The sequence below is a fragment of the Thalassophryne amazonica genome, chromosome 3, assembly GCF_902500255.1.
Source record: "Thalassophryne amazonica chromosome 3, fThaAma1.1, whole genome shotgun sequence".
NCBI lineage: Eukaryota > Metazoa > Chordata > Actinopteri > Batrachoidiformes > Batrachoididae > Thalassophryne > Thalassophryne amazonica.
In genome coordinates this window covers 37,123,856-37,268,034 of record NC_047105.1, presented here as the reverse complement: position 1 = coordinate 37,268,034, position 144,179 = coordinate 37,123,856, and the positions used below count along the sequence as shown (strand labels likewise).

The following is a 144,179-nucleotide window of genomic DNA, read 5'->3' as shown; positions in this document are numbered from 1 at the left end:
CCCCTGTTCCCAGACTTCTTAGGCGTGTCACAGGTAAATTACTCACACTGTCTCACAGTTACAACAGTAAACATTTGACCAGTTTTGGGAAACACTCTTCAGTCTGCAGTGGGCAGTAAGCACGTTTCTGCTTTTGTAGAATATCTAAGTTGAACATGAGCTCATAGTGCAGACCGTCAGCTTTAACCGAGGGTGATTACATCCAAATTCAATAACTTGTGGTGTGCCGCCGCAAATATTTAAAGGCTTAGAAATAACTGGCCAGCTGTCTACGGCAAAAGGTTAGTAAATAAAATATCCAGAGCAGAGTTCAAGTCGTAGATATCAGCTGGAGTTCAGTTCAGACAGTTATGACAACATGGAGGATAGACACTCACTTTATTAGGCACACCTTACTCTAGTAGATTTGGAAAATATTCATAACACTTCACTTTTCCACATTTTGTTATGTTACAGCCTTATTGTAGAGAAGCTTGACTCTTCACCTGGACTGAGTTGCTTGACGCGAGGACGTTTCGCTTCTAATCGCAGAAACATTACAAAACGTCCTTGCGTCAAGCAACTCATTCCAGTCGAAGATTCAAGCTTCTCTCCTATGGAAACTGACCTGGACAACTGAGCCTTCACAGAAAAATTACAGCCTTGTTCCAAAATGGATTAAATTCATTTTTTCCTCAGAATTCTACAAACAGTAATTCCATAATGCCAATGTGAAATACGTTTTTTGAGATTTTTGCAAATTTATTAAAAATATAAACTAAGAAATCACCTATACGTAAGTATTCACAGATTTTGCCATGAAGCTCAAACTGAGCTCAGGTGCATCCTGTTTCCACTGATCATCCTTGAGATGTTTTTACAGCTAAATTGGAGTCAACCTGGGGTAAATTCAGTTGATTGGAAATGATTTGGACACCTGTCTACATATGAGGTCCCACAGTTGACAGTACATGTCAGAGCACAAACCAACCATGAAGTCAAAGGAATTGTCTGTAAACCTCAGAGACAGCATTATCTCGAGTCACAAATCTGGGGAAGGGTACAGAAACATCTCTGCTGCTCTGAAGGACCCAATCAGCACAGTGGCCTCCATCAGCCATAAATGGAAGAAATTGAGCTCCACCAGGACTCTCCCTGGAACTTGCCACCCGTCTAAACTGAGCAAATGGGGGAGAAAGGCCTTAGTCAGGGAGGTGACCAAGAACCCAATGGTAACTCTGTCAGCAAGAAGGTTGTGGGATTGCTTCTCGCCTGGTCCTTTCTGTGTGGAGTTTGCGTGTTTGCATGGGTTTCTCCAGAGTCCTCCCACTTCTAAACAAGTGCACATTAGGTGGAATGGAAACTTTAAACTGACCGGAGGCCTGGGTGAATGTGCTGTGCTGTATGTGGCTCTGCGACAGACTGGTGTCCTGGCCAGGATGTAGCTTGCCTCACACCCTAAGACTGCTGGGATAGGCTCCAGCCCCCTCCCCCATAACCCTTGATTGGAGTAAGCAGGTATAGAAAACCTTAACCCTTATCTCACAGAGGTGCCTGCTCTGCTTTCTGTCAAAGACATGCATTGAGTTTTTTGCAGATACTAATTGTAAATAATCCTTTCTCCTATAGTGTTATTAATCCATTAATTATTAATAAACTGAAGTTCCAAAAACTCACTGTACGGGTGGGGTGTGTGTGTGTGTGTGCCATGATCATTATAGTAAGGTGTTAAAAAAAAAAAATCTGAAGCTGTGCAATCCCCTAATGGTGAACATGCACATGTGCAAGCCACCCGCTGTCAGCTGAGATTGCAAAGGAGACTCACTCACTCATTCGGCTTCAACCGCTTACTCCAATTAAGGGTCACAGGGGGCTGGAGCCTATCCCAGCAGTCATAGGGTGTGAGGTGGGGACAGGACGCTAGTCTGTCGCAGGACCACATATAGACAGACTAACATGTTCACACCCGCACACACACCTACGGATAATTTAAAGTTTCCAATTCAGCTTACCTGCATGTCTTTGGATGTAAGAAAGCTGGCGCACCCGGAGGGAACCCACACAAACACGGGGAGAACATGCAAACTCCGCACAGAAAGACCACAGGTGGGAATCGATCCCATGACCTTCTTGCTGTGAGGCAACAGTGCTAACCACTAATCCACTGTGCTACCCGATCGCAAAGCAAAGTGAGCAAAGTTTTTTAACATAATCTTCAAAACCCAACTGGTTTCTATCGTCACTAATCCCGACAGAAAACGTGCTCGGAGGTGGCGTGCACTGCTGACAGTGAAGCTGAGTCCAATACCTCACGAGCATAACAACAAAGCCCAGAGATGTGACGTGTTGACGGAGTGACAACACGACAGAGAAATAAAGAAAGAGGAAAGGGCAGCGGGAATAACCGCCATTCAAACCCTGAAAAGCACAGAGATGTGGCGTCAACAGTATTCGACCATCAAGGCCTTTCTCTTCCTCCTCGTCTTCCTGCCATGGTCTCCTCTGTCAGGCCAAAGCCGGTAAACTGAAGGCAGTTAAAGTCAACCGCTGCACAGACAGTAAGCCACCAGCTTGACAGTTCTGGTTGAACAGGTTTGGAGGGGAGCGGCCGATACTTGTTTTAACTGCTTGCTGCCGCACTTCTGCAGCCTCTCCAGCACCCGGAAAAACTCACACTCAAGGCTCAAAGAGTAGGTGCAGTGGCCTCCAAAGGTGGACGCAGGGCTTTAAAACGTCGTACAGATGCAACGAGGTCACGGATCACGCTGCGTGCGTTCAAAGTCACCGTGACAAATGTAAATCAGTGCTGCTGCGATGTTAAGACGGATCAGACGCTGGAGCTTCTCAAACTCATAAACAGACAGACCACATGAATCAGCACGGACTAAGCGATGATTAAGCAACATAGCTCCACATGTTAATCACAGCCAGAGTTTCTCCGTCACTTTTTCCTCACAGACATCAAAGGAAGCACCAGAGCCGTTTGTCCAAACTTCACATAGAAGGTCACTGACAAGTAGGTAGGTCCACATGAAGGAAAAAAAAATAGATAAACAAGAGCAATCCAAGATTTCTGACGTCCGCAAAGGGTTGACGGGGACTCAAAATAAAAGATATGCGAGTCACATCGTGAGCCGGACTCCACAACACAACGCAATAACCGACTGATGTTCCAATCTGATATTTAATTCACAAGCAGATACATAATAGTGTCTTCCTGATCTTGGTTTTACATCATGATGTCATATCCATGAATTGGTTTTGACATAATCCTTAAAAGTCTACAAAGTGAAATACTGATCCAGAATACGGATCCAGATCCAGATCACCTCCACAATTTATCATCCATGGATTAATATCTATCTGTGGTGAAAATTTTGTCAAAATCCGCGCAGGAGTTTTAACTCACTGAATATGCTGTGGACTTCCGGTTACATTAATAATTAAAAAAATACAAACAATAATGTCTGGAGGAGGCAGTTCCAATGAATGCAAGATGTTTTTTTTAGTAGTCTGGGAGATGAGCCAACCTGTATACCAAAAAAGCAAAAGAAAAAATCATGCATATGGTAATAAGAATGATTATAATAAAAAGTACACAACAATGCACAAAACCCCCAAATTAAAAACCTGATAACAGAAAAAGCTGTGACTTATGTCTATTTTCTTCCAAAGAGGCATTTTTGGTCAGGTGCGACTTATGCTCGAGAAAATAGGGGAAGTGTGCAAAAAGGAGTCTAGTGAGGGAAGCCACCAGGACTCCCATGAGAGTACTGAAGGACTTACAGGTTTTATTATTGGGGGAGGTGATGGTCTAGTGGTGAAGGCATTGGGCTTGAGACCAGAAGATCCTCGGTTCAAATCCCAGCCCAACTGGAAAATCACTAAGGGCAAGGACCTTGGGCAAGGTCTTTAATCCCCCATTGCTCCCGGTGTGTAGTGAGCATCTTGTATGGCAGCACCCTGATATCGGGTTGAATGTGAGGCATTATTGTAAAGCGCTTTGAGTGTCTGATGCAGATGGAAAAGCGCTATATAAATGGAGTGTATTTAGCATTGGTTGTGAATGAATAAAGTCCACCGCTTACAGCTTCACAGTGGAGTAGAAGAGACAAGTATCACACACACACCAAAAAAACACACACTGGGATGGAGTCTTCCAGCAAAGTGTAGCTAAAGTTTTAGGTCTTTTTTTTAAAAAACAAACTCTTCCTGTCTGTTACTCCACCACAACGCTGTGACTGGTGATGCAACAGGCAAATGTTGCACAATCCAGTTTCTCTACACACAGAACCACAGAAGCCGGTAACTTCTTCAGAGTCGTCATGCGTGTCTTGGTGGCTTCCCTCACACTAGTCTCCTCCTTGCACGGTCACTCATTTTTGGAAAACTGCCTACTTCAGACAGATTTACCGCACAGTAAAATAGTGTTTGTGTTTCTTAATGATGAAGTCCAAAACATGATCAGTGACTTGGAAACATTCATACGTCCATCCTCTGACTAAAAAATTGTGACTGCTTGTAATTTAATTTGTCCAATTACTCATGTCTTCTGAAAATGATTTTATACCAAGCCTGAATAGATCCTTGTCATTTGATTGGTGGTTTGTATACCACATGACATGGATCATTTGTCCCATTTGCCATTGTTCTCCATTTAGTGTGCAATTGTGGTTCCATATGATTTGTACCATTGCACGCTGGAACCACTGCACGCACACGAGTGGCAATGGCACTTAACATGCAGCTTATTGATACTGCTCATTCTTCTAAGACAAAGGAAAAAACAAATCCAGTACACCGTAAGCCGCCTGGAGGCATTTGCAATATTCTGTGTAGAAGTTTGAGGAAAAAAAAAATCAGTTTCATCCATTTTGGAATAAGGCTGTAACATAAACTGAAGTTCTGTGTATACTTTCTGGATGCAATGTGTGTGTGTGTGTGTGTGTGTGTTTACTCAAGTGACATTTTTCATGTTTTAAATATATTGAATTAACTATTATTGACCACAGTGATCAGTGGTGATTGTGTTGTGTGTAGAGTAGTCTTACATTTTTTTCCCCGCCTCAAAAATGGATCTTCAACTTGATAATCATTTAATTTAATGAAATATGGGGTGAACGACTCACTTGCTTTTGGAGAAAAGGGTAATATCTGGACAGTCAACAGTAATTTATTTTTCCATTGACTCACTAATTTTAAAGCACAAAGCTGAGGTGCCTAAAAATTTTGCCGAGCACTGTGTGTCAGCTAAAACAAAAGCAAACTGTTTTTCTGCTCTCGGCTGTGAGTCTTCTTTCCTCACACGAAGCGTTCTGTGAGCCTATTTGTGAATCCCGAGCGGATAATGAAGGCTACTGTTCCGTTTCTATGTGGTCTTTCCTGTTTATTAATAGGAAACTTTTCTAACACATGACTTGACCATCATTTGTGAAACAGCTGAAAAATGAGGCTATGGAACGAAAGCGCTATCTATTAACCGAGTCACCGGATAGAACTTGAGTTGATTTTATTTTTTTCCAGTTCTGTACATAATAATAATAAAAAAAAGTCATGCCCACTTCCTAACCTCTAAATGTCAAAAAAAAAAAAAAAACATTTATAGAAGTTTAACACATCATCAAAAGTTAAACCAAACACCAGAATAAAACCATTATTTACAAAAGCCCGTTAAATTATGACATAAATAAGAAAATATTTACAGCCAGGACATGACTCCGGATAAAAGTTATTTTTTGGATTTAATGTCTAATTAAAAACACTTTAAAAGAAAGTATGTACATTTACACACATTCTCACAACACACACACACACACTCCGGCAGGACTGAACTGGTTGGTATGCTGATAATTTTTTTTTTTTTTTTTAAATACAAAGGAAAACCAATTCATAACACAACCATTAAAGTTATATTTTACAGTCTGCCAGGTTTTAAAGATGCAGTAAGAATGGCTGTATGAACACTGAAGGGGCTTCTGTCCTAAACCTTCTTTAAACTCTCTGGTTTCTGAGCGAAAACATACGCACAAACCGGAACTAGATGTTTCCAGTTCGAGCCTACGTAAGATTTGAACCAACTGTCGGGAACAAAGCACAATAACACTGAAAACAGTTTGAAGTGGTCATACAAAATAACTGTCTTCTTCTCCCTTTCTCATACAAAAAAAGCAATTCCGTCGAGACAGGAAATCAGTGGATTTGCTTCTAGACAGGGAAGGAGGGGAGGAAAGCTGAGAAGAATTCGAAGCCACAGCAGCTCATCTTGAAATGATGTCCTCCAAGGAGGGGAGGAAAAGAAAAAATAAAAATCTGAATGTAATTTGTTCCTGTTCTGCTCTTCAGTGTGCAGGACCCACAGCTGTAGCATCGGTACAATAGCAACTGGGCTGCACAGTGCTATGTACGCTGTGGCGTGTGGTCCACCCTGAGAGGGTTGATCTTAGAGTCAGTCAGCGGCTGTTCACGGCAGATGCGGGCTGATATTTCATATAATGCACACAAGCTCTGAGGAGCTCTTAGAAAATAAAAAGGATGCAAATTCTATTGTGTGCACAAACTCGTCTCTCACAGAGTGAAAATACTACATATTGATGTCAAACGTCCAAACAACAACAACAAAAAAAAAGGGCAGACAGGCTGGAGATGAGGGAATCGGACATTGTAAAGTCCATATGGATTATCCTCCGAGCCCTCATTTCCTGTGCTTGTCCAGTTTGTCGGTCGATTTGCTCCCACTGTCTGAGGACCCCTGGGTGTCGCTCCCGGAACTCATGTACATCTTGTCCACTTGTTTGATAGCCTCGTTCAGGTAGTTCTGAAGCGAGGTCATAGCAGCACAGATGGCCGGAGATCCAAAGCCGTGTGTGAGGAGGCTGAAGTGGGTCAGGCAGCCTTGGATTGTGGGCTCCAGGATGGGCGCTGGCCGAGAGTTTCCCAGAGGGGAGCGGTCCTGAGTAAGCAGGTCAGTGAACTCCTTACAGATTTGCCTAAAAAGGACAAAACGGTGAAAAGCAAGGATTTAGAAGTTTAACTGCATTCAGTGTCTGCCGGTTATCTGAGAATGAACTTTGTGGCTCTTGCTAAAAATCACTGAAAACCAACATCAGAATTTGCAGAATTCTCACAGTAGCAGCTTTAGTAAAGCTTACAAAAATTTTAAATGAACTAGCACCCGATTACCTTGTATGTCTTATAAAACCTTATGTACCAGCCTGTGCCCTATACTAATTGGTTTATTGTACACTTTTTATGTATGGCAACTCTGCTATACAATTGTTGACATAAAAGTACAATCCACTATAGAAACTGAAAGTTATTATTGTCTAAACTGGCAGTGGTGGGCACAGTTAAGTTAATCAGCCAGCAACTAATGACCTTTTTCATAAACAGAGTAGCTTTTCAGCTAACTTTGAAAACTTTTAGTGGACCATTCAGCTCCCTATAAATTTAATTAAGTTTTAGTTTGAGGTGATGGTCTAGTGGTTAAGCATTGGGCTTCAGACCAGAGGATCCTCTGTTCAAAACCACAGCACACCAGAAAACCACTAAGGGCTCTTAGGCAAGATCTTTAATCCCCTAGTTGCTCCTGGTGTGTAGTGAGCACCTTGACATCAGTGTGAATGTGAAGCATAATTGCAAAGCACTTTGAGCTTATGATACAGATGGAAAAGTGCTATATAAATGCAGTCCATTTACCATGACCAGCCATTTTCTACACCCATTTATAATAAATGGGTGTAGAAAATGGATAGTCCTTACAAGGAAGGCATGGGAGCTGGAGCAAATCCCCCAGAAGTCATACAGTGAGAAGGAAGGTACACCCTAGACAGGATACTAGTCTATCACAGGGAGCTTTTTAGTCAGCAGTTAAATTTTATTTAACAAACGATGTTAATACTCAAAACCATCGCAAACTGGAAAATTATACACCTTTGTTCTTGTTGGAGCTTCCACATGAAATAAATTGCACAAAGGCAATAAACATCACCTCGAAGTGACGGAGGAGCAGAAGGTCAGGCCAGAATAAATGCAATTATTAGCTAGCTGTAGCTTCAGCAGGATCACAGTTAACTATTAAGATGGCGGATTAGTGATTTTTGAAGTTAGCCTTGAGGTTAGCTGTGCCCATCCCCTTTAGCAGGCATCATTCCAGACATCCACTGTGAAAAGACACTTACTTGGCAGCAAGGAGCATGTTCTTACGAGAGTTAACCTCGCTGCGTTCCACGTGCGGCCTGCTGAGGTACTCGGCAATTGCCTTTGCAGGAAATTCTGTCTCACATACATAACCAAAGTCTCTTGCTAAATGTACAGCTTCACCTGAAAGAAGCAAAAAGAAAGGGATCCAAGATTAACAGCCCAAAATGCCTCCGTGACCAGCAGTAAAGAATTGATCAAACCTTAGAAAGGTATGATTGTCCATCCAAACTGTAAAACTACATTTTCTCACTTCCTGCTGTTGGTTTTGGCCATGAGTGTTCAAGTTATCACTTGACCTCTTAATATATGGCTCACAATATGCTAAAGTGTTATGAAAGTGTAACACAAAGGTCAATTTTTCAAGTTACATGTTTTTATTGCAAACTAGTTTGGAATTGTAGTACACATATATTTCTTTCATAAACCACAAAGCTCAAGATAACGCATTAACTATTAACTTTAAAAATTTCACTTTTCCATTATGGAAAAGTGAAATTAATAAGAGTATGGACCCTTGCGGATGTTATTTTTGACAGACAATTCTCAGGTTGTTTTCAACTTGTTATAATTTCTTAATAGGCGTATCTTTTATACAAATTGACGATGTATATCGGAGAATACATATTTCAAAGTAGAATGCCCATCTAAGTGTAAATGTTAGCTATAGTTTATGCGACTTTTAACCATCTATATCTCCCACTTGGTTTTGACAGACGGCGTAACATCCGCAAGGGTCATTTTTTAATTAAATTTTTTTGTACTTAAAATTGACTCAAGGGCCTTTTATTTACTTTTAATTTTTCATTTCATTGGTTTTCTATTGACTAACGCACAATGCAATTGCCTTGAGGTTGGTTTGAAAAAAATATGACCTGGTTGAAAAAGTGAGGTCCAATCGTGTTATAATATGTGATGAAAAAAAGTGGATTTTCCAAGCTTCTTTTCAATTTTTTTTTTTATTTTATGAGCAACAAAATACACTCAAATTATGCATACTATATATACATTAGTTACATTAGTGTTAACAATAACAAACATTTCTATTCAACAATCCATATTTAATAAACACATTCATGAAGTACCTCAGGTGTAATACAACGGTTTAGCATATTTTGAGCCATATAAACTGCTGTGACAACTACCACTAAAACAAGCCAATTAATGGAGTTTCACAGGCAGTTAGTATTTCCATTCTGAATACTAAAAAATTTAAAATTGAAAACCACAAACCAGTTTTTAAAAGTACATTTTCTATTTACAGATTGCACAGATAACCTGTATGTAAAACTGCCAGTAATTCAGTGCAGTTTGACAACTGTTGCAACAGCAATCTGCTGCCTCCTTTAACCATTAATTAAAGTTAAACCAAGTTGTATGGTTTTAATTTTCTGTCTGGTAATCCGTTACGTCTACCCAAATGTTTCTTACATTTGTTGTTACCGTATCACCTTTTACAGACTACAAGTCAAACAGCACTTCTTAAGTTTATTTGAAGACTGCACCACTCATTTTGTCCAACTCTTTAGCATCACTATTCCTTCTGTAAGGTGATAGAAGGTGTAACAAACCAATTTTTAATTTAATAACCATCTTTCTTTTCTTTTTAACCTGTAAGAAGGAACATTTTTGCAACACCAGATAGTTATATATGAAATATATCAGAGTAGCTTACCATGGTGCTGGCGACAGAAGCAATGCTGAATTTCATAAGAACAATTTCTAACAAGAAATGGCACGTTATGTAGATGGGGTGTCCAACTGTCAGAACCAATTTTCTTTATGACCGTATTTGTCAAACTTTGGCCTCCAGGTTTGATGTCAGCATTCTGATTTGGAGGTCATGGAAAAATGGCTGTCACCACTTTCCAATTAGCACATGTGGGACGGACACCATTAAGTGGTGTTTAACACATTTACAAGAAAAATTTAAATCAATCAATCAGTCTGAAGGGATGTTTGTAAAATAACAGAGTAACAAAAGCACTGTTTCTAGAAAGTGTAGATTCCGCTCACGAGTGTTACAAATGTACATTTTGACAGCTCCGAGTACACAACCAAAATTCTACTATAAACCACTGAATCAAGTCTGCTGCCTAAATATCAAACCTTTACCTCAAATCCTATTATAAGCTAAACACACATGGTAGGTGTCAGTAATATTTGTGAGAAAAAAAAAGTATTTTATTTCAGTATGAATTGAACTGATGTTGCCCTTAAAGATTTATTTCTTTATGGAGCCAAAACAAATCTGCATTAGACCTTAAACAACTACTATGTATGAAAGATTAAGATCAGCATTACAGGGATTATCACACTACGTCTTTTAATCCACCAGACTGAAGGATGATTAAGATGTGCAACTTCCCTGACTGATCCATTTAGAACATGAAAGCACAGACTGTATATACACCGGATATAGTATAAACCCTTTGTGACCTCGCCGAAAGAGTTTCAGAAGAGCTGGTTTGAAGCGAAAGTTGGGGTTGCTCTAGATGTCACCATCTTGGCAGTACTTGACTCCGCCCCAGTCTCCGTTACCAAGCATAACAAATGCATATTTTTTGCAGACTGGACCTTCTTTTAACGTGTCACTTGGCTGCAGGTATATAAAAAACTATGACCACCATATTGCCTCAATTACCATGACACCATCACTGAAACCAACATCACCATCCCATTAAATAGTTCCTACTTTGCAAACATACAAATTAAATAATACTACAGTTTCAATAAGTGTAAATACTGGAGCACAGACTTCTTGATGGCCAGTTAGTACAATTAACCCCACAGCAAGTCATATGCTCAGAAAGGACAAACACATTGAGGCCCTGGCAGATGGTGGCAGTCCACACCCAGCACACAATACCTGTCAACCAAAGTGACTATACCCCTAATGTAGCCATCTTAAAATAGCTTAGACTGATGAGCAATATAAAAAAAGGGGATTAGTTCACTTTTGGAGTCAACCTCAAGAAGCTGCTGAAGAAACTGCAAGCTTTGGTACTTTCACATTGGTTTCATCTTTCAGCACTGGAGGCTTCCACTTGCATGATGGCAATGCCCTCATGTGCAGGCCTGACAGGCACAAGGAGAAGTTTAAATGCAGAATAATGAGCTGTGCTTTGTTTCTGAAACAGAGGGCAGACGTGCTATAGAGACAAACGTATTTCTGTCTAGAGGGTGGTTTATCTTGCATGGTGATAATGGCCTTACGTGGATAAATGCTAACACAGTGTGCCCGTGGCACTAAGAGTATCACTTATTGATAGACATGTACATCACTTGAGGATGTGGGCAGCTCTTCAGAAGCACAAGCTTTAAGGTCATCTGGTGCGAACACACCAGAGCGAACACAAGATAACAAGGCTTCACTGAGCTTTGAAGGTCTCTAAATAACAAGAGCCTCCAGTCTTTCTCCTGCACAAAATCCGCAGCCCAGTTACAAAAATTAAGCATGCAGAGAGCAAGAGAAGAAAAAAAAAAAAAAACACCCGTGGTGGAGAGGCGTGATAAACGACTAATATGGTGATCATGCTGAAGGATCATTGCACAGTTAATAAATTGATGACAGGAGATGCTTTATACGTCCTGTCAGTGAGGCAACTACACTAATCTCTACATCAAAGTCTAGATCCTTAACACCAGATGTGTGCCATTCTCTGAGCATTCTGCAAACACTAATAACAGCAATAAGTATTTGTAATATTTTCAAGACTGTACTGTATATTGTGTAACATCCTAAAATTGGTCCTTTCTGTGTGGAGTTTGCAAGGCTTCCCTCCAGGTGCTCCGGCTTCCTCCCAATTCCAAACACATGCAGGTTAGATGACTGATTGATGAGTTTGTGTGTGTGTGTCAGCCCTGTGACAGACTGGCGGCCTGACCAGGTTGGAACCCCACCCATCACCCAATGATCGCTGGGAACTGGTCCAACCCTGGAACATGTACATATTGCAGAACTTATTAGGGTGATTGTCGAGAGGTTAATGCGGTGGGTCTGTAGCTAGAGGATCCTTGGTTCAAATCAACATCAGACCAGAAGGTCCTTAATCCCCAAGTTGCTCCCAGTGCGCAGTTGAGTGCTTTGCATGGCAGCACCCTGACAGTGGTGTGTGTATGGATGAATGTGAAGCATCACTGTAAAACACTCTGCGCATGAAAGCAGTCTGTTTATGCATTTACCATATTTGATGGTAAGTGGATAATCCACAGGTGGCTCAGCGGTGCACACTCATACTGCACAACAAGAAGAACGGGGGTTCGATTCCAGTCATGCCCACTTCCTTTCTTTGTGGAGTTGGCACGTTCACCCTATGTCTGCACGTTTCCTCTGCGATCATTTCTTCTATGGGCACCAAGCTGTGGCTGTCTAACTGCTCATAGTAGTTGGATTCTTTGTAGGTGTCCATGTATGAATAATGAAGTTGTCTTCAAATGACTTCCTTTTTTTTGAATAACTAAACATCTCAAAATTAATGTATCCAAAATTTAGCCTGTTAACAGTTTGCCATTAATTTTGACCTGTTGGAAACAAATGCAGAAACAGCTCAAGGTTGAAGCATCTTAAAGCTATTTTAATCTATTCTAAATGTGGCACAATTTAAATCCAGTTAAAATCTAACTATTTCTTACTGAACCACATTAAAGCCAGTTTAAGACATTTTGTTAGTTTATAGCAGTTTACATGCGTTGAAAAGTAAGAATTGTCATTTAGACCAGATGTAAACACATTTGAACCTCCTTAGACGATTCTGTCAATGTCATTGCAAAACCAATTTGAAGTAAATCTGAAAATAAATTTTGAGAAGATGTCACAAGACTTTTTAAATCAATAATTACTTGACAAAATAGTTGATTGTCTGCCAATCACCACATTGAATAATCAATTTGGTTATAGTTTGAACAAGATTACAACATTTTTGAACGATTTTAAAAGCAATGAACACCCATTTTTATTCCTTGGTTTTTAGAACAGCTTGTCTCAAACACCAAATATCTGAAAATTATTCTTTGCAACCGATTTAAACGATCAACAGATTATCATAACATTTGACATTTATAATGATGTCACACTCACACATCTGATTTTTAACTAAAATGCACAAACTTGCAAAGGCAACAAAAGAACAAGTAGTTGACAAGTATTGAGTTGCTCCACTTTTTTTTAACCTGCGAATATCTCGGCAATTATGATCACATGAATGACATTTAGAGAATGAAACACTATGTGGAAGCAACCGTGCCGAAGTCCTGACAAATTGCAAAAGGCATTCCAAGTGGTGCGACCAGCAATTAAACCGGAGAATGTTCTCTGCACTCCTGAGTGACGGCTCCTACCTTCGACTAGTGAGGTAAGCAGAGTGACATTAGCCGCCTTCCTTCTTCCTGCAGGCAGGTTGAGCCCAATCTTATCCAGCTTTTCTCTCAGCGATCGACCGCCATTTTTTGACTTTGCCCTGCACAAGAACACAGTAGTTAAAAAGTTGACAGAAAAAAAAAATATTCAAGCCGTGCTGACCACTTTGCATGGTTTAGTCAAATATATAGAATTAGTAGAAGTGGAACCATACATTGTGTATAATGATGATTGTATTATGAAGCCTGTATCATTTTTTTAATAAATGGGTATTGTGAAACCTTTGAAAGTCAACTACTCCATGGAATAATGAGTCATGACGAGTGTCAGAAGCATGATAAATGTGTCCTGACATGCTTCATGTAATGGTACACCTTAACAATTAGCACACACATTGGAATACTGGCAGCAATTTGTCAACACGTAAAATTAAATAAAATATTTTTATGAGAAGGATAAGAAATCCATTACAGTGAATAATTCATCTATTTGGGTGGTTTTCTCCCCACAAAGTCATGTAATTTCAGCATTTTGGAACATTGAAAATGACAGAACACAGTCTGACAGCAATTCCCGGTGATCCTTTGAATTACTGCAGTGCTGAAAGGAAAACAGAGTTTCACATTCCGGTCACAGTGAACACTGTCAAGAAAAATGTTGAAAAACATCCAACAATGGTTAATGTTTTAGAATCCATTTAAATTTTTGCCAACATTTAACAGATTTCAACAGATTTCTGCATTTAGTGTAGCAACATGACATTGCTGCTGCTGAATATATGATGTGTTTATTTATTTATTCATTTTCGCCAGAGTACTGCAATGCATCACCAGGGCCCGGTTTCATAAAGCAGTCTAATGTTGTTTAGCCGACTAAACTCACTTAGTTGACTAATCTTTTGATGTTAGCCGTTACACAAAATGCTTAGTCGGCTAAGGTTTTGCATTAGCCGACTAAAGTTTTTAGCCTCCTCCAGAGGAGGCTCATCTTATTTTAGTTGACAAAACTAAAATAAAGAAGGAAGGAGAGCCTTGCGGCGGGAGCGGGTGTTCTGGGAACGGAATAATCCATTGGAGATGTTACGGACACAGAGATTCAACAGTGATACTGCTTCCATTTACCAACAATCCTCTTCATCGTAGACAGGATAGCTCCAGCCATCAACCACCAGATGAGGAGGAACAACACCCTGCCAGCCCTTTGGGTTTTGAATGTGCTGAGGTTTTAAACCTGTAGGACCTTTCAGCAGATTATCGGCGACACCACCCACATCTCCAAGTCGACTGTGTGCCGAATCATGAGGGATGTTAGCTCGGCACTTATCCTGCACATCGGGCAATTGGTTCAGCAATCTTCTGATGGACACTGAGCTCTCCTCCCAAGACCGTCTTTTGGCAGCTAGGTCTGACGTTGTTCCTTTGGAACACTAAAGAGCACCGCTAGTAGACTAAAAGATTAGGCTGTTTTATGAAACCAGGCCCAGGAGGCATCGTCACAGCACTCACGCTACAACCTTTACTGAACCAACGTGCAAAAATGACAGGGTTTTAAAAAGAAGCACTGACTTTTTTGCTAAAATGGATTCGTTATTGCAACATAAAACTATTTAAGTTACTGACTTTCATAGTGTACTGGAGAGAACGAAAGCAGCTGAAAGTCCAGCAGGTCAAAATTTTATTTATTGGGGGGGGGGGGGGGGAGTTATTAACCTCATGTGTATGCATTTTGAACATTTTGAGATAAACTGTACAAAAAGGACATTGTACTTTAAAAATGTTCTTCCCTGGTGCCCAACGACATCAGCAGAAGTCAAGGGACAGGACGGGAAACATGGTAGGAAAACATTTTAGGATGAACAACTTTTAGGCATTTGCCACTTTATTTGCTTTATCACAGTTACTTTCTGTGAGTTTTTGTTTATGGCCTTTAATCCCGGCATTTTAAGAATCACAAAGATTACACTTGTATTTTTTTGTATGCATTAATTACTGCAACAGCGACCCATCAGGTGTTTGTAAGATGTGCAGCAGATAAGAATCAGACAGCTGTGAAACTTATGACAAATAATTAAAACAAACAAGCTCTTATGCCATTTCTAACTCCCCCTCCACACACAAACAATGCATTCACTTAATGGCCATAGCACAGAAATCACTTAAACACACCCTTGCAGAAACACTTAAAAACACTCCACTTGCCACAGCCGATTCGGTTTTCCACGTGACTGGCCATCAAACACTCCCTCTCTGCGGCGGGTGAGAGATGCAGTATCTTTAGGGAGGCGTTTGCACCCCAACCCTTCCTCCACTCCCCTCCCATCCATCAACTAATGATTCCCCCTCCCTGTTCTTGAATGACCTACTTAAACACGCCTGCAATTGCGAGTGTATGTCAGCATTAATGCGGGCGCATGGGAAGCAGCAAACATGCGCCGCCAGCACAAAATTCTCCAGCCAGAGGTGTCGCTTTGTTTTTTTTTAACCTTGTGACCCCTCAGGGGACCTCCACACTAGCATATGTGCTATAAGGTCAGCTGCTCTGCAACACTTAAACCTACCAAGTGTTGATGCAACACTTGGAATGCACAGTGCACAGGCGTGCGCTCTGTGTGCAGCACCTTGAGATCGGTGCTAACTGCACTGATACAACTCGTCCCAGGAGGATGAAGGGAAGATAAATTGCCAATCACACAGAGAATGTTCTTCAAAATGTGGCTTCCTACAAGCAGCTGAGCTTCAGGAATGATGCATGGCAACTAAAGCTTGGTTCACACGACAGGATTTTAAAATTATCTTTAGGTTTCCAAAACCTGAGAGACCACACATGTAAAGATAAAAAAAATCATAGCTCTAACAGGTTTGGTCGTATAGTGTGTGGTGTTCAGCCACACGGTAATAACACCACCACACACAAACACATTTCACACACGAACATTTACAGTTCAGACAGGAAATCTCGCAAAATCTCTCGTGATTAAACGTGACTTCAGAGTAAACAAACGAGGTACTTTGTGGACTATTTAAAACAGAAGGGAAAATGACACAAAAAGAAAAAGAAAAGGTGTTCTTTAAAGGAGTGGAGACAGCGCGACCACCGGACTTTCTGGTAAGTCAGAACAGCTGTTTTGATTTTATTTTCCACTCCGTACGTCCGTCACCTCGCTTTCTGATTGGCTGCATGTCACATTCAGACAAACAGTACAGTACAAGAACAAAAAACACAAAAAACAAAGGGCTATCTTCATCCTCACCCACCCTCATAATAAGTATCTTCATCCTCACCCACCCTCATAATAAGTCCTCTGTAAGCGATCAAGGTTCCTGCCACCTCGTAGTCCTAATACTGAGACAGAAATCACAGCGTCACATGGGTGTCAGAGGATTCCTCCAGAGCACACGACTGGGAATGACATGCCATTGTTTACAAGTGGAAACAAGTCAGCAGGCTGTGTGCTCGTTTGTGGTCGGAGGACACAACACGCTGCGATATCGGGCCAAAAAAAATCCAACACGTTGAATATCCCCATTTGCGATTGGAGTGCTCCTGACGACCTTCCGAGCAGATCAGAGCACTCTGAACACACCACACACGGCAGGAATATCTGATAAGATTATCTTTGACGTCATCACGATTGTCGGGGCGTCCTTAAGATTGTCGGAAGGGGAAGATCAGGTCCGATATCGGCCTAATTATCCTGCTGTGTGAACCAGGCTTAAGTCAAAAGGAGAACCATGTCACCAGCTTTAAATATAAAAACTCATTGTCCTTGGGTTAGTTCCCCTTGTTTTTGTGTTAATCAGATGTCAACTTGCCGCTGTCACACTGAATGTCTGCACTCTCACCTGCGTAAAACGCCTCCCAGCAGCGACGCGTTCAGACACTCTGGGGGTGACAGACGTCTCTGGACTTCAGCCACTGTGACTTTGTACTTTGAGGTGGAGCTCAGCAAAGAAAGGCGGCCAGGCACGGAGCAGAAGACCTCTGTGGGGTTTGACACCATCCCGAGCAAGGACTCCTTCTGGAAGGGAAGCCCCAGAGTGTTACCTTTGGGTAGCATGATGGGACCTGAAAGGAAGTAGGTCAAAGTTAGCTATAAAGTGAAGGCACGCAGGGCAAAAAACAAAAGAGACACACACTGTGATGCTGCAAATTGAGGTTGTGAAACATTATTTGTTTGAAGTCCAAATCATGATGATCCTGTGGGTGCAGCGTGGAGTCTGTGGTGTGTGTGCGGCTCTGCTCCACTGAGAAAACCTGACAGCAAAGCCACACTACAAACGACTGCAGTAGATTTTGGAATTTGTGCAGATTTTCCAAACATTGGATGCCCTCATGCCAAACACATCCACAAACAGGTATACACACACACACACACACACACACACACACACACACAATATTGTTTAAGTCTCACAGGCTCTTGTAATCAAATGCGGAATTTGGGTTGGGGGGGGGGGGGGGGGCGGCAAACCACTGACAGTCACCAGACAAACAGTACAGTACAAGAACAAAACAAAAACAAAAAACAAAACAAAGGGCTATCTTCATCCTCACCCACCCTCATAATAAGTCCTCTGTAAGCGATCAAGGTTCCTGCCACCTCGTAGTCCTAATACTGAGACAGAAATCACAGCGTCACATAGGTGTCGGAGGATTCCTCCAGAGCACACGACTGGGAATGACATGCCATTGTTTACAAGTGGAAACCCAGATTGCCCATAGCGTGCCCTTGAGCATGGGAACAGCAATAATGAGCCATCACCGGCTTCCGGAACATACGGGCCGGTTGGTTCAGCGGCATGCACGCTGCTTTCTGCCAGCACTATAAAGAACCCAACTTCAAACTGTTATTGTCACACAATTTTCAAAGTAAGGTGAGCAGGTATATTTTATGGTGCGGAGGGGGCAATTTTTATTTTTTACCATTCATGAGAATCACAAATTCTTCTATCTTGAAACAACTTCATATTTCAGGCCATATTCCCTTTTATTTTTTGCAGGAATGTGACATAAGAATATTTATTAATTATATATATATATATATATATATATATATATATATATATATATATATATATATATATATATATATATATATATATATATATATATAATCATATATTAATTATATTCATTCATTTTATTATCATTGTTAATTTTAAAAAGTGATTATTTTTGTGCAATGTGAACAGTTAAGATGGTGGTTGGAGGTGTTGAGGTTTGGGTCATTTCAACTGCATTCACATTGCCATACCTGAAGTGACTTGGATTATATTTATTCATTTATTTATACCTGCATGTAATGCACATTTGATCTTTGTGTACAGTCCTTATCAGATTTGATTTTTGGGGGTGAGGGTATCAGACTTGCGTCACATCACCTACATTCACATTACCATTTAAAAACTGACCTGATTTTGATAATTGTAGACAGAGTGGGAAGAGGGAGGAAATAAAAATACACTGTATGAGAACTGTCTCTCCATCTCTCCCTCTCGCTCAAAATGTCTTATCAGTCATGCAGGAACACACAAATCTCAGGTAACACATATTATAAATAATATGACAATATTAAGCTTTTGCACCTCAATGACCTACTCATTTGTAACCAATGTTTGTGATAGGAGGTTGCAAAGTAAAGCAACGTTGTTCTTTATGGGGAAAAAGACCCCACTATCTTACCCTGCTCTCTCTCACCCTCTGTACTGCTTCACCTCAGGGAGCTTTGGTGGCCACTGTGCACTACTCTGTGCTAATCCATTTACTTGTCAGAACTCTGTTCACTTTATTAATATCACAGAAAGGCAAACCTGGCAGTTTAAAGGGAAGCGCATGTGATGCTCTGCTTGGTTGATATGTTAGGACTACAACACACCTGTGCCTAATGAACGAACACAGTAAATCCAACTCCTCTGTGCCTAGCACCCAGTTTTGCCCCCTATTTCCTGCTGCGTACATGTGCACTCACGTAGGCCCCAAATGGATTTGTGCTCACTGCGCAATTCATTTGTGTGCCTCCTATCAAGACTTAGCCCAGAGTGTCACAAGTCTCACCATTTTCTAAAAGTGTATGCCGAAACTCTTCTGCTAGTATAAGCAAAATTCTCCAGACCTCATTTTAGTTTCCAGCTATACTTCACCTGGACTCCTGCTTGTTCTGTAAGACACACCCACCCGCTCTATGTGACGCACTTACACGGAGTCTAGGAAATGGGCGGACTGTCCAGCCATTACATTGGTCGTACATGCCCTCTCTTTAATGAGGAGGCGTGGTGAGCAACAGCTCTTTGCTATTTAAAGCAACAGTCACAGATACCAATTATTGCTTTGCAATGGAAATTTGGGATTTTTCAGGATGCGTCACCAGAGGTTTTAAAGCTAAACTTACATTGCCACATACAAGTGAGCCACTGAGCGGAAAAGTGGGCTCTTTCACGTGAGGGTCAGTTTGAGATATTTATCTTTAAAGTGCAGAAAAAAAAACATGGACAAAGGAAATTACTAATTTTAGATGTCAAAAAAGTGGAATATTTGAAAGCATGCAATTTTGGGAACACTGCAATGCTGGTAATACCAATTTCAGGGGACAGCCCACAGCAGCTCAAGTGACTTCCTTCATCTCTTTGACTGGATCTGGCTCAGACGGAATATGAACTGTGATTATGTAAACAGTTACCCTATAACCCCTATTGAATCAGGTTTGCTCAGATAAGATCTCGGCAACATGCATGTGTGGAAATAAGTCAGAAACGTATCAGATAACCGTCAATGTGAATGGGACTCAAAACACACAGATCAGAATTTCCTTGTTATTCTGACACATCCAGATTCATCGCTTGCACTTGATTCATCGCTTGTGGTGGGTAGCAGTGATTGGTGCTGAACACACCCAAGCTAAAACAAGTGCTTGTAACCCTTGTTCTCCAGCTGACAAAATGATTGAGGCTTTGTTGACCTTTAAAGACACAGACAAAGAAATGCCTCACAGAAGCATTTCTGTCTGTTTCTTCAAGCATTTTAAAGGTTAATTTAGTTATTTATTTTTTAAATGTGGCTTGGATATGAGTGCATGTGTAAAGGCCCACCTTTACATCCAGCGAATTCCAGGTGAAAAATATGAAAAGACAGGTATCAAATATAAGACATGTAAAATTATGGAAATGCAATGCCCAAAAATAAATGAATAAATAAATAAGGGGGAGGGCAGAAAATCAGAGCTGGGCATCTAGATCTACAGCGGAGCTGCTCAATTTGGAGCCCGTGGGCCACATTTAGTCCACACATTTTGTTTAGGGTCACATGGACAACTGACAAGCTCTCAACAAATTAATACATTTCTTTCATTGAGATTAAGGAATAGTGTTTTTATTTGGAAATACACTTAATTGTATGTAATTCACACAACATTTATTTTGGCCTGTGGTCTCTCCAGCCACATTAATATGATAGTCCTTTAAAGGAAAGAATTTGGGCACTTCTGATCTGCAGTACGGCTGCTGTAGTATCCCCACTGACAGCAGTAAATAAAGTGTGGGTCCCCTCAAGACACATGAAGGTACGGCAGGTGGTCTGAGAGAGGCTATTAAAAATAAAAACACTTAATTTCCTATTTTGGAATAGAAAGTTTAAACTACTCAAAAATATTCATTTTTTTAAAACGTAATCATAGGTAATAAAACAAACTCATAATGAGCTAGTTTGTTTACACACACACACACACACGTAGAAATACTTTTTGTCTCACATGCCGATCAAAATTTAAATTAAAGCAGGCTGGGGCATTGTAAAGTTTGAGAATGGATGCAAATAGCATGGATAAACACTATAAAATAATTTTTTTTTTTTTATTCCATTTCATTTTACAGATATTTTTTCTGTATTTTAAAAACAAAATTGCAATAAAATTTGAAAAATAGACTGAACTGTTATGTCTAATGTAACTTTTTAAAAATGTATTAGTTCATGGTATTTTAATGGCACCTCAGCTATGAAATATTGCCCTTTTTTAAATATAGACCCCCCCCCCCCCCCCCGCATCCTACAACAAAATATTTTTTGTTGTAAACTTTAATGTCTACTTTTAAGACACATGGTGACCTATTTTTGCCTTATTGAAAAAGTAAAATACTACAACCCACATACATAATTTTTTATATATATATATATATATATATATATATATATATTTTATTATTTTTTTTTTTTTAACATTTTCCTCTCTGTTCCTTCTGCCTGTAAGCTTCAAATAAAGGAGGACTGTTGCTCAAACTGATCTCCCACTGACTCACAGTTGGTTTATGGCGCTCTGATGACAAAACAGCAGGAATAAGTTCTCACTCAACGCATTTCATGTCTCGACAAATTACTCAGCTGTCCTTGACATGCAAGTGTAAAGCCACACCCATCCAAAAAAATAAAATAAATAAAATAATAATAATAATAATGCTTCTTCAGAGCAAAACAACTTTGGGATCAGCTGGCAATTTTCTGTTCATGTTAACTGAAGGGAGCTACAACTGAAGACTTAACCAGCTTGACGATGACCCAAAGCTTTCCTCTCACAGTCAACATCGAGGTTTTGAGATTGCTCAACTTCCATGTCATGTCACCTACAGCTTGTTTTTTTGTGTGTGTGTGTGTGCGTGTGTGAGAAAGGGATCACTTTTTCCGACTGGGCGCCCATCAAGCACCTTCAGCAACAGAATAGAGTGAGGATCAGGACGAGCTTAGATAAGTGCATCTGTGGACTGTGAGGATTATCGCTGTATGCACTACGTGCATGAATACACGCCTTTGCTGCGCTCTCAGAGTGCCCCGACATGCCAATGCACAAGTAACTGTTGTGACATTTCCAAGCTACTGACAAAATGTGCTCCTTACAGTAAATTTCCAGCCCTTGCCAGTAATTATATCTTTATTTGGTGGCACAAATACACATGCACCCCAGGCAGCATGTTTTTTTTTTGTTTGTTTGTTTGTTTTAAACGAGTTAATGTTTGCTTCTTGCACTAATTGGAGATCAACTCACCTTTTTTGATGACCGTCTGATCTGCCATAATAATACTGTGGTCGTCCACATGCTAATAAAAGAACAACAATACAAGTAATAATCAGCAAAAGAATACAAATAACACACTAAATAACCAACAATATGCTGAGAGCAAGAATACAGACGACAACTCTTGCAACGTACATTCCTGTGATTCACATATGCGGCCATTAATTATTTCGCTGAAGCCTTTGAGCTGCACTGTTTTAATGAATCAGAATAAACTGGATTTGAATAGTTTTAAACTGTTCCACACCACGCGTGACAGAAAAGGACTTTAACTGCTTTCAAATGGATACAAGCCAGATATGTTCTTATAACTGGCCCTACATATTATAAGCTGTCTATAATTTGGCAAAAGTATAAATAATGTAATTTTAAACCTTCTTTGCCAATGAAAATTTGGTTCAAAGTGCTTTAAAATGGTTTCAACAAAGATATCAACTCCCCCAAAGTGTTCAGCAAGTCTAAGACAATCATAAATTAGTTTAAACCCAATTAAAATTTAGACTACACTCCACTGGCCAGTTAGAATTTCTCTTAATGTATGTTGCTATAGAATGATTAAAGCTATTCACATCTTACTTTCAATGGATTTCAAGTAGATTTAAACTAGTGTAAACCAACAGCAAAATGTCTTATCTGCAAATAATTTTAAAAAAATTGCAGACTGGTTTAAGAACTTTAAGAACTGGTTTTAAACTCCACACCAAGAGCAGTTTTGACACCAAGGAGAAACTAATGTTGAACTGTTGGATATAAAGCTGCTTTCAAACTGCCTCAAACTGATTTAAACCAGCAACCATCTGATTCTGATTGTATAAATTGTTCTAGCCCAGCAACAAAATGTCTTATGGAGGATAATTTAGAGATAGCTTGATTTTAAACTATTCTATGTTGTGAATAAACTAAAGATAAAAGTTCTCTAAAGATGCTTTGTGTTGCTTTAAACCATAATTTTCTTTATTTGCAGGTCTAACATACCAGTAAATGTATTTACACTGAAGCTAAATTCAACATAATTTAGTTTTAAAATATTCTACACCAAGTATGTCAACAGAGAAGAATTCAAACTGGTATCAAACCAGATGTGATTTTTTTTTTCCACTTGATGGTCTAAACATCTTAAATTGGCTATCAATTATCTAAAGGAAAGACTGAAACTATGCTGCTTTGAAGAATGTGTGAATTAATTTTAAACCAGATAGCCAAGACAATTTTATTTAAATAAAATAAACAACTGGATTAAACTGATTCTGCTCCAAGGATATATCTGTCTAAATGGTTTTAAACTATTTTTAAAACAGTGGTCAGGTTTCAGATGGACATTAAAGTGGATTTAAAGTCAAATTAGGGGGGGGGGGTTAACTTCTCCACACCAGACAGAAACATGCTTTTAAGATAATATAATCTTGTTTTAAACTACACACCTGGTTTTCTTTAAAATATATATATATATATATATATATATATATATATATATATTACATCTGGAACTGATGTAAATGTAAATTTAAAATGTTTTAATTTGCAAACCAGATCAGCTGTTTTTGCAAGTCAAAAACCTAATTTTGACTCATGTGTTTAGACTTTGGAGATTTTGAGATTTTTATTTATTTATTTATTTAACTGTTGTACTTTGGCATTTTATCAATGACTTGTAGATGAATCACACAAACTGCTGATCTGAAAGCACACCAGACTCACTTGGACCTCCTCCAGCCCGTGTCCCATGTCGTGCATGTTCATATTATCGCCGATCACAGGCGTGTCCATGCTGTGCGCGTGCTGGGGCATGAGCTCGGGTCTTCGGAAGCCTTCCCTCCTCACCCCGGACGAGCCTCCGTCCAGGCCGAGGATCTGACTCGCCAACCCGGTCCTGCCGTGGGCCCCCAGCCCCTCCTGGCCCTGACGGCCGGGCCATGGCTGCTGCTGGTTCGAGGACGGGGGCTGGTGTATAGAGTTGATGTTGAACGGGTCGCCCAGGTGGGAGTACGGGTCTCCGGACTGCGGGTAGGACAGCGGCTGGTAGGGCGGCGGGAAGTAGGGCGGCTGGAAGTCCGAGGTGGTGGAGTGTGAGAGCGCCGGGGACGGACTGTAGAGGTGCTGAGTGACCGCCGGGAGGTGAGGCAGCCGCGGGTTCCCATTGCTGCTGCCGTCGTGTCTGTCCTGGGGGACGGAAGAGACACGCGGTGAGAGAACAGCGCGGGAACCGCGTCCAGAAAGGGGGCGCGAGCGTCCAGGCGCGAGCGTCTGTCCTCCGCAAAGGAACTCGTTTCACGAGACAAATTATTTGCGTCATCAAAAAAAAACTAACAAACAAAAAAACTTAATAAATTAAGATTGAAACGTGATCAGAATATTAATAACAATATGGATTTTTAAGCAACTTCTGAATTATACATAATTAAAAAAAATAACGGTGGCAGAATTGCACTAAAACAACACTTAACCCCCCCCCCCCCCCCCCCTTAAAAAAAAAAAAGTTACACTGTCAAAACTTACCTCACAGTCATCCTCATATTTGACGTTGTCGGCTAATTTCCACAACATTTTAGCAGGAAAAAGTGGGGGGAAAAAAATCTTTCCTTGTATGGGTGTAAAAAAAAAAAAAAAAGACTCAAAAAGTGTTTGGTCGTTAATCCAGGTGTGGAAACCTGCGGAAGTTCCGGACGTTCATGAATCTTCGGCTGTGAAGTTCAAAAAAAAAAAAAAAAAAAAAAAAAACTATGAAAAGAGAAGTTTCCGCACAGTTTTGTGAGTGGACAGAAGACGCTTAACTTCCTCTGACGGACAAACAGCGACGCTCGGTCCTCTGTGCGCAAAAACAAAACAAAAAACAAACAAAAAAAATCAGCGCTGTTCTATATCTGCACACGGGAGGCTGCACCCTGCGCGTGACGTCACAGCCAGACGCCGTTAAGAGTCGATGATTGGCAGGTAGTCTGTCCAATCACGCTCCCGTCCGCCTGTAAAACGCAACCACGTGACGCCTGGGCTGACCCCGCCCTCACGCTCAGAGCCACCAGAGGAAAAATGTATTTTTTTTTTTTTTTTTAATTGTGGAGGATTGCACCTGTTTGAGGATTATAAAATCCTCACAGACACATTGAGCCCATATATATATATGGGCATCCAGTGTGGCAGCAAAGTAAGAATTTCATTGCACAGGGAAACATGTTTCTTTACTGTGCATATGACAATAAAAGCTTTGAATCTTGAGGATTATTGGAGTATTTTAACTGAAAACTTGACAGTTTAAACAGCTTGACAGGAAATAAAAAAGAACACATACACAAAACTGTAGAAACATCATGATGTGAAATAAATAAAAAAAAAGTTAACCCAATAAAAGTAGTGCAAGACACAGAAGATTTTTTTAAAGCAATGTCAATAAAGCATATAAGTAAAAACGTTTAAATATGTAGATGATTGGAAATGTTTTTCAGAAAAAAGTGTATGCATTTTATAATATTGCTTAAAAATGTAGTGTTTTGTTGTCTTTTTTCCTTCTTCATTTCAGCGTTAGCAGAAAATCTAATTTCAGTTTCCTTTAACAACACACATTAAGTCAGATTTCTTCCCGTTAAATTAATCAATTAACAAGTTACAAATCCCAAAAGATGTGCACTTTCAGGGACAAAGCCAATCATCACACATCACAAACTTAGTGTAAAAATATGATTAAAACAAATCAATATCATTTTAATTTGCAGGTGGAAATTATGTTTTATCATCAAAAAGGAAACTAGTTTTGAAAGTGGAAGAGTAGCCACAGTATTTATTTATTTATAAATGTTAGACTTTTGGCAACTTTTCATCATTCATTAAAGTGTAATGTAGATGTCTTTGAAACATTTTAATGTAATCGACTGGTGCCAGAACAAAAACAACTTGTGGTTGCTTGGTGAGGTACTGCTCCCAACTGAGGTGTGAACAGTCATGGTATCTTTCAACCAATCACATCATTGTGTAATTAGGAAAAATGACACTCATTCATTTTCATATAGGTCATGAAACAAATAGCCTACAATCTATTAATATTTACAATGATATTACATTCATTATTATTATTATTAAGTAGTTTTGATATTGTTCTCCACCCTGCTTCATAGTTGTGTTCATTGAAGAATATAAACCTTTGTCATTGCACAGTTGCATTCAATTCTGGATTTTTTTTTTAACAATTTAAATTAATTATGTTACAGCTGTGGTGAAATAGCAGTGACATAAAACTGCAAATATCAAGACTAGTTTTAAAAAAGCAATGTTTACTCTTTCAGCACTCTGGCAAAATAAATTCCTTTGGGATTAATAAAGTTCTTTCTTATTCTTAATACTTGTGGACTGACAGACTAATAATAACTGAAATTCATTTAAATCATTGTCATTTAGGTGAGGAAAAACACATGCTTTTTAGTGATTTAGAGATTACACAGGTAACTGTATTTATTATTTTAACAGATTGCACCTTTGCATGTTTGCAGCAACAGCTCTCTGCGTGTGCATGCATGGGTGCAAAAAAGCACCTTTTATAGTCACTGCTTCACATTTTGTTGTTTTTTTGACACCAAAAATGACATCAAGCTCAGTGACGTGTCTCTCCAATTTGAAGGGCTAAACAGAACGAGATGCATCAATGCTTTCAAACCGCAGTAATCCTTGGGGGCTTTGCAGCATCACTCTTTCAAAAACCTCATGAAGCTCAAAGGATCTCAACAAACTATTTTTTTTTCTTTTCCTTTTCTTTTATTGGAACTTCATTTACATTTTTGGTGGAGCTTCCCAGTGTCTCCCAAAGCTGCTCTGAAGCTTTGATATGCATCTCACAGACAAAAGACGTTTTGTTATTTATTTCTTTTTGGCTTATAACGAACAGTGCAGATGCTTTTTAGTTAATACCTTAAAACTCACACCTGTGTGATTTTACTGCACAGTAAAAGACAAATTAGGTTTATTTTTTGTATTTTGGAGGTGGTCAGTAGTCTGTCCTCCACATGGATGATCTGTAGAGCCTGATCGTCTTGACACACACATATTAATGACATCATGATCTAAATAACGACAGGTGTGATAAAAAGTTATGCCCTATGTGTGATTTATTTTCATATGAACACTGAATAATGAGTGTGGAGCTGTGTGATCAGAATTTCATTTATATACACCAAAAAGACACTAAGCCAAAGCAATAAAATAATGTCAAAACAGACAATAAAATGTAACAGCGACTGGCTAAATAAATAAATAAATAAATAAATAAATAAATAAGCAAGTTGGTAGACTAACATTAAAACATTAAAATCAAAATGCTATCGTACACAAATATGAGGAAAGTGTTTCTGCATTTTTTTTTCTTATTTACGATTCCACTAAAACCAAATTTCAAAATCTTAAACAAAATAATCTATGTATAAAAATCTAATTAATTTATAGCAGATGCTACAAAGACACACAACAAAATAATAATTATGAATAATGATTTCATCATGTAGTTCTTGCCAAATCATCGGATAGTTCACCCAAATTTTTTCACTTTTAAACGCAACACTGTGCTTGTTTTTTTATGTGCAGTTTACCACTCTTTGTTGTCAATTATTTTTTGTTGCAGTTTTTTTTTCTTTGAGTTTTTTAATCTCTGCGATTTTTGCATATCATTTGAAATGATTCTTTTTATTCACATACCGAACAAAACTGTCCCAGAAATGCGCCTCAGTATGATTTATTTAAATATTATATCGGTTTTAAAAAGTATATACTATATATTTTGGACATGTTGCGCACTGAGGTTTGGCTTCAGTTATTTTCCCCCTGTGTTTGTAAAAAAATTAAATAAAAATAAAACAGACTCACACATATGTAGGAAATCTATCCTAAAGTGCCGAAACGTCTACATTAAAAAAAAAAAAATCCTCATAGCAAAGGTGCTGCGAGTAGAAACAAAATGATATTAATCAGGCTGTTCTGTGCGCACGGCGTTGCGCCACAACAAACAGGTGAGTACGCAGCGCAAAATAAATAATAATTAAAGAATGGGGGGGGAATCACGGATGGAACATTAAGAGCAACACTAGGCCTAAACACAGTCGGTACTCACCCTCCAGTCTATCCTCTCCAGCACAGACATCTGCAAACCCACAGACACGCAGAGTGAGTGAAACCATGAGAAGCTTCACTGCGCCAACTTCACCTGATGGCTATCAGGTGTATTGCGCATGCGCCCTGCTGCGCGCAATACACCTGAGAGCCAGAGTCGAAAAGAAAAGGGAATTAATCGATTAAAACACAGAACTTATGCGACACATAAAGTGTACATTATGCAAGTTATGACATATTGCATCAAGGAGGAAAAGTTTATATATATATATATATATATATATATATATATATATATATATATAATGTATGTTTATACATCTATCTATCTAGATAGATAGATAGATAGATAGATAGATAGATAGATAGATAGATAGATAGATAGATAGATAGATAGATAAACATACAAAAATGTAGAAAAATAAACAAAATAAACATGATACAGCAATACAAGAAAATATATTATACATTGTTATGATGAAAATAATTAATTTGGCAGAGACTAAAATAAATACAATTTTAAATTGAGGTAATTCCAGCCGGATAGTGCCTCCGGCTGACTGAAAGTATCTGCTTTCAAAAGCAACTGAAGTTTTTTTTTTTTTTGGCCTAAAATTGCTGCCGTTATCTGATCTGCAAAATACGCGGCCTTAATGAATGAACAGATCAAAGCGTATTTACTGACTCACACATCCACCTGTGAGAAGAAATTCACCTCTGTGAAGTGCGCAGCAGCCCAACGTGCCAGAACAGCAGCCACTTTACACCCATTAGAATAATAATAAATACGTTTTCAAACCGTCACTCATTATTAAAAACAAAGCAAATGTCTGAAGTGGAACTTGCCAGATCTATGACAAGATAAATTTGATGAATATATATTAACTTTGGTGCAATAAAAGCTCACATGTGTACACTGTACATATGAGGATTTATTTTAGCATTTGATTTTCACATTTATTGCAAATAAAAATCCTTCGTCGGGTCAAAAATGCACAAACGTTTTTGTTCATTTTAAGTTTGCAGTTTTGTCAAAATTTTAGGTTAAAAAAATGCAACACGGCAACTGTAAATACAGTTGTTTTTGCTTTTTGTGTGTGTTGTTTTTAAGCTCATGCATGCAGGCTGTGGCAGGTTTATCTTCAGGAAACTGTCATGCATTTAAGTCGAATTCACAATTTATGTGGCATCTTACAGACAAAATGAACGAATGCTCAAAAATAAAGTGATCATCTTTTGGTTGGCACTCTGCTGCTTTATTTCTTTGATTTTGCTCAACGTTGTGTGTGTGTCTTTATGCAGAATTCGCACAGACAAACAGAATAACAAGCCTGTGCATCTGGACGAAGACAGTAGGAAGCAGTGTTTATTTAAACGCATAGCCACAATGACTCGATTATTTATGGTGTAACTTACATTTAATGAAAAGCAGGCAGATTTTGATGATTTTTTTTTGCTGCACTGCTTGCAAAGTCGAACGTCACAGGCTGATAAACACACCTCTGCTGCCACCTACAGTGAAGGCTGTCGCATTACAACAGCTAAATATGCAAAGTATGTATATATCTTATCTATCTAGCCATATACATACATATATATATACATATACACACACACACACATACATATATATCAGAGCTAATGATATATATATATATATATATATATATATATATATATATATATATATATATATATATATATATATATATATATATATACACACACACACACACACACACACACACAGTTGTGCTCAAAAGTCTACATACCCTGGCAGAATGTTTGGCCATTTTTCTCACTCATGGTTAGTGGTTGGGTGAAGCCATTTATTGTCAAGCAACTGTGTTTACTATTTTTAAATCATAATGACAACAGAAACACTCAAATGAACTTGATCAGAAGTTTACATACCCCTATTCTTAATATCATGTATTGTTCCCTTTAACATCAGTGACAGCTTGGAGTCTTTTGTGGTAGTTTTGGACGAGGTTCTCTGATGGTAAAGCTCCCACTGAATATGTTTCAGACTTTATTTACATTAATTACAAAGAAATACAAACAATATGGCAAGTTATGGTAAATCTGCATGGAGTAGACAAAACTAAATAACTGCAAGAAGGAAAAGAGTGAGGAAAGCCACCAAGACACCCAGACAACCCAGAAGAAGTTAGGCTTATGTGGCTGTGATTGGAGAAATTGTTCACAGTGTAAATTCTGCATTGTAAACAGTGTAAACTCTTAGCTTCTTTGTGGAGTAGAGCAGAGAAAGATATTCTTTCACCAAAAGAGATCAAATCTAGTCTTGCATCTCAGATGTACCTTCTGGCAATTTGTAGTTAAAGTTTCAGGTCTTCTTTTTAAGAAAATCCTCCTCTATACCACTTCATCATGAAGCTGTATAACTTCTTACAGGTGTACAGGGTGAAGAGAAGAGGGGCCAGCACTGTGCCCTGGGGTGCTCCAATGCTGCTGATCACAGTGTCAGACGTGGTGTCCCTCAGCCTGACATACCGCGGCCTATCAGTGAGGTAGCTGGAGATCCAGCTGACTAGGCAGGGGTCCACTCACATCCTGTTCAGTTTGTCCTGGGCCAGGATGGTGTTGGAGGCACTTAAGAAGCCCAGGAAGAGAATCCTCACTGTGCCGTTTCCCTTACCCAGGTGCGAGTGGACTCAGTGTAGCAGGGGGGAGGATGGCATCCTCAATGCCAACACCTACCCTAAATGCAAACTGCAGACAGTCCTGGGCGTGTTGCACCTGGGGATTGAGGAAGTTGAGGAAGAGCCGCTTCAGCGTCTTCACCAGGTGTGAAGTGAGTGCCATTGGTCGCAAGTCATTCAGCTCACTGGGCTGGTTCTTCTTCGGAACTGGAACAATGCAAGTCTTCCAGAGCGTGGCCACTCTCCCTAGCTGCAGGCTAAGGTTGAAGATACATTGAAGATTTATTATTATTATTGTTGTTATTAGTTTAAATTTCATGACATGGTTTGAAGAGTGCAAATTTCACCAAAATCCTTTATTTTGTTTCCAAGCTTCTTCTAATTGTTGTTGTAAGTAACATATTAGGTTGCATTTTACTCCCCCTACTGGTTGCTGGCAGACATTGAAGAAGAGGTTCATGATTTAGTGTGGGTTGCCAATGAAAGCACTTTATGAGCAGCTTACTCCAGAGGGACAACGGTACAGGTCTCTCTTTCCTCCCCAGCACATCTGTTCAAGGTACAATTTGGGAGCTTGGCTGCAATCGGGAAGTGAACCTGGATTGCTGCAGTCCAACGTGCCAACCATTACACCACCATCTCCCTATTACACTAGTCAACAACAACAAAATATTCTTGATGGACTTTGAGAACTGATTTGTGGTCATTTTGGGGTGCTGAATCCAAATCTGAGCTCAGATTTCCTCTATCACATCATGTTTTTTGTAATCTGCATGTTCCATATTGATGGATTATGCAAAAGTTGCTCACTCACTCACGAGTTTGACACCACTAATCATGCACAAAAGCAGCTTCGAAAGCATAGTTTTAAACCAGGTTTGCAAAATGTGAACAAGAGCTGTGATATCATTTATGGCGCTGAAGAGGTGTGCGAGACTGCAGCTTTTGTTTCAATGCTTGAGTCGAGAAATAGCCACAAAGTTAAAAAAATAGCTGTTTCCAGATAAAGTAGTAAGGTTAAGAAATGTCATTTTTAAACATATGTTTAACTGTAACAGCATTACTTTCTTACCAGTAATGTTTGTTAATGTGTGACAGGTACAGCGATTTACAGTTTAGTGAAAACTGTGTGAAGACTTTGCCCTGATTCTTCTTTACGCTAAAGTAGTTAACATGTCTACGACTTTCAAGCGAAGGAAGTGTTGCAATGACCCAGATATTTTCTGTTATATCTGTGGTTGCTTCACTTTACCAACTCAAAGATGTAACATCAATACTTTTATCAGAAGAGTGTACCTTGCTTATTTCAAAGAATGCCACTGGGATAGTAGAGCCAACGAAGAGCATTTAGTAAGAAAAGAAAGGCCACCAAGAAATATAATGAAATCTGGAGAAAGAAATATTCTAAACAACCCTCTGGTTGATCGGAAAAACATCTCTCTACCACCACTGCACATCAAACTTGGATTAATGAAGCAGCTTGTCAAAGCACTTGATTATTCTGGAGATTGTTTTGGCTACAGATGCTCAACCTTTCCTGGCCTTAGCAATGAGAAGAAGAAAGTAGGGATATTTGATGGGCCTCAGACAGAACGTTGCTTAAGGACCACCACTTCGTGACTACAATGACCACCATTGAGCCTCGAGCTTGGAATGCATTTGCTAATGTGGTGTATAATAGAGGTGGGCGATACCGGCAATTTTGGTATTGATCCAATACCAAGTAAATACAGGCCCATTATCACCGATACCGATACTTTTTCGTATTTAAGCTTCATAGATCCAAAGGATCCAAAAGACCTAGGATAGAATTTTGCCAAACATTGTACGTGACAACAATATCACACAACACAACTTAAAACAAAATCTCCTGAGGTAGAGGGCTGACAAACCACAATACAAGGGTGCACTGCTCTGTGTTGTGTGACGCAGCACAGCGCTGCTCTTACAGAGTAGACTTTGATGAATCTGCGTGCGCAGCAGTCAGCGCGTGCAAGAGAGAAAAAAAAAGCTTGAGTATTGATCTTTTTACATGAGGATCATTCAATATCAATACCAGCGTTGTATCGATATTATCAATATTAGGGTCGATCCGCCCACCTCTAGTGTATAACTCCTTGGCAAAAAGAATGCTGACAGTTATAGAGAGATGGTGGAGGAGCTTCTCCTCAGCCTGCAAGAACGAGGGAGTAGGATGAGTTTTAAAGTGCACTTCTTGCACAGCCACTTGAGCAAGTTTCCCGAGAATCTTGCCGACATAACTGAGGAGCAGGGCAAGTGTTTCCATCAGGACATCAAAGTGATGGAAGAACATTACCAAGGTCAATAGAACTGCAACATGATGGCAGATTACTGCTGAAGATTGATGAGAGATGTCCCTCAAGCAGTTCATAAAAGATCAGCTACCAAAAGAAAATTTGATATCTTAATGTGACTGCTTTTGTGCTGAGATATATTTTGTATTTGTGCAACACTACTGATCATCTTAAAGTGACAGTGTTACATTTTTGTGTATTTTTTGCATGCTTTTGGTTTAAAGCTACAATTTATTTCTGTGAGGAAGACACAAAAATAAGAATAAATTAGCTTTTCAGTGGTGCCTTACCTGTGATGAGCATAATGCTCCACGTTATTTTTTTTTAAATATATTTCACTTACTACTTGTATACTGTGGTCAATAATGCTCAAAAAGGATGCAACATAAAAGTAGCTTTAGAAATGCATTCTTAATGGAGTAGCTGCCTTCCTTTGCAAATATTATCCCATATATGGGTGCTTAAACGCAATGTAAATTTTTTAAGTTTAGGCAAAAAAAAAAAAAAAAATTATTTTCATATTTAAAAAACATGATGTGATTTGCAAAAACTAAGACCAGATTCGGATTCAGTGCCCCCAAATTACCAAAAATTCATTGAAAAAAATCGCGTTGACCAGTGTTACATTAGACCCTATATTTCACATCCTGCCCCTCGTCAGTCTGCACTGAACCCGACTGCGGGAGGTGTGCTGATGTGGAGACCGAATGCTTCTGACCATACTTTTGCTCTCTGAACTCACTGTAGGAGTTCTATAAGCCGCGGCAGTGTCGACTTTGAGTATCCACCTGAACAAAATGCAGTGTAGCCGGAACGTGCGAGTGGTACCAGCTACATTGGTGCCATGACCCGGATTTCTCTTCTTCAGCTCATTGTCAGCATGATCGCTGGTGGTTGCAGCAATGAGTAGGATGGTTGGAAGGACACTGGCATAATAATAAGGGGAGCTGTCCAAAAGCACTGATGCAGTAACAGGTTCAAATATATTTCAGCAATGGGGTGATGAATTTGAATTTTGTAAATATCGAGTCTTTTAAATGTTTTTATTTCCAGAGTTAATTTTTATGACTGTTTTTTTTTTTTTAAGAGTGATTAATAACTTGCTTGCTCCTGTAAGGCCAAACTAGTGAAGAGATGGATTCAGGTGCTTCAGATGGAGTCAGCGAGTTTCATTGTCGATCCATTGATGTTGTGGGTGGCTTGGCAGTAGAAGCTTCTTAGGACTGTACACGCTCATAGATATCCACATCACCTGATGCTGATACTGAGTGATGGAGGATGACATGTCATATTCCTCACCCAGAGACTTTGATCAACTGTCATCTGAAAGACCCCACTCAGACTTTTTTCGCGATAGTGGAAACACCGAAGAGGAGCAATTATTGTCTGTGGGAGACATTCCAGGTCGCAGTGTTCCTCCTGAGACATGCATGACTAACAAAGACTGTGACTCTCCAGTCAACAATCCTGAACAAGAAAAGACATCCAAGACAAGACAGAGCGTTGTAACACAGTGAATGACAATGGCAGACCTGTTGTCAAAACATGCACAGGAAGGGTTGTCAAAGCAGCCAATCAATTGATAGAGAACATGACGTGGACATGGAGCAAGACTGAGTACATGTGTGTGGATGAAAGGGAGCCCAGTGGAACAGTGTGGTTACAAGGAGTAGAAGTGGTGAAAGTAGATGAGTTTAAATATTTGGGGTCAACTGTCCAAAGTAATGGAGAGTGTGGTATAGAGGTGAAGAAGAGAGTGCAGGCAGGGTGGAGTGGGTGGAGAAAGGTGGCAGGTGTGATTTGTGACCGAAGAATATCTGCAAGAGTGAAGGGAAATGTTAACAAGACAGTAATGAGATCAGCTATGTTGTATGGCTTAGAGACGGTGGCGCTAACAAAAAGACAGGAGGCAGAGCTGAAGATGTGATTCTCTTTGGGAGTGATAAGGATGGACAGGATTAGGAATGAACATATCAGAGGGACAGCTCAGGTGGGACGGTTTGAAGAGGCGAGACTGAGATGGTTTGGACATGTGCAGAGGAGGGACCCAGGGTATATAGGGAGAAGGATGCTGAGGATGGAGCCACCAGGCAAGAGGAGAAGAGGGAGGCCAAAGAGGAGGTTTATGGATGTGCTGACAGAGGACATGCAGGTGGTTGGTGTGACAGAGGAAGATACAGAGGACAGGGTGAACTGGAAAAGGCTGATCTGCTGTGGCGACCCCTAACGGGAGCAGCCAAAAGAAAAAAGAAGTAAAAGGTATTAAGAAAAGCAGCTGCTTGATTAACTTGTGTTATTTTCCAAACTTATGAAATAAGTAGCTTAATATGCTGTGTGGGGAATTAGATTCCCAAGGGTTATCTTGGACCAGGTGATGGTGATTATTATGCTGGCATGGTTTGTTTTATACAACCCCAATTCTAATGAAGGTGGGACGTTGTGTAAAATGTAAATAAAAACAGAACACAATGATTTGCAAATCCTCTTCAACCTATATTCAATTGAATACACCACAAAGACAAGATATTTAATGTTCAAACTAATAAACGTTTTTGTGCAAATATTTGCTCATTTTGAAATGGATGCCTGCAACATGTTTCAAAAAAGCTGGGACAGTGGTATGTTTACCACTGTGTTACACCACCTTTCCTTCTAACAACACTCAATAAGCGTTTGTGAACTGAGGACACATTCTTCAAGATTTGTAGGTGGAATAATTTCCCATTCTTGCTTGATGTACGACTTCAGTTGTTCAACAGTCTGGGGTCTCCATTGTTGTATTTTGCGCTTCATAATGCGCCACACACTTTTAATGAGAGACAAGTCTGGACTGCAGGCAGGCCATTTTAGTACCCACACTCATTTACTATGAAGCCACGCTGTTGTTAACACCTGCAGAATGTGGCTTGGCAATGTCTTGCTGAAATAAGCAGGGACATCCCTGAAAAAGACGTTGCTTGGATGGCAGCATGTGTTGCTCCAAAACCTGGATGTACCTTTCAGCATTGATGGTGCCATCACAGATGTGTAAGTTGCCCATGCCATGGGCACTAACACACCCCCATACCATCACAGATGCTGGCTTTTGAACTTTGCACTGGTAACAATCTGGTCTTCTTCCTCTTTTGTCTGGAGGACACGACGTCCATGATTTCCAAAAACAATTTGAAATGTGGACTCATCAGACCACAGCACACTTTTCCACTGTGCATCTGTCCATTTCAAATGAGCTCATACCCAGAGAAGGTGGCAGCCTTTCTGGATTTTGTTGATGTATGGCTTTTGCTTTGCATGGTTGAGTTTTAACTTGCACTTGTAGATGTAGCGACGAACTGCATTAACTGACAATTGTTTACTGAAGTGTTCCTGAGCCCACGTGGTAAGATCCTTTACACGATGTTGGCTTTTAATGCAATGCCACCAGGGCTGGACTGGGGAAATTTTTCAGGCTGGGCATTTTTAACCAAGACCAGGCCACCACCAGGTATCGAAGGGGAAAAAAATTAAGCCTGCTGTGACAGTGTGTTTTTTTTTTTTTTGGGTCCCTTAACCGATCAGTATGCACCAGGAGACACATACATTGTAACACTATAAGAACCATTATGAAAAGATCTCCCGAAATACAGTTATCATAGGCTTATCAAAAGTACGATCTATTCAATCAATCAATCAATTTTTTTATATAGCGCCAAATCACAACAAACAGTTGCCCCAAGGCGCTTTATATTGTAAGGCAAGGCCATACAATAATTATGTAAAACCCCAACGGTCAAAACGACCCCCTGTGAGCAAGCACTTGGCTACAGTGGGAAGGAAAAACTCCCTTTTAACAGGAAGAAACCTCCAGCAGAACCAGGCTCAGGGAGGGGCAGTCTTCTGCTGGGACTGGTTGGGGCTGAGGGAGAGAACCAGGAAAAAGACATGCTGTGGAGGGGAGCAGAGATCGATCACTAATGATTAAATGCAGAGTGGTGCATACAGAGCAAAAAGAGAAAGAAACAGTGCATCATGGGAACCCCCCAGCAGTCTACGTCTATAGCAGCATAACTAAGGAATGGTTCAGGGTCACCTGATCCAGCCCCAACTATAAGCTTTAGCAAAAAGGAAAGTTTTAAGCCTAATCTTAAAAGTAGAGAGGGTGTCTGTCTCCCTGATCTGAATTGGGAGCTGGTTCCACAGGAGAGGAGCCTGAAAGCTGAAGGCTCTGCCTCCCATTCTACTCTTACAAACCCTAGGAACTACAAGTAAGCCTGCAGTCTGAGAGCGAAGCGCTCTATTGGGGTGATATGGTACTACGAGGTCCCTAAGATAAGATGGGACCTGATTATTCAAAACCTTATAAGTAAGAAGAAGAATTTTAAATTCTATTCTAGAATTAACAGGAAGCAAATGAAGAGAGGCCAATATGGGTGAGATATGCTCTCTCCTTCTAGTCCCCGTCAGTACTCTAGCTGCAGCATTTTGAATTAACTGAAGGCTTTTCAGGGAACTTTTAGGACAACCTGATAATAATGAATTACAATAGTCCAGCCTAGAGGAAATAAATGCATGAATTAGTTTTTCAGCATCACTCTGAGACAAGACCTTTCTGATTTTAGAGATATTGCGTAAATGCAAAAAAGCAGTCCTACATATTTGTTTAATATGCACTTTGAATGACATATCCTGATCAAAAATGACTCCAAGATTTCTCACAGTATTACTAGAGGTCAGGGTAATGCCATCCAGAGTAAGGATCTGGTTAGACACCATGTTTCTAAGATTTGTGGGGCCAAGTACAATAACTTCAGTTTTATCTGAGTTTAAAAGCAGGAAATAAGAAGTCATCCATGTCTTTATGTCTGTAAGACAATCCTGCAGTTTAGCTAATTGGTGTGTGTCCTCTGGCTTCATGGATAGATAAAGCTGGGTATCATCTGCGTAACAATGAAAATTTAAGCAATACCGTCTAATAATACTGCCTAAGGGAAGCATGTATAAAGTGAATAAAATTGGTCCTAGCCCAGAACCTTGTGGAACTCCATAATTAACTTTAGTCTGTGAAGAAGATTCCCCATTTACATGAACAAATTGTAATCTATTAGACAAATATGATTCAAACCACCGCAGCGCAGTGCCTTTAATACCTATGGCATGCTCTAATCTCTGTAATAAAATTTTATGGTCAACAGTATCAAAAGCAGCACTGAGGTCTAACAGAACAAGCACAGAGATGAGTCCACTGTCCGAGGCCATAAGAAGATCATTTGTAACCTTCACTAATGCTGTTACTGTACTATGATGAATTCTAAAACCTGACTGAAACTCTTCAAATAGACCATTCCTCTGCAGATGATCAGTTAGCTGTTTTACAACTACCCTTTCAAGAATTTTTGAGAGAAAAGGAAGGTTGGAGATTGGCCTATAATTAGCTAAGATAGCTGGGTCAAGTGATGGCTTTTTAAGTAATGGTTTAATTACTGCCACCTTAAAAGCCTGTGGTACATAGCCAACTAACAAAGATAGATTGATCATATTTAAGATCGAAGCATTAAATAATGGTAGGGCTTCCTTGAGCAACCTGGTAGGAATGGGGTCTAATAAACATGTTGATGGTTTGGATGAAGTAACTAATGAAAATAACTCAGACAGAACAATCGGAGAGAAAGAGTCTAATCAAATACCGGCATCACTGAAAGCAGCCAAAGATAACGATACGTCTTTGGGATGGTTATGAGTAATTTTTTCTCTAATAGTTAAAATTTTGTTAGCAAAGAAAGTCATGAAGTCATTACTAGTTAAAGTTAATGGAATACTCAGCTCAATAGAGCTCTGACTCTTTGTCAGCCTGGCTACAGTGCTGAAAAGAAACCTGGGGTTGTTCTTATTTTCTTCAATTAGTGATGAGTAGAAAGATGTCCTAGCTTTACGGAGGGCTTTTTTATAGAGCAACAGACTCTTTTTCCAGGCTAAGTGAAGATCTTCTAAATTAGTGAGACGCCATTTCCTCTCCAACTTACGGGTTATCTGCTTTAAGCTACGAGTTTGTGAGTTATACCACGGAGTCAGGCACTTCTGATTTAAAGCTCTCTTTTTTAGAGGAGCTACAGCATCCAAAGTTGTCTTCAATGAGGATGTAAAACTATTGACGAGATACTCTATCTCCCTTACAGAGTTTAGGTAGCTACTCTGCACTGTGTTGGTATATGGCATTAGAGAACATAAAGAAGGAATATCCTTAAACCTAGTTACAGCGCTTTCTGAAAGACTTCTAGTGTAATGAAACTTATTCCCCACTGCTGGGTAGTCCATCAGAGTAAATGTAAATGTTATTAAGAAATGATCAGACAGAAGGGAGTTTTCAGGGAATACTGTTAAGTCTTCTATTTCCATACCATAAGTCAGAACAAGATCTAAGATATGATTAAAGTGGTGGGTGGACTCATTTACTTTTTGAGCAAAGCCAATAGAGTCTAATAATAGATTAAATGCAGTGTTGAGGCTGTCATTCTCAGCATCTGTGTGGATGTTAAAATCGCCCACTATAATTATCTTATCTGAGCTAAGCACTAAGTCAGACAAAAGGTCTGAAAATTCACAGAGAAACTCACAGTAACGACCAGGTGGACGATAGATAATAACAAATAAAACTGGTTTTTGGGACTTCCAATTTGGATGGACAAGACTAAGAGTCAAGCTTTCAAATGAATTAAAGCTCTGTCTGGGTTTTTGATTAATTAATAAGCTGGAATGGAAGATTGCTGCTAACCCTCCGCCCCGGCCCGTGCTACAAGCATTCTGACAGTTAGTGTGACTCGGGGGTGTTGACTCATTTAAACTAACATATTCATCCTGCTGTAACCAGGTTTCTGTAAGGCAGAATAAATCAATATGTTGATCAATTATTATATCATTTACCAACAGGGACTTAGAAGAGAGAGACCTAATGTTTAATAGACCACATTTAACTGTTTTAGTCTGTGGTGCAGTTGAAGATGCTATATTATTTTTTCTTTTTGAATAATATGACATAATATATATAGACATAAGAAGCCGTCATTTCATTCAGCCTTGTTACTTAAATTTATAAATAGAAATTACATAAAAACATTTGTTATAGAAATAGTGTAGGCTATACTATAAATAATATATCATTACTTGTGTGATACAATTCATCATATAAAGCAAGAAATGACTGGATGACTGGACCAATAACTGGATACAAAGGTTGAACTTTTGAAACTGCAATACACAAAAAGGCCACAAGATGGAGACAGTTGTCTATCTCACTACAAGCTACAAGTAACATCAAGGATTTCTTTTATTACCAATTTGTGTTGCTAATTAACTTAGAGAATGACTCAATTTAAAGTAAAATGTTAGGTATGTGAAATTATGCCAGGACTTGGGAAAATACATTTTAGACAGGGATGCCGTTATACCACGCCACCGCACCGCAGACTGTGCAAAACAGCATACTTCATATGACCAACGCACGACTGTCACACAAATAGAATAAAGAAACAACCTGGCGGCGACAGCATGGTAGCTAGCCATGCACACCATTTACACAGGTTACACTGCTAGGCTAGGTTACGTGACTGGCAGAGTTAGCATGAACGAAAATTATATCCAACCTTAATTCATATCTGAGTGACCCAGTTAGACAGCACTTTACTTCGGACCAGAAGATCAGAATGTCTCTCTCACACACAGATGTCTGATTTATGAACAAGTTAGGTTGCTGTTCATCAATTAATAGCTGAAGTTAACCTTCACTTACCGTCATGGCCGTAGTGGTCCCCGCCTCACTTTATAGTCACCCTTTCTTGACTTCAATGACAATATATACTTGTTTTCTAAAAAGTAAAATAAAAACCTCTTTCTTGACCTCATATTTAACTGTTGACAGCACTGTAACAGTAGAACTTGTAATTTCTAACCTACATTGTTAATAAATGTAACTATTAAATTCTTTCTAACATTTTTTTAACATTTAAATTTTCTCTAAACATTTTACTTGTCGAAATTATTATTATTTTAAGTAGTATTAGTAGTTGTAGTAAAAAAAAAAGGCTTCAAAGCTGGACCTTTAATCTAGGGGTGTTGTGAGGGTTGTGTGTGTGTGTGTGTGTGGGGGGGGGGGGGGACATCCCTGCCCCACGCCCCCATTCCATCTGGATTCAACCCTGCTTTGGCGTTTGAGCACAAAGAATGGATAACATTTATTTATGCAGAAAACATGACCAGATTTACAGGTCAGAAAGTTTTATTGCGTTTTCACATCATGTGGTCCTCAGAAAGAGTTTAGGTGCATTTGAGTGGAAAATAGTTGTTGACACGTCGCGGAGGATCAGCTGTTTTAACGAGCAGATACGGAGCAGCTCAGCTCAGCTCTAAATAAAGGAGGGAAAAAAAGCATAAAAATGTCTTTGTAAAGCTCAGTGCAGGTGTGCTGTTATCACCGCGCTTTACGAGGTGACGAGTCGTAGCTGCTACAAAAAAAAAAAAAAAAAAATCCGCAGGCCAGTAGGCCATCAGGCCAGCGGGCAAATGCCCGGTGTGCAATACTATCAGTCCAGCGGTGAGTGCCACCTGAGGAATCGAAGGTCATGGGCATTCAACGTTGATTTTCGGCCTTGCTGCTTACGTGTAGAAAGTTCTCCAGATTCTCTGAATCTTTTAATTATGGACTGTAGATGATGGAATACCTAAATTCCTTGCAATTGAATGTTGAGAAATATTGTTCTTAAACTGTTGGACTATTTTTTTCATGCAGTTGTTCACAAAGTGGTGATCCTCGCCCCATCTTTGCTTGTGAATGGCTGAGCCTTTTGGGGATGCTCCTTTTATACCCAATCATGACACTCACCTGTTTCCAATTAGCTGTTCTTTGATCATTCATCAACTTTCCCAGTCTTTTGTCGCTCTGGCCCAACTTTTTTGAAATGTGTTGCAGGCATCCATTTCAAAATGAGCAAATATTTGCACAAAAACAAAAAAGTCTATCAGTTTGAACATTAAATATCTTACCTTTGTGGTGTCTTCAATTGAAAAGAGGTTGAAGACGATTTGCAAATCATTGTATACTGTTTTTATTTACATTTCGCACAACATCCCAACTTCATTGGAATTGGGGTTGTACACAACCTTTCGCGCACCAAGGATTTTGGCAAAATTAAGGAGGGATGAATGTAACAGATCTAAGAAATGATGCTGGAAATATTTATTATTCATTCACTCACTCATCTTCAACCGCTTCTCCGGGTTTGCGTTGCAGGGGCAACAGCTCCAGCAGGGGGACCCCAGACTTCCCTTTCCCGTGCGACATTAACTACCTCTGACTGGGGGATCCCGTGACATTCCCAGGCCAGTGTGGAGATATAATTTCTCCACCTAGTCCTAGGTCTTCCCCAGGGTCTCCTCCCAGATGGACGTGCCTGGAACACCTCCCTAGGGAGGCGCCCAGGAGGCATCTTTACCAGATGACCGAACCACCTCAGCTGGCTCCTTTCAACACGAAGGAGCAGCGACTCTACTTCAAGCTCCCCACGGATGACCGAACATTTCACCCAAATCTTTTATTTTTACTTTGTTTCCAAGTTTGATCCAGTTGTTGAAAGTAACATATTAGGTTATATTTTAGTCCCTCCTACTGGCTGCTGGAAGACATATATGTCACTTCCTGCCCCTCGTGATTCTGCACTGGAGATCAAATGCGTCTGACCACATTTTAGCTCTCTGAACTCACTCTAGGAATAAGCTTGAGTTCTAAAAGCTGTGCCAGTTTTGATTGAGTACGCACCTGAACAAAACAGCAGAGCTGGAAAGTGTGGGCCGTACCGGCTACAAAAGCAGTTTGAACATAATAGTTTTGAGTTTGTAGCATCAACAGCAGCTGCTACTATTATTGTGAACACCCCTTTCTACTTTTTTTTTACTAATAGCCCAATTTCATAGCCTTAAGAGTGTGCATATCATGAATGCTTGGTCTTGTTGGATTTATGAGACTCTATTTAATCTACTGGTACCTTGTTTCCCATGTAACAACAAATATACTCAAAACCTGGATTAATCTTTTTAATCACATAGCACTACTATTATTCTCAACACTACTGTACCATCAGCTCATAGAACTGATCTTTAGTTAGCTGTTATTAAAGGGGCCTTGTACATTTTATTTTTGTTTACTTTTTCAGTTAAAATATCTTCAAAACCCACAATTTTATGTGTGCATATAGAAACTCCTCAGTTATAAGGGTGCATTCACACTCTGCCAGCAGAGAGTGAAGTTGATTAACACTGACCAGCACCAAGTCCAGAGTTCGCAGGAGCTAAGTTGATGTCTGTCAGGCAATACTGTACAGGAAATCTTTGATGCTCATGCAAAAATACTGGCAAGAGATGAGTTTCCGCTGCCACTACATTACCTCCGTTAATAGGTCATTACTGCGCCATTGGCTTCCGCTGACCATCACAGTGTGACTGGAGCAAGCTTTCTCCAGTGTTCTCCGGACTTTGAGAATCGGCTGCTTCACCTTTTCAAGTCAGTGTGAATGGGCCATAAACAAAATATAGGCACAAAACAGCTTGTTATAGAATTCTGACATATGAAACAGTTCTGAACTCTTCCTTTCACAGACACGACCATTGGGCAGTAATCTATGTAACATAATCAGTAAGCAGGCAGCAGAGTGGCTTTGTGGTTAGCACTGTTGCCTCACAGCAAGGTCATGGGTTCAATTCCCACCTGGAGCCTTTCTGTGTGGCGTCTGCATGTTCTCCCCTCCGGCTCCCTCACCCATCCAGGCATGTAGGTTAGGTGGATTGGAGACTTTAAATTGTCCACTGGTGTGTGTGTGAGAATGTGTTTGTCTATATGTGGCCCTGTGATAGACTGCCGTCCTTTCCAGAGTGTACCCCGCCTCACACCTCATGACTGATGGGACAGGTTCCAGCACCTCCGTGTCCCCTAATTGGAGTAAAGGTACAGAAAAATGGATGGATGTTTGATCAGTCTGCAGGAAGGGAATATTATATATTTTTTATTTTCAAATTAAGTCAATTTTACTTTTTAATTAACTTGCATAACAAAATCGAAAAACTTAGGCTTTGATGTATTCAAGACTAAAATGTATGACAAATACGACTGTGTACACACTTATAACATATTTATGACAAATGAGATCATTAATCAGTTTATTTAAAAAAAAAAATCAATTTAATACTTTCATTTTGTGATTATTAATTATACCACAGTTACTTTTTAGGTTGCTCTTTTACTGGCTGGATACAACTGGTGAAAATTTGCACACATTCACATTCATATTGTTTATCAATAAGAATAATTTCTTACAAGTTTTGTTTGTGCAAGGACATAAAATTATTTCTCATAAGTTTGATGATGAAAACTTTCAGATTTCAAAAAGGACCTAGCAACTAAAAAAAAAGCTGTGCATCTGTCCGATCAGACTCCACAGCCTTGTTTTTATTAAATTTTTGTAATTCTCATGTTACCTACACAAAAAGGACAACATACAAGTGAAATATTTAGTGAAATTAACATTTATTTGGTATACGTATTTGGTAAATTTGTATCTGCTCAATGGGAGAGGGTGGGGTGTCTCCAAAGGTGCTCCTAAATGATGTTGGAAACCTCAGTTTATATCGGGGTAAAAAGGATTTTTAGAAAAAGTGGCCATTTAATATAATGTACAATAATGACTGAAGCCACAAACAATCTAAGAGGAACTGTTTATATATATATATATATATATATATATATATATATATAATTTTTTTTGATATTGAACAATAAAAATCAAATCTCAATGCACTGAAATCACTATCAGCCTTGAATTCCTTTGTCATATTTTGTGATGCTCATGTGATAAAACTGCACCTTGCCCACTAGGAGACAGCAGAGAGACAGTTAAGAGAAAGGTACGGTATAAAACAAAAAACTCCTTTAGGTCAATTCCCAAAGTGCCATGTGACTGAAACCATGTGGAGGTACACAGCTGGAAGACATGGGTGAGAAATTAAGCCTCAAAACCCTTAGGGAGCTATTAACAAAATGTTCCAAACATGTCAACACAAAGCTACTGGGGATTGAAGCAGCAAGTTGGTAATGACCTCGCACATTGGTGACACACAATCATGGATGGTGTTCATGTGTTTTGTGTAATATGTCCAACAGTAACCGCATCTGACGGCTCTGAGTGGACCAGAACTAGAAGTGATATGGGGTGTGGGTGACCCAGTTGGACATCTGTTCTTTAGTGCGCTTGGCCGAACTATGGCTAGTGAACAAGGATTTGAAGGCCTCTGACTTTTCCTCCATGTCTTGGATGGACCTCTTCTTGGTGGTAGCTTCAGAAGACTGTGTGTCTTTAGAGGACCCGCACAATCCAGAAGGTCCAGCAACAGCTGTGCGGGGGAAAAAAAAATAGCAAACATACGTTATGATAATAAAGACAATGAAAATAAAATTCCAAAAAGAATTTTGAGGGCTGCCTGCTGCGTGATTTCCTTTCACTGAGGGGTAGACAAGATGGGTGCAAATTGTCAACAATTAATGATAAGATCAATATATAACGAATGGAGCCAGTGGCCAGTCAGTGAGATTTTAGCTGCAATTCCACAACACTGTGCCAGTGCCACTTGGTGCCACTCAAAGCAGTATCAAGACAATGCCAGTAAAGGCCACTGAAGTTTGAATTATTTACATTTTCAAAGCTGTAAAACGAATGAATGACTGTGTCCACTGTAACTCAACGAAATTGTTAGATGGTGGTACGACTATCACAGAGGCAGGCAAATAAGTAATATTTGGGGGGAGCTACATTATTTGCCCAGGAATAATGGTTTGCTGTTTGTCTGTTTCCAATGACCCAATCCCAATACTGCAAAGGGAGAGTACTGGGATTGGGTCCTGAAGAAAAACACTGCTCAACTGTGGGGCAGATACCCCTTTTTCAGCTCACATGATCATGTCAAGATATTAGCTTTTGACAATAACCTATTTGTTACTGGGGTTTTACTTTTTAACCGCTAAGACGTGAAGACTGATCCTGAATGAGCAACTCAGGATAATAATAATAATAAAAAAAAAAAAATCAACCCATTTAAGGATGAAAAGAAAACAGATTTTCTTTTATGTTTGATTATTCAGCCAGACTTTTGTTAACTACACCTTGCAGTCTCAGCTCCGTAATTTGGCCCAAAGTGGGCGTTTTCCATCTTTTATCCACATTTCGTTCCAGGCTATGAATTTCTAACAATTCTTTCAGACTGGTTCCCACGCTGCTTCACAGTGTGCCCCAGTCCTTAAAAACATGCTATGACAAACAATAACGACACTCCAACAACTCATCGATCCACATGGGAGGAAAGTCGCTGCACATCTACCTAATTTGCTGCCTGCAGTGCCATTTTGTAGTGAGCTGCTCTCCCCCATGTTCAGTTGTGGAGAACATCTTTCATCTTTCAAAGAAAAGAGTGAAACAATTGCTGTTAGGACCAAAATATATTACACAGACACAAAATAATAATAATAATACATTCCGTTTGTAGGTGCCTTTCAAAAAAACTCAAGGACACCATTACAATGCAACAATAAGCAGATTTAAAAGCTTAACAATAAACAAATTAGAATTAAAAACTTAAAAGGAAATTTAACAGTTAAAAAGAAATTATATAACAGTTTAAAACAAGACAAAAGTTATGCAGTGAATGATGGGAAATCATGGTGATTCTTTAACAGGTGGGTTTTGAGGCATGATTTCACAATAACCAGACAGTCAATGTTACAGATATCTGGTGGAAGGGAGTTCCAAAGGTGGGGGGGCAGAGCGGCTGAAAGCTCTAAATCCCATGGTGGTCAAGTGGACAGGAGGAATGGTGAGGCTGAGAGAAGATGATGATCTGAGGGTGTGGCTGGGTGTGTGTGTATGCGCGCGCGTGTGTGAAGATGTTCGATGAGGTACGGAGGAGCAAAGTTATGGAGGCCCTTGAAGGTTAGAAGGATGATTTTATAGTCAATGCGATGAGTGACTGGAAATCAGTGAAGTTGTTGAAGAACAGGGGTGATGTGGTGAATGAACGTGTTCCTGTGATGATCTGAGCTACTGCATTCTGAACCAGTCGAAGCTTTTGCGGGTAGACCAAAGAGAAGAGAGTAATGGCTGTGTAGGTTAATCCTGGTCCCCCCGACCAAACGATCCGCACTAAAAATCGGTCCACTCTGCCGTCACTGCACATCCATCTTTTTTGAGTGTCACCAGCGTTTCACCGATTATCACCTCGTTTCTGCTTCAAACTGCACACCAGTCATCATCTATCTCAGTGACAGATCTCTGAAGCTTTTGTACAACAATCATTTCCACATAAATTCAGCATTATTTCATCATAAAACAGAGGAAGTGATCAGAGAGGCGCGGCTACACGAGCTGCTAGCTGTTGCGTTCACTGCACGCCCGTCATTTCAAGCATCACATCACCTTGTGTCTGCTTAAAACTGACTTTAGAATGATTTAAGAGGGTTTACCTTGTCATCTGATGGTTCATAATCCCATTGATCCATTTGATCGCTTTGGGTAAAGGGACTGTCTCAGATGAGCTGCTGTGGTCCAAATAGACGCATGCGCAGTGGATGCAGGGCGGACCAATTTTTAGGGGAGACCATTCGGCCTGCGACACCGGGCCTCTTAAGTAGTGTTTTTCTTTAATGCAATGCAGAAGCATGACAGCATGCATGATTTTCATTCATTAAAAAGAGAGAAAAAAAAAGTTTGATTGAAGAAATATCCGCTGCCATGGAGTTGCTTTCTTATAAATACAGCCTCTTAAATCAGTTGAATTATAGTGCATCCGGAAAGTATTCACAGCACTTCACTTATTCCACATTTTATGTTACAGCTTTATTTCAAAATGGAGTACATTCATTTTTTTCCCCCTCAAAATTCTACTCACAAAACCCCATAATGACAACAACATAAAGCTTTTTAAATTTTTGCTAATCAATCTCTCTCGCTCTCTCTCTCTCTCATATATATATATATATATATATATATATATATATATATACAGGGGTGGTGGCCAAGTGGTTAATGCGCTTGGTTTCAGTGCAGAAGGTTCCGGGTTCTAAACCCACCCCTGCCACAGTTCTCCATGTAATGTGGAGTTGCGTCAGGAAGGGCATCCGGCGTAAAACCTGTGCCAATTCAACATGTAGATCCACCTTGGATTTGCTGTGGCGACCCCGAGTGCAAACAAGGGAGCAGCCGAAGGGACTTACTTTACTGAGATATATATATATATATATATATATATATATATATATATATATATATATATGCACAGTCACAGTAATTAAGCAATCAACACCAAACTTGCTATGGTGACTGGGGGCACGAAGGAGGAGGTCATTGGGGCCCTTAGGTTGAAACTGTACATGCATGAACACACACACACACACACACACACACCTGTGTGTGCCTTAAATATTAGATCACGACCAGCTCAATGGAGCCCTTATTTTCACAAGTAGCAAGCATCACACTTTACTTACTACGTAGTAGCAGCTGGCTAACGTGCACTTCAATTACAATCCGAATGGGACAACGTACGCTGCATGCGAGTTAAGCTACACAAAACTTGCTATGGTGACTGGGGGCACCAAGGGGGAGGTCACTGCGGCCCTTAGGTTCAAAGCATACATGTGTGAACACACAGACATGGGTCAACCTTATATATTAAATCACAACCCCTCACTGGAGCCCTTATTTTCAAAGTTTACGAGGTCTCTTAGATAATAAACCGACCCTTTTATTTTATTTTTTTTAACTATATGGATTTGAATGACATGCGATTACACCAATCATGCTTGAACCCTCGTGCGCATGCATGAGTTTTTTCACGCGTGTCGGTGACGTCATTTCCCAGTGGGCAGGCCTTGAGTTAGATGTGGTCCCACCCTCTCGGCTGAATTCCTTTGTTTCACACGCTGCTCGAGACGGCGCGCGTTGCTTTATCAAAATTTTTTCTGGACCTGTGAGGAATATCCGAGTGGACACTATTCGAGAAATTAAGCTGGTTTTCTGTGAAAAGTTTAACGGCTGATGAGAGATTATGGGGTGTTTCTGTCGGTGTAAGGACTTCCCACGGAGCGGGACGTCCTGCAGCGCTTCCAGGCGCCGTCGTCGGCCTGTTTCGAGCTGAAAACATCCTAATTTAAGGCTTAATTCACCCAGGACATCGTGAGAGAACAGAGAAGATTCAGAAGAGGCCGGCATGAGGAATTTATGCGGACATTCCACTGTTTAAGGACATTTTTTTTAATGAAAGACGTACGCGCAAATTCGCCGAGTCGTTTCCGTGACGACTCGGCAAATCTGTGTGCACCGCGACAGGAAAAACACCTCCGTGTTGAAAACCATTTGTAGAATTCAGGCGGCTTTTAATGGCTTTCAACAAGTGAGTAACTGAGAAATTGTTTAACAGCTTGGGCATGTTCCAACTTGCCCGTTAAGATTTCCAACGGAGGTGTTTTTCCTGCCGCGACCCCCCGCGGTCGGGTCCAGCCCGACATGCGACTCTGCCCGCACGTTCTTTCATTACAAAATGACCGTTAACAATGGAATGTCCGAATAAACTCCTCATGCCTACTTCTTCTGAAAGTTCTCTGTTCTCTGACGACTTACTGCGTCAACAGAGCCTGAAATGTGGAAGTTTTCAACTTGAAACAGCGAGACGCTGCCGCCTCGAAGCGCAGATCGCCGTCAGGCGCCGTGGACCGTCCTTAAAGCGACACTGCCAGACCAAAATCTCTCATCAGCCGTTAAAATTTTTACCGAAAACCAGCTGAATTTATTGAATGGTGTCCACTCAGTTGTGCCTTACAGTTTTGAAAAATTTTTTATCAAACAAAGCAACAGTCTCTGAGCCATTCCTAAACAATGAAAAAAATCGACGAGCGGGTGGACGACTCCTCACTCAAAGACTGCCCACAGGCGAATGACGTAACCGACAGGCGTGAAAAAACTCTCGCATGCCCACGAGGGTTCAAGCATGTCTGATGTAATCACACGTGATTCAAATCCATATGGTTTTTGAAAAAAATAATAAGGTCGGATACTTTTCTAATAGACCTCGTACATGGTACTCAGATCAGGTCGCCAGCATCACACTTTACTTACTATGTAGTAGCAGCTGGCTAGTGTGTAGTTTAATTACAATCTGGATGGGTCAGCGCATGTTTTTTCAATTAAAATGTACCTGCTGTGTACGACATGCCAGAGCGTTGCAGTGATATGACATGCTATCACCTTTTATCATGATTCACCTGAGTCTCATGAATGTCACAAATTGCTCTATGAAAATTAATGACAACATACACACAATGCAATGCAACTTACTACACCATAACCCCCTACCATCCGCCTCATTTTGGCTTGTCAGTATCTCAAAAATAAAAACTGAAATTTCCCCATCAATGGGATATACAGGCTTAGAAGGGGTTAACGAAAGTGACATGAAATATACAGTGACATGGTTAAAATTCTTCTCTATTACCTGTGCGTAGAACAGGTAACTCAGCTAGTTAAAAATAAAACACTAAGAGTTCACATGTACGTAAGTATTCACATCCTTTGCTCAGTACTTTGTTGACTATGGCTCGTGAACTGCCATCTTCTCTTCTGAAGACACACTTTTATTCTGTGGTTTTTAACAGTGTGTGAGTTGTGTGGTCCTCTGTTTTGTTTCTGTTTTTATTTAGGTTGATTTTATTGGTTTTACATGTTGTATTTATTTTTATCTTTGTATGTTTTATTTTTTATTGTTATTTTACTTATTTTTTATTTATTTCTTGACTTGATTCTATGTGTAGCACTTTGGAGCGTCTTTGTTGTTAAATGTGCTATATAAATAAAGTGGATTGGACTGGATGCATGTTTGACAGCAATTGCAGCCTCAAGTCTTCTTGAATATGTTGTCACAAGCTTGGTGCTCCTATCTTTGAGCAGTTTTGCCCATTCATCATTGCAGCACCTCTCAAATTCCATCAGGTTGGATGGGGAGCGTCAGTGCACAGCCATTTTCACATCTGTCCACAGATGTTCAATAGGATTCAGGTCTGGGCTCTGGCTGGGCCACTCAGGGTCATTCAGAGTTGCACTGAAGACCTTGATCTCCAGGTGGGCTGCCATGTTCCTTTTACCAAGGATTGGCTTCCATCTGGCCACTCTACCATACAGGCCTGATTGGTGGATTGCTGTAGAGATAGTTGTCCTTCTGGAAGGTTCTCTTCTCTCCACAGAGGAATAGTGGAGCTCTGACAAAGTGACCATCAGGTTCTTGGTCACCTCCCTGACTACGGCCCTTCTCCCCAAATCACCCCGGTTATATGGGCAGCCAGCTTTAGAAAGAGTTCTGGTGGATTTGAACTTCTTCCATTTACGGTTGATGGAGGCCACTGTGCTCATTAGAACATTCAAAGCAGCAGAAATGTTTCTGTACCCTTCCCCAGATTTGTGCCTCAAGACAATACTGTCTCGGAGGTCTACAGACAGTTCCTCTGACTTCATGCTTGGTTTGTGTTCACCTGTGGGACCTTATATATGTAGACAGGTGTCTGCCTTACCAAATCATGCCCAGGTGGACTCCAATTAAGCTGTAGAAACATCTCAAAGATGATCACTGGAAACAAGATGCACCTGAGCACAATTTTGAGCTTCATGGCAAAGGTTGTGAATACTTACGTAAGCGTGATTTCTTATTTTTTTATTTTTAATAAATCTGCAAAAATCTCAAACTTTTTTCACATTGTCATTATGGGGTATCGTGTGGAGAATTTTGAGGAAAAAATGAATTTAATTTTGGAATAAGGCTGTAACACAACAAAATGTGGAAAAAGTGAAACATCGTGAATACTTTTCAGATGCACTGTATATCATGTTGAAAAACAGTAATATCTACACAGGTGGATAAAATTGTTGGACCCTTATGCGCATGCACGCACACGCACACGCACACACACACACCTTCAACCGCTTAATCCAATTAAGGGTCGTGGGGGGCTGGAGCCTATCCCAGCAGTCACAGAGCGCGAGGCAGGGTACACCCAGGACAGGATGCCAGTCTGTCACAGGGCTGGTACCCCTATATTTTATGTAATATTTATCGAACCTAATAAGAAATTTTCAACAGTTTTCTTCATGTTTTAATTTGTAACAGAATGTGCAGTGTTCCTAATGTATTTGCGTGTATGGAAATAAAAGCCATCTGAAAGATTTTCAAACTTTACTTTTTTTTTTTTTTTTTTTTTTTAATACACACTGCTTTTATTTTGAACACAACTGATGTCCAAGACATAATCAGTGACTTGGAAAAGTTCCTATGTCCACCCCTTGACTTCTCTAAAGAAATTTGGCTGTAAAAGTGATGATACTCTACATTCTTCAATGGGTGCCAATAATTGTGTCCAGTATATATTTTATGCCTTGATTTTTTTTTTTTTTTCCACTTTACAAAAGCATTTTGTTTTGTTATTGTTGCGAAATAACTTTGGACATTTTAAAAAATGTTTTGATTTAACAAAATTGTGTTGTTTACACTCACTTCTAACCAAATAATACAGTTCATTCATTCATTTGGGTCTGGGTCACTGTGGTAGCAGCACAAGCAGCTCATCCCACACTTCCTTATCCTTGGCCAAGTCCTGTTAACTCTTCCCAGGGGATACCAAGGCATTCCCAAGCCATCTGGGAAATATAATCTCTCCAGCATGTCCTGGGTCTTCCCCAGGGCCTCCTCCTTGTCGGATGTGCCTGGAAGACCTCCCTAAGGAGATGACCTCATACACTTACAATTAAATGTATACATACAGTAGTGTTCAGAATAATAGTAGTGCTATGTGACTAAAAAGATTAATCCAGGTTTTGAGTATATTTCTTATTGTTACATGGGAAACAAGGTACCAGTAGATTCTCACAAATCCAACAAGACCAAGCATTCATGATATGCACACTCTTAAGGCTATGAAATTAGGCTCACCCATTGATCAGCTCCAGGATGATCAAAGGCAGTCTGGACTTACCTGTAAGGGCTGTGACAGTTAGAAGACACCTGTGTGAAGCTAATTTATTTGCTTCACACAGGTGAATGGAGGAAGAGAAATGGAGGAATATTTTGTGGAGTGATGAGAGTAAAATTGTTCTTTTTGGGTCCAAGGGCCGCAGACAGTTTGTGAGACGACCCCCAATCTCTGAATTCAAGCCACAGTTCAGAGTGAAGACAGTGAAGCACGGTGGTGCAAGCATCATGATATGGGCATGTTTCTCCTACTATGGTGTTGGGCCTATATGTCGCATACCAGGTATCATGGATGCATGAAAAACTAATTCATGCATTTATTTCCTCTAGGCTGGACTATTGTAATTCATTATTATCAGGTTGTCCTAAAAGTTCCCTAAAAAGCCTTCAGTTAATTCAAAATGCTGCAGCTAGAGTACTGACGGGGACTAGAAGGAGAGAGCATATCTCACCCATATTGGCCTCTCTTCATTGGCTTCCTGTTAATTCTAGAATAGAATTTAAAATTCTTCTTCTTACTTATAAGGTTTTGAATAATCAGGTCCCATCTTATCTTAGGGACCTCGTAGTACCATATCACCCCAATAGAGCGCTTCGCTCTCAGACTGCAGGCTTACTTGTAGTTCCTAGGGTTTGTAAGAGTAGAATGGGAGGCAGAGCCTTCAGCTTTCAGGCTCCTCTCCTGTGGAACCAGCTCCCAATTCAGATCAGGGAGACAGACACCCTCTCTACTTTTAAGATTAGGCTTAAAACTTTCCTTTTTGCTAAAGCTTATAGTTAGGGCTGGATCAGGTGACCCTGAACCATCCCTTAGTTATGCTGCTATTGACGTAGACTGCTGGGGGGTTCCCATGATGCATTGTTTCTTTTTCTTTTTGCTCTGTATGCACCACTCTGCATTTAATTATTAGTCATCGATCTCTGCTCCCCTCCACAGCATGTCTTTTTCCTGGTTCTCTCCCTCAGCCCCAACCAGTCCCAGCAGAAGACTGCCCCTCCCTGAGCCTGGTTCTGCTGGAGGTTTCTTCCTGTTAAAAGGGAGTTTTTCCTTCCCACTGTAGCCAAGTGCTTGCTCACAGGGGGTCGTTTTGACCGTTGGGGTTTTACATAATTATTGTATGGCCTTGCCTTACAATATAAAGCGCCTTGGGGCAACTGTTTGTTGTGATTTGGCGCTATATAAAAAAATCGATTGATCGATTGATCAGTTTGGATATGTCAAAATACTTGAAGAGGTCATGTTGCCTTATGCTGATGAGGACATGCCCTTGAAATGGGTGTTTCAACAAGACAATGACCCCAAGCACACTAGTAAACATGCAAAATCGTGGTTCCAAACCAACAAAATTAATGCCTCGCAGATGTGAATAAATCATGAAAAACTGTGGTTATACAATTAAATACTAGTTTAGTGATTCACAGGATTGCTATAAAAGCAGTTTGAACATAATAGTTTTGAGACTGTAGCGTCAACAGCAGATGCTACTATTATTGTGAACACCCCCTTTTCTACTTTTTTTTTTTTACTAATAGCCCAATTTCATAGCCTTAAGAGTGTGCATATCATGAATGCTTGGTCTTGTTGGATTTGTGAGACTCTACTGAATCTACTGGTACCTTGTTTCCCATGTAACAATAAGAAATATACTCAAAACCTGGATAATCTTTTCAGTCACATAGCACTACTATTATTCTGAACACTACTGTAAAATACAGGGGTACCAACAATTTTGTCGACGTGTGTATATCCTGTCTGATAGTTATTTGTCACCCTGTTGCACCAAAATCCTCAATATAAACCAATCTTGGCAGTAGATTGCCCTGATGGTCTGGTCTTGCGTTTTACACAGGCAGCTACGCTAAATAGTATTATCAATGAAATTACAGTTGCACTTTTAAGTCAGTTGGTCTGTGTTGACAACAATACGCTGCTGACAAAAAAAAGACTTCCTGATCGATTAAAGATTTGCAAAATTATTAGGCAAAAATGTACGAGGTTAGAAAATAAATGAGGCTCAAGGCTGAAGGTTTTTAACCAAACACTGAATGACTGCATTGTAGATTATTATGAACATGCTCTTTCAGATGGTAAGACTGTTTGTTACTTTGCTTTGATTATAATTAATAACAATAAAAATGATCCAAGATTTTGCCACTTTAAAGTGCATGGGTGTTTTTTTTGTTGGGGGGTGGGGGTCTGCTGTGATAACCACTGTGACAGTTTTTCTGCTGCCAATGTTTAATTATTGTTCTTACTCAGATTCAGACTTTTATTGATCCCAAGTAGCACAATTCATTTGCAGCTTACTCCACCACAATCACCAATAACGTCTAACATTATGTCCAGGCACACTTTCTTACTGCCCTGCAGGATTTTAAACCATGACAGCATCATATGTTGCTAATGTAATCTTTGTGACTGTGGTCCCAGCTCTCTTCAGGTCATTGACCAGGTCCTCCTGTGTAGTTCTGAGCTTTCTCAGAATCATCCTTACCCCACAAAGTGAGATCTTGCATGGAATCCCAGACCGAGGGAGATTGACAGTCATCTTGTGTTTCTTCCACTTTCTAATAAATAATCATGACAGTTGTTGTCTTCTACCAAGCTGCTTGCCTGTTGTCCTGTAGTCAGCTTTGTGCAGGTCTACAGTTTTGTTCCTGGTGTCCTTAGACAGCTCTTTGGTCTTGGCTATGGTGGACAGGTTGGAGTGTGATTGATTGAGTGTGTGAACAGATGTCTTTTATACAGGTAACAAGTTCAAACAGGTGCAATTAATACAGGTAAAGAGTGCAGAATAAGAGGGCTTCTTAAATTAAAATTAATAAGTCTGTGAGAGCCAGAATTCTTGCTGTTTGGCAGGTGTTCAAATACTTATTTTCAGCAGTAACATACAAATAAATTATATATATATAAAAAAAAAAAAAAAAAAAAAAAAAAAAAAAAATCATACATTGTGATTTCCGCTTTTTTTTTTTTTTTTAAGATTATGTCTCTCACAGTGGACATGCACCTAAGATGAAAATTTCAGACCCCTCCATGATTTCTAAGTGGGAGAACTTGCAAAATTGCAGGGTGTTCAAATACTTATTTTCCTCACTGTATGTACTTGCTCCACAACATTGTCTTTTTTTTTCATTACTTTAAGAACATAGCTCCTGTTTGTTATTCTGCATGCCTTAGCTTAAAAAGTAGTTAAAAATACTTATTTTCCTCACAGGATATGCTGGACTCCGAAAAATGATGCCCACCTCTTCCACAATTTCTCGGATAGTCACACGACTGAAAAGCCACCGAAAGCTGTCTGAATCTTCCGAATGGTGGAAGAGGTGGGCATGTCACAGCATGCCCTGTAAGAATTCAACATGAAGGTGCTTTTGCGCCGCCGTTATCAGCTTCATGCCGAAGCACGAATTTCACCGCCACTCTTTTCATGGCCAAATCTTCTGTCACAGTGGAATGTGCCGAAAAAGTGCTGATGTCCACCTCTTCCGCAATTTCTCGGATAGTCACACGACGGTCCCGCATCACCACAGCGTTCACTTTGGAAATGATCTGGTCATTTCAGCATGTTGATGGCTGACCGGAGCGTGGCTCACTCTCCACCGTTGTGCGGATGTCTTTAAACCAGTTGTACCACTCCTTAATCTGTGTGATGCCCATAGGCTCGTCACCGAAAGCCGTCTGAATCTTCCGAATGGTTTCCACCTGGCTGTCGCCCAGTTTCTGGCAAAATTTGATGCAGTCGCGCTGCTCCAGTCGTTCCGCCATTTTCCTTGCAATGAAAATCCGACGAGAGACTACACACGTCCTCACACAAAGGCTGCTTGCAAGCAAATGACGCAATCGACAGGTGTGAAAAAATTCACGCATGCACACGAAGGTTCAAGGTTGGCTCATGCAAGCACACGTGATTCAAATCCATCAGGTTTTTGTATATATGTGTGTAAACTGTGTGGTCTTTTAATTCCGTAATATTTCAGACCAAACATAAGAGAGACAAGATTATGATAGTATGGTGACATGAGGCAGCAAGTAACAGGAATACTAGAAAAAACAGGAAGACAGCAAAAAGGAGCAAAATCAACTACTGAACCCTAAAGGAAATAGTATAAGTCATGGTCATTTGACTGGTGCATTGTTTTGTTAATGTCTGTCGACAAAAGGTAGAAGACAGCTGTTTACAGTAACTGGACGTCTAACCTTCTGTCTTTTGACATTCAAGTTTTTTTTACTCCATATCTAAGTGACTTCTTCAGTTCCTCTCCTCTTCAGTCATATGGGTGAGAGAAACAAATTTCTTAACACCAACAAAAAGTCCAGCTGCTGCAGAATAAACTTGCAGTAATGTAAATGGAATGCAAATCTGTCTTTTAAAAAAAGACACAGGATGCCTCACCCAAACGTGGCACAAACCTTGTGAGTCTAATGGCGCGAACACCGACTGAGCAGACTTCTTCTTTTTTGATTTCTTAAAAAGAAAGAGAATGAGAAAATAAATACAATGAAATCTCCTAAAGAAACACAAATGAAAGCAGGTATTCAATATGGTCACACCCTGTCATTCAATCATTTCCCAGTATTCTGTGGATATGGTTGATTAAACGTACCTTAGCTTGACTCGCTTCTCTTCCATCTTCTCACTCAACTTCTCCACTTCTTCCTTAGTGCCATTGAGCACAACAATATCCTCATCTTGAAATGGATCCCCACACTAAAGTACAGAAAAAAAGGAAAAGGATATGAAATAGCACCACATGAGATACTTCTAAGTATAGCAGCACTCCAGAGCAGAGTGGATACTGCTGGATGGACAACCACCACAAACACGTTAAAAAGGGGTCGACCAACATGCCTCAAATAATTTTTGCAGTTTCATGTTGTGAAGCAGTTATTTTCTTACAACAGCAAAGCAAAGAGGAAAAATATACTGATGTGTAATGCTGCAGTTTAGTCTGGATCAACAGCTGTACAGAACTCAAAACATGGTGGCATTAGCAAAGAAAAAATAAGTGTCAGGCTGTGGCGTCACATCAGTGACAAAACCCAACTCGCGTAAAAAAAATGCGTTCAAGTGTAGATATTAACTGTGCACGTGCAAATGATCTCTGCGTGCGAGGACCAGCGCTCCCCCCACCCGCTTGAACTTGATTTCTGCTTGCACACAGAGAATTCCTGCTCGCTTGCTTGAAATTTATGGCACTATGGGGGCGGGATTATGGCACTATGGGGAGGGAACCAGGCTGGCACTGGCTTTGCTGTGATTGGTCGTCTCTGGAGAGTGAGGTTTGATAGACAGCCCTCCTCTCTGATGCGGAAGTCAGTCGGAGACAGCGGCGATAAGCGATTATCACCTTGTTTCTGCTTAAAACTTCACTCGACTCATCATCTATCTCAGTGACAGATCTCTGAAGCTTCTGTACAACAATCATTTCCACATAAATTCAGCATTATTTCATAACAAATTACAGAAAGTCCAAAAAATCCATCTAAAGACTAGAGCCCGACTGATATGGATTTTTTGAGGCCGATGCCGATAACAATATTTGGATGAAAAAAAAAATGCAGATAAACGATAAATTGGCTGATTTGCCGATAGCCGCTAAATTTTTTTTTTATTAATAAAATGTTCCTTTTTGGACCCTTAACAAAAAAGTATGAGCTAAAAGCTGAAGCTTTGTCCTCATATTGATTAATGTTATAACAGAGAAGAATTTTCAAGTTCAAAAAATGCAATCAAGAATTAAACCTTTGTGAAATTAGCAAATACATATCCTTAAAAACAGTTGTGAAATACATCTGATAGTGTACCTCTTGTTGCTGCAACTTAGATATAGGTTCAGGATAAGGATATAGATCCTTATAAACTTACTTGTATGCTTTTGTCAGCCAATCAGTGCAGTGTGACGCCAAACTATGGGGGCCGGTGATGAACACATTTAAGCAGGGGTGTAAGCAGCTCTCAGTTGAATGGAGTCAGAGCTCCATCTACTGGACAAATGGTGCAAGGACATTTTACATTGCCGACACAAACATTATTTCAGTAACTGTTCTGTTTGAGAAATTATCGACGTTCTATCGGCAAAATTTAGGCTGATAGTGAGTACTTTGAAAAGGGCTTATATCGGCCGACATATCGGTTGGGCTCTACTAAAGACCATCTAAAGACCACCTGCTGGATCATCTTTTCTTTTTGTGTGAAACAGTGCAAAGCTTTTGGTTTGACCTTCAACAATAGATTGTCTCTGAAGGAATTTGGATCAGCGATCTAAACATCACAGACATCAATTCTGGAATATTAACTGTAATGACTTTGCCTTAACATAATTTTACTAAGCAAATGTTACATGGTGGCGCTATGGTTTGCACATGATTTAAGAGGTTTTAATTTGTCGCGCAAATGTGATTTGTGGTTAATAATCACATTATTCCCTTTGATTTGTTAGGGTGTACAGAGTCAGTCTGCAGATGTGCCGGTGTCAGGAGGTGATTTTTAGGACTTTCTGTAATTTGTTATGAAATAATTCTGAATTTATGTGGAAATGATTGTTGTACAGAAGCTTCAGAGATCTTTCGCTGAGATAAATGATAAGTGAAGTTTTAAGCAGAAATGAGGTGATAATTGCTTAACACCGTTGTCTCCGACTGACTTCCATGCCAGAGAGAAGGGCTGTCAATCAAACCTCACTCTCCAGAGACGGCCAATCACAGCAGAGCCAGTGCCGACCTGGTTCCCTCCCCCGTAGTATCATAATGTAGTGAGCAGGTAGAAATCAACTTCGCACAAGCAGAAATCAAGTTTGAGCGGGTGGGGGGAGTGCTGGTCCTCGTGCATAGCACCTCTGCGTGCGCAGAAATCATTTGCACTTGCGCAGTTAATATCTACGCATGAACACATTTTTTTTTTTTACGCGAGTGGGGTTTTGTCACTGATATGACGCCATATCAGACAGTCTACACCAGGTTGAAGCTGTCTGCAAGCAACATTTGAGCTTGACTCTCTTTTTAGCAACAACAAAATCCTGGATTTAAATAGCTAATCCAACAGTCTGATCAAACAGGAGAAGATGAGAAGTTGGGAAAAGTGTAATGTCATCACAGTTGACATGAGGCTGATCTTTGAAGCAGTGCTGCATGCAAATAATAGACACTGTTTTAAATAATAGACACTTTTTAAACACTGTTCGTCCTAGCTTTTATTCTTGATACACACAAATGCATTGGGAACACTGCACATTCTATTCCAAATCAAAACATGAAGAACAATTTATCACATTTGTTCTTACTTTATATTAAGTGAAGAAAAAGGACTACCAGGCTGTTCAAAAAAACAGCAGTGTCTGCATTTTTCTTTATAAATACAAACATTTAGTGTATAAACTGTAAAATGCTTGAAGATTTGTATTTCCTGTGAATCAGGAAATTAAAAATTTGGTGATTTAGTGATATTTACTTGAAAGAAAACAAGTTTTTTCACTCACAAATTCCAATTTTACAAGAATTCTAGTAAATTAATAAATCCCAAGTAAATTTTACTTGCATATATTAGTTTATCTAAAAGAATAACTCAAATAAAATTTACTAGCAATTACCAACTGAATATTTTAATTGAATTTTACTCAGTCTTTAGTCATAAAAAGTAAAACCTTTCAGCTGTTCCTCTTGTTTTCACAGCAGATCCAATTTGCATCTGCATGTTGATTTGGCACAAATTCTACACTGGATGGCCTTCCTGATGGACCTCCACATTACATGGAGAAATGCGGCAGGGATGGGTTTTGAACTGGGAACCTTTTGCACTGAAACCAAGTGCACTAACCACTTGGCCACACCTCTGCCTACTATGGATTATTAAAAGTACTTAAATTTGTCAGACAATGACGAAAGAAATTCTGTTTCGAAAAAAAGATGCATCAAGATGCATCGATGGTTGTTTTATAATGAACACATTCATGAACTAATGATCCAAGATCTGCTGTGGCGACTCCAAGTGAAAACAAGGGCAGCCAAAAGGACTTAAAAGTCAGTGCAGGGGTGGTTCATTCTCGCCAGCTTTCGCCACAGCCATCGTCTCTTCAGCATTCTGCTAGTAACAAAAACAAATCCCATTATGGATCCACCAAGACAAAAAAGTATTTTAAATTACCGTGTTAATAACAACGTATCATCCATTATGACCTGTGGATGTCAGTATGCTCAGTGATAAAATTCTAAAAGTTTTTTTTCTTGTCATTACACGATTCTTGCAGCCAGATGAGATTAGAGAGGTGGGATTATGACATCATCCTTTCACAAAATTTGCATATTGGTTGTACACATGAAAATGCAAAGGCAGCGTTTTGACACTTATCCACTGTGGGGCCCATTTTCAAAAAATAGCATTTTTGGGTTTTGAAAATGGCGGTTCCATGTGGTGTATTGTATCGACATTTTGTTAATGTCGATACAATACAAAACATTTGCGGCTATGCCTACATTCATCTCCCTGTGGATGGACCCCAGTGACTCAATGAGGCCTGGATCGTATGTGTCACAACAGACAAACATTGTCAAAAGCAATCGGTATGTTACTAAGCAAACTGCCAAAGGTAAAAAGGCGGCATGATGCATTTTAACAAAGTGAACAAAACTAGTGTAAAAAAAAAAAAAAAAAAAAAAAAAAAAAAAAAAAAAAAAAAAAATTTAACCAAATGATATGGAAATGCAAACTGCAATTTAAATTTTCAGCTATATCATCCAGTTCTAATATCATGAATCCCTCATGTCAAAATGTTATCAATATATGTGCACTGCTTTTTGGTATCTGGCAAAGAAACTGATTATAACTTACATCAACAAAATCAAAGCTGGCAAAACATAATAGTCTTTGATATACTGTTTTATATTTTTACAAAATTATGCAGGTTTTCCAACCACCCCCCCAACACACGTTTCAAGAAAATATATTAAACTTACATTTGTCTTCACCAGGCTGAAAAGTACACAGGAAATCTTGCCGAGTAAAATTTTACTCTGCTGGGATAGCATTTGATCCCAGTCCAAATAGAGTGAATTTTACTCTATCACAGAGCTAAATCAATTCAAAACAGTGTAAAATCAACTCTTATTGGAGTAAAACCACTTGCACCGAACAGATGGTGTCGCAGACCGAACGGTCCTCTGTCAGCCCTGCCTTCACTGCGCTTACGACATCAGCCATGGTTCACTGATAATCATCTCGTTTCTGCTTCTGCACTCCAGTCATCATCTATCTCAGTGACAGATATCTGAAGCTTTTGTACAACAGTCCTGTCTGCATAATCCAGCATTATTCCATAATAACACATGGAGAAAGCGATCAGAGCAACGCGGCTGCAAAAGCTGTTGGATGATGCGTTCACTGCGCGTCGGACATTTCAATGCGTCACCATTTAAAGCCTTGTTTCTGCTTAAAACTGACTTTAGAATGATTCAAGAGGTTTACCTTGTCATCTGATGGTTAATAATCCCATTAATCCATTTGATCGCTTTGGGTGGAGAGACTCAGTCTCACACGGTGGCTGTCCTCCAGCATGACACAAGCACAGTGGAGGCAGGGTGGACCAATGTTTAGGGGGCAGACCGTTCAGTCTGTGGCTAATGTCAAGCTGATTCACTCCATGATAGAGTGTAATTTACTCTATTTAGACTGGAATCATTTAATGTTATCCCAGCAGAGTAAATTTACTCCCCAAAATTTCCTGTGTAGTTCCCAAGTTGTAATCATTTATCATTAAAAAGAAAAACAACTAAACAAAATTAAAAGATTGTGTCGAAGAAGCATGTGTGGCCATTTTCACACTGAGTGAGGTGAGTTATGCACACAGAAAGCCACTACATCAAAAGTAGCATCTTCACTGCAGACAGTCATACCCAGATAAGGCAGTTCTCAGTTGGAGTATTTCTGCTTTAACATTTTCCTAACCAGTAATTTCATTCATACATAAATAAAACCACAACCAATGTGAAGTTTGCTACCTCTCTCCCTTACGCTATTTCCTCTTTCACTGTCTTTCAAAAATACACTCAACAAAAATATAAACGCAACACTTTTGGTTTTGCTCCCATTTTGTATGAGATGAACTCAAAGATCTAAAACTTTTTCCACATACACAATATTACCATTTCCCTCAAATATTGTTCACAAACCAGTCTAAATCTGTGATAGTGAGCACTTCTCCTTTGCTGAGATAATCCATCCCACCTCACAGGTGTGCCATATCAAGATGCTGATTAGACACCATGATTAGTGCACAGGTGTGCCTTAGACTGTTCACAATAAAAGGCCACTCTGAAAGGTGCAGTTTTATCACACAGCACAATGCCACAGATGTCGCAAGATTTGAGGGAACGTGCAATTGGCATGCTGACAGCAGGAATGTCAACCAGAGCTGTTGCTCGTGTATTGAATGTTCATTTCTCTACCATAAGCCGTCTCCAAAGGCGTTTCAGAGAATTTGGCTGTACATCCAACCAGCCTCACAACCGCAGACCACGTGTAACCACACCAGCCCAGGACCTCCACATCCAGCATGTTCACCTCCAAGATCGTCTGAGACCAGCCACTCGGACAGCTGCTGGAACAATCGGTTTGCATAACCAAAGAATTTCTGCACAAACTGTCAGAAACCATCTCAGGGAAGCTCATCTGCATGCTCGTCGTCCTCATCGGGGTCTCAACCTGACCAGTTCGTCGTCGTAATCGACTTGAGTGGGCAAATGCTCACATTCGCTGGCATTTGGCACGTTGGAGAGGTGTTTTCTTCACGGATGATGCGAAGGAGATATGTTGCACTGCATGAGGCAAATGGTGGTCACACCAGATACTGACTGGTATCCCCCACCAATAAAACAAAACTGCACCTTTCAGAGTGGCCTTTATTGTGGGCAGTCTAAGGCACACCTGTGCACTAATCATGGTGTCTAATCAGCATCTTGATATGGCACACCTGTGAGGTGGGATGGATTATCTCAGCAAAGGAGAAGTGCTCACTATCACAGATTTCGACTGGTTTGTGAACAATATTTGAGGGAAATGGTGATACTGTGTATGTGGAAAAAGTTTTAGATCTTTGAGTTCATCTCATTCAAAATGGGAGCAAAACCAAAACTGTTGCGTTTATATTTTTGTTGAGTATAAATGCAGAGAAATACACACACACACGCACGCACAAATACAACATAAATGGTCCTATGCTGGTAAGTTTTGTATATTCTTAAAAGCATTATTATTAGTACTACAACTACACTGTATCATTCATGTCAAAAACACTATAAACCCAGTGTGTAAAGTACAGTACGATTACCAACAACAGTCCCCATCCCAGCCTCATAGGTCAGATAATGAACTCCTACTTTGACTTGTAAAGCAATCATTTGTTTCCCAGGTTTGATGGAAATCTATTAAAATGTTTGTTATGCATCAGTGGACGGGTGAGGCAAAGCTCATAAAGCACACAATAAACTAAGACACGCTTTGCAATATGCACCTGCAAAAATCAAGGATAATCTATGTGTAGGCATGCAGTATATTATTCTGAAGTCAATTACAACATATCTACATACTAAAATGTCTATTAACCATAATATATATTCACATCTTTCTCACATTTATCTTCAATACAGCAAAAACTGTACTTAAGTTTCCATACGGAATAAATACTACATGAATTTAAACTGTGGTTCAGCCATAAGGAAGTAAAAATGACACCAACAGCCTGCTTGTTTTTCCTTTAGGATTTGGTTAATAGCAAACCACCGTGTCAGTATATTACTGGTCATCATCACTACAGTAACATCATTACAGTCATAAGAGATCCATAGACCAGACCAGTTACAGCCTGGTGGGTATCATACACACACACAGACACACACACACACACACACACACACACACATTTTATATTATATATATGTGATTAGATTAGAGATGCTAGAGATCTAAGATCGTAACAGTCTTCAAAACAAGGGTGACAGGAGCACCTGCGACAACTATCGTGGCATCTCCCTCCTCAGCAGTGTTGGTAAGGCTTTGCCCGCGTGGTTCTGTCCAGACTGCAAGTGTTAGCCGATCGTGTATATCCGGAGACTCAGTGTGGTTTCAGGGCTGGGCGTTCAACCATCAATAGGGTTTTCTCAGTGAGGCAATTGCAGGAAAAGTGCAGGGAGCCGAATCAACCCCTCTTCTTGGCTTTTATTGAATCTCACTAAAGCCTTTGATCTGGTCAGTTGCAGTGGTCTGTTAGGCTTCTTGAGAGGATTGAGTGTCCACCAAAACTTCTGAGTATAATCAGGTGATTTCGTGACAACACGAGAAGTACCTTTGAGGGAATCATGTCAGTGCCATTCCAGTTCTCAGCGGAGTGCAAACAGGGCTGTGTGCTCGCTCCAATGCGCTTTGGTATCTTCTTTTCTCTACTTTTGAGCTATGCCTTCCGGTCCTCCTACTAAGGGTGTCTACATCCATTCTCGTCACGACGGCAAGCTATTTAACCTGGCTTGTCTATGTGCAAAAAACCAAGACAATCCATGTCCTACTCAAGGAGCTTCTCTTCACTGATGACGCAGTTCTGGCTAGCCACTCAGAACAAGGCCTTCAGCGTCTCCTGGACTGCTATTCAAGTGCTGCCAAGAGGTTCTCCAACTAACCATCAGTATAAAGAAAACTGTGGTTATGGCCCAGAATGCTCCATGTCCCCCTTTCATAACAGTCAATTGCTCCAGGCTTGTGTAGTCGAAAGGTTACCTACCTTGGATCGACAGTCACCCAAAAACCGTCCCTTGACGTAGAATCAAGACCAGAATGGCAGAGCGGCTGATGCAATCACATGTGATTCAAATCCATATGGTTTTTGCAAAAAATAAAAGGTCCGATACTTTTCTAACAGACCTCGTATATATACACAACACACACATACATATTATATATATATATATATATATATTATATATATATATAATACACTACACACACACAACAAAATATAAATGTAACACTTTTGGTTTGCTCCCATTTTGTATGAGATGAACTCAAAGATCTAAAACTTTTTCCACATACACAATATCACATTTCCCTCAATATTGTTCACAACCAGTCTAAATCTGTGATAGTGAGCACTGCTCCTTTGCTGAGATAATCCATCCCACCTCACAGGTGTGCCATAACCAAGATGCTGATTAGACACCATGATTAGTGCACAGGTGTGCCTTAGACTGTCCCAAATAAAAGGCCACTCTGAAAGGTGCAGTTTTGTTTTATTGGGGGGGGATACCAGTCAGTATCTGGTGTGACCCCATTTGCCTCATGCAGTGCAACACATCTCCTTCGCATAGAGTTGATCAGGTTGTCAATTGTGGCCTGTGGAATGTTGATCCACTCCTCTTCAATGGCTGTGCGAAGTTGCTGGATATTGGCAGGAACTGGTACACGCTGTCGTATACGCCGGTCCAGAGCATCCCAACATGCTCAATGGGTGACATGTCCGGTGAGTATGCCGGCCATGCCAAGAACTGGGACATTTTCAGCTTCCAAGAATTGTGTACAGATCCTTGCAACATGGGGCCGTGCATATTCCTGCTGCAACATGAGGTGATGTTCTGGATGTATACAAAATGGGCCTCAGGATCTCGTCACGGTATCTCTGTGCATTCAAAATGCCATCAATAAAATGCACCTGTGTTCTTCGTCCATAACAGACGCCGCCATACCATAACCCCACTGCTACCATGGGCCACTCGAATCCACAACATTGACATCAGAAAACCGCTCACCCACACGACGCCACACACACTGGCTGCCATCTGCCCTGGACAGTGTGTGAACCGGGATTCATTCCGTGAAGAGAACACCTCTCCAACGTGCCAAACGCCAGCGAATGTGAGCATTTGCCCTCTCAAGTCGGTTACGACGACGAACTGGAGTCAGGTCGAGACCCCGATGAGGACTACGAGCATGTAGATGTGCTTGCCTGAGACGGTTTCTGACAGTTTGTGCAGAAATTCTTTGGTTATGCAAACCGATGGTTTCAGCAGCTGTCCGAGTGGCTGGTCTCAGACGATCTTGGAGGTGAACATGCTGGATGTGGAGGTCCTGGGCTGGTGTGGTTACACGTGGTCTGCGGTTGTGAGGCTGGTTGGATGTACTGCCAAATTCTCTGAAACGCCTTTGGAGACGGCTTATGGTAGAGAAATGAACATTCAATACACGAGCAACAGTTCTGGTTGACATTCCTGCTGTCAGCATGCCAATTGCACGCTCCCTCAAATCTTGCGACATCTGTGGCATTGTGCTGTGTGATAAAACTGCACCTTTCAGAGTGGCCTTGTGCACTAATCATGGTGTCTAATCAGCATCTTGATATGGCACACCTGTGAGGTGGGATGGATTATCTCAGCAAAGGAGAAGTGCTCACTATCACAGATTTAGGCTGGTTTGTGAACAATATTTTGAGGGAAATGGTGATACTGTGTATGTGGAAAAAGTTTTAGATCTTTGAGTTCATCTCATACAAATGGGAGCAAAACCAAAAGTGTTGCGTTTATATTTTTGTTGAGTATATATATATATATATATATATATATATATATATATATATATATATCTCAAATCAATTCAATTTTATTTATATAGCGCCAAATCACAACAAACAGTTGCCCCAAGGCGCTTTATATTGTAAGGCAAAAGCCATACAATAACTACAGAAAAACCCCAACGGTCAAACGACCCCCTATGAGCAAGCACTTGGCGACAGTGGGAAGGAAAAACTCCCTTTAACAGAAAGAAACCTCTAGCAGAACCAGGCTCAGGGAGGGGCAATCTTCTGCTGGACTGGCTGGGGCTGGGGGAAGAGAGTCAGGAAAAAGACATGCTGTGGAAGAGAGCAGAGATCAACCACTAATGATTAAATGCAGAGTGGTGCATACAGAGCAAAAAGAGGTGAATAAAAAGAAACACTCAGTGCATCATGGGAACCCCCCAGCAGTCTAAGCCTATAGCAGCAAAACTAAGGGATGGTTCAGGGTCACCTGATCCAACCCTAACTATAAGCTTTAGCAAAAAGGAAAGTATTAAGCTTAATCTTAAAAGTAGAGAGGATGTCTGTCTCCCTGATCCGAATTGGGAGCTGGTTCCACAGGAGAGGAGCCTGATAGCTGAAGGCTCTGCCTCCCATTCTACTCTTACAAACCCTAGGAACTACAAGTAAGCCTGCAGTCTGAGAGCGAAGCGCTCTATTGGGGTGATATGGTACTATGAGGTCCCTAAGATAAGATGGGACCTGATTATTACCACCTTATAAGTAAGAAGAAGAATTTTAAATTTTATTCTGGAATTAACAGGGAGCCAATGAAGAGAAGCCATTGGGTGAAATATGCTCTCTCCTTCTAGTCCCTGTCAGTATCTAGCTGCAGCATTTTGAATTAACTGAAGGCTTTGCAGGGAAGTTTTAGGACAACCTGATAATAATGAATTACAATAGTCCAGCCTAGAAGAAATAAATGCATGAATTAGCTTTTCAGCATCACTCTGAGACAAGACCTTTCTAATTTTAGAGATATTGCGCAAATGCAAAAAAGCAGTCCTACATATTTGCTTATATGTGCATTGAAGGACATATCCTGATCAAAAATGACTCCAAGATTTCTCACAGATTATGAGTATTATACTCTATATATATATATATATATTTATACACACCACACACACACACACACACACACACAACACACACACCACCACACACACACACACACACACACACACACACACAGCCCTCCTGTTGGTCTTAGGCTTGCCGTGGTTTCTCCTCAGCCTTTACAAAGGTGATGGAATACCCTGCTGGTTGCTGTTGCCTGCTACTAGAGATCCCTGTGCTGATGACCTCTGCAATAACCTTCAGCACCTGGTCATGTAGCGCTGGTAGTGCCCATCTCCCAGTGCTCTTGGGCAACAGCTCAAGATGTGCTCCAGCTATCTCCTCCCTGGCAGAGTGGGCACAGTGGAGTGTCTGTCAGGCTCCAGCGGAAGAGGTTGGATGGACTGGGGGAACATCATAGACCGACTGAACCAAAAACTTTTTAATGTACAATAATGACTGAAGCACAAACAATCTAAGAGGAACTGTTTATATATATATATATATATATATATATATATATATAATTTTTTTGATATTGAACAATAAAAATCAAATCTCAATGCACTGAAATCACTATCAGCCTTGAATTCCTTTGTCATATTTTGTGATGCTCATGTGATAAAACTGCACCTTGCCCACTAGGAGACAGCAGAGAGACAGTTAAGAGAAAGGTACGGTATAAAACAAAAAACTCCTTTAGGTCAATTCCCAAAGTGCCATGTGACTGAAACCATGTGGAGGTACACAGCTGGAAGACATGGGTGAGAAATTAAGCCTCAAAACCCTTAGGGAGCTATTAACAAAATGTTCCAAACATGTCAACACAAAGCTACTGGGGATTGAAGCAGCAAGTTGGTAATGACCTCGCACATTGGTGACACACAATCATGGATGGTGTTCATGTGTTTTGTGTAATATGTCCAACAGTAACCGCATCTGACGGCTCTGAGTGGACCAGAACTAGAAGTGATATGGGGTGTGGGTGACCCAGTTGGACATCTGTTCTTTAGTGCGCTTGGCCGAACTATGGCTAGTGAACAAGGATTTGAAGGCCTCTGACTTTTCCTCCATGTCTTGGATGGACCTCTTCTTGGTGGTAGCTTCAGAAGACTGTGTGTCTTTAGAGGACCCGCACAATCCAGAAGGTCCAGCAACAGCTGTGCGGGGGAAAAAAAAATAGCAAACATACGTTATGATAATAAAGACAATGAAAATAAAATTCCAAAAAGAATTTTGAGGGCTGCCTGCTGCGTGATTTCCTTTCACTGAGGGGTAGACAAGATGGGTGCAAATTGTCAACAATTAATGATAAGATCAATATATAACGAATGGAGCCAGTGGCCAGTCAGTGAGATTTTAGCTGCAATTCCACAACACTGTGCCAGTGCCACTTGGTGCCACTCAAAGCAGTATCAAGACAATGCCAGTAAGGCCACTGAAGTTTGAATTATTTACATTTCAAAGCTGTAAAACGAATGAATGACTGTGTCCACTGTAACTCAACGAAATTGTTAGATGGTGGTACGACTATCACAGAGGCAGGCAAATAAGTAATATTTGGGGGGAGCTACATTATTTGCCCAGGTAATGGTTTGCTGTTTGTCTGTTTCCAATGACCCAATCCCAATACTGCAAAGGGAGAGTACTGGGATTGGGTCCTGAAAAAAACACTGCTCAACTGTGGGGCAGATACCCCTTTTTCAGCTCACATGATCATGTCAAGATATTAGCTTTTGACAATAACCTATTTGTTACTGGGGTTTTACTTTTTAACCGCTAAGACGTGAAGACTGATCCTGAATGAGCAACTCAGGATAATAATAATAATAAAAAAAAAAATCAACCCATTTAAGGATGAAAAGAAAACAGATTTTCTTTTATGTTTTGATTATTCAGCCAGACTTTGTTAACTACACCTTGCAGTCTCAGCTCCGTAATTTGGCCCAAAGTGGGCGTTTTCCATCTTTTATCCACATTTCGTTCCAGGCTATGAATTTCTAACAATTCTTTCAGACTGGTTCCCACTGCTTCACAGTGTGCCCCAGTCCTTAAAAACATGCTATGACAAACAATAACGACACTCCAACAACTCATCGATCCACATGGGAGGAAAGTCGCTGCACATCTACCTAATTTGCTGCCTGCAGTGCCATTTTAGTGAGCTGCTCTCCCCCATGTTCAGTTGTGGAGAACATCTTTCATCTTTCAAAGAAAAGAGTGAAACAATTGCTGTTAGGACCAAAATATATTACACAGACACAAAATAATAATAATAATACATTCCGTTTGTAGGTGCCTTTCAAAAAAACTCAAGGACACCATTACAATGCAACAATAAGCAGATTTAAAAGCTTAACAATAAACAAATTAGAATTAAAAACTTAAAAGGAAATTTAACAGTTAAAAAGAAATTATATAACAGTTTAAAACAAGACAAAAGTTATGCAGTGAATGATGGGAAATCATGGTGATTCTTTAACAGGTGGGTTTTGAGGCATGATTTCACAATAACCAGACAGTCAATGTTACAGATATCTGGTGGAAGGGAGTTCCAAAGGTGGGGGGGCAGAGCGGCTGAAAGCTCTAAATCCCATGGTGGTCAAGTGGACAGGAGGAATGGTGAGGCTGAGAGAAGATGATGATCTGAGGGTGTGGCTGGGTGTGTGTGTATGCGCGCGCGTGTGTGAAGATGTTCGATGAGGTACGGAGGAGCAAAGTTATGGAGGCCCTTGAAGGTTAGAAGGATGATTTTATAGTCAATGCGATGAGTGACTGGAAATCAGTGAAGTTGTTGAAGAACAGGGGTGATGTGGTGAATGAACGTGTTCCTGTGATGATCTGAGCTACTGCATTCTGAACCAGTCGAAGCTTTTGCGGGTAGACCAAAGAGAAGAGAGTAATGGCTGTGTAGGTTAATCCTGGTCCCCCGACCAAACGATCCGCACTAAAAATCGGTCCACTCTGCCGTCACTGCACATCCATCTTTTTTGAGTGTCACCAGCGTTTCACCGATTATCACCTCGTTTCTGCTTCAAACTGCACACCAGTCATCATCTATCTCAGTGACAGATCTCTGAAGCTTTTGTACAACAATCATTTCCACATAAATTCAGCATTATTTCATCAAAAACAGAGGAAGTGATCAGAGAGGCGCGGCTACACGAGCTGCTAGCTGTTGCGTTCACTGCACGCCCGTCATTTCAAGCATCACATCACCTTGTGTCTGCTTAAAACTGACTTTAGAATGATTTAAGAGGGTTTACCTTGTCATCTGATGGTTCATAATCCCATTGATCCATTTGATCGCTTTGGGTAAAGGGACTGTCTCAGATGAGCTGCTGTGGTCCAAATAGACGCATGCGCAGTGGATGCAGGGCGGACCAATTTTTAGGGGAGACCATTCGGCCTGCGACACCGGGCCTCTTAAGTAGTGTTTTTCTTTAATGCAATGCAGAAGCATGACAGCATGCATGATTTTCATTCATTAAAAAGAGAAAAAAAAAGTTTGATTGAAGAAATATCCGCTGCCATGGAGTTGCTTTCTTATAAATACAGCCTCTTAAATCAGTTGAATTATAGTGCATCCGGAAAGTATTCACAGCACTTCACTTATTCCCATTTTATGTTACAGCTTTATTTCAAAATGGAGTACATTCATTTTTTCCCCCAAAATTCTACTCACAAAACCCCATAATGACAACAACATAAAGCTTTTTAAATTTTTGCTAATCAATCTCTCTCGCTCTCTCTCTCTCTCATATATATATATATATATATATATATATATATATATACAGGGGTGGTGGCCAAGTGGTTAATGCGCTTGGTTTCAGTGCAGAAGGTTCCGGGTTCTAAACCCACCCCTGCCACAGTTCTCCATGTAATGTGGAGTTGCGTCAGGAAGGGGCATCCGGCGGTAAAACCTGTGCCAATTCAACATGTAGATCCACCTTGGATTTGCTGTGGCGACCCCGAGTGCAAACAAGGGAGCAGCCGAAGGGACTTACTTTACTGAGATATATATATATATATATATATATATATATATATATATATCTATATATATAGATATATGCACAGTCCCCAGTAATTAAGCAATCAACACCAAACTTGCTATGGTGACTGGGGGCACGAAGGAGGAGGTCATTGGGGCCCTTAGGTTGAAACTGTACATGCATGAACCACACACACACACACACACAACACCTGTGTGTGCCTTAAATATTAGATCACGACCAGCTCAATGGATGCCCTATTTTCACAAGTAGCAAGCATCACACTTTACTTACTACGTAGTAGCAGCTGGCTAACGTGCACTTCAATTACAATCCGAATGGGACAACGTACGCTGCATGCGAGTTAAGCTACACAAAACCTGCTATGGTGACTGGGGGCCACCAAGGGGGAGGCTCACTGCGGCCCTTTAGGTTCAAAGCATACATGTGTGAACACACAGACATGGGTCAACCTTATATATTAAATCACAACCCCTCACTGGAGCCCTTATTTTCAAAGTTTACGAGGTCTCTTAGATAATAACCGACCCTTTTATTTTATTTTTTTTAACTATATGGATTTGAATGACATGCGATTACACCAATCATGCTTGAACCCTCGTGCGCATGCATGAGTTTTTTCACGCGTGTCGGTGACGTCATTTCCCAGTGGGCAGGCCTTGAGTTAGATGTGGTCCCACCCTCTCGGCTGAATTCCTTTGTTTCACACGCTGCTCGAGACGGCGCGCGTTGCTTTATCAAAATTTTTTCTGGACCTGTGAGGAATATCCGAGTGGACACTATTCGAGAAATTAAGCTGGTTTTCTGTGAAAAGTTTAACGGCTGATGAGAGATTATGGGTGTTTTCTGTCGGTTGTAAGGACTTCCCACGGAGCGGGACGTCCTGCAGCGCTTCCAGGCGCCGTCGTCGGCCTGTTTCGAGCTGAAAACATCCTAATTTAAGGCTTAATTCACCCAGGACGTCGGGAGAGAACAGAGAAGATTCAGAAGAGGCCGGCATGAGGAATTTATGCGGACATTCCACTGTTTAAGGACATTTTTTTTAATGAAAGACGTACGCGCAAATCGCCGAGTCGTTTCCGTGACGACTCGGCAAAATCTGTGTGCACCGCGACAGGAAAAACACCTCCGTGTTGAAACCATTTGTAGAATTCAGGCGGCTTTTAATGGCTTTCAACAAGTGAGTAACTGAGAAATTGTTTAACAGCTTGGGCATGTTCCAACTTGCCCGTTAAGATTTCCAACGGAGGTGTTTTTCCTGCCGCGACCCCCCGCGGTCGGGTCCAGCCCGACATGCGCCTCTGCCCGCACGTTCTTTCATTACAAAATGACCGTTAACAATGGAATGTCCGAATAAACTCCTCATGCTACTTCTTCTGAAGTTCTCTGTTCTCTGACGACTTACTGCGTCAACAGAGCCTGAAATGTGGAAGTTTTCAACTTGAAACAGCGAGACGCTGCCGCCTCGCAGCGCAGATCGCCGTCAGCGCCGTGGACCGTCCTTAAAGCGACACTGCCAGACCAAAATCTCTCATCAGCCGTTAAAATTTTTACCGGAAAACCAGCTGAATTTATTGAATGGTGTCCACTCAGTTGTGCCTTACAGTTTTGAAAAATTTTTATCAAACAAGCAACAGTCTCTGAGCCATTCCTAAACAATGAAAAAAAATCGACGAGCGGGTGGACGACTCCTCACTCAAAGACTGCCCACAGGCGAATGACGTAACCGACAGGCGTGAAAAAACTCTCGCATGCCCACGAGGGTTCAAGCATGTCTGATGTATCACACGTGATTCAAATCCATATGGTTTTTGAAAAAAATAATAAGGTCGGATACTTTTCTAATAGACCTCGTACATGGTACTCAGATCAGGTCGCCAGCATCACACTTTACTTACTATGTAGTAGCAGCTGGCTAGTGTGTAGTTTAATTACAATCTGGATGGGTCAGCGCATTTTTTTTTCAATTAAAATGTACCTGCTGTGTACGACATGCCAGAGCGTTGCAGTGATATGACATGCTATCACCTTTTATCATGAGTCACCCTGAGTCTCATGAATGTCACAAATTGCTCCTATGAAAATTAATGACAACATACACACAATGCAATGCAACTTACTACACCATAACCCCCTACCATCCGCCTCATTTTGGCTTGTCAGTATCTCAAAAATAAAAACTGAAATTTCCCCATCAATGGGATATACAGGCTTAGAAGGGGTTAACGAAAGTGACATGAAATATACAGTGACATGGTTAAAAATTCTTCTCTATTACCTGTGCGTAGAACAGGTAACTCAGCTAGTTAAAAATAAAACACTAAGAGTTCACATGTACGTAAGTATTCACATCCTTTGCTCAGTACTTTGTTGACTATGGCTCGTGAACTGCCATCTTCTCTTCTGAAGACACACTTTTATTCTGTGGTTTTTAACAGTGTGTGAGTTGTGTGGTCCTCTGTTTTGTTTCTGTTTTTATTTAGGTTGATTTTATTGGTTTTACATGTTGTATTTATTTTTATCTTTGTATGTTTTATTTTTTATTGTTATTTTACTTATTTTTTATTTATTTCTTGACTTGATTCTATGTGTAGCACTTTGGAGCGTCTTTGTTGTTAAATGTGCTATATAAATAAAGTGGATTGGACTGGATGCATGTTTGACAGCAATTGCAGCCTCAAGTCTTCTTGAATATGTTGTCACAAGCTTGGTGCTCCTATCTTTGAGCAGTTTTGCCCATTCATCATTGCAGCACCTCTCAAATTCCATCAGGTTGGATGGGGAGCGTCAGTGCACAGCCATTTTCACATCTGTCCACAGATGTTCAATAGGATTCAGGTCTGGGCTCTGGCTGGGCCACTCAGGGTCATTCAGAGTTGCACTGAAGACCTTGATCTCCAGGTGGGCTGCCATGTTCCTTTTACCAAGGATTGGCTTCCATCTGGCCACTCTACCATACAGGCCTGATTGGTGGATTGCTGTAGAGATAGTTGTCCTTCTGGAAGGTTCTCTTCTCTCCACAGAGGAATAGTGGAGCTCTGACAAAGTGACCATCAGGTTCTTGGTCACCTCCCTGACTACGGCCCTTCTCCCCCAAATCACCCCGGTTATATGGGCAGCCAGCTTTAGAAAGAGTTCTGGTGGATTTGAACTTCTTCCATTTACGGTTGATGGAGGCCACTGTGCTCATTAGAACATTCAAAGCAGCAGAAATGTTTCTGTACCCTTCCCCAGATTTGTGCCTCAAGACAATACTGTCTCGGAGGTCTACAGACAGTTCCTCTGACTTCATGCTTGGTTTGTGTTCACCTGTGGGACCTTATATATGTAGACAGGTGTCTGCCTTACCAAATCATGCCCAGGTGGACTCCAATTAAGCTGTAGAAACATCTCAAAGATGATCACTGGAAACAAGATGCACCTGAGCACAATTTTGAGCTTCATGGCAAAGGTTGTGAATACTTACGTAAGCGTGATTTCTTATTTTTTTATTTTTAATAAATCTGCAAAAATCTCAAACTTTTTTCACATTGTCATTATGGGGTATCGTGTGGAGAATTTTGAGGAAAAAATGAATTTAATTTTGGAATAAGGCTGTAACACAACAAAATGTGGAAAAAGTGAAACATCGTGAATACTTTTCAGATGCACTGTATATCATGTTGAAAAACAGTAATATCTACACAGGTGGATAAAATTGTTGGACCCTTATGCGCATGCACGCACACGCACACGCACACACACACACCTTCAACCGCTTAATCCAATTAAGGGTCGTGGGGGGCTGGAGCCTATCCCAGCAGTCACAGAGCGCGAGGCAGGGTACACCCAGGACAGGATGCCAGTCTGTCACAGGGCTGGTACCCCTATATTTATGTAATATTTATCGAACCTAATAAGAAATTTTCAACAGTTTTCTTCATGTTTTAATTTGTAACAGAATGTGCAGTGTTCCTAATGTATTTGCGTGTATGGAAATAAAAGCCATCTGAAAGATTTTCAAACTTTACTTTTTTTTTTTTTTTTTTCTTTTTAATACACACTGCTTTTATTTTGAACACAACTGATGTCCAAGACATAATCAGTGACTTGGAAAAGTTCCTATGTCCACCCCTTGACTTCTCTAAAGAAATTTGGCTGTAAAAGTGATGATACTCTACATTCTTCAATGGGTGCCAATAATTGTGTCCAGTATATATTTTATGCCTTGATTTTTTTTTTTTTTTCCACTTTACAAAAGCATTTTGTTTTGTTATTGTTGCGAAATAACTTTGGACATTTTAAAAAAGGTTTTGATTTAACAAAATTGTGTTGTTTACACTCACTTCTAACCAAATAATACAGTTCATTCATTCATTGGGTCTGGGTCACTGTGGTAGCAGCACAAGCAGCTCATCCCACACTTCCTTATCCTTGGCCAAGTCCTGTTAACTCTTCCCAGGGGATACCAAGGCATTCCCAAGCCATCTGGGAAATATAATCTCTCCAGCATGTCCTGGGTCTTCCCCAGGGCCTCCTCCTTGTCGGATGTGCCTGGAAGACCTCCCTAAGGAGATGACCTCATACACTTACAATTAAATGTATACATACAGTAGTGTTCAGAATAATAGTAGTGCTATGTGACTAAAAAGATTAATCCAGGTTTTGAGTATATTTCTTATTGTTACATGGGAAACAAGGTACCAGTAGATTCTCACAAATCCAACAAGACCAAGCATTCATGATATGCACACTCTTAAGGCTATGAAATTAGGCTCACCCATTGATCAGCTCCAGGATGATCAAAGGCAGTCTGGACTTACCTGTAAGGGCTGTGACAGTTATGAAGACACCTGTGTGAAGCTAATTTATTTGCTTCACACAGGTGAATGGAGGAAGAGAATGGAGGAATATTTTGTGGAGTGATGAGAGTAAAATTGTTCTTTTTGGGTCCAAGGGCCGCAGACAGTTTGTGAGACGACCCCCAATCTCTGAATTCAAGCCACAGTTCAGAGTGAAGACAGTGAAGCACGGTGGTGCAAGCATCATGATATGGGCATGTTTCTCCTACTATGGTGTTGGGCCTATATGTCGCATACCAGGTATCATGGATGCATGAAAAACTAATTCATGCATTTATTTCCTCTAGGCTGGACTATTGTAATTCATTATTATCAGGTTGTCCTAAAAGTTCCCTAAAAAGCCTTCAGTTAATTCAAAATGCTGCAGCTAGAGTACTGACGGGGACTAGAAGGAGAGAGCATATCTCACCCATATTGGCCTCTCTTCATTGGCTTCCTGTTAATTCTAGAATAGAATTTAAAATTCTTCTTCTTACTTATAAGGTTTTGAATAATCAGGTCCCATCTTATCTTAGGGACCTCGTAGTACCATATCACCCCAATAGAGCGCTTCGCTCTCAGACTGCAGGCTTACTTGTAGTTCCTAGGGTTTGTAAGAGTAGAATGGGAGGCAGAGCCTTCAGCTTTCAGGCTCCTCTCCTGTGGAACCAGCTCCCAATTCAGATCAGGGAGACAGACACCCTCTCTACTTTTAAGATTAGGCTTAAAACTTTCCTTTTTGCTAAAGCTTATAGTTAGGGCTGGATCAGGTGACCCTGAACCATCCCTTAGTTATGCTGCTATTGACGTAGACTGCTGGGGGGTTCCCATGATGCATTGTTTCTTTTTCTTTTTGCTCTGTATGCACCACTCTGCATTTAATTATTAGTCATCGATCTCTGCTCCCCTCCACAGCATGTCTTTTCCTGGTTCTCTCCCTCAGCCCCAACCAGTCCCAGCAGAAGACTGCCCCTCCCTGAGCCTGGTTCTGCTGGAGGTTTCTTCCTGTTAAAAGGGAGTTTTTCCTTCCCACTGTAGCCAAGTGCTTGCTCACAGGGGGTCGTTTTGACCGTTGGGGTTTTACATAATTATTGTATGGCCTTGCCTTACAATATAAAGCGCCTTGGGGCAACTGTTTGTTGTGATTTGGCGCTATATAAAAAAATCGATTGATCGATTGATCAGTTTGGATATGTCAAAATACTTGAAGAGGTCATGTTGCCTTATGCTGATGAGGACATGCCCTTGAAATGGGTGTTTCAACAAGACAATGACCCCAAGCACACTAGTAAACATGCAAAATCGTGGTTCCAAACCAACAAAATTAATGCCTCGCAGATGTGAATAAATCATGAAAAACTGTGGTTATACAATTAAATACTAGTTTAGTGATTCACAGGATTGCTATAAAGCAGTTTGAACATAATAGTTTTGAGACTGTAGCGTCAACAGCAGATGCTACTATTATTGTGAACACCCCCTTTTCTACTTTTTTTTTTTTTACTAATAGCCCAATTTCATAGCCTTAAGAGTGTGCATATCATGAATGCTTGGTCTTGTTGGATTTGTGAGACTCTACTGAATCTACTGGTACCTTGTTTCCCATGTAACAATAAGAAATATACTCAAAACCTGGATATCTTTCAGTCACATAGCACTACTATTATTCTGAACACTACTGTAAAATACAGGGGTACCAACAATTTGTCGACGTGTGTATATCCTGTCTGATAGTTATTTGTCACCCTGTTGCACACCAAAATCCTCAATATAAACCATCTTGGCAGTAGATTGCCCTGATGGTCTGGTCTTTGCGTTTTACACAGGCAGCTACGCTAAATAGTATTATCAATGAAAATTACAGTTGCACTTTAAGTCAGTTGGTCTGTGTTGACAACAATACGCTGCTGACAAAAAAAAGACTCCTGATCGATTAAAGATTTGCAAAATTATTAGGCAAAAATGTACGAGGTTAGAAAATAAATGAGGCTCAAGGCTGAAGGTTTTTAACCAAACACTGAATGACTGCATTGTAGATTATTATGAACATGCTCTTTCAGATGGTAAGACGTTTGTTACTTGCTTTGATTATAATTAATAACAATAAAATGATCCAAGATTTTGCCACTTTAAAGTGCATGGGTGTTTTTTTTGTTGGGGGGGTGGGGGTCTGCTGTGATAACCACTGTGACAGTTTTTTCTGCTGCCAATGTTTAATTATTGTTCTTACTCAGATTCAGACTTTTATTGATCCCAAGTAGCACAATTCATTTGCAGCTTACTCCACCACAATCACCAATAACGTCTAACATTATGTCCAGGCACACTTTCTTACTGCCCTGCAGGATTTTAAAACCAGGACAGCATCATATGTTGCTAATGTAATCTTTGTGACTGTGGTCCAGCTCTCTTCAGGTCATTGACCAGGTCCTCCTGTGTAGTTCTGAGCTTTCTCAGAATCATCCTTACCCCACAAAGTGAGATCTTGCATGGAATCCCAGACCGAGGGAGATTGACAGTCATCTTGTGTTTCTTCCACTTTCTAATAAATAATCATGACAGTTGTTGTCTTCTACCAAGCTGCTTGCCTGTTGTCCTGTAGTCAGCTTTGTGCAGGTCTACAGTTTTGTTCCTGGTGTCCTTAGACAGCTCTTTGGTCTTGGCTATGGTGGACAGGTTGGAGTGTGATTGATTGAGTGTGTGAACAGATGTCTTTTATACAGGTAACAAGTTCAAACAGGTGCAATTAATACAGGTAAAGAGTGCAGAATAAGAGGGCTTCTTAAATTAAAATTAATAAGTCTGTGAGAGCCAGAATTCTTGCTGTTTGGCAGGTGTTCAAATACTTATTTTCAGCAGTAACATACAAATAAATTATATATATATAAAAAAAAAAAAAAAAAAAAAAAAAAAAAAAAATCATACATTGTGATTTCCGCTTTTTTTTTTTTTTTTAAGATTATGTCCTCTCACAGTGGACATGCACCTAAGATGAAAATTTCAGACCCCTCCATGATTTCTAAGTGGGAGAACTTGCAAAATTGCAGGGTGTTCAAATACTTATTTTCCTCACTGTATGTACTTGCTCCACAACATTGTCTTTTTTTTTCATTACTTTAAGAACATAGCTCCTGTTTGTTATTCTGCATGCCTTAGCTTAAAAAGTAGTTAAAAATACTTATTTTCCTCACAGGATATGCTGGACTCCGAAAAATGATGCCCACCTCTTCCACAATTTCTCGGATAGTCACACGACTGAAAAGCCACCGAAAGCTGTCTGAATCTTCCGAATGGTGGAAGAGGTGGGCATGTCACAGCATGCCCTGTAAGAATTCAACATGAAGGTGCTTTTGCGCCGCCGTTATCAGCTTCATGCCGAAGCACGAATTTCACCGCCACTCTTTTCATGGCCAAATCTTCTGTCACAGTGGAATGTGCCGAAAAAGTGCTGATGTCCACCTCTTCCGCAATTTCTCGGATAGTCCACACGACGGTCCCGCATCACCACAGCGTTCACTTTGGAAATGATCTGGTCATTTCAGCATGTTGATGGCTGACCGGAGCGTGGCTCACTCTCCACCGTTGTGCGGATGTCTTTAAACCAGTTGTACCACTCCTTAATCTGTGTGATGCCCATAGGCTCGTCACCGAAAGCCGTCTGAATCTTCCGAATGGTTTCCACCTGGCTGTCGCCCAGTTTCTGGCAAAATTTGATGCAGTCGCGCTGCTCCAGTCGTTCCGCCATTTTCCTTGCAATGAAAATCCGACGAGAGACTACACACGTCCTCACACAAAGGCTGCTTGCAAGCAAATGACGCAATCGACAGGTGTGAAAAAATTCACGCATGCACACGAAGGTTCAAGGTTGGCTCATGCAAGCACACGTGATTCAAATCCATCAGGTTTTTGTATATATGTGTGTAAACTGTGTGGTCTTTTAATTCCGTAATATTTCAGACCAAACATAAGAGAGACAAGATTATGATAGTATGGTGACATGAGGCAGCAAGTACAGGAATACTAGAAAAAACAGGAAGACAGCAAAAAGGAGCAAAATCAACTACTGAACCCTAAAGGAAATAGTATAAGTCATGGTCATTTGACTGGTGCATTGTTTTGTTAATGTCTGTCGACAAAAGGTAGAAGACAGCTGTTTACAGTAACTGGACGTCTAACCTTCTGTCTTTTGACATTCAAGTTTTTTTTTACTCCATATCTAAGTGACTTCTTCAGTTCCTCTCCTCTTCAGTCATATGGGTGAGAGAAACAAATTTCTTAACACCAACAAAAAGTCCAGCTGCTGCAGAATAAACTTGCAGTAATGTAAATGGAATGCAAATCTGTCTTTTAAAAAAAGACACAGGATGCCTCACCCAAACGTGGCACAAACCTTGTGAGTCTAATGGCGCGAACACCGACTGAGCAGACTTCTTCTTTTTTGATTTCTTAAAAAGAAAGAGAATGAGAAAATAAATACAATGAAATCTCCTAAAGAAACACAAATGAAAGCAGGTATTCAATATGGTCACACCCTGTCATTCAATCATTTCCCAGTATTCTGTGGATATGGTTGATTAAAACGTACCTTAGCTTTGACTCGCTTCTCTTCCATCTTCTCACTCAACTTCTCCACTTCTTCCTTAGTGCCATTGAGCACAACAATATCCTCATCTTGAAATGGATCCCCACACTAAAGTACAGAAAAAAAGGAAAAGGATATGAAATAGCACCACATGAGATACTTCTAAGTATAGCAGCACTCCAGAGCAGAGTGGATACTGCTGGATGGACAACCACCACAAACACGTTAAAAAGGGTCGACCAACATGCCTCAAATAATTTTTGCAGTTTCATGTTGTGAAGCAGTTATTTTCTTACAACAGCAAAGCAAAGAGGAAAAATATACTGATGTGTAATGCTGCAGTTTAGTCTGGATCAACAGCTGTACAGAACTCAAAACATGGTGGCATTAGCAAAGAAAAAATAAGTGTCAGGCTGTGGCGTCACATCAGTGACAAAACCCAACTCGCGTAAAAAAAATGCGTTCAAGTGTAGATATTAACTGTGCACGTGCAAATGATCTCTGCGTGCGAGGACCAGCGCTCCCCCCACCCGCTTGAACTTGATTTCTGCTTGCACACAGAGAATTCCTGCTCGCTTGCTTGAAATTTATGGCACTATGGGGGCGGGATTATGGCACTATGGGGAGGGAACCAGGCTGGCACTGGCTTTGCTGTGATTGGTCGTCTCTGGAGAGTGAGGTTTGATAGACAGCCCTCCTCTCTGATGCGGAAGTCAGTCGGAGACAGCGGCGATAAGCGATTATCACCTTGTTTCTGCTTAAAACTTCACTCGACTCATCATCTATCTCAGTGACAGATCTCTGAAGCTTCTGTACAACAATCATTTCCACATAAATTCAGCATTATTTCATAACAAATTACAGAAAGTCCAAAAAATCCATCTAAAGACTAGAGCCCGACTGATATGGATTTTTTGAGGCCGATGCCGATAACAATATTTGGATGAAAAAAAAAATGCAGATAAACGATAAATTGGCTGATTTGCCGATAGCCGCTAAATTTTTTTTTATTAATAAAATGTTCCTTTTTGGACCCTTAACAAAAAAGTATGAGCTAAAAGCTGAAGCTTTGTCCTCATATTGATTATGTTATAACAGAGAAGAATTTTCAAGTTCAAAAAATGCAATCAAGAATTAAACCTTTGTGAAATTAGCAAATACATATCCTTAAAAACAGTTGTGAAATACATCTGATAGTGTACCTCTTGTTGCTGCAACTTAGATATAGGTTCAGGATAAGGATATAGATCCTTATAAACTTACTTGTATGCTTTTGTCAGCCAATCAGTGCAGTGTGACGCCAAACTATGGGGGCCGGTGATGAACACATTTAAGCAGGGGTGTAAGCAGCTCTCAGTTGAATGGAGTCAGAGCTCCATCTACTGGACAAATGGTGCAAGGACATTTTACATTGCCGACACAAACATTATTTCAGTAACTGTTCTGTTTGAGAAATTATCGACGTTCTATCGGCAAAATTTAGGCTGATAGTGAGTACTTTGAAAAGGGCTTATATCGGCCGACATATCGGTTGGGCTCTACTAAAGACCATCTAAAGACCACCTGCTGGATCATCTTTTCTTTTTGTGTGAAACAGTGCAAAGCTTTTGGTTTGACCTTCAACAATAGATTGTCTCTGAAGGAATTTGGATCAGCGATCTAAACATCACAGACATCAATTCTGGAATATTAACTGTAATGACTTTGCCTTAACATAATTTTACTAAGCAAATGTTACATGGTGGCGCTATGGTTTGCACATGATTTAAGAGGTTTTAATTTGTCGCGCAAATGTGATTTGTGGTTAATAATCACATTATTCCCTTTGATTGTTAGGGTGTACAGAGTCAGTCTGCAGATGTGCCGGTGTCAGGAGGTGATTTTTAGGACTTTCTGTAATTTGTTATGAAATAATTCTGAATTTATGTGGAAATGATTGTTGTACAGAAGCTTCAGAGATCTTTCGCTGAGATAAATGATAAGTGAAGTTTTAAGCAGAAATGAGGTGATAATTGCTTAACACCGTTGTCTCCGACTGACTTCCATGCCAGAGAGAAGGGCTGTCAATCAAACCTCACTCTCCAGAGACGGCCAATCACAGCAGAGCCAGTGCCGACCTGGTTCCCTCCCCCGTAGTATCATAATGTAGTGAGCAGGTAGAAATCAACTTCGCACAAGCAGAAATCAAGTTTGAGCGGGTGGGGGGAGTGCTGGTCCTCGTGCATAGCACCTCTGCGTGCGCAGAAATCATTTGCACTTGCGCAGTTAATATCTACGCATGAACACATTTTTTTTTTTACGCGAGTGGGGTTTTGTCACTGATATGACGCCATATCAGACAGTCTACACCAGGTTGAAGCTGTCTGCAAGCAACATTTGAGCTTGACTCTCTTTTTAGCAACAACAAAATCCTGGATTTAAATAGCTAATCCAACAGTCTGATCAAACAGGAGAAGATGAGAAGTTGGGAAAAGTGTAATGTCATCACAGTTGACATGAGGCTGATCTTTGAAGCAGTGCTGCATGCAAAATAATAGACACTGTTTTAAATAATAGACACTTTTTAAACACTGTTCGTCCTAGCTTTTATTCTTGATACACACAAATGCATTGGGAACACTGCACATTCTATTCCAAATCAAAACATGAAGAACAATTTATCACATTTGTTCTTACTTTATATTAAGTGAAGAAAAAGGACTACCAGGCTGTTCAAAAAAACAGCAGTGTCTGCATTTTTCTTTATAAATACAAACATTTAGTGTATAAACTGTAAAATGCTTGAAGATTTGTATTTCCTGTGAATCAGGAAATTAAAAATTTGGTGATTTAGTGATATTTACTTGAAAGAAAACAAGTTTTTTTCACTCACAAATTCCAATTTTACAAGAATTCTAGTAAATTAATAAATCCCAAGTAAATTTTACTTGCATATATTAGTTTATCTAAAAGAATAACTCAAATAAAATTTACTAGCAATTACCAACTGAATATTTAATTGAATTTTACTCAGTCTTTAGTCATAAAAAGTAAAACCTTTCAGCTGTTCCTCTTGTTTTCACAGCAGATCCAATTTGCATCTGCATGTTGATTTGGCACAAATTCTACACTGGATGGCCTTCCTGATGGACCTCCACATTACATGGAGAAATGCGGCAGGGATGGGTTTTGAACTGGGAACCTTTTGCACTGAAACCAAGTGCACTAACCACTTGGCCACACCTCTGCCTACTATGGATTATTAAAAGTACTTAAATTTGTCAGACAATGACGAAAGAAATTCTGTTTCGAAAAAAGATGCATCAAGATGCATCGATGGTTGTTTTATAATGAACACATTCATGAACTAATGATCCAAGATCTGCTGTGGCGACTCCAAGTGAAAACAAGGGCAGCCAAAAGGACTTAAAAGTCAGTGCAGGGGTGGTTCATTCTCGCCAGCTTTCGCCACAGCCATCGTCTCTTCAGCATTCTGCTAGTAACAAAAACAAATCCCATTATGGATCCACCAAGACAAAAAAGTATTTTAAATTACCGTGTTAATAACAACGTATCATCCATTATGACCTGTGGATGTCAGTATGCTCAGTGATAAAATTCTAAAAGTTTTTTTTCTTGTCATTACACGATTCTTGCAGCCAGATGAGATTAGAGAGGTGGGATTATGACATCATCCTTTCACAAAATTTGCATATTGGTTGTACACATGAAAATGCAAAGGCAGCGTTTTGACACTTATCCACTGTGGGGCCCATTTTCAAAAAATAGCATTTTGGGTTTTGAAAATGGCGGTTCCATGTGGTGTATTGTATCGACATTTTGTTAATGTCGATACAATACAAAACATTTGCGGCTATGCCTACATTCATCTCCCTGTGGATGGACCCCAGTGACTCAATGAGGCCTGGATCGTATGTGTCACAACAGACAAACATTGTCAAAAGCAATCGGTATGTTACTAAGCAAACTGCCAAAGGTAAAAAGGCGGCATGATGCATTTTAACAAAGTGAACAAAACTAGTGTAAAAAAAAAAAAAAAAAAAAAAAAAAAAAAAAAAAAAAAAAAAAAAATTTAACCAAATGATATGGAAATGCAAACTGCAATTTAAATTTTCAGCTATATCATCCAGTTCTAATATCATGAATCCCTCATGTCAAAATGTTATCAATATATGTGCACTGCTTTTTGGTATCTGGCAAAGAAACTGATTAATAACTTACATCAACAAAATCAAAGCTGGCAAAACATAATAGTCTTTGATATACTGTTTTATATTTTTACAAAATTATGCAGGTTTTCCAACCACCCCCCCAACACACGTTTCAAGAAAATATATTAAACTTACATTTGTCTTCACCAGGCTGAAAAGTACACAGGAAATCTTGCCGAGTAAAATTTTACTCTGCTGGGATAGCATTTGATCCCAGTCCAAATAGAGTGAATTTTACTCTATCACAGAGCTAAATCAATTCAAAACAGTGTAAAATCAACTCTTATTGGAGTAAAACCACTTGCACCGAACAGATGGTGTCGCAGACCGAACGGTCCTCTGTCAGCCCTGCCTTCACTGCGCTTACGACATCAGCCATGGTTCACTGATAATCATCTCGTTTCTGCTTCTGCACTCCAGTCATCATCTATCTCAGTGACAGATATCTGAAGCTTTTGTACAACAGTCCTGTCTGCATAAATCCAGCATTATTCCATAATAACACATGGAGAAAGCGATCAGAGCAACGCGGCTGCAAAAGCTGTTGGATGATGCGTTCACTGCGCGTCGGACATTTCAATGCGTCACCATTTAAAGCCTTGTTTCTGCTTAAAACTGACTTTAGAATGATTCAAGAGGTTTTACCTTGTCATCTGATGGTTAATAATCCCATTAATCCATTTGATCGCTTTGGGTGGAGAGACTCAGTCTCACACGGTGGCTGTCCTCCAGCATGACACAAGCACAGTGGAGGCAGGGTGGACCAATGTTTAGGGGGCAGACCGTTCAGTCTGTGGCTAATGTCAAGCTGATTCACTCCATGATAGAGTGTAATTTACTCTATTTAGACTGGAATCATTTAATGTTATCCCAGCAGAGTAAATTTTACTCCCCAAAATTTCCTGTGTAGTTCCCAAGTTGTAATCATTTATCATTAAAAAGAAAAACAACTAAACAAAATTAAAAGATTGTGTCGAAGAAGCATGTGTGGCCATTTTCACACTGAGTGAGGTGAGTTATGCACACAGAAAGCCACTACATCAAAAGTAGCATCTTCACTGCAGACAGTCATACCCAGATAAGGCAGTTCTCAGTTGGAGTATTTCTGCTTTAACATTTTCCTAACCAGTAATTTCATTCATACATAAATAAAACCACAACCAATGTGAAGTTTGCTACCTCTCTCCCTTACGCTATTTCCTCTTTCACTGTCTTTCAAAAATACACTCAACAAAAATATAAACGCAACACTTTTGGTTTTGCTCCCATTTTGTATGAGATGAACTCAAAGATCTAAAACTTTTTCCACATACACAATATTACCATTTCCCTCAAATATTGTTCACAAACCAGTCTAAATCTGTGATAGTGAGCACTTCTCCTTTGCTGAGATAATCCATCCCACCTCACAGGTGTGCCATATCAAGATGCTGATTAGACACCATGATTAGTGCACAGGTGTGCCTTAGACTGTTCACAATAAAAGGCCACTCTGAAAGGTGCAGTTTTATCACACAGCACAATGCCACAGATGTCGCAAGATTTGAGGGAACGTGCAATTGGCATGCTGACAGCAGGAATGTCAACCAGAGCTGTTGCTCGTGTATTGAATGTTCATTTCTCTACCATAAGCCGTCTCCAAAGGCGTTTCAGAGAATTTGGCTGTACATCCAACCAGCCTCACAACCGCAGACCACGTGTAACCACACCAGCCCAGGACCTCCACATCCAGCATGTTCACCTCCAAGATCGTCTGAGACCAGCCACTCGGACAGCTGCTGGAACAATCGGTTTGCATAACCAAAGAATTTCTGCACAAACTGTCAGAAACCATCTCAGGGAAGCTCATCTGCATGCTCGTCGTCCTCATCGGGGTCTCAACCTGACCAGTTCGTCGTCGTAATCGACTTGAGTGGGCAAATGCTCACATTCGCTGGCATTTGGCACGTTGGAGAGGTGTTTTCTTCACGGATGATGCGAAGGAGATATGTTGCACTGCATGAGGCAAATGGTGGTCACACCAGATACTGACTGGTATCCCCCACCAATAAAACAAAACTGCACCTTTCAGAGTGGCCTTTTATTGTGGGCAGTCTAAGGCACACCTGTGCACTAATCATGGTGTCTAATCAGCATCTTGATATGGCACACCTGTGAGGTGGGATGGATTATCTCAGCAAAGGAGAAGTGCTCACTATCACAGATTTCGACTGGTTTGTGAACAATATTTGAGGGAAATGGTGATACTGTGTATGTGGAAAAAGTTTTAGATCTTTGAGTTCATCTCATTCAAAATGGGAGCAAAACCAAAACTGTTGCGTTTATATTTTTGTTGAGTATAAATGCAGAGAAATACACACACACACGCACGCACAAATACAACATAAAATGGTCCTATGCTGGTAAGTTTTGTATATTCTTAAAAAGCATTATTATTAGTACTACAACTACACTGTATCATTCATGTCAAAAACACTATAAACCCAGTGTGTAAAGTACAGTACGATTACCAACAACAGTCCCCATCCCAGCCTCATAGGTCAGATAATGAACTCCTACTTTGACTTGTAAAGCAATCATTTGTTTCCCAGGTTTGATGGAAATCTATTAAAATGTTTGTTATGCATCAGTGGACGGGTGAGGCAAAGCTCATAAAGCACACAATAAACTAAGACACGCTTTGCAATATGCACCTGCAAAAATCAAGGATAATCTATGTGTAGGCATGCAGTATATTATTCTGAAGTCAATTACAACATATCTACATACTAAAATGTCTATTAACCATAATATATATTCACATCTTTTCTCACATTTATCTTCAATACAGCAAAACTGTACTTAAGTTTCCATACGGAATAAATACTACATGAATTTAAACTGTGGTTCAGCCATAAGGAAGTAAAAATGACACCAACAGCCTGCTTGTTTTTCCTTTAGGATTTGGTTAATAGCAAACCACCGTGTCAGTATATTACTGGTCATCATCACTACAGTAACATCATTACAGTCATAAGAGATCCATAGACCAGACCAGTTACAGCCTGGTGGGTTATCATACACACACACACAGACACACACACACACACACACACACACACACATTTTATATTATATATATGTGATTAGATTAGAGATGCTTAGAGATGCTAAGATCGTAACAGTCTTCAAAAACAAGGGTGACAGGAGCACCTGCGACAACTATCGTGGCATCTCCCTCCTCAGCAGTGTTGGTAAGGCTTTTGCCCGCGTGGTTCTGTCCAGACTGCAAGTGTTAGCCGATCGTGTATATCCGGAGACTCAGTGTGGTTTCAGGGCTGGGCGTTCAACCATCAATATGGTTTTCTCAGTGAGGCAATTGCAGGAAAAGTGCAGGGAGCCGAATCAACCCCTCTTCTTGGCTTTTATTGATCTCACTAAAGCCTTTGATCTGGTCAGTTGCAGTGGTCTGTTTAGGCTTCTTGAGAGGATTGAGTGTCCACCAAAACTTCTGAGTATAATCAGGTGATTTCGTGACAACACGAGAAGTACCTTTGAGGGAATCATGTCAGTGCCATTCCCAGTTCTCAGCGGAGTCAAACAGGGCTGTGTGCTCGCTCCAATGCGCTTTGGTATCTTCTTTTCTCTACTTTTGAGCTATGCCTTCCGGTCCTCTACTAAGGGTGTCTACATCCATTCTCGTCACGACGGCAAGCTATTTAACCTGGCTTGTCTATGTGCAAAAACCAAGACAATCCATGTCCTACTCAAGGAGCTTCTCTTCACTGATGACGCAGTTCTGGCTAGCCACTCAGAACAAGGCCTTCAGCGTCTCCTGGACTGCTATTCAAGTGCATGCCAAGAGTTCTCACTAACCATCAGTATAAAGAAAACTGTGGTTATGGCCCAGAATGCTCCATGTCCCCCTTTCATAACAGTCAATTGCTCCAGGCTTGTTGTAGTCGAAAGGTTTACCTACCTTGGATCGACAGTCACCCAAAACCTGTCCCTTGACGTAGAAATCAAGACCAGAATTGGCAGAGCGGCTGATGCAATCACATGTGATTCAAATCCATATGGTTTTTGCAAAAAATAAAAAGGTCCGATACTTTTCTAACAGACCTCGTATATATACACACACACACACATACATATTATATATATATATATATATATATATATATATATATATATATACACACACACACAACAAAAATATAAATGTAACACTTTTGGTTTTGCTCCCATTTTGTATGAGATGAACTCAAAGATCTAAAACTTTTTCCACATACACAATATCACCATTTCCCTCAAATATTGTTCACAAACCAGTCTAAATCTGTGATAGTGAGCACTGCTCCTTTGCTGAGATAATCCATCCCACCTCACAGGTGTGCCATACCAAGATGCTGATTAGACACCATGATTAGTGCACAGGTGTGCCTTAGACTGTCCACAATAAAAGGCCACTCTGAAAGGTGCAGTTTTGTTTTATTGGGGGGGGATACCAGTCAGTATCTGGTGTGACCCCCATTTGCCTCATGCAGTGCAACACATCTCCTTCGCATAGAGTTGATCAGGTTGTCAATTGTGGCCTGTGGAATGTTGATCCACTCCTCTTCAATGGCTGTGCGAAGTTGCTGGATATTGGCAGGAACTGGTACACGCTGTCGTATACGCCGGTCCAGAGCATCCCAAACATGCTCAATGGGTGACATGTCCGGTGAGTATGCCGGCCATGCAAGAACTGGGACATTTTCAGCTTCCAAGAATTGTGTACAGATCCTTGCAACATGGGGCCGTGCATTATCCTGCTGCAACATGAGGTGATGTTCTTGGATGTATGACAACAATGGGCCTCAGGATCTCGTCACGGTATCTCTGTGCATTCAAAATGCCATCAATAAAATGCACCTGTGTTCTTCGTCCATAACAGACGCCTGGCCATACCATAACCCCACTGCTACCATGGGCCACTCGATCCACAACATTGACATCAGAAAACCGCTCACCCACACGACGCCACACACACTGGCTGCCATCTGCCCTGGACAGTGTGAACCGGGATTCATCCGTGAAGAGAACACCTCTCCAACGTGCCAAACGCCAGCGAATGTGAGCATTTGCCCACTCAAGTCGGTTACGACGACGAACTGGAGTCAGGTCGAGACCCCGATGAGGACGACGAGCATGTAGATGAGCTTCCCTGAGACGGTTTCTGACAGTTTGTGCAGAAATTCTTTGGTTATGCAAACCGATTGTTTCAGCAGCTGTCCGAGTGGCTGGTCTCAGACGATCTTGGAGGTGAACATGCTGGATGTGGAGGTCCTGGGCTGGTGTGGTTACACGTGGTCTGCGGTTGTGAGGCTGGTTGGATGTACTGCCAAATTCTCTGAAACGCCTTTGGAGACGGCTTATGGTAGAGAAATGAACATTCAATACACGAGCAACAGTTCTGGTTGACATTCCTGCTGTCAGCATGCCAATTGCACGCTCCCTCAAATCTTGCGACATCTGTGGCATTGTGCTGTGTGATAAAACTGCACCTTTCAGAGTGGCCTTGTGCACTAATCATGGTGTCTAATCAGCATCTTGATATGGCACACCTGTGAGGTGGGATGGATTATCTCAGCAAAGGAGAAGTGCTCACTATCACAGATTTAGGCTGGTTTGTGAACAATATTTGAGGGAAATGGTGATACTGTGTATGTGGAAAAAGTTTTAGATCTTTGAGTTCATCTCATACAAAATGGGAGCAAAACCAAAAGTGTTGCGTTTATATTTTTGTTGAGTATATATATATATATATATATATATATATATATATATATATATATATATCTCAAATCAATTCAATTTTATTTATATAGCGCCAAATCACAACAAACAGTTGCCCCAAGGCGCTTTATATTGTAAGGCAAAAGCCATACAATAACTACAGAAAAACCCCAACGGTCAAAACGACCCCCTATGAGCAAGCACTTGGCGACAGTGGGAAGGAAAAACTCCCTTTTAACAGAAAGAAACCTCTAGCAGAACCAGGCTCAGGGAGGGGCAATCTTCTGCTGGGACTGGCTGGGGCTGGGGGAAGAGAGTCAGGAAAAAGACATGCTGTGGAAGAGAGCAGAGATCAACCACTAATGATTAAATGCAGAGTGGTGCATACAGAGCAAAAAGAGGTGAATAAAAAGAAACACTCAGTGCATCATGGGAACCCCCCAGCAGTCTAAGCCTATAGCAGCAAAACTAAGGGATGGTTCAGGGTCACCTGATCCAACCCTAACTATAAGCTTTAGCAAAAAGGAAAGTATTAAGCTTAATCTTAAAAGTAGAGAGGATGTCTGTCTCCCTGATCCGAATTGGGAGCTGGTTCCACAGGAGAGGAGCCTGATAGCTGAAGGCTCTGCCTCCCATTCTACTCTTACAAACCCTAGGAACTACAAGTAAGCCTGCAGTCTGAGAGCGAAGCGCTCTATTGGGGTGATATGGTACTATGAGGTCCCTAAGATAAGATGGGACCTGATTATTACCACCTTATAAGTAAGAAGAAGAATTTTAAATTTTATTCTGGAATTAACAGGGAGCCAATGAAGAGAAGCCATTGGGTGAAATATGCTCTCTCCTTCTAGTCCCTGTCAGTACTCTAGCTGCAGCATTTTGAATTAACTGAAGGCTTTGCAGGGAAGTTTTAGGACAACCTGATAATAATGAATTACAATAGTCCAGCCTAGAAGAAATAAATGCATGAATTAGCTTTTCAGCATCACTCTGAGACAAGACCTTTCTAATTTTAGAGATATTGCGCAAATGCAAAAAAGCAGTCCTACATATTTGCTTAATATGTGCATTGAAGGACATATCCTGATCAAAAATGACTCCAAGATTTCTCACAGATTATATTATGAGTATTATACTCTATATATATATATATATATTATATACACACACACACACACACACACACACACACACACACACACACACACACACACACACACACACACACACACACACACACACACACACACACACACACACACACAGCCCTCCTGTTGGTCTTAGGCTCTGCCGTGGTTTCTCCTCAGCCTTTACAAAGGTGATGGAATACCCTGCTGGTTGCTGTTGCCTGCTACTAGAGATCCCTGTGCTGATGACCTCTGCAATAACCTTCAGCACCTGGTCATGTAGCGCTGGTAGTGCCCATCTCCCAGTGCTCTTGGGCAACAGCTCAAGATGTGCTCCAGCTATCCTCCTCCCTGGCAGAGTGGGCACAGTGGAGTGTCTGTCAGGCTCCAGCGGAAGAGGTTGGATGGACTGGGGAGAACATCATAGACCGACTGAACCAAAAACTTTATCCGACGTGGTTCAGACTTCCACAGCTCTGTCCAAGATATCTTCCGGTCTGCTGCCTGCTCCCATCAGGTCCATGCCCCCTGCTGCTGCATGACTACTGTCCTACTGTAGTATTGTCACATTTTGGCAAACAACCTCCTTCCCTCAGTAACAGCATTCAATCAATTCAATCAATTTTATTTATATAGTGCCAAATCACAACAAACAGTTGCCCCAAGGCACTTTATATTGTAAGGCAAGGCCATACAATAATTATAATACAATAATTACGGAAAAACCCCAACGGTCAAAACGACCCCCTGTGAGCAAGCACTTGGCGACAGTGGGAAGAAAAACTCCCTTTTAACAGGAAGAAACCTCCAGCAGAACCAGGCTCAGGAAGGGGCAGTCTTCTGCTGGGACTGGTTGGGGCTGAGGGAGAGAACCAGGAAAAAGACATGCTGTGGAGGGGAGCAGAGATCAATCACTAATGATTAAATGCAGAGTGGTGCATACAGAGCAAAAAGAGAAAGAAACACTGCAATCACTGCAAATAATGCATCATGGGAACCCCCCAGCAGTCTAAGTCTATAGCAGCATAACTAAGGGATGATTCAGGGTCACCTGATCCAGCCCTAACTATAAGCTTTAGCAAAAAGGAAAGTTTTAAGCCTAATTTTAAAAGTAGAGAGGGTGTCTGTCTCCCTGATCTGAATTGGGAGCTGGTTCCACAGGAGAGGAGCCTGAAAGCTGAAGATATTGAAGATAGGTCGTGACTGAGTCTTCCAGCATGGCAATGACCCGAAACACACAGCCAGGGTCAAATAAGGAGAGACTCCATAAGAAGCATTTCAAGGTCCTGGAGTGGCCTAGCCAGTCTCCAGACCTGAACTCAACAGAAAATCTTTGGAGGAGGCTGAAACTCGAAACCTGAAAGATCTGAAGAAGTTCTGTATGGAGGAGTGGACCAAAATCCCTGTTGCAGTGTGTGAAAACGTGGTCAAGAATGACAGAAAACGTCTGAACTCTGTAACTGCAAACAAAGGTTTCTGTACCAAATATTAAGGTCTGTTTTTCCTACTGGATCAAATACTTAAATTATAATAAAATAATAAAAAATTATTTAAAATTTATTAAAAAATCATAATGTGATGTTCTGAATTTTTTTTTTGTTATTATTCTGTCTCTCACAGTTGAAGTGAACCTACAATAAAATTACAGACCTCTCCATTCTTTGTTGGTGGCAAAACTTGAAAAATTGACAGTGGATCAAATACTTATTTGCCTCACTGTTTGTGTGTGTGTATATATATCCGTCCATTTTCTTCCGCTTTATCCGGAGTCGGGTCGTGGGGGCAGCAGCTCAAGCAAAGCCGCCCAGACCTCCTGATCCACACACAACTCCCCCAGCTCCTACGGGGGGAACCCCAAGGCGTTCCCAAGCCAGCCGAGAGACGTAATCCCTCCAGCGTGTCCTGGGTCTTCCCCGGGGCCTCCTCCCGATGGGACGTGCCCGGAACACCTCTACAGCAAGGCGTCCGGGGGCATCCGGAAAAGATGCCCGAGCCACCTCAACTGGCTCCTTTCGACGTGGAGAAGCAGCGGCTCGACTGAGTGACAGAGCTCCTCACCCTATCTCTAAGAGAGCGCCCAGCCACCCTGCGGAGGAAACTCATCTCGGCCACTTGTACTCGTGATCTCGTTCTTTCGGTCATGAGCCAAATCTCATGACCATAGGTGAGGATCGGAACGTAGATCAATCGGTAAATCAAGAGCTTTGCCCCCCTACTCAGCTCTCTTTTCACCACGACGGTCCAATACAGCGACCGCATCACTGCAGATGCTGCACCAATCCGTCTGTCTATCTCACACTCCATCCGTCCCTTACTCGTGAACAAGACCCCGAGATACTTAAACTCTTCCACTTGAGGCAAAGACACTCACCGACCTGAAGAGGGCAAAACACCTTTTTCCGGTCGAGAACCATGGCCTCGGATTTGGAGGTGCTGATTTTCATCCCGGATGCTTCACACTCGGCTGCAAACCGCCGCAGTGCACGCTGAAGGTCCTGATTTGATGAAGCCAACAGAACCACATCGTCCGCAAACAGCAGAGACGAGATTCTGTGGTTCCCAAACCAGACCCCCTCTACAGCCTGGCTGCGCCTAGAAATTCTGTCCATAAAGATAATGAACAGAACCGGTGACAAAGGGCAGCCCTGGCGGAGGCCAACGTGCACTGGAAACAGGTTTGACTTACTACAGGCAATGCGAACTAAGCTCCTGCGGTTGTACAGGGACTGGATAGCCCTTAGCAAAGGACCCCGGACCCCGTACTCCCGGAGCACCCCCCACAGGGTGCCCCGAGGAACATGGTCGAACGCCTTCTCCAGATCCACAAAGCACATGTGCACTGGTTGGCGAACTCCCATGAACCCTCAAGCACCCGATGGAGCGTGTTGAGCTGGTCCAGTGTGCCGTGACCAGGATGAAAACCACACTGCTCCTCCTGAATCCGAGGTTCGACTATCGGTCAAATTCTCCTCTCCAGTACTCTGGAATAGACCTTACCAGGGAGGCTGAGGAGTGTGATCCCCTGTAGTTGGAACACACCCTCCGGTCACCCTTCTTAAACAGAGGGACCACCACCCCGGTCTGCCAATCCAGAGGCACTGTCCCCGACCGCCACGTGATGTTGCAGAGGCGTGTCAGCCAAGACAGTCCCACAACGTTAAGAGACTTAAGGTACTCAGGACGGATTTCATCAACCCCAAGAGCCTTGCCACCGAGGAGCTTTCTAACCACCTCAGTTATGGCCAGTCTAAGTCTGAGTCCGCAGTCTCTGCTTCCTCTTCGGAAGACTTGACAATGGGATTGAGGAGATCCTCGAAGCATTCCTTCCACCACCCGACAACATCCCCAGTCAGGGTCAACAGCTCCCCACCCGCACCGTAGACAGTGCTGGTGGAGAGCTGCTTCCGCCTCTTGGGGTATCAGACGGCTTGCCAGAATTTCTTCGAGGCCGACCGATAGTCGTCCTCCATGGTCTCCCCAAACTCCTCCCAGACCTGAGTTTTTGCGTCTGCGACCACACGGGCTGCAGCACGCTTGGCCTGCCGGTACCTGTCAGCTGCCTCCGGGGTCCCACCTGCCAACAAAGACAAGTAGGACTCCTTCAGCTTGACAGCATCCCTTACTTCCGTCCACCACCGGGTTTGGGGATTGCCGCCACGACAGGCACCAGAGACCTTGTGACCACAGCTACAAGCGGCTGCATCGACAATGCAGGTGGAGAACATGGTCCACTAGGACTCCATGTCTCCAACCTCCCCCGGGATCTGGGAGAAGCTCTCCCGGAGGTGGGAGTTGAAGACCTCGCTGACAGAGGGTTCCGCCAGTCATTCCCAGCAAACCCTCATGATACGTTTGGGCCTACCAGGTCTGACCGGCTTCCTCCCCTCCCAGGGGATCCAACTCACCACCAGGTGGTGATCGGTCAACAGCTCAGCCCCTCTCTTCACTCAAGTGTCCGAGACACGTGGCCGAAGGTCAGATGATACGACTACAAAGTCGATCATCAACCTCCGGCTCAGGGTGTCCTGGTGCCACGTGCACTTATGGACACCCTTGTGCTAGGGTGTCCTGGTGCCACGTGCACTTATGGACACCCTTGTGCTTGAACATGGTGTTCGTGATGGACAAACTGTGACTAGCACAGAAGTGCAACAACTGAACACCACTCGGGTTCAGATCGGGGAGGCCGTGCTTCCCAATCACCCCCCTCCAGGTCTCACTGTCGCCGCCCACATTGGCATTGAAATCCCCCAGGAGAACAATGGAGTCCCCAGTCAGAGCGCTATCTAGTACCCCTCGCAGGGACTCCAAGAAGGTCGGGTACTCTGCACTGCCGCTCGGCCCATAGGCCGAGACAACAGTGAGAGACCTGTCCCCGACCTGAAGGCGTAGGGACGTGACCCTCTCGTTCACCAGAGTAAACTCTAACACATGGCGACTGAGCTGGGGAGCAATAAGCAATGTGACCCCAGCTCTCCGCCTCTCCCTGTGGGCAACGCCAGAAAAGTGGAGCGTCCAGCCCCTCCCCAGGAGTTGGGTACCAGAGCCCAAGCTGTGCGTGGAGGTGAGCCCGACTATCTTGAGTCGGTATCTCTCAACCTCCCGCACAAGCTCAGGCTCCTTCCCCCCCAGCAAGGTGACATTCCATGTCCCAACAGCCAGGGGCTGTGAGTGCAGACCAGGCCGCCGGGCCACCCGCCCTCGACCGCCACCCAATCTTCTCTGCACTCGACCCCCATGGCCCCCTCTGCAGGTGGTGAACCCACAGGAGGGTTAATGGACAGATTTAGACTTATGAGTAAATTACAAGAAATGTCTGCCAGCAATCACATAACTTACTTACAACTTATGTCCAGCATGTGCGGGACGTATGAGTCACACCATGGCATGCATGTAAAATTTTCAGCATGCCCCAAACTTTTTGACGAGCTCAACTTATCAGGAATGTACATCAGTGAGCTTCAGCGTATTTCAATGGGGTTAAAAAACAAAACAAAACTTACCCTTAACTTATTGAACTTATGCCAGCGTTTTTTTAATACGGTTGGCATACGCTGGATAAATCATCAAGGTGTGACAGGGCCTTAAAGTAACAAAAAAAAAAAAGTTCTTTTTTGCGTCCATTTCGCAGACCCCTTTGCGTACCTCAGCATATTGCCACATAGGGCTACATAAGCTCAGTGTAGTCAGTATGCGCATTCCACAAAATATACGTTGGCCCAGTGTGAAAAGGGCTTACATTTGTCTGTCTTCATATGACCCTGCAATAGACTGTCATCGTGTCCAGTGTGTACCCTGCCTTTCACCTTATGACTGCGAATATAAGCTCCAGCTTCCCGTGACCCTTGATAGGAGTAAGCGGGTATAGAAAATGAATGAATGACTGACTGAATAATGCATCACTGACTACAGCAGTTTCATCCTTGTATGTCAATGCAACACTACAAATGGTAGATTATTTACCACAACTTTATTATGCAGAACAGTTGGTAAACTATTACAGGAACAGAGGGCCAAAGTATGAAAAGAACTTGAAAATAGTCTCTGAAAAATAAATGTATATCAGTCAGCTATTCACAACACTGAGATAAGATCCAGTCTTGATATCTGGTTATAAGTAAGTAAAACACAGCAGTATACAAATATTAAAGCCCTGATTAACCAGGAGATCTACTGTGTAGCTGTAATGTAGGTCCAGTGGGCATGAACTGTGGCCATGTGCACTGTTCAGCAGAAGGGGATAATCTCAGAGCTGACCAAGCAGCAGACAAACAGCGGGGCTGCTCTGACATCAGCCGCTTTGCTGGTGATTCTACCACAAATGATCTGTGAGCACCTTATCATCAAGGCAGCAAGCAAGTCATGCAGGATCTTAACTCAGCAGAGAGACTGGAAATACTTCAATATGTACACCTGTAACCTGACTAGACTGGAATTAAACACATCTGAGAGAATACGAACAAAGCAAGGCAGAGGTAAAGGGAACATAATGCAAAGCAAGTGGATTAAACAAATACAAAAACAAGAGATGTGATATACCAGTGGCTACAAATGTGTACAGGAGAGGTGTGTGCTAAAACACACAGAGAGACAGAGAGAGAGAGAGAGAGAGAGACAGAGAGACAGAGAGAGAGAGAGAGAGAGACAGAGAGACAGAGAGAGAGAGAGAGATGTGTGTGGAGGTGTAACTGCTGGCAACCAGGCAGGGACAGACTGCGTCTCATGGGGATGTGGGGAAGAGACATTATCAGCAATGGCTGCAGCTCACAAAGAAAACAAACCGATATAAATACTCGTTCTCACTCTGCACCGATTCGAGCTGTAACAGCACAGCCACTAAAACGGTCAAATCCAGCTGCTGCTGCTACGGCTGCTCATGGCACCAATGGGAATGAATCATGTTCTTCATCTGCCTCCGGATGGATTGGTTTATGCGCTCGCAGAAGCAGTTCACGTGATAATCAGCAGAACAGACGCTGATGTCTAATGTCCAACTTATTTCATCTCAAAGACGACCAGCACAAATGCTTCTGAAGTAAGTGACCAATGTTAACGTGTTTTTAGCATCAAGTCATTAAATGCAGTGATCACTGAATTTGTAGGAGAAAACGATCAAATTAACACAAGCCTTGATATGTGTAATGTAAACATATTCAATTTAACAATTTGCAAATTAATGGATTAGTTGATTGAATGGAAAACAGTCAACTAGATCAATAAACAATTGTATAAGGTAATTTATTATGGATAAATGCTATACTGTCTGGTTCCAGCTTCTCAAATATGAGGATATGCTGCTTTCTAATCTTTTATATTTGTGTCTATATTAAAAATGTCTCAATTTTGTTCTCTTTATTAGACAAAAAAAAAGGGGGGATATTGCTTTGAACTCTAAAAAATTTGCTGTATACATTATAATGTATATATAATTTATGATTTATTGTTGAGTAAATAAAATGTTAAAACAAAAAAGAAAAACAACGCAGTTTCTGTGCCTAGATGCGCAGCCTTCAAACAACGTATTGATGATGTGCTTATTCTAATGGTCTGTTTTTTTTTCCCCACAACTAGTAGTTTCTAACTTATAAGCATTTCAACTAACAAACTTTGATTTTATAAAGATTTATGTTTTTTCATTAGAAAAAGTTCCATACACATTAAATGCAGAAGGTAAAAATTAATTAATGAATGCGCTAGATTGTCATTTTTGAAAAAAAAGTTTCACAGTCAGTTTTCTTTATTTCTACGTTTTAAGCTTATTTTCAGACTGCGCCTGATGACTTTACCAAGAGCAGCACCTTAAAGTGGTGATTCATGATGGATTTAATTGTTCATGTGTCTTGTTTTAGAAAATGTCATCTTTTGAAGTCCCTAACAAGTGGCTAACATTAGCATGACTGTTTTATTAAAAATACGTAATAATACACCTTGTTGTGCAGTTAATTGTACTAACGGGTCATCTAAGAAGTGTGCACTCCACGGAGATTTTTGTGTAATTCATACTGGTAACATTAACGTGGTATCAGGTATTATAGCTCATCTGACATTAACTCCATGCCACACAAACCCTAACAGTCCACCATTACTGAGGCAACAATTTGGCCATATTTTCTAAAACTAATGTTAGCCTGTTAGCTTTGTTTGGTGCTCCAAAACAAGGGCATGTCCATGCTCCACATCTTTGCCTATATATGGGTTGGCAGTTGAGCTATGTATAACCACAGCATACAGTGCATCAAGATACCATTCACAGCGATTCACTTTTCTACGTTTTGTTAAGTCACAGCCTTATTCCAAAATGGATGAAATTCTTTTTTTTCCCCCTCAAAATTCTACCCACAATACTCCATACTGATGTGAAAAAAGTTTGAGATTTGTGCAAATTTAGTAAAAATGAAAATAAGAAAAAGAAAAAAAAATATCTAAGAAATCATATGTACAATCCCAATTCCAGTGAAGTTGGGACGTTGTGTGAAATGTAAATAAAAACAGAATACAATGATTTGCAAATCCTCTTCAACCTATATTCAACTGAATACACTACAATGACAAAATATTTAATGTTCAAGCTGATAGACTTTTTTGTTTTTGTGCAAATAATTGCTCATTTTGAAATGGATGCCTGTAACACATTTCAAAAAAGCTGGGACAGGGGCAACAAAAGACTGGGAAAGATGATGAATGCTCAAAGAACACCTGTTTGGAACATTCCACAGGTAAACAGGTTAATGGGAAACAGGTGTGTCAAGATTGGGTATAAAGGAGCATCCCCAAAAGGCTCAGTCATTCACAAGCAAAGATGGGACATGTTACAACAGCGTGGCTTCGTAGTAAAAGAGTGCGGGTACTAGAATGGCCTGCCTGCAGTCCAGATCTGTCACCCACTGAAAATGTATGGCGCATTATGAAGCGCAAAATACGACAACAGAGACCCCAGACTGTTGAACAACTGAAGTCGTACATCAAGCAGCAAGAATGGGAAAGAATTCCACCTACAAAGCTTCAACAATTAGTGTCCTCAGTTCCCAAACGCCTATTGAGTGTTGTTAGAAGGAAAGGTGATGTAACACAGTGGTAAACATACCACTGTCCCAGCTTTTTTGAAACATGTTGCAGGCATCCATTTCAAAATGAGCAAATATTTGCACAAAAACAAAGTTTATCAGTTTGAACATTAAATATCTTGTCTTTGTGGTGTATTCAATTGAATATAGGTTATAGAGGATTTGCAAATCATTGTATTCTGTGTTTATTTACATTTTACACAACGTCCCAACTTCATTGGAATTGGGGTTGTACATAAGTTAACAGGGTCTGCACCAGTCATTCTGGAGCCAGGACATACTGATGAGAAATGGGGTACTCAAACAATTACACTGATCATTCTAAAATCCATCATTCTAAGACTGTGCATACAGAAACTTAAAAGTTAGGTTTTATACAACTCAATTTAGACATCTGTGACATATGCAATCAAGGTACTTTCAAAATGCCCCAATTTTACAGTATCTCAAAATTTTACCCCCCATCAGCACATGCTACTGTTTGAGGTTATAATTCAGCAATTGAGTCCAAACTCTGGTACACTAAACTACATTTCTTGATCTAAAATTGGTCCCATCAATTAGTGCTAACCTAAATATTTAACCTTATTTTAATATCTCTCAGGGGTACAGGAAGCTACTGCAGATTGTAATCCAATTATTTATTTATTCCCCCCCTCCAGGAATTTTATCCGTGGTGGTGCTGTTGCAATACAGAGAAGCAAGGCTATTATGATCCAGCTTGAAAGGACAAAATTCAGCTTCCTGTTGTGCCTTGGGATGAGTATCATGGCCTGCTCAGTTATTTACTTGAAGACCAGGATACTAACAGAGCCCAAACCTAATGAAGTGTCTCCCAGCTGCAGGCCTTTTTCCAACACATGTAAACCTTTTCTGCTGGGCACTAAGAAAGGAAAAGAATGGCACCGCCGTGACTGCCAGGTATAGTGATTTTATTTCCTTGCGTAACTCTTTGTACTGCATTAAAATTTTCATTGCAGTGCAGTGTAGTCTAATTTTACATAACGTTCTCGTAACTAGTTAAATATACTACTTTGACTAATTTGAGTAATGGTTCTAACTGGTTTATCAACTGAACTGCCCATCACATCCTCATTTGTCCTCCCCATTCTCCTACTTAGCTGAAATGAATTAAAAAAATGAACAAACTGACTTGATATCACCAGCATTTTATTGCTAACACAGTAACAACTTACAGTATTTTTGTTAATAATCAGCTTTTTCAGACATGCAATATGTAAATTTTAGCTTTCCTCGCAAAGTTAATTTATGGCTCTGGTTATGCATACATTAACTTACATAGAATGAACACTGCCAAATGCAAAATTCCTGCACTCATGGTTGCCTTTACGTTCAGTTTCACTGCATTCCTGGATGTACTGTAGGCTTATGCCAGAAAACATTCAAGGGCCTACACAGTAAAACTGTTAATAAGACTTTAATAGAAAAGTTCTGAGTGGTCCTTTTCAAACCCATCAGCTCTCACAAGCTAAGCAGTGTGAGGCCTGGTTAGTACTTGGATTGGAGACCTCTTCGGAACACCAGGGTCTGCGTGTGTTTCTCCAGGTAAAACTGGAGTTGCGTCAGGAAGGGCATCAGGTGTAAAACTTGTGCCAAATACCAATGCGGATCTGGCTGTATCCACTGTGGCGACCACAAACAAACGAGAGCAGCCGAAAGGACAACAACGACTACAACAACAACACAGCAGAGTCAAATTGGAGGCAAACTGATGGCATAAAGTACATGTGTGTGAGGGCCTCATATTCAAAGACATAGAAGAACAAGGTTTTAAGAATGCTTTAAATACTGAAGTAATCAAAACAAAAGCTATCACAATGCTAACTTTATTTTTCTGGAGTATATATCACACCAGAGTATAAGTCAAACATGTCAAATAAAAAAAGCCTCTTTTTTGTTATTGTTGTAGTGTAGTTTTTATTACTTTCATTAATTTTCTACACCTTCTTATTCCAATTAAGGGTCATGGAGGAGCTGGAGCCTATCCCAGTTGTCCCTGGGTGAGCAGTGGGGTACACCCTGGGCAGGTCACCACTCTATCACAGGGACATAGACAGACAAATGCTCACACTCACATATACAGCCAATTTAAAGTTTCCAATTCACCTGACCTGCATTTCTTTGGAAGTGGGAGGAAGCCAAAGCACCTGGAGGGGAGCCAATGCAAACATGGGAACAACATGCAAATTCCACACAAAGAGCCAGGTGGGGAGCGAACCTGGGTTCTTCTCACTGTGAGGCAACAGTGCTAACCATTAAGCCACCGTACCACGGGTGACTATCATTGATTGTTTGAATACTGGAGTTAATTTTATTTAACACTTTGATTTGTGGGAATGGATTATATAAATAGTTATAAGGTGATGGTCTAGTGGTTAAGGTGTTGGGCTTGAGACCAGAAGATCTTGGGTTCAAATCCCCGCCTGACTGGAAAATCACTAAGGGCCCTTGGGCAAGGTCTTTAATCCCCTATTGCTCCCGGTGTGTAGTGAGCGCCTTGTATGGCAGCACCCTGACATCGGGGTGAATGTGAGGCATAATTGTAAAGCGCTTTGAGTGTCTGATGCAGATGGAAAAGCGCTATATAAATCAGTCCATTTACCATTCCATTTATAATTATTATTATGGATATTATGGCTATGGATTATAATAATAATTATTACGATTAATAATAACAAATGTGGGCTTTTCGGCATATTAAAATGCACCTGGGAATAAGTTGCAGAACCTCCCAAACACCTTTAAAAAAAGTGTTATTTAAACTCCGGAAAACATGGTACTAAGTTTTGCCATTTATACTTTTCCTGTCTACAGGTACAGAAGTATATTCTGAACAGTCATCTTAAATGTTCCAGTCTGACCAAAGACCTTCACTTCATCACAAGACCTCTTAGTCAAGAGGAGGAGAAATACCCTTTAGCTTTCATTATTACTATTCACAAGGAGCTGGAGATTTTTGTTCGACTGCTGCGAGCAATTTACATGCCGCAAAATGTCTACTGCGTTCATGTAGATGCCAAGGCACCGTGGGAGTACCAGGAAGCTGTACGCAAGTTGGTCAGCTGCTTCCAAAATACCTTTGTCTCCAGCTGGAGTGAGACGGTAACTTATGCCGGGTTCTCCCGCTTGCAGGCAGATTTGAACTGCATGAAGGATTTGGCAAAGTCAAAGATCGGCTGGAAGAAGGTGGTGAATCTGTGCGGACAAGATTTCCCTGTCAAGAGCAACCTGGAGCTGGTGCGTTACATGAAAAGCAAAGAGTGGAGAGACAGAAACATGACCCCAGGGGTTAAGCAACCTGTGTCCATGAGGTACAGGACAGAGTTTCAGTTCTTGGAGATTGTGGGGTCTCATGTAGCTCAAAAAGACAAGAGCCTGAAAAAACAACGTCCTCCACACAATCTGCAACTGTATTTTGGAACAGCGTACTATGCACTGACAAGGGCCTTTGTAAACTTTGTACTGAAAAGCCAGATAGCTCAAGACTTGCTGGAGTGGTCCAGAGACACGTTCAGTCCAGATGAGCACTACTGGGTAACACTCAACCACATCAAAGGTAAAGTGTTTCTGAAAGTAGAGTTGGTAACTGAAGCCCAAGACATTATTCAGTGACTTGGAAATGTTCATGTATCCATCCCCAGACTTGTCTCAAGAAACCTCACTGTAAAAGTGATTATTTAATCCTTATATACAGTAGTGTTCAGAATAATAGTCGTGCTATGTGACTAAAAAGATTAATCCAGGTTTTGAGTATATTTCTTATTGTTACATGGAAACAAGGTACCAGTAGATTCTGTAGATTCTCACAAATTCAACAAGACCAAGCATTCATGATATGCACACTCTTAAGGCTATGAAATTGGGCTATTAGTAAAAAAAAGTAGAAAAGGCGGTGTTCACAGTAATAGTAGTGTGGCATTCAGTTAGTCAATTTTGTGAAACAAACAGGTGTGAATCAGGTGTCCCCTATTTAAGGATGAAGCAGCAACTGTTGAACATGCTTTTCTCTTTGAAAGCCTGAGGAAAATGGGACGAAGAACAGCGTAGTTCGATTAAAAAGTTGATTGGAGAGGGGAAAAAATACGCAGGTGCAAAATATTATAGGCTGTTCATCTACAATGATCTCCAATGCTTTAAAATGGACAAAAAACAGAGACGCGTGGAGCAAACAGAAAACAACCATCAAAATGGATAGAAGAATAACCAGAATGGCAAAGGCTCACCCATTGATCAGCTCCAGGATGATCAAAGACAGTCTGGAGTTACCTGTAAGTGCTGTGATAGTTAGAAGATGCCTGTGTGAAGCTAATTTATTCACAAGAATCCCCCGCAAAGTCCCTCTGTTAAATAAAAGATATGTGCAGAAGAGGTTACAATTTGCCAAAGAACACATCAACTGGCCTAAAGAGAAGAGACTATTTGGTGGACTGATGAGAGTAAAACTGTTCTTTTTGGGTCCAAGGGCCACAGACAGTTTGTGAGACAACCACCAAACTCTGAATTCAAGCCACAGTTCACAGTGAAGACAGTGAAGCATGGTGGTGCAAGCATCATGATATGGGCATGTTTCTCCTACTATGGTGTTGGGCCTATATATCGCATACCAGGTATCATGGATCAGTTTGGATATGTCAAAATACTTGAAGAGGTCATGTTGCCTAATGCTGAAGAGGACATGCCCTTGAAATGGGTGTTTCAACAACACAATGACCCCAAGCACACTAGTAAACATGCAAACTTTTGATTCCAAACCAACAAAATTAATGCCTTGCAGATGTGAAGAAATCATGAAAAACTGTGGTTATACAACTAAATACTAGTTTAGTGATTCACACGATTGCTAAAAAAGCACTTTGAACAAATAGTTTTGAGTTTGTAGCATCAACAGCAGATGCTACTATTATTGTGAACACCCCCTTTTCTACTTTTTTTTTTTTACTAATAGCCCAATTTCATAGCCTTAAGAATGTGCATATCATGAATGCCTGGTCTTGTTGGATTTGTGAGAATCTACTGGTACCTTGTTTCCCATGTAACAATAAGAAATATACTCAAAACCTGGATTAATCTTTTTAGTCACATATCACTACTATTATTCTGAACACTACTGTGTGTATATATATATATATATATATATATATATATATATATATATATATATATATATATACACACACACACACACACACACACACGTGGTCTGTTAGAAAAGTATCCGACCTTTTTATTTTTTGCAAAAACCTGATGGATTTGAATCATGTGTGCTTGCATGAGCCAACCTTGAACCTTCGTGCGCATGCGTGATTTTTTTCACGCCTGTCAGTTGCGTCATTTGCTTGTAAGCAGCCTTTGTGTGAGGATGGGTGTAGTCTCTCATCGTTTTTTCTTTGCAAGGAAATGGCGGAACGACTGGAGCAACGCGACTGCATCAAATTTTGCCACAAACTGGGCGACAGCCAGGTGGAAACCATTCGGATTATTCAGATGGCTTTCGGTGACGATCCTCTGGGCATCACACAGATTAAAGGAGTGGTACAACCGGTTTAAAGACGGCCGCACAACGGTGGAGAGCAAGCCGCTCTCTGATCGGCATCAACACGCTGAAACGACCGGATCATTTCCAAAGTGAACGCTGTGATGATGTGGGACCGTCGTGTGATTATCCGAGAAATTGCCGAAGAGGTGGACATCAGCATTTTTTCGGCACATTCCACTGTGACAGAAGATTTTGCCATGAAAAGAGTGGCGGCGAAATTCATCGGCACAAAGCTGATGGCGCAGCAACAGCTCCTCCGTGATGAAGTCTCACAGGACATGTTGTGACATGCCCAGCTCGTCAACCATTTGGAAGATTCAGACGTCTTTCGGTGGCTTTTCAGTCATGTGACTATCCGAGAAATTGTGGACAAGCTGGACATGTCAGGGCATGTCCTGTGAGGCTTCATCACGGAGGCGCTGTTGCTGCGCCATCAGCTTCGTGCCGATGAATTTCGTACCGATACATACGAGGTCAGTTAGAAAAGTATTGGACCTTTTTATTTTTTGCAAAAACCTGATGGATTTGAATCACGTGTGCTTGCATGAGCAAACCTTGAACCTTCGTGCGCATGCGTGAACTTTTTCACGCCTGTCGATTGCATCATTTTCTGGTAAGCAACCTTTCTGTGAGGATGTGTAGTGCGCTTGGCGGATTTTCATTTCAAGGAAAAAGACGGAACGACTGGAGCAGCACCACATCAAATTTAGCCAGAAACTCGACGACAGCCAGGTGGAAACCATTCGGATGATTCAGACGGCTTTCGGTAACTTTTCAGTCGTGTGAGTATCCGAGAAATTGTGGAAGAGGTGGGCATGTCACAGCATCTCCTGTGAGAGCTTCAGCACGAATTTCACCGCCACTCTTTTCATGGCCAAATCTTGTCACAGTGGAATGTGCCGAAAAAGTGCTGATGTCCACCTCTTCCGCAATTTCTTGGATAGTCACACGACGGTCCCGCATCACCACAGCATTCACTTTGGAAATGATCTGGTCATTTCAGCATGTTGATGGCCGACCTGTTGGATGTCGTCTGTTCATGGGGTTTTTATGGGAGTTTGGTGTTTTGATCCTGTGAATCCCCTTTGAGTTTTTGAGTATGCGTGTGCCTCTGATCTCCGCTGTCTTGGGGGCGTGTCCTTCTGTGCACTCTGTCTGTCTGGTGGACACGCCTCCTAGGGCTGCCAGTTGCGGGGCTGCAGGTTGGATGTGTGTGTGTTTGCACTGATCATCTCCCCCTCTTGCAGACGTTTTGTGTCAGACACATTTTGCCTCCTCCTGTCTTATTTGTCTGCATCACCTCTGTCTCTGTCGTTTAGTCACGTTTTGTGTTAATGTGGGCGTGGGGTTTTTGAATTAGTCACGTATTTGCTTTTGTGATTGTTTTATTTTATTGTGGCTACTAGTCAGGTTATTTATGGTGAGTGTTTCTTTACTCTTTTTTGTGGGTTGTTTTTATTATGCATTTCAGTCACAGGTGTTCTGTCTTGGTATTGCTGGGGTTGTTGTTTTCTGTGTTTGTGATTGCTGCCCTCTAGTGTTGTCTTTTGGTTAATACGCGTCAATATCTGAATCTGTATCACCTGTTCCCCTGTGTCTTGGCTGTCTATTTAAACCTCATTCGTTTGTTCTTCCATGCGGGCTCATTACACTGTGTATGGTTTTCCCTGCGTCGTGTTCAGTACATTTTCCCACGGTTGTGAGTATTTCTGTTTTGATGTTGTTGGACTTTGTACTTTTTTGACCTTAGCTGTTTTTCCCCCATCCCCTGTGAAGGGTTGAAAGTGTATTTTTGTTCTTGATCCTGCACTAGCCTCTCCTAATGTTGGTTTCACACTTGGACATTAATTTCTTGTATTTTGTTGGAAGTTTATTTTCCCCCACTCCCTTGGCTGGGTTTGTAATTGTACCTTTGTTATTCCACCTGTATCAGTATTTTTGATTCACGTTTGGACATTAAACTTTTGCATATTTTTGAACTAACCTTTGAGTCCGGCTGACCTGCATTTCTGGGGTTATAGCTTTCCTTGAGAGCTGCGAATCATAACACGACCGGAGTGTGGCTTGCTCTCCACTGTTGTGCGGACATCTTTAAACCGGTTGTACCGCTCCTTAATCTGTGTGATGCCCATAGCATCGTCACCGAAAGCCATCTGAATCTTCCGAATGGTTTCCACCTGGCTGTCGCCCGGTTTCTGGCAAAATTTGATGCGGCGCTGCTCCAGTCATTCTATCTTTTTCCTTGAAATGAAAATCCGCCGAGCGCACAACACACGTCCCACACAAAGGCTGCTTACCAGGAAATGATGCAATCGACAGGCATGAAAAAGTTCACGCATGCGCACGAAGGTTCAAGGTTTGCTCATGCAAGCACACGTGACTCAAATCCATCAGGTTTTTGCAAAAAATAAAAAGGTCCGATACTTTTCTAACAGACCATATATATATATATATATATATATATATAAAATTTATTTTTGTTTTCCGCCATCCAACAATTTTTGGAATGTATTGAGTTAACTTAATTAAATAAAGTTATCTCAAAATATGCTGGTTCATACCATCTGCATTGAATCAGAAAGTCAAAGTTCATGTGAAAATCATTACATTTTTTTGTTTGTTTGTTTTTTTGCATTTGTCCCAACTTTTTTTGATTTGAGGTTGTAATTATCAAGTGCATTAAAACATTTATGAATGTGATGTATACGTGTGTCACGATTACAAAATTTAGACAGATAAAACAAATAAGTTAGATTATATAAGATAGATACTTGACTTGTTTTCAGCAAACTAATTTGCAAGCAACATACAAGTATCTATGATTCCACTATAACATGCTATCACAATTATTTCTGTGTTTGAAGGAGCTCCTGGCAGCCACATAGATGGAGGCTGGGCTGGAGACATCCGGGCAATCAAGTGGAGGGATCAAGAGGGAACTGTACACAATGGATGTAAAGGTACAGATTAGTGCTTTGTCTACAGTTTGAACTGTATTTATTTATTTTTGTTAAGCAGGGTATAGCAATTTGCAGCTCAACTTGTCTTAAATTTACTAGTGTTTTCATTTTGCGCTTGCATTTGTTTCTTATTGACCATTCATTTTATTTTGTGGCTTAACCTACTAGTATAATACATATACCTTATCACGTCTATTTACGTATCATGTCCTGATGTATCTGTATCAGCCCGAGTCTGAAGGATTAGATACTGATACAAGGGGCATGATACACGGCGTGATATGTAAACAGACATGTATTAAGATATTTATCACATATAACAAAAAAAGAACAAGAACCCTATAATTATTGTCAACTCCATTTAGTAGAGGTGATGGTCTAAATGGTAAATGGGCTGAATTCATATAGCGCTTTTCCATCTGCATCAGACACCCAAAGCGCTTTTGGTCTAGTGGTTAAGCGTTGGGCTTCAGACCAGAGGATTCTCGGTTCAAACCCCAGCCTGACCAGAAAAATCACTAAGGGCCCTTGGGCAACGGCCTTAATCCCCGAGTTGCTCCGGGTGTGTAATGAGCGCCTTGCATGGCAGCACCCTGACATCGGTGTGTGAGTGTGTCTGTGTGAATGTGAGGCATAATAAGCGCTTTGAGTGACTGATGCAGATGGAAAAGCGCTATATAAATGCAGTCCATTTACCATTTAATAACAACTCATTTACTCACGACACCAACAACATTCACTCAACACGCTAATAATAAAGAGCATAACACAGGAGGTCTGATCTATATAATCATCAAAATAGCTAAATAATCACACACATGAACCATGTACAACAAATAATGCAGGTAAATCATGTAGATATGTAAATTATGGAATGTTCTTATTTCTCTCGATAAAGTCATGAGTGTCCTCTTCATTGATGTCTCAACTTCAGTATGAGACTCAAGTTGTAGAATTCTTCCTGCTAGGGAGGCTAAAACTCTCTCACCTTGATCAGACATCTTGGTTGAAGGAAATGATCAAGATCCTGCACCCGTCACCAGGGTAAAACAAAATGGGGATGTGTCATTGGTGGGACTGAGAAATGGGGGCTCCTGATTGGATAAAAAGCGGGGCAATACAAAAACCTGGTATTTTCAATGTCTTTTTTGTATTGCCCTGATTTTATTGCCATAGTTGTCAGGGCAGTAAAACTCATAGGACAAATGTATGATTTATCAGCCCTATTTTTCCTTGTATCTCATGAGGGCTAGATTATGTGTATAGGGCAGATTTTTGTTGTAATATGTGATAACTAAAGCAACCTTCCCATATACAGCAATTTTGACTTTAACACCACCATGACTATCAAATCATAAATCATGGTAGGTCCTAGGGAGAGTTTTGCTGGTGTCACAGTCTTCATAAGTCTTGATGGTACATGATACCCCCACAACATATTCTAACTACTTAAGACTATGGCGACACCATTACAAATCCTCTTACTGTGATCTTGAAGGCAATACTGGGCATTCTTGGATATTTGTGTGACGTTGCAGCTCTCAACCACTAGTGAGGTTGCATTTGCACCAAATTTTGTGGCACTGACATTCTTGTTTCCACATAGCTCCATCTTATGCAATATTACTAGAGTACTGATACAGTCCTGAGAGCATTGTGCTAAAACATGGTAGTTCCTGGCTAAATCACCACAATGTGTGTAATAAAATCTTGGTGTTGTCTTAGTAAAGCTTTGTGACCTGATTTTAAAAATTGTTTTTGTGGGAACAAGGCTTCAGATAGGACTTACAGTTATATGCTAATACATCACATCCTTGCACAACCTTAAAAAGTTAACAATATTAGGTCCTTACTATTTAGCTTTGTTTTACTGTGCGTTTGACTCCAGTAAGGATTATAGAACCCATTCCTGGATAATTTTAATCAGCATCTACAAAAAAACAAAAACATCTGATTGACATTTATCTTATCATGGGTCTTTTCAAATAGGTTTAGTCTCTGTTCTGTATGGCCTGTTACAGGTTACAGAGAAAACAAATAGCTTTATTGAATTTTACATATCTCATCATTGCAAATCACTCCAAAAACACAAACATGATGCCAGTTTCTAATTTACCATCCTGAAGCAAAGCACAAGCAGGCCTGATATCTAATTTACTGAACAAACACACTCAAATTGTCTTTTTACAGGCCATTACACAAGAGGCATCTGCATTTATGGGATGGAAGACATACCATGGATCATCAACAGGAACAGCATGTTTGCCAATAAGTTTGAGAGTAATACCTTTCCTGAGGCGCTGGACTGTCTGGAGCAGTGGCACAGGAACAAGGTACTGAATCAAACAATTGTGCCTCTAGAGCCGTCATGGCTGCTGGCCACACAGAGCAACTCCAGCAGCAGCTATTTCAACAGCAAGGCTGGAGCATAAACTTTCACTCAAGTTCCGAAATACAAGATGAAACATAGGCCATGTGACCTTAACTGGTTTGCTCAGTATACTGTACTGTGTGTTCTGACTTGTTCAGAAGAAAGTTAATTTAAAAAGGCACTTCATGGCTGAGCATCTCCGGTAATAACTGAAGCACTGAGGTGTAAATCACACTCATATTCCAGTAAAGGAAAAACCCCCACACACAGGTGGAGCATAATGCTACATGGCCAAAAACTTCATAGGGTTGGAAAGCCTTAATTTTGTAGAAAAAAAAGCAGATCACAGATATGACACAAAACTGAAGTCATTTCAAATGGCAACTTTCTGGCTTTAAGAAACACTATAAGAAATCAGGAAAAAAAATTGTGGCAGTCAGTAACGGTTACTTTTGTAGACCAAGCAGAGGGAAAATAATATGGACTCACTCAATTCTGAGGAAAAAATTATGGAATCATGAAAAACAAAAGACCGCTCCAACACATCACTAGTATTTTGTTGCACCACCTCTGGCTTTTATAACAGCTTGCAGTCTCTGAGGCATGGACTTAATGAATGACAAACAGTACTCTTCATCAATCTGGCTCCAACTTTCTCTGATTGCTGTTGCCAGATCAGCTTTGCAGGTTGGAGCCTTGTCATGGACCATTTTCTTCAACTTCCACCAAAGATTTTCAATTGGATTAAGATCCGGACTATTTGCAGGCCATGATATTGACCCTGTGTGTCTTTTTGCAAGGAACTTTTTCACAGTTTTTGCTCTATGGCAAGATGCATTATCATCTTGAAAAATGATTTCATCATCCCCAAAATATCAAGGTAAACTTGTGCATTTATTGATGATGTAATGACAGTCATCTCCCCAGTGCCTTTACCTGACATGCAGCCCCATATCATCAATGACTGTGGAAATTTACATGTTCTCTTCAGGCAGTCATCATTATAAATCTAATTGGAACGGCACCAAACAAAAGTTCCAGCATCATCACCTTGCCCAATGCAGATTTGAGATTCATCACTGAATATGACTTTCATCCAGTCATCCACAGTCCATGATTGCTTTTCCTTAGCCCATTGTAACCGTGTTTTTTTCTGTTTAGGTGTTAATGATGGCTTTCGTTTGGCTTTTCTGTATGTAAATCCCATTTCCTTTAGGCGGTTTCTTACAGTTCGGTCACAGACGTTGACTCCAGTTTCCTCCCATTCATTCCTCATTTGTTTTGTTGTGCATTTTTGATTTTTTGAGACATATTGCTTTAAGTTTTCTGTCTTGACGCTTTGATGTCTTCCTTGGTCTACCAGTATGTTTGCCATTAATAACCTTCCCATGTTGTTTGTATTTGGTCCAGAGTTTAGACACAGCTGACTGTGAACAACCACCATCTTTTGCAACATTGCGTGATGATTTACCCTCTTTTAAGAGTTTGATAATCCTCTCCTTTGTTTCAATTGACATCTCTCATGTTGGAGCCATGATTCATGTCAGTCCACTTGGTGCCACAGCTCTCCAAGGTGTGTTCACTCCTTTTTAGATGCAGACTAACGAGCAGATCTGATTTGATGCAGGTGTTAGTTTTGGGGATGAAAATTTACAGGGTGATTCCATAATTTATTCCTCAGAATTGAGTGAGTCCATATTTTTTTCCCTCTGCTTGGTCTAAAAAAGTAACCGTTACTGACTGCCACAATTTTTTTCTTGATTTCTTATAGTGTTTCTTAAAGCCAGAAAGTTGCCATTTAAAATGACTTTACTTTTGTGTCATGTCTGTGATCTGCTTTTTTTCTACAAAATTAAACAACTGAATGAACATCCTCCGAGGCCGGTGATTCCATAATTATTGCCAGGGGTTGTATATATATATATATGTGTGTGTACCTATCTTTAGGCAGTTTTGCCTATTCCTCTTTGCAGCACCTCTCAGGCTCTATCAGGTTGGATGCTGAGCGTCAGTGCATAGCCATTTTCAGATCTCTGGAGAGATCTGAAAATGTAGGTAAAATTAAAGGTATGTTCTTCTCCAAAACGAAACTGAACATTTCAGATGTAAAAGTCTACATTGGGGGTGAACAAATTGAGATTACTGAGTTACTGAATTCAAATATATTGGTGTGTTACTGGATCCGAATTTGAGCTATAAGAAACATATAAAAAAAAATGACAAAAACTATTGAATATAAGCTGGCCCTATTTAGACAAATTAGATCGTTTTTATCTGCTGAGGCTGCCAATATATTTTTGCATGCTTTAATTTTTTCCCATAATTCATACTGTATTACTTGTTGGGGTCAGGCTAGCCAGACAACAATTAGGCCCTTAGAATCCCTGTACAAACAGGCCCTGAACATTTTTGTCAAAAAGGCACTGAGGTATCATCATTGTAGCATAATACACAACTACAATCTATTATCTTTTGAAAATTTTAGGATATTTTCAAATTTATGTGCTGTTTACAAAATCTTAAACGGCTTGGCTCCCGCCTGTTTGTGCAAGTTTGTCTGCTATCGTGGCTTTGTAAGGTCCACGAGAATAGCTTTCATACATGACTGTGTCTTACCCCTTCGCTACTCAGCATCTGGGCAGGCAGCCTTTTCTGTTAAAGCTGTTACACAATGGAATGCTATTCCAGACAATATAAAAAATTGTGACTTATTTGGTGATTTTAAAGTTAATATCAAAAAATATTTAAAGCGTTCACAACAATGCACCCACTAATAAGTTAGTGCTTTTTTTGTGATAAAGAGTATGTGAGACTGGGGGCAGTGTTGTGTGCTGTGCATGCTACTACACCCTATGATTATGTATATGTGTGTGTGCTTATGAGGGGCACTTTATTTACAATACATAGTGTTGCTACATGTTTTTATCTGTTAAGTGATGTTTAACATCTTGGTTGTGTTGTATTTATTCGTGATGTCTGATGATTTTATATGTCATATTTATTTGTGATCAGGGACTGCAGATGTAAATTAGCCTAAGGCTAACTCTGGTGCAATGCATCAAATGGTAACATTTATGTTTTAATTGCACATGGCCCCTTTCAAATAAATCAAAATTGAAATTGAAACTGAGATGTTCAATGATTGCAGACCCTGCAGCGGGTCTGTAATCAACCGCTTCTGTAACAGCTCCGTTTTGAAGCTTGAACCAACAAAGCAGTGCTCCGACCTGCTGCTTCATTGGTTCACTGCTTTTCAGAAGTGGCAAATCCACTTCTTAACCCCTCTCAAAGCCATTTAAAGATGTCAATCATGACATCTTTAATCTTTTGTGCAGATTAAAGTCACTAACTGGAAATTAGAATTATCCTCCGTTCCGTTTGCACAGCTCCAAACACAGCGCCGCTCTCTGCAAAGACTGAATACTTATGTACATATGTTTTTTTTTTTTTTAGTTTTCTTATTTTTTAATAAATTTGCAAAAATCTAAAAAAAAAAAAAAAAAAAAAAAAAAAAAAAAAAAAAAAAGAACTTTTTCACATTGTCATTATGGAGTATTGTGAGTAGAATTTTGAGGAAAAAAATAATTATTTCATCCATTTTTCGAATAAGGCTGTAACATAACTCGGGCTGCCATGACTATTCGACTAGTCACGACTACATCGACTACTGAAACCATCGACAACTAATTTAGTAGTCCATGAGTCGTTTATTTTGTTTAAGTCTTTGTTTTTCTCTCAATTCATAGTTTTAGGTAGCGAGCCGTCCTGCCGTCATTTGGATGTTCAAATTTTGAAAAAGACAGCTGATTAAAACAGTGGACTTCTTGTTCAAAGCCGCCTAAAAGGCACATACTGCGCAGGAGGGAGGGGGTGGGGGAGGGAGATTCCTGAATGGAGGCAAGAGACGTTACATTCTGCTGAGAACCATCAGTGCACGTGAGACAGCCAGCGCGGAGCAGAGAGAGAGGATTTTAACCTGAGTAAACATGTTAAAAAAAAAAAAAAACTAAACCGTGGAGCTGCCTTTACTTCTCTCTGCACTTTCTCAACCAGTGTGGGTCCGACGGCACCGTACTGTTCACACCATGTGTGTGTTGTATACTGAATTTATGAGATCATGAGATGAAATAAACAGTCAAATATCTTTAAAAAATCCTTTAAAAATGAGAATATATAAATGAACTGAGCAAAAATTACGCATACAGGGGTTAAAAAATCCCTGATATGGAGAAGCTGTGCAGTGATGTTCAGAGGCACATATCACAAAAAGCAGGTGAGAACTCTGAACTTTAACAGCTGTTATTTTCCAAAGGTATTTATTTGTTCAAATCTTGAGCTTAATGTAGTGTTTAAACTGATGAGGGAGAAAAAAGGTTGACTTTATCACACTAAAATGAACTGGAGTCAGAATAAAAATACAAGCTGCTGATTTTTGTTATTTTTCCAAAGTTATTAAGCTGCAGCTATGTTTTATTTATTTCAAAGTGAATTGCCTATTATTTTATTCTGATTTATTTATGCAAAAAATATGAGGAGTCAAATCAGCCTGCATTATTCTGTTCAGTTCATATCAATGTTTTCCTGCACATGTCCGAGTATTTTTTTTCCTTCTTTATAAGAGTTTGGTGTTTGCATTTGCTCCACAAAGTTTAAAAAAAAACAATAAAATGTTCACATTTTTATTTATAGCAGTTCTGTAATTTCAGAAAAAGTTGGGACTATATGTAAAATTAAGATAAAAATAAAAATGTTGCACTATTCCCAGTTTCTCCACTCATAGAAGCCAAAAGTTCTTCCAAAGTTGTGGCTTCCCTCACTTGTCTCCTTCCAGCATGGACATTTAGTTTTTGAGACCTGCCTACCTGACACAGATTCACTATAATGTACCACACTGTTTGTGTTTCTGAATGACTGATGTAAATGAAGTTCATGAAATAGTCATTGATTTGGAAATGTTCATGTTTTCATACTTTGACGTTTCTCGGAAAATGCTGCAGGCCTTAAATTTAGGAAATTACGTATGACCCGACTAATCGCAAAAAAAAAAAAAAAAATCATTGACTAGCTGACTATCAAACTAGTCATTTGTGGCAGCCCTAAACATAACAAAATGTGGAAAAAGTGGATCGCTGTGAATACTTTCCAGATGCACCGTGAGTTGAAAGAAATATGAAGGATGAACAGACAAACTCACTTATGTACTGAGGGGGACACACAGATACACTGCAATTCTATGTAAAAGTATACAGTAAAAAGAACCACAGCACACTCACTTTCACTGTGACAACACAACTACCACAATCATTTATTACCAGAAAAAAAAGAGAAGCACTACGAACACATCTACTTCCCAGGGCCCAAATGTCATCTTAAAAAACAAATTAGGAAACTTGCCAGTCAGCACATGAATCATAATTCAAATAGTAGGGTTCTTACTTCATGTTTCAGACGTTTTTAAACTAACATAGCTCACACATGCTATGTACATACACTACTGAACCAGCCCCATATTTTCTATTGGCCTTTATATTGAAGACCGGCAGCAGCTATAATAAAAGGGAAAATATACCATTTTGGGAAAAAAAACAAACAAACACTCGCAGCGCTTGATGGTTTACATCTCTTCTTCATCTTTATTCAAGAGTGTACAAATTAAATTGCATCCTTCTTCTCTTTAATCATGTGGCTGTTTCCTTCCGTTGGTAACTGCATCCTGGTGTTATTTGCTTATGAATAATGTGACCGAAGACTGAAAGCGGAAAATTATCCGCCCCGCTGTTTTAGTTGTTGTGTTCTTCTTGATGAAGCATACTGTGTAACCTCAGAAAGTAAACAGCATTTTGTTTCTTAAATGCATTTTAATGCAAAGTGCAAAAATGTTTACTTGAGATGAGATCTATTATATATATATATATATATATGAACACATCTATGTCAAGTGCAGTTGTACATAATTTTAAAAATGTGAATAAAAATTATTTGTTGTTTAATTTGTTGAAACTTCTGTTCTTTTCCATGTTAGTACAAAAGGTCAGTGTTAAAAGTTTTGGTCCATTCAGTTTCAAAGTACTGAATATGTGCAGTTGTGCTTCATGTGTGCTGAGCATAAGAGTGGCATGAAGCCCGCCATGTGAGGCTTTTTAACTATTGCATCATTCTTTAAATAAGGATATACACTGCGCTGTAGTGCAGGGCAGATTTTTGAAGAGCTAATGTGCAAACACTTTCAGGTGATGGATGACACACACACATACCAATCATACGTGTGTGTGTGTGTGGGGGGGGGGGGGGGGGGGGGGGTCTGGAGGCTCAAAATGTGATGTTCTTGCGTGAAATCCCATATCTCACAGAGCAGTGAATGCTGATGAATATAGAAAATTTTTGGTTTTGTCAGGGTTAGTAAAAGACTGCTAAACATTTTGGGTCGCAAACAGTATTTCTTGTCACAAATAAATTTTGAACATGTTCAAAAACTCCAGGCAAAATTTATTTTTTTGCAAACAGCTGCAAATGTTTGCAAAACAGTTTTAAGCATTTGTAAACGGTTCAAACATGTGTTGCTAAACTTCTTTTTGGTTCAAAACCACTGCAAATGTTTGCAAAACAGTTTTAAGCATTTGTAAACGGTTCAAACATGTGTTGCTAAACTTCTTTTTGGTTCAAAACCACACACTGACCCAAAGGCTTGCACCATACCTTTCGTTGTACCTGTTACAATGACAATAAAGAATCTGCATCTGTAAACAGTGTACCTTTTCCTCTTCTTTTCTCTTTTTTGTTCTCTGCTGCCAAAAGATAGCTGTAGCAACAGCCAGACAAAGCAATTCTTCTTCACGCGTATATGATATTTGGTATGTTTGTCAGCATATACTATGCACAAAAAATAATGCAAGAACAATATTTCCCCTGTGAAGTACCTTCATACAAAAACAAAAGATGACTGAATAAAAATGCTCATTTTGAATGCGGTAACTATGTTAAGAAACAGAACTAACCATGGTGTGGTGCTTACCTTGTGGCAGATTTCTGTTTTGACCTCCTTCAGAGCCCGATCAGAGAAGACACAGCCGCACGTCTGCAGATAACAGAACCTGAAAAAGAACACACGGTTATTCAACAAACTGAACTCTCAGTGCAGGGAAAGGGTGTACTGATCTAAACATTTCAATGGAAATATTAAAAATCATGAACCCAAACTGTGACTGAGAGTCTCTCAATAATCAATACTGTGCAAGTAAAATAGCACCTCATTAACACAAGCATCTGCACAGAAAACAGAAGTACAGATGAGTGGAATTTCTAAATATAATCACAACCAAAGTAACAAATAATCTTACAAGTCTGAAAAATAAAATTTTTAATGAAAAGAAGACGCCTAACTACACCAGATGTGATGATGATCTTCATAATGATGGAGATGTGTATATATAACAAGAACAACACAAACCACAGCATATGCAATGCTCATATGTTAAGTTGGTGTATGGCTATAATAATTAAGTCTGGAAATTATTTCTAACATGAAAGACAGGTGCTTCAAAGATGACATACAGCCCATTTGTATCATGAATACAGTAAAAGATTGGCATTTTACAACTGGTATGTGGTGTCCACAATAATGTGATTATTGTTTTAACAATGTGCAATCTGGTTTCAAGTATTTAAGACCCTGGATGCAGAAGAGCAATGCTGCCAGACTGAGCAGTTTTGAATTTTATTTTGTGGGCTGAGGGTAGTTATTAAACAGCCTTTCGACTTGAAATCATCAGCTGTATCTGGGAACACATTCACAGTCACACAATCTGTTTTGTAATCATTTTGTTATGTTACAGCCTTATTACAAAATTAAGCAAATTCATTTTTCCAACAGAAAAAAGTTTTTTCCTCTTAATTTTTGGAAAATGTATTAAAAAACTAAGAAATCACGGATACATAAATATTCACACTTTTTATTCAATGTTTTGTTGATGCACCTTTGGAGCCAGTTGCAGTCTTAAAGCACCAGAAATGTTTCTGTACCCTTCCCCAGATTTGTACCTTGAGACAATCCTGTCTCGAAGGTCTACAGACAATTCCTTTGACTTCATGCTTGGTTTGTGCTCTGACATGTACTGTCAACTGTGGGACCTTATATGTAGACAGGTGTGTGTCTTTCCAAATCACGTCCAATCAAGTGAATTGACCCCAGGTGGATTCCAATTAAGGTGTAGAAACATCTCCAGAATGATCAGTGGAAACAGGATACACCTGAGCTCAATGTTGAGCTTCATGGCAAAGGCTGTGAATACTTATGTACATGTGATTGTTAGTTATTTTTATTAAAGAATTTGCAAAAAAGCAAAAATAAAAAAAAATGTCATCATGGGGTATTATTGTGTACAGAATTTCGAGGGAAAAAATTATTTACTCCATTTTGGAATAAAGCTGTAACATAACAAAATGTAGAAAAAGTGATGCACTGTGAATACTTTCCGGTTCCACTGTATGCACAGGAGGCAGAAGCAAAGTACCAACAGGCCCGAGGGGCAGCAGCCTCTACTGTGATGGAGGCAATGCAGCAGGTGTGGGAGGAGTTCGGAGTAACCATGGAGAAGGACTTTTGGTCGGCACCAAGGTGCTTCTGGCAGACTGTGAGGCACTTCAGGAGGGGAAAACAGGGAACCATCCAAGCTGTCTACAGTAAGGAAGGGACTCTGTTGACCTTAACTGAGAAGATAATGGGGCACTGGAAGGAACACCATGACAAACTCCTGCATCAGACAGGAGTGCCCTCTGTAGTAGAGGCAGAGATGGAAGCTAATGGGGGAGCAATACCAATTTCCCCGGTGGAAGTCACTGAAAGAACTAGATTGCGGAAGTGGCCGAAATGGGTTTCAGGAGGGTGGCTGGTGACTCCCTTAGTGATAGGGTGAGAAGCATAGTTATTCAGGAAGAGCTCAGAGTAGAGCCGCTGCCCAGGACTATGTGGAGAGATTATATCTCTACACTGGCCTGGGAACGCTTAAGAATCCCCAGTCAGACATGGTTAATGTGGCCCGGGAAAGGGAAGTTTGGGGTCTCCTGCTGGAGCTGTTGCCCACGCGACACGGTCCCAGATAAGTAGTTGAAAATGTATGTATGCATGTTTTAGTCCATATCACACACCCCTGCCCCAATACAATAAAGGTTTTTTTTTTCTCAAGACTCCCCCAATACACAGCCAAGATAAAGTTTCACTCAGACAAGGTGTTCTGTAGTTATGAGTGAAAAAGGAAAATCAATAGTGCACAAGTGCTGGCCATATTGGATGAACTCGACAATACCCCCCACCCCACCTTTCCCAAATTCACTGAGTGGAGCATTAACGTGACTGTCAGTGAATCACAAGCTTTATGTTCACACTTTGGCTCAGAAAGGTTCCGTTGTTGTTTGTTACCTGTGCTTGCCATTCATCTCCAATCCCACGACGGGACAAATGAACATTCCGCAGTGTATGTCCTCGTAACGGTCTCCTTTGGCATTTCTTCTTTCTCCTTCCCACTCAGGGTTATCAGTCAAGTTTAGCTCCTTTATATCCTGCAGAATGCACACACACAGAGGTGCATAGCTTATCTATATGCTGGACTTGACAAAAACGAATCGCATTTTTAAGAGCAGCAGGCAATATAAACAAGAACACTGTTAGCGTACCTTAATTCCACGGATGTGTGTGACGACTTCAGAATTGGGTCTCTGAGCGGACTTATCCAGAAGGTACTCAATGACAGCATCTTTGTTGTAAAGTCTGAAATACAACAAACACTTTTAGACCACAGTGTGAAGATACAGGTGTGCACCGTTCACTCGCGTGAGTTGGGGTCCGCGATCGGACCGCGAGTTATCTGAAACCGCGAGTTAATGAAGTTGACCAAAAAAAAAAAAAAAAATTAAAAATAGCTTACCATACCATATTATAATAGTTTCAACCATTTGAAGCGTGATTACTTCCTGGATGGTGATGATTTCTTCATCTGGAGTGGGTTCGGGATCTTTTTTTTCCTCCTCCGGCTGCTGCAGGTCAGTGGCTTCGTCAGTGTGGACGATTCTGGATGATCAAAATTTTTGGATGTGACTTTTTAGATCCTTACTGCCCATTCAAATTGGGCCAGAATTTATATACACGCCCGCTATATGCCAGTGTGTGGCAGGCGAGTGTGTGTCGGGCACATTTATAAATTCCGGCTCAATCTGAACCAGCAGTAAGGATCTAAAGAGTCACATCCAAAAACTTTGAATCGTCAGGAATCTTCCGCAAAGAATCGTCCGCCATCAACACTAACCTGCAGCAGCCAGAGGAGGAAGAAGAAATCTTCGTCCAGAATCATCTGCACTGCTGATCCTTCCCAAAAACGTTTAAATCAAAATTAACTTTTATAGGTAATGTAAATTTTCAGGGTCCACAACTTGACGACAAGTAAAGTCGACTCGCAACTTATGCGTGCGCAACTTAACGTGGCTCACCTGTATGTAATTGCATTCTTTCAACTGCGAGTCACACCATAAATACCAGTCTCTTAAATTTCAACACCCAATCAATTCATTTTATGAGCTCCAGTTGCAAATACATTCATGAACAGGATGCAGTCTGCATTTCGAAGCACAACAGTTTCACTGAAATATGATTTACTCAGAAACTCTTTCAGCACGTGTTATTTGGATTCAAACTCAATCGGGATATGCTGCACATTTTACAACTGGAAGTATGCTCAATAAAGGTCCAGAGACCTACTGGTGCTGGTACTTTTCCCTAAATTCTGTACTGTGAAGTGGTTAAGATTCTACGACTCTCCTGGACAGGATGCTAGTCCTTCAGAAGTTACTTCTCCAGCCAAGTCTGAAACCATTTTACAGTTGGGTGGACTGAGATGATGCAGATGAAGTGTCACATGCACAGACAGGTAGCCTGACCAGGAATCAACTCCAGGGGCCTCATGTACAAAGCGTGCATACACCGTCTCCACGTCCACATGCAGATGTACCAAAAGAGACTTGAGTGTGGAAATGTGAGGTGCATCACGCAAAAATCCTGGCTGGCGTACGCGGGTTTCTACAGCTATTGTTCCATCTCTGACATGTACATGTGACGCAGGGAACCGTTAATAGTGTGAAAACAAGAAGTCATCAGAGTGATGTGCACATCAGAGACACACTGATGAACATTTAAAATACTCATGTGTTTACAATTATATGTGTGGATATAAAAGCACTCGCAAAGTGATGCGTAAAATGGCACTAACAGTGGCTGCTTCGGCATCAGAGGACTTTGCAAATGGTGCAATCTGATGTGAGCGTGTATTCAGAGAATGTGGGGATTTACTTCCAAATGAGGATAATTGGCTCATAAACCGATTTCATTTACCAAGGCCACTGTTACTGGAGATATGCAATACGATGTGGACCGAAGGGTTATCTGTGCGCACACAGGTGCTGACCACGCTGGGCGTCCAGACATCAGGGGAATTCCAGCGTTAGCTGGCTGATCAGTCAGGAGTGTGCCAGTTAACCTTGCGCCAAGCAACCAGCTGTGTGGAACGCAATCATCCGAATCTCATCCAGGTACATTCCAACATTACAGCGCATTTTGCAGCAAGAGCCGGTTTCACGAATTTAATCCAAGCTATTAACTGCAAACATTTTGCTATAAAGGCACCATCACAAGGTGAGTTTGTTTCTGTTAACAGGAATTATTTTCATTCCATCAATGTTCAAATCATATGCGATGTGCAAATGTGCATCAGGCACGACGCATGATGGGTGGCTGTATGTGTTTAAATAGTTTATTTGTGTAATTGTTCCAAACGAAAACCACAAACAGAACGTGCATGAATTCATGACTACACACACTTTCATACACCTGAATATATTTGTGGTTACGCCAGACTCAGGGTTTTGGCGTATGCCAACTTTCAGTAGAAAGTCCACGCAAGTCTTTGCACATGAGACCCCTGGCGTTTAAACTGGTAGTGCAACTATCCCACTGACATAGAAAAACCATCACTGTAGAACTTCTTACAGACCTCACTGTATCTATAATTATTTTAGTTTTTCTTAATGGTCAATGTAAGTCACATAATTATGACGGTATGCACATTTCTTTTTGTTTTCTATCCCTACAAAGGGCCGAAATGATCTTTTGAAACAATGATGTTAAACACCTTGTGTGGTTCTGAAATATTTGTAGGCATACATATCCATTTTGATACAAAAACCCATCAACCCCCCCCCCCCCCCCCCAAAAAAAATCAACCATTACAATTTATTTAACTTAGTAGAGGAGCTCATTCAGTGGCAGACTGCTGTCCCAGTCCTGCCACACGGACAGATTTAGGAAGTCTTTTGTCCCTCAGGCCATCAGACTGTTTAACTCTTCCCAACACAGCAAAAAATAATCCTGTGATACATCTGATTAGACCTTTTATTGCTTTTTTTTTTTTTTTGCACTACCAACAATGTTTACACTGTTTACTTCTTTGCACAACCTACATTGCTTATATTGTGTACTGTTTACATCTGCACTACCTCCTCATTACTGCACTACTTCACAACATTTACTCCTCCGTTATATTCTGTGAGACTGGATGCTGTATTCGCACACAGATTTTATTTTTATTTTTAGTTAGTGGTTTTTATTGAGTAGTCTATTTTCTTTTATTTATTTAATCTTATTTGTGTGTCTGGTGTAATATGTGTGTCTTGTCTAATGTGTAAGCTGCTGGATGCCTTGAATTTCCCTCTGGGATTAATAAAGTATCGATCTCTATCTATCTAGTTTTCAGTACAGAATGATCTACTCTATAAAGTTTGATTGTCAGAACAACTCTCACCTTCCAAGTTCACAGGCAACGATGGGTCGTCTGAGTTTCTCCTGACTCAGGGCACAATATTTCCACTTTGCAGCAAGTTCTGCATTTTTATCCACCTAATTTGATAAAAGGTCAGAAGAACACACGAAAGCTACCAGTTAACCGACAAAATGTTAGTCAAAGGAAAATCGACATTAAATGTAGAAACTACCTATTTCAGATAAATTAACCACTCGCATAACTTAAATACAGTTTAATGTTACTACTCATTTTCAGGTTTTCAAGGAAAAACATTGTTTTAGCCTGCTAGCCGGCTAACACGTAGCAACACAGTAACATATATCGACAACAACATCACGACCAGTTATAAATTCTTTTACCTTTTCAACCTTCTTGGGGCCTTTCACCAGCTCATGTCTTTTAGGAATAGTTCCTCCATCACATCCCATGCTGAAAACAATAAATTGTTTCGTTCTTGTTACTTGTAGCTGGCTTGCTAACTACGGAAGAAGCGTCATCATAGACTTTAAGAGAGAGAAAATAAAAACTAGAAAGGACACGGAAACGGGCGGAGTGGCCGCCATATTACGTAGGTAAAAATATGCTGAGCTGCCCTGAAACAGTCACTGAAGCCACATCTAATGATGTCACTTCAAAAGAAATCAGTTATTTGCAGAATATAGAAATTTGTCTCAGATACTTAAAACTATTGCTTCTGTATAACAAATGCAAAACAGATACATGACAGATGCATCTGCCATGAAAATGCATTAGGACCAAAGGGTGAAAACCAGCAGGCTTGTGGCTAGGGCCCAGTTTTATGGAGCAGAACAAAGGGAGACAAACTGAGACCAAGGTACACAAACTTTAGTCAAACGTTAAAAATGGTGTGTTATGGGGACAGACTGGACAAGTTAGACCCATCTAAAAATGTAGACCACCCAGCTGAGAGTTGTTTTTTAGTCTGATGCTAAATTTTAACCACTGGTCTCACAAATCTCAGTGAGACTGTGACTAAAATGGTAAATGGACTGCATTTAAATAGCGCTTTTTCCATCTGCATCAGACACTCAAAGCACTTTACAATAATGCCTCACATTCACCCATATATCAGGGTGCTGCCATACAAGGCGCTCGCTACACACCGGGAGCAACTAGGGGATTAAGAACCTTTCCCAAGGGCCCTTAGTGATTTTCCTGTCTGGCTGGGATTTGAACCTAGGATCCTCTGGTCTGAAGCCCAACACTTAACCATTAGACCATCACCCTCCCAAACTAAGCCCAAAACCCTTTCATACCACCACAAAAAAACTGAACCTCGAAAATCATAGGATCGCTTCCCCTATCTGAATTGAGCGAAAACTTTCATCCCCAAGTTACCACTGCACACTTGAGCGCATTGCATGGCAACACGCTGTCATCAGCAAGTGACTGTGCATGTGAGTGTGATGTGTCATTGGCAAGCAACTGGACTGTAACCAATTGGAAAGACTACAGAAATGCAGTCCATTCTAAAAATAAAATGAAGCAATGTATTGCAAGGAAAATCAATGAATTATAATAAGGAGAATTTAGTCTGTCCCTAGGGTGACTAAATAGTCTGTGGGACATAGAGCTTTTTCCTATCGTGTCTCGGTCCTGTGGAATGATCTCCCTGTTTTAGTGAGGCAGTCAGACTCTGTGGAGATTTTTAAGACGCATTTGTTTGCTATTTTATATGATTAATATATTGTTTACTATGCTTTTTTTTGTTTTTTTTTACATTTTTAACTTTTTTTATCATGTTTTTAACCTTTTCATCATGCTCTTTGATTTTTTTTAATTTAATTTGTTTTGGTTTTTATTGTTGAGTTATTTTATGTGAAGTGAATTGAGACACGCTGTTGTGATTTGGCACTCTATAGGTTTAATACATTTAAATTGATTTTAGCAGTATCAATCATTGTTGCAAAAGAACTACAAACTATGAAATGCAGAAGAGCATTAAGGTGCATCTCTGCTGTATGCTGCAGATTTTTTTTTTTTTTTTTGTCCATTACTCGTGTCAGTTTGAAAATAAGACGATCAGTCCTGCTTGAAATGACAGTCAGATACCTACAAAAGATGGTGGCTGTCTATGTCGTAACAAACAAGACTGCTGCAAAACCGGCGAGACGTGCCAGTTATTACGATTTTGCCCTCTAGCGGCGGGCGGAATAAACATAATGGTGTCATTTGTAGCTTCAGCCACAGTGTGGCAGCATCGCTGCAAATATCAGAACTATCACGGGGCTAGAAAAAAGTCAATGTTTTTGTTGTAAATGAAGGATCTGATAACATGGGGGGGGGACAGTTTATCTGTTCCATATCAAATGCATTTTGGGCTTCACCGAAACACTTGAAGAAGGGCCAAACTCTGGAAAATTGTGGACATTTTGATTTTTTTCTCACATTTTATTGATTATGCTGTTACACAATATTATTGTTGGCATATTCATGAAACACGAGAAATTGTTTATTTTTCTCTGATTTATGTCACTGTAAATATGCATTTTATGTGAACTATAGACTTCAGGTTGGACAGTGAATGACATCTGAAGATGGTAACTGGTCTCTTTGAAATTGTACTTTACATTTTTAACAAAGCCCTTTCTTGACATTTTAAACTTCAATTAATGTATCAGAGTTACAGCTGATTGAGGAATACGGAAAGTATTAGCTGTTTTCTTCCCTGTAAGAGGCACTCATGACATTGTTAAGACAACATGCGAACACCAATCAGAAAGGAACTGGGTTTTTGTCAGCGCAAACCTTTAAGTAAAGAATGATAAACACAGCAGTACCATGATACCCATAAACCAAATATAAAGCCAGCTGAAGCTTAGACCCACTAAATATAAACCTGAATGTCAACCTGACAATAAATGCCATGCCAGTTGCACGCTCCTTCAAAACTTGCAACATCTGTGGCATTGTGCTGTGTGATAAAACTGAACATTTCAGAGTGGGCTTTTATTGTGGCCCGCCTAAGACACACATGCGCAATAATCATGCTGTCTAATCAGCATCTTGATATGCCACACCTGTGAGGTGGGATGGATTATTTCTGCAAAGAAGTGCTCACTAACACAGATTTAGACAGATTTCTCAACAATATTTGAGAGAAATATGTCTTTTGTGCATACAGAATATGTTTTAGATCTTTGACTTCAGCTGATGAAAAATGGAAGCAAAAACGTAAGTGTTGTATTAATATTTTTGTTCAGTGTATTTTAGCATTCACTTACATAATGACAAGCTAACCATTTTTTCTACAAGAAGGTCAGGACTGGGGGATCCTACCTGCCCAGATGGAACGTATCCTGCGGGCTTTGTCCTCGACTCCTGGGGGTCTTGGCGTGTTGCATGCTTGGTGCCTTTCTCCGCTGAGGACGTCGAGGATTTATTCATTTTTGGTCTCATGGTAGCAGGGCTGGTACTTTTTGGCTTATGTGCTGCCCTGATCTACCGAAAAATTGGCAAGACGGCGGCATCAAGAACCACGGCCCCTCGCTTGTCCATCTTGATTAACAAGGTTGGCAAGGCAGTGCATTCTCACACTGCGTTGACTCTTGAACTCAGACGCAAATTGGATGACACCTAGGAGCTGATGCGTGCCTTGCAGTTGAAGCTGAAGGTTTCGGAGGCCGGTGAATATTCTTAATTCATAATTGGGAATATTCTTAATTCATAATTGGGATTTGGTTGTTCAAGTGGAACTGTTAAAAGTGTTTTTCACTGCTCAACCACAACACTCCAGACTTATCTAGCCTCAAGGACAAATTGCCCAATGTTTACCTCCAGAGGAATGTCTTCAGGCTCTGGTGAGATTATTCGGCTTCTTCTTATCTCAACCCACAAAGACAATAAACTGACAGACTTACACATGGACAAGACTGAAGCATGCTCCATTTTTTTTCCCCCTTTACCTCCCTTCCTGCTCCCCCATCACTTTACCCCATCCCGGCCACCGCTCACGGCACCCCTCCCACCTCCAGGGGCTGTACGGTTTTTAAGCTGCGGCAGGTCCCCGTTGCCCCCAAGCTAGCGGCAGTGCGACTCCAGTTGCAGCAGCCTTCACCCACTTTACCTCAATTCGGATGATGGACTGCTTCAAGTTTAGTGCACATAACCAATGTCAAATGTATATGTGTTGTCTTTAATTTTGATGTGTGCCATTATTACGGTAAACAAGTAATCATTATTATGGTAAACAAGTAATAATTGTGGATTAATTGCTGTATCTTGTCTGAGGTAATTGGAGTGTAAACATAATTGCCCTTTTTTTGGGATCAATAAAGTTGTCTGAAAGTTGAACTAGTATTAAATAATGTCCAATATTGAGGTCCACAATTATGATAAATAACATTATTTTAATCTTGATGCTTTAAGAAGTTATTACAAAAAAAGTAGCCAAAATTGTCAGGAGTGTAACGCTTGCAAGGTTTATGGCGTTGCACTCATGACATATTTAAACTATCACATCTGAATATCTGTAGATGAATCTAATTGCTGTTTTTTTTTCCCCCCTTTGATTCTCTTCCTTCATACCACACCTCACCAAAACTCCTGAAAGAAGGCAGAAAGCACAGGCTGTACAAGAATAATCATCATGATTGTAAATTGTGTTGCACTCCTGACAATTTTGGCCACTTTTTTTTTTTTGTAATAACTTTTAAAGCATCAAGATCAAATACTGTCATTTACCATAATTCTGGACCTCATTATAGGGCGTTATTTAAAACAAGTTAGCTTGTAAATATGCAAGAAAAATAGCCTTTTTTTAATCACCCATATAACTTCAGAACTCACTGAAATGCAAACCGGTTGTAGTAAATTTATTAAAATGAACTGAACTTGAATATAATCATGTAAAACCAATTGAATCAATACTTTTAACAGAATACAAAGTTAACTAATCCTCAAGCCGAATCTAAAATTAACTGTATATTACAACTAAAAAAAACTGAATATAAATGTAACAGAATTTAAAAGTTAGTGAATGAATACAAAAGACTGATGCAACAAAAATCATTTTCTTGCACATTTCTGTGGGATAATAAAGGCCTATTGGACCTAACGCTATGCGTGCATGGAAACCTGAATAAAAAGTTCATCCTGATGACTTCACTTTTATTTCTGCCTATCTAAGAGGCATTTTTTTTCAGTCAGCCATTAAACACTGCACTAGTAAGTGACATTAGTCTGGCTTTCAAGCCTGTTGTCAGAGTGGTCTAAAGATAAAAGTTTCCTTGGAAGATGGTTCAATGAGGGCTAATGAGATCTGTTTCCTGTGCCTTCCAGGCTGCAGATTAGTTTACTATCGATGGTGCTGTTCAAGAGTGACCATTAGTTTGGGGAATACCTCAGTGGAGACATCTCTGACGGTTTGACTGATAATCTGTGTGTGAAAGAAGACCAAATTGAAAAATAAATAAATAAAACAAGCTTAGACTTCATTTTGGCTAAGAAAATAGATTTCGATGTATTTATATTCACCACATAAGGCTAACTGTTTCTGTGGTTTTGCAAAATGTAGAAAAAAAGAAAATGAACAAATGAAAACATCCCCATTCTGCCTGGAGCTTCGATTGGTTCTTCCTGTAATTTTATAAATTACGTTATGTGTCTTATTAAATTTCCCCCCTTTCTCACACAGACCTAAATGTTTAGTATGGATTTTCATTAGAGGCAATGGAGTGAAAGCTCTGTTAGCAAACTATCTATGAGAAACTATAGTGCCCCAAGCTGATGGTGCAAACCAACGCCTCAGTCACACACAATGCACAATGGCCACTGGACAAAGGGAGACGGAACAATGGTTTTCCAGAGCTGCCAGTGCGGTTTTACCCAGATAAGATTGACAATTGTTTTTCCAGGGTTAACTATGATGTCATTGTTGAGTTCTTGGGCTCAAATGTATACGCTGATTGGTGATTATTTGGTGCAGTTGGTACCACGTTGCGTTATTTCAACATGCGATTTGCCCACAATGCCGCATAACTTGTACAGGGCTAGTACAATGTTAGTGTATTATTTTATTTTTATTTTGGGATGGGGGGATTCTCTTGATGCTGGTTGAGTTTCAACTGCCGCACCCAGGCTGGTGTACTCTGGCCGATTCTAGGACATCCTTCATAGTGAGTTCAGCCCCACTCCTGTTGGGTCTGGGCCATTACTGGGCAAAACCATTTTGGCTACAGCTGTACTGCACAGTGTTGAAATTATAGTTACAGTTTGCATAACATTATATACCAATGAACACTGCAGGCTGCACATTAGTTTAAAATGAATAAGGTCCCACTGTTCAGGGCACAGTGGGACCAGTGCACCGAAACAACAGCAATCTTGGTCCTTCTTGTGGCCAACATAAATATAGTGTTTCAAATCACAATATTATTGGTGCAACAAAAAAAAAAAAAAAAGCCTGCTTAATAAAAATTAATTAATAAAAATGTAAAAATTATGCAATCTAAATGGTAAATGGCCTGCATTTATAGAGCGCTTTTCCATCTGTATCAGACGCTCAATGCGCTTTACACACTAATGCCTCACATTCACCCCACTGTGAGGGTGCTGCCATACAAGGTACTCACTACATACCCGGAGCAACTAGGGGATTAAGGACCTTGCCCAAGCTAGGGCCCTAAGTGATTTTCCAGTCAGGCTGGGATTTGAACCGAGGATCCTCTAGTCTCAAGCCCAACGCTTAACCACTAGACCATCACCTCCCCTAAATCTACTACATCTACTGAGATGTTGTAGTTGAGTTGAAAAATTTCATGTTCATGTTGGGGCAGCAGTAGCTCAGTTGGTAGAGTGGGTCGTCCTATTACTGAAGGGTCAGTGGTACGAATTGGGCTCCCAACCAGTTAAAAATCTGCATACTGCCATTATGTCCTTGGGGAAGACACTTAACCCACCTTGCCTGTGTATGAATGAGGTGGTGGTTGTATGCGCAGAATGGCAGCCACGCTTCCGTCAGTTTGCCCCAGGGCAGCTGTGGCGACAGTAGTAGCTTATCACTGCCAGCGTGCGAGTGAATCAATAATGCAACTTGTAAATGCTTTGGGTATCTTGAATACAAAGGCGCTCTATAAATCCAAGTTATTATTATCCATCCCAAGAGACTTTATATTCACTAACTGAAGAAGTGTCTTGGATGAGGTCTAAAACATTCAGCAGAGCTCTAAAATTCCAGTGGAAGATGTAACCTCTACCTTGAATCAGTGACAGGAAGTGTTGATCTTTTGTAAGAAATCCTAAAACTGCACAATATACAATGACGTCTGAATGAAAACTGAAAATGCTGAGTGAGCTTATGTCAGAGGAACAACAACATCTGATGATACTGGCATCACCCAGTCTCCCTTGAGTAAATGGGCATGCGCTGCTACCCAATCTGGCATTATGTCATAAAGCATAGCGCATATCATTTCTAGATGTTAGAGGTAACAATTCACACCTATGCATGACTGCCAGATAGAAATCAGCACTTTTGATCACCACTTTCTGTAGTTTTACAGATACATCAGAAAAGGACACACAGCTGAATTGTGGCTTCTTCTTCCCCAAAGCTCCTGTCTCCAGTTTCTGATTGATCCCACCCCCCACCCCCACATGTATCTTTCTGGCCCGCTGTGGTGCTACTCAGCACGGCTGACCCAAAGAAAACCCCAACCACCAAACGCCCATCCAACTTAATGTTTATACTTCCATGATGAGTCCAACCTGTCCAATCAGACTTCCACTCTCTGGCCTTGAACTGAAACTGTATACATCTTAACCATCCCAGCCATCCGAGGCAGCCAGTGGAGACCAAGGCTGAATTAATTGCACAAAACAGCCCTGGTAGTACACCGAGTCCAATGCATTTAGCGTCTCTAATTGGGAAGGAATTGCCTTGTTTACATTGGCCGTAGCTGATAGAGCCGGACCCTTCAGGCTTCTAGTCACCCGAGCTAAAGCTCTCTGAAGGAGAACCCAAACTTCCTGGTTCATGAAATCTCTAAGCTCATGGCCGGAGGAGAATTATTTGGAATGAAGTGAAAAGATAAACGGGGGCAGAAAGCATGATTCTTTTTCTATTATTCTTAATCATAATCACCACGGGATGGAAAAAATAAGTCGTCCTATTTAGGAAACTGTCATCTGAAAGAAGAGCCATGAAGACTTTTTAAATCGAGAAGTTCTAGTTTATATCACTGTACCAGCATAATTTTATAAACTTTTTTTTTTTCAGCACAAATTACTTGAAGTATTGGAGGACAATTACACAGGATTGGCCATGTAATTTTTTCTGCACTGTCTAGTAGAATAGAGCTAATAGTAATATTCAAACAGGAATCCATTTCAAAATGAGCAAATATTTGCACAAAAACACAAAAGTCAGTTTGAACATTAAATATCTTGTCTTTGTTTTGTATCCAATTGAACATAGGTAAGAAGATTTGCAAATTATTGTATTCTGTTTTTATTCACATTTCACACAACGTCCCAACTTCATTGGAATTGGGGTTGTACATATACACACAGGTGAACCCCATTAACTTGTGTATGAATTAACTCGCATTTTGTCTTATCTCATGGTCAATTTGTGGACCTGAAAATTTAGACTACTGTATATTTTAATCAAATTTGACCGTTTTTGGGAGGGCGGGCGCAGGCCTCGGGCGCAAGGGGCAGGCGCGTGTATAAAATTCTGGATCAATCCGAACCAAATTAGATCATTCTTTCTTTGTCATAGCGTCCACGTCATCTCCAGCAAGTTCTCTGAAGATTTTCAAACAAGCAAGCAAGTTCTGGTTGTTAAAGCAAGCAAGTATTCAAGGGCACAAGTGTCCATCGAGTCTGTTCGTGGGAAGGATCTAAAGATGGTCACATTCAGATCTGTAAATGAAAAAATTTGAATTGTCCAGAATCGTCCGCAGTGACGACGCCCTCATCGCTGAAGTGCAACAGTCCAAAGAGGAAGAAGGTAAACCCCGCTAACCCAACTTGCGCGGGTTAACAGGGTTTACCTGTGTGCATTTCCCAGATTTTAAATAACTGTTGCTGTTGAAAGCTGCCTCAAGAAGTGACAGCTCCTACTACTATTACTACTACCACAACTACTACTACTACTACTACGACTACTACTACTACGACTACTACTACTGTACTATTTGCAAAAATGAAGGGGTAAAAAGTTCAAAGGAAATAGAAAAGAGCAGACAAGTATGACACCAACCTTTTAGCGCGCTTGCTGACAAAAGTGTCTCTCTCCTTCAATTTCAATTCAATTTTCAATTTAATCAACTTATAAAGTGCCAAATTACAACAAAAGCAGCCTCAAGGTGCCTCACACAAAACAGTTCAATATAAAATTTGAAATAAATAAAAAAATAATAAAAAAATTAAAATACATAATTAAAAAGAGAAGTAAAAGAATAAAACAGATAAAACACTATTCATAAGAAAGAGAATAAAAATAGGTTTTAAGTCTTGACTTAAAAATGTCCACGGACTCTGACTGCCTCACGGTCACAGGAAGACCGTTCCACAGAGCGGGTGCACGATACGAATAAGCTCTTTGACCCGCTGACTTTTTCTTCACCCTGGGAACACAAAGTATCCCGCATCCTGCAACCACAAAACCTGGGCCGGCACATAGGGTTTCACCAGATCAGCCAGATAAGATGGCGCCAGTCCATGAACAACTTTATAAATCAATAACAAAACCATCTGCTCTCACAGAGATAGGGAGCCAGTGTAAATATGCCAAAATGGGTGTGATATGTTCAAACCTTCTACTTCGTGTCAAAAGTCTGGCAGCAGTGTTCTGAACCAGCTGAAGACCCCTAATGCTGGACTGCGGTAACCCTGAAAATAGGACATTACAATAATTTAATCGAGAAGAAACAAAAGCATGAATCAGGGTCTCAGCATCAGCCATAGACAGGATGGGGCGGATCCTCGCTATAGTTCGCAGATGGAAAAAAAAAACAGTCATAGGAACATCCCTGATGTGGAGGTCAAAGGACAACGTGGGATCAGAAATGACCCCAAGGTTCCTCACTTTGTCCGTATGCTGTATGACACACGAACGTATGTCCCTTAACTACTAAAAGTAAAAGTTCAAAGCAAATAGAAAGATAAGAGTATCTATCTATCTGGATGTAATTTTGTGTGAGCAAAGACCACCAACACTGCACTTGACACAAAATGTCCTGACAAATTACTCAAGATCTGAGACAATATTTTGCCTCATTGAGTTGATCTATGCAAATGTACGGATCACAACAAATTATGTTGAAATGAAGTTAAATTGGTTGTGAAATGTAACAGCCAAAATGCTTCTGAGACCAGCATCGAGTCCCACTAAGAATTTCCAGGGATGAAAAAGAACGTGCTGGCAAGCAAAAAATGGATAAATAAAATAAAATAAAATAAAAGTACATTTCTGTGCACAGGAAGAACCATATGAGGTGTTTAACTGCAATTATTTCACCTCATTTCTTTCTAGTAAAACATTACCCGTAAGCAGATATTTTGTTTGTGATTGTAGCTCTAATATGGAACAACGCCGGACTCACTTCTCTCTAACACCATGCATCAAGCCACCAACAAGTTCATGCAGCCTACCTAATGTATAAGGAGAAATCCAAAACCCTGGAAAAAGTGCACCACATCCAACATGAACTGCAAAGAGTTACCACACACGCCAGTCGACCACAATTATTTTCTCATTCCTTTTTCTGTTTATGTTGAAACTCACATAGCTAAAAATTATGTCAGCAGGAAACATTGCCCATAACTAATTTTTCAACCCTCATGGTCTGAACAGCATGAGAGTGATTAGCCCCGTGGAAATCTTGCCACACGGATACATATCTTGACAGCTTTTGTGGAATCAACACGTAAAGTCATCCATAGGGAATTCAAGCTAAAGCCATTGTTTCATCATTGTTTATAACCTGAGTAAAGCCGCAGTTTAAATAGATTTTGGCATATTATGTTGGACTAGTCAAAGAAACATCACAGATGAGTCAGCGACGGAAAACTAAAGGCCTTTTTTTCTCTACGTCTGCAGATTCCAGGGTATGGGTGATGAAGAAAAACATGCCTTGTGTTGCCACAATTCCTCGAACAGATGATGGGCAGAGAGTTTCGCCTCGTAGTCCTAGCATGATTTGTGACAGTTTTAATCAATCAACTGTGCTGAAGTGGACAACTTGTGAAATTTTCGTGATGATGTCAGCAAGAAATGAAACCGGCAAGCAAGGAACACTAGGAATCAATATACAAGGTCTGTCAATAAAGTATAGGTCCTTTTTATTTTTTTCAAAAACTATATGGATTTCATTCATATGTTTTTACGTCAGACATGCTTGAACCCTCGTGCGCATGCGTGAGTTTTTCCACGCCTGTCGGTGACGTAATTCGCCTGTGAGCACTCGTTGTGGGAGGAGTCGTCCAGCCCCTCTTCGGAATTCCTTTGTCTGAGAAGTTGCTGATAGACTGGCGCTTTGTTTGATCAAAATTTTTTCTAAACCTGTGAGACACATCGAAGTGGACACGGTTCGAAAAATTAAGCTGGTTTTCAGTGAAAATTTTAATGGCTGATGAGAGATTTTGAGGTGATACTGTCGCATTAAGGACTTCCCACGGTGCGAGACGTCGCGCAGTGCTCTCAGGCGCCGTCGTCAGCCTGTTTCAAGCTGAAAACCTCCACATTTCAGGCTCTATTGATCCAGGACGTCGTGAGAGAACAGAGAAGTTTCAGAAGAAGTCGGTTTCAGCATTTTTTCCGGATATTCCACTGTTAAAGGAGATTTTTTTTTAATGAAAGACGTGCGGACGGATTGCAGTGTCGGCTCGCAGCCGCCGCGACGCTCCGCCACAGGAAAAACACCTCTGTTGGAAGCCTTAAGGACAAGTTGGAACATGTCCAGCTGTTAAACAATTTCTCATATACTCACTCCACTGAAAGCCATCAAAAGTCGCCTGGATTTTACAAATGGTTATCAACATGGAGGTGTTTTTCCTGTGCCGCCGCACTGCGCCGGCTGCGTCCCGAAGCGCGGACCCGTCCGCACGTCTTTCATTAAAAAAATCTCCTTTAACAGTGGAATATCTGAATAAAATGCTGAAACCGACTTCTTCTGAAACTTCTCTGTTCTCTCACGACATCCTGGATCAATAGAGCCTGAAATGTGGAGGTTTTCAGCTTGAAACAGGCTGACGACGGCGCCTGAGAGCGCTGCGTGACGTCTCGCACCGTGGGAAGTCCTTAAAGGGACAGTATCACCTCAAAATCTCTCATCAGCCGTTAAAATTTTCACTGAAAACCAGCTTAATTTTTCGAACCGTGTCCACTTCGATGTGTCTCACAGGTTTAGAAAAAATTTTGATCAAACAAAGCGCCAGTCTCTCAGCAACTTCTCAGACAAAGGAATTCCGACGAGGGGCTGGATGACTCCTCCCACAAGGAGTGCTCACAGGCGAATGACGTCACCGACAGGAGTGGAAAAACTCACGCATGCGCACGAGGGTTCAAGCATGTCTGATGTAAAAACATATGAATGAAATCCATATAGTTTTTGAAAAAAATAAAAAGGACCTATACTTTATTGACAGCCCTCGTACAATGCAGAAAGATTTAATTGCAGTTGAAGCACATTAACAGATATATCTGGAGAGACTCCCAACGGACATGCAAGCAAACATAAAATACTGACTACGTTTACATGCAGCCAATAACCCTTTCATAACCGGAATAATAGCAATAACCCGGTTGCGCACGGCCATGTAAACACCTGTAAAAACCCGAATATGACCCCTGGGTTACTCCTTTTCTAACCCAAATATCAGGTCATATAAACGCGCATCGGGATATCCCCATAGAAAGGAACATTATTTTGTGATCTGCACATGTCCTATCTGCAAGGAATCTTGGTCTTTTGAGTACGGCAACTACTTGTATGCGGCGCGCGCAACCCATCGGACACCACAGAAGCAGAGGTAAACAAGCATGGTTAAATCTAGACACGGCAGCACAGCACCACACTTTTGGAGTGAGGAGGAAACCGAATACTTCATTGGTATCGTGAAAGACATGAATATAATGTCTTTTATTGACGGTAGAAAGAGGAAGAAGAAACGGAAATGACGCATAGTTGCGTCATGACGTTCTCCGTGCGTCTGGACATCAATGCATCACTGTTTAGATGGGGATATTCCAAATGATACCAGTGACCATGTATACAAGAGTAACTCTGTCTGCTTAAGCATGTAAACGGGTTATTCCTAATGATTCAGAAACCGGAATATTGACCTTAACCCGAATATTAACGGCATGTAAACTTTGTCACAGAGTCTTCTGATCTTACAAACTTAGAGAGCCGTATTAGGGAAACACAATCAGATGTTTTGTCGTGGATTTGGAGAAACATAGCCTGTTCTATCAACACACACCAGCAGGCAATGGATGACCTTGACCCAGTATGCAGACATGCGGGAACAACAATTTTTCAAGGTCACAACTCAACCTTTTATTAACCATAAATCATAGACATGCAGCAGAAAACACACCTGCAGTGACGGTTTTAGGCAGGGGCCGGGCTGACAGTGCCCCAAGAATTATAAGATTGGACAGTTGTGGTAGATTTTAAGAACTTAACATCTCATTCAAAACACTTCATTAGATCTACTGGTTACTAAGGAATAGCAAGTGTTGAAGGAGTTATCCAGGTCACTCACAGGTCAGCGATGTGGAAATTGTGTTCATCAAAGGAGTGTGAACTGGCCTAAGAACTATAGCACCGCCAATTCAGAATCTATCAAAATTAAGCATCTTTCCCCAATAACCAGTAGAAATGGAGACAGTCTCTTTGTGTACAGTTAAAACTCAAATGTACCTTTTGTAATATGAGCGAAGTGCCACGCAACCTGCGCGACGCTTGCTCATGGTACTCTGTGGCCCAAACAGGAACTGCCAAATTCTTAAGCCACAGTGAAACAGGAAATGTCAAATGTCAAACACTTCCTGGATCAACACTGCCTGGACTGACAGACGAGATCCCATGGAATCTCGCGGGAACTCAGTGGCAAGCTCACACTCAAACAGGAAGTGCCAAATTCTTATGCCACTGTGAAACAATAAATGTCAAATATCAAACACTTCCTGGCATAGGTGGAGGTACGGTGGAGGCCAGGGTTGCGCTGGACTCCGCTGAAATCTGATTGCACACATAACTTGACATGTCACGGCACCGCACATCTAGTTGAAAAGAGCTGCATTTTGAAATCAGTAGCGAGACTGCTAGGCTCCTCCTGTCCAGTAGCTGGTGCTGTGTACCACAAAAAGTTCCAATGCACTTTAGTAGTAGAAGAAAAATGTTTGCCTTTGAACTGAACATGTCGTTTGAACTATGTACTTCTAACACCAAACTTATATTGGTGAGTAAATGACCGTTTACTCACCAATATAAGAGCTCCCTCAGAAGCTGAAAGGTTTTAGCCATGCTAATGCTCCCCTGAAGCATTTATTCAAAAAAGGTTTGAAGGACCTAAATGACATGGTGATATGCTGAAGAGCTTCGCTCATTCATGTCTGCGACATATACATATTAGGGCCTGTGTTGATGATCCAGGTCACGTCAGGTCTGGGAGTATGGTTTGATGCTTCACACTGCTGCATCCACCACCTTGGATCCACAATGACAACTACCCACACAAACAATCGATAGATCCCCATCTTTCAAAAGTAACAATCTATCTCCCACAGCCAGGTGAAATGTAGAGGCTCCTTTGACCTTCTGTAGCTGCTAGTGTCCTCAACATGCGCCACATGGCCAACATTTCATGGCTGGCATTACCTCACAATGCAAGGCATCCTCCTCATCATAGCCTCCTACTTCATTTGACACAAAATCATTCCGACAGTACTATAGGATTCAAAGAGATCTTGTATCAAAGACATCTGGTCATCTCGCACCACATAGGAAGCACCAGGACCTTAAAGACTTGAACCTTTGTTCTTCTGCAGAGGTACTGGCACTGCCAAATGCCTCCATTGAGGGACCTCATGACTTTACAAGCTCCACCCAGGTGTCTCCTGACCTCAGAGGCCGAGGACTCAGAGTCACAACCACAATGTCGCTAACACGGTAAGTGAATGGCTGTGCAAGTTCAACTTGCCGCATACATATACATTTCCAAAGTCTGCAGTCAGCGTATCTGTTGATTCTGCCAAGAGTTGTTTAATCAAGCATCTTTTCTATTTCATTTCAATGCCATTGTGGTGGTCTACAGAAAAAACAATGAAACTTGTGTCAATGCACAACTACTTATGGTCCTGACAGCTGTGTAATGTGCCACAAAGGGCTTTGTTGCACACTCACTTACTCACTGCACGTGGGCGGCCTCACCCAAGACTTAGCACAGATCCTTCAGCCAATACATTCCTTCATGCACACTGCCAGATCGCTGCTGTCTTCCACTCCTGTGTTGCTTTCAGGATATCTATATATGTCCTCCTCTGAGCTCCGTGTGACCAGTGTCCATAAATTGGCCGTCAATGAATGAGGTCGGTGGAAGCCAGCTCTGTGTGGCAGTAGCACTGATGAGCCAGATGCATCCTCCTGGATGCCACTTTATCTCTAATTCTGGGACGATCCCCATGCAGCACATTGCTTGGACTTCGGAATCTATGTTGCACAACTGTTTTTCTTCTGTGTTCAACTTTCCAAGATAAAACTCTATTATCCTTTTTGAGGCTTTGTTGTTACTCCTGTTACTCCTCACTCAGGGGGAGGAGGAGTAACAGGAAGACAGAGGTCAGGAATGAGAGGAACAGTAGTAGCCAGTAAACCAGTATTGATCCGTATGTCTGGTATTTATATTGTGCATTTATATTTATATTTGCAAACTGTTTTACTTTTTTTACCACCCCAATTCCAATGAAGTTGGGACATTGTGTGAAATGTAAATAAAACCAGAATACAATAATTTGCAAATCCTCTTCAACCTATATTCAATTGAATACACCACAAAGACAAGATATTTAATGTTCAAACTGATAAACTTTATTGTTTTTGTGCAAATATTTGCTCATTTTGAAATGGATGCCTACAACACGTTTCAAAAAAGCAGGGACAGTGGTATGTTTACCACTGTGTTACATCACCTTTCCTTCTAACAACACTCAGTAAGCGTTTGGGAACTCAGGACACTAATTGTGAGTGTCACGATTGGGTATAAAAGGAGCATCCCCAAAAGTCTCAGTGGTTCACAAGCAAAGATGGGGCGAGGATCACCACTTTGTGAACAACTGCGTGAAAAAATAGTCCAACAGTTTAAGAACGATGTTTCTCAACATTCAATTGTAAGGAATTTAGGGATTCCATCATCTACAGTCCATAATATAATCAGAAGAGGAGAACTTTCTACACGTAAGCGGCAAGGCCGAAAACCAACACTGAATGCCCGTGACCTTCGACCCCTCAGGCGGCACTGCATTAAAAACCGACATCATTTTGTAAAGGATCTTACCGCGTGGGCTCAGGAACACTTCAGAAAAACCACTGTCAGTTAACACAGTTCGTCGCTACATCTACAAGTGCAAGTTAAGACTCTACCATGCAAAGCGAAAGCCATACATCAACAACATCCAGAAACGCCGCTGCCTTTTCTGGGCCAAGCTCATTTGAAATGGACAGACGTAAAGTGTAAAAGTGTGCTGTGGTCTGATGAGTCCACATTTCAAATAGTTTTTTGGAAATCATGGATGTATTGTCATACGGACAAAAGAGGAAAAAGACCATCCAGATTGTTACCAGCGCAAAGTTCAAAAGCCAGCATCTGTGATGGTATAGGGGTGTGTTAGTGCCCATGGCATGGGCAACTTACACATCTGTGATGGCACCATCAATGCTGAAAGGTACATCCAGGTTTTGGAGCAACACATGCTGCCATCCAAGCAACGTCTTTTTCAGGGACATCCCTGCTTATTTCAGCAAGACAATGCCAAGCCACATTCTGTATGTGTTACAACAGCGTGGCTTCGTAGTAAAAGAGTGCGGGTACTAGACTGGCCCGCCTGCAGTCCAGACCTGTCGTCCATTGAAAATGTGTGGCACAGTATGAAGGGCAACATATGACAATGGAGACCCCAAACTGTTGAACAACTGAAGTTATACATCAATCAACAATGGGAAAGAATTCCACCTACAAAGATTCAATAATTAGTGTCCTCAGTTTCCAAATGCTTATTGAGTGTTGTTAGAAGGAAAGGTGATGTAACACAGTGGTAAGCATACCACTGTCCCAGCTTTTTTGAAATGTGTTGCAGGCATCCATTTCAAAATGAGCAAATATTTGCACAAAAACCATAAAGTTTATCAGTTTGAACAATAAATATCTTATCTTTGTGGTGTATTCAATTGAATATAGGTTGAAGATGATTTGCAAATCATTGTATTCTGTTTATATTTACATTTTACACAATGTCCCAAATCCATTGGAATTGGGGTTGTATTTTCACTTTGATGCTCTGTGTGCTTCTTACACTGTGTGCTGCTATATTATACTGCTGGAACCTCAATTTCCCTGAGGGAGTCTTCCCATGCATGCATGTGGAAGAGAGAAACCGTCTACAGTAGCATTCTTCACCACGATTCTGAAGACTTTCAAATATTAACAGGATAATTAGCAAGATAATTTGAATGGCGTACCAGAGAGAGCAGATATAATTTGGGGCCATTTGATTATACATTTTAGAAAATGTTTGCCAAAAAGGTAATGGGGTGTGTATTGGGGTCAAATGATAACTTTCAGCTCACTTTGGCCAAACCAGTTAACAGCCACTGCAGCGCAGTGTAGCTGTGGTTGTTGTTAGATCTTATCTGATGCAAAGCAGCCGCTTCAGTAAAGATGCAACCCCCCGAAATAAATGGATAAATAAATGCACCCCTACAGTAGCTGAGTACAAACACACATCCATTCTGCTCAGCAGCA

The 144,179-nt window shown here is 40.7% G+C and overlaps 3 protein-coding genes and 1 long non-coding RNA gene across 10 annotated transcripts; 2 read left to right on the top strand and 2 right to left on the bottom strand.

The window, feature by feature from the left end:
- Positions 1 to 5,471: 5,471 nt before the first annotated feature.
- On the bottom strand, positions 5,472 to 28,811 carry tfap2c (transcription factor AP-2 gamma (activating enhancer binding protein 2 gamma)). 4 transcript variants are annotated; one of them, XM_034166070.1, is made up of 8 exons: positions 28,678 to 28,811; positions 24,291 to 24,752; positions 22,563 to 22,614; positions 18,093 to 18,149; positions 17,377 to 17,599; positions 13,516 to 13,634; positions 8,157 to 8,298; positions 5,472 to 6,965 (listed from the first exon to the last, which is right to left on the bottom strand). In XM_034166070.1, exons 1-8 carry the CDS (start codon positions 28,705 to 28,707, stop codon positions 6,671 to 6,673), a joined length of 1,380 nt encoding a protein of 459 aa, XP_034021961.1. In that variant the 5' UTR covers positions 28,708 to 28,811; the 3' UTR covers positions 5,472 to 6,670. The 4 variants fall into 4 exon arrangements, with proteins under 4 accessions (XP_034021961.1, XP_034021960.1, XP_034021964.1 ...); XM_034166069.1 differs by lacking the exon at positions 28,678 to 28,811 and adding an exon at positions 25,089 to 25,671; XM_034166073.1 differs by lacking the exon at positions 18,093 to 18,149.
- A 16,491-nt stretch (positions 28,812 to 45,302) lies between these two features.
- rtf2 (replication termination factor 2) lies at positions 45,303 to 126,686 on the bottom strand. 4 transcript variants are annotated; one of them, XM_034166066.1, is made up of 9 exons: positions 126,545 to 126,686; positions 126,186 to 126,280; positions 123,013 to 123,106; positions 122,759 to 122,898; positions 120,356 to 120,434; positions 82,800 to 82,904; positions 82,605 to 82,659; positions 47,044 to 47,118; positions 45,303 to 46,062 (listed from the first exon to the last, which is right to left on the bottom strand). In XM_034166066.1, the coding sequence occupies exons 1-9, from the start codon at positions 126,611 to 126,613 to the stop codon at positions 45,866 to 45,868; spliced, it is 909 nt and encodes a 302-aa protein (XP_034021957.1). In that variant the 5' UTR covers positions 126,614 to 126,686; the 3' UTR covers positions 45,303 to 45,865. The 4 variants fall into 4 exon arrangements, with proteins under 4 accessions (XP_034021957.1, XP_034021956.1, XP_034021958.1 ...); XM_034166065.1 differs by lacking the exon at positions 82,605 to 82,659 and adding an exon at positions 58,142 to 58,196; XM_034166068.1 differs by lacking the exons at positions 45,303 to 46,062; positions 47,044 to 47,118 and adding exons at positions 70,407 to 70,535; positions 71,508 to 71,580.
- On the top strand, positions 45,314 to 61,869 carry LOC117506556. Its single transcript, XR_004559500.1, has 3 exons — positions 45,314 to 45,386; positions 60,107 to 60,116; positions 61,859 to 61,869. It is a non-coding gene; the product is annotated as an uncharacterized LOC117506556 (long non-coding RNA).
- Positions 100,052 to 113,465, top strand: gcnt7 (glucosaminyl (N-acetyl) transferase family member 7). Its single transcript, XM_034166064.1, has 5 exons — positions 100,052 to 100,426; positions 103,118 to 103,376; positions 105,291 to 106,032; positions 110,877 to 110,972; positions 113,163 to 113,465. The coding sequence occupies exons 1-5, from the start codon at positions 100,371 to 100,373 to the stop codon at positions 113,402 to 113,404; spliced, it is 1,395 nt and encodes a 464-aa protein (XP_034021955.1). The 5' UTR covers positions 100,052 to 100,370; the 3' UTR covers positions 113,405 to 113,465.
- Positions 126,687 to 144,179: the final 17,493 nt, after the last annotated feature.

Excerpts from the sequence above, each read along its gene's own strand:
- tfap2c (XM_034166069.1), bottom strand. The coding sequence starts at position 25,136 with ATGTTGTGGAAATTAGCCGACAACGTCAAATATGAGGATGACTGTGAG. Across the intron at positions 18,150-22,562 it reads TCAGACGGTCATCAAAAAAG|TATTAGGACTACGAGGTGGC; the intron begins GTGAGTTGATCT and ends TTTCTGTCTCAG. Across the intron at positions 17,600-18,092 it reads ACAGAGGACTTATTATGAGG|GTCCCATCATGCTACCCAAA; the intron begins GTGGGTGAGGAT and ends ACTTCCTTTCAG.
- gcnt7 (XM_034166064.1), top strand. The coding sequence starts at position 100,371 with ATGTCTAATGTCCAACTTATTTCATCTCAAAGACGACCAGCACAAATG. Across the intron at positions 106,033-110,876 it reads AACACTCAACCACATCAAAG|GAGCTCCTGGCAGCCACATA; the intron begins GTAAAGTGTTTC and ends CTGTGTTTGAAG. Across the intron at positions 110,973-113,162 it reads TGTACACAATGGATGTAAAG|GCCATTACACAAGAGGCATC; the intron begins GTACAGATTAGT and ends GTCTTTTTACAG.
- rtf2 (XM_034166066.1), bottom strand. The coding sequence starts at position 126,613 with ATGGGATGTGATGGAGGAACTATTCCTAAAAGACATGAGCTGGTGAAA. Across the intron at positions 122,899-123,012 it reads CACACATCCGTGGAATTAAG|GATATAAAGGAGCTAAACTT; the intron begins GTACGCTAACAG and ends TGCATTCTGCAG. Across the intron at positions 47,119-82,604 it reads CGCGCCATTAGACTCACAAG|ATGAAAGATGTTCTCCACAA; the intron begins GTTTGTGCCACG and ends TTTCTTTGAAAG.